The sequence below is a fragment of the Oryzias latipes genome, chromosome 20 (assembly GCF_002234675.1).
Source record: "Oryzias latipes chromosome 20, ASM223467v1".
NCBI classification, from domain to species: domain Eukaryota; kingdom Metazoa; phylum Chordata; class Actinopteri; order Beloniformes; family Adrianichthyidae; genus Oryzias; species Oryzias latipes.
This window is the reverse complement of record NC_019878.2, coordinates 7,067,135-7,193,458: the sequence shown is the minus strand read 5'-3', so window position 1 is coordinate 7,193,458 and position 126,324 is coordinate 7,067,135. Positions and strand designations below refer to the sequence as shown.

The 126,324-nt window shown below is 41.0% G+C and overlaps 1 protein-coding gene across 3 annotated transcripts; it reads left to right on the top strand.

The window, feature by feature from the left end:
* The first annotated feature begins 28,314 nt into the window (after positions 1 to 28,314).
* znf438 (zinc finger protein 438) lies at positions 28,315 to 89,403 on the top strand. 3 transcript variants are annotated; one of them, XM_023950069.1, is made up of 5 exons: positions 28,315 to 28,457; positions 69,128 to 69,224; positions 84,182 to 85,153; positions 85,193 to 85,937; positions 86,028 to 89,403. In XM_023950069.1, exons 3-5 carry the CDS (start codon positions 84,205 to 84,207, stop codon positions 86,611 to 86,613), a joined length of 2,280 nt encoding a protein of 759 aa, XP_023805837.1. In that variant the 5' UTR covers positions 28,315 to 28,457; positions 69,128 to 69,224; positions 84,182 to 84,204; the 3' UTR covers positions 86,614 to 89,403. The 3 variants fall into 3 exon arrangements, with proteins under 3 accessions (XP_023805837.1, XP_011487011.1, XP_011487010.1); XM_011488709.3 differs by having other exon boundaries at positions 28,317 to 28,457; positions 69,128 to 69,220; positions 84,182 to 85,937; XM_011488708.3 differs by having other exon boundaries at positions 28,318 to 28,457; positions 84,182 to 85,937.
* The last annotated feature ends 36,921 nt before the right edge of the window (positions 89,404 to 126,324 follow it).

Genomic DNA, 126,324 nt, shown 5'->3' with positions numbered 1-126,324 from the left:
AGGTTTAGTATAAACAGTACATCCAAACTTGCTGCAGGTGGCTTCTCCTGCCTCAGAGACAGCATGAGCAGAGGGTGCCCAGCTCTGTTCTTTTGTATCTCTGCTGATGAAAAACCCGGAAACAGTCTGCATCAGCAGAGATCGATGATAAGCAGTCCAGCTAACCGAGCTGGTCAGAACGGAGTTCCATGGAAAATGAAGATGCTTGCCACCCAATGAGAAATCCTTTCTCGCTTTCCTCGCTGCACAACAACATTAACATGAAGCCCCTTTTGCACTGTCAGTGCAAAACAAGGAATTACAAGCACATTGCCAGATGACATGTCACATGTAGCTAAAAGCCCTCACAGGGATTTATTTTCTCCCCTGGACTAGGGTGTTTTGATCCGGAGAAAATTCATTCTCCAGCAAATGGGAACATGATGGAAGCAGTTATGCTAGCAGATAGTCGCCGGCGCCCTGTGACCCTTCTTGTATTTGGATGACTGGGGGTTCACAGAGGGCAATTACAAGACATAGATGTAATTCTGCAAAAACAAGCTGCTCACACCAAAGCTAACATTTCAGCTAATGAAGATGAAGGTAGTTTTTACCACAAGGGGACATTCAGCTGAATAATGACACGAGTAATAAAAGCCAGATATTGTTTAGCTAAAGTGGGCCTGAAATCAAATGTAGGGCTGACTTTTGCTCTTTCGATGGGGAGTTAAAACAGAGGCGAGGAGGGTGGAGGGATAAGCATCCATCCGCCACTACATTAAGGGATCATGCTGCTCCCTGAAAATGAGTATTGATCCTCTTAGGTCCAGGATCGTTTAGGAGATTAATGTGAGTACTGGCTGAGCCCCACGGTGTTCCACACAGGACTGGGGGATCGGCTCAGCGGGATGTCCCAACAGCCTATTGGGGAACAGAGACAGAAGGGCCGGCCTAGAAGCCGGGGGGGGGGGGGGGGGGGGGGGGGGGGGGCTGACTGGGCCACAAACTCTGTGCCATCTGGGCTTTTAACCGAGACAATCAGCTGGAAGAGTCGGAAGGGCGAAAATGAAAAAGAAGGTGCAAAAACAAGAGTGTCACATGCAAGGCGGCAAAAGAGAAGAGGAAATGAGAGTAAAAGAGAGGAACAGAAAGTGCAAAAACAAACAGAAAAAAGCAGGACAGATGAAGAGGTACACCCGGCTCCTAACAGAAAGGGAAGAAGCAGGAGGCAGTGATCGAGAGAGACCGAACTGCTTAATCTCTCCCAAGAGGCAGCAGCTAAATGTGAGGTCCTCCTCCCCTTGTTTCTGCAGACCATCAACCCCCCCCCCCCACACACACACAACATTATCACAGCCACTCTGCTCAGCTGCAGCCCAGCCTGCCAGCCATCCAGTGAAAAGACACACGCACACCGTTTAAATGGCTCAGGTGGAGCCGTCAGTGCAACTGATACTGTTATGAGCAGAAACGATCAGTTTCAGCCTTGAAGTGCGCACCGCTGCGCACGTCGAGGGCTGGAAGAGGGAGTGGGGTTCGGAGGGAAACAGCATCAGCAAATAAACACATCCCATAGAAAGCCTGAGAATTTTCTCAAGCTGTTCTCTTGAGGTCAAGCCGGCCCCATGGGGAAGCTCCTAAAATAAATAACAAGTTGAGTATTCACCAGTTGCTGAATGCAGCCTGGCAGGCTCTGAGCACCAACAATGCAGTGTTTTGGGGACTAGATGTCAATCTGAAGACAGAGTATTCTTAGCTCGCTTCCGTCTTTCTCTGTGGACTTTTTGTGTCTCCAGACAGGAAGTAGCTGGCACGCTTCCTGGAGTTAGCCACACCTCAGATGTGTGAGTTGGAAGAAAGGTGAGCAGAATTAGAGAATTACCTTTGCATCTTTTTGGAGCAAAATTGAACATAAAGTGCTCATCACTTTAACTGTAAACATGACCCTAAATATGTATAACTGCTCTGCGGTGAGTTCAACAAAGTAAAAGAAAAACAGCAAAAACAAAGCAGAAAAGCTGCTTTTTACTGAATCCTTAGAGGTCTTTTTCCCACAAATAAGACCTTACATATATGGTTTGGAAAAGTTTTAATTGCATCTTTTTTGAAAATGTTCCAAAATATATGACTTTGCTCTGTTTTTTGTATAATTTTGCTAAAGTCCCCCCAACATAATGGTGGCTTAATTCCCCCAATCCAACCCTAAGCAGAAGAATCCAGAAATAGACCTCCCTTTGTTTTTTTTGGGACAAATCTCTTTGTTTGTATGTGATTTATTTGTTTAGATTCATATTCATTATCATATATTACATAACAAGAATAATATTATTTATTATGCTTGCATACTTGACTGTTAATGTTTTCAAAGAACTTTGTGTTCAGCAGCATTTTAGCAAAACCTTTATTACCAGTGTGACTCCAACCATCCATCCTTTAATCCATTAATCCATCCATTGATCCATTAATCCATCCATCCATCCATCCATCCATCCATCCATCCATCCATCCATCCATCCATCCATCCATCCATCCATCCATCCATCCATCCATCCATCCATCCATCCATCCATTAATCCATTGCTCTCCCTCCCACCCACATGTTCTTGATAACACAGATTTTTTCCCCCTGATTTTTGTCTTTGCTATTAGTTATTCAAGCTATAAACTGACCAATCAGATGCCTCAATAAAATAAATAAAATATCTGGTCTCGCGTCAAAAGTTTGAAATGTTTGATTGACCGATTCCGTTTTAAAGTGGTGGGGTTGTGGATTTCTGACAAGCCTACTCCTGATTGTGAGAGTTGTTACCATAGAAACAATGACTCAGACCGACTTAGACCAATTTCAAACTCAGTCCAGTTCTTTTATACAGTAAATGGTTTCGGTTTAACCCTCTCCTCTTTGGCTCTCAGACTAAAATGGTGAAGAACCAATTAAGTAACTTTAAATCAACTGTTTACAAACCAGTGGATGGCACGCCGCAAGGATTTTATATACTTTGGCAAAAGGTTGTTGACCAAAAAAAAGCCTTTTTGCTGGAAAACAGAATGTTAAAATGACAGAGGATGAATGTAAGGATACATATTAAAAAGAAAAGACAGATGCAGAAAATAGTGTTTTCCAACCTTTTGACTTTTGGAAAAACAAGAGACAAAACAAAATCTCATAAAACCAATACAAAATTGATTGACCTGATTGAGTAAAACTGTCAAATCTTAGTGTTAAACTGATTTGGAAAAACTTCTATTTTTATTAAGAGTTTGGTTGTTTACACAGATTTCCCAGAGTTCCTGAATCATTCTGAAGCTGCGTTCTTGGTTGAGCCATGTCCTCGAGGCACAAAGTGATGTCCTCCTTTAGAACCAATGCTTCATATCCTTAATGTAATAGACCTAAGCAGTACAAACGTCCTTTGTGTGTCATTTGACACCTCCTTTATGTACAAATCCTCCCCGAGGGAAGATTCGTACATAAAGCCCCATACTCCCATGATTCCACAGTGAAGTGTGTCCATGGGGCAGCCAGCTTCTGACCTGCGGGTGAACGTAATGCTGCCTGTCTACATGGCAGGCCAAGATATATACTTGTTTTGGCTGGTGAGGAGTGTGTGTGAACTTATCCTGGCATACGCACGCACATACACATGAACTATCCTGCCGCGGCCGTCTTCGCCCCCTCCCTGTGGCTGTAAGGAGACATCCATCCTCTGGAAAGCCCAGTTTAAATTTATTCTGTATTTATTGGAGCTCCTATTGCATTTTACTGCTCATTTGTCCTTGTGGCTGGAAGAGAGCTTATTCTCCCCCTGAAGACGCCAAGGTTGGTCTATCAAGGTGTTATTTTTGGAGCCATCTTTTCTCACAGTTGAAATCAGAGGGTGTTTAAGTAATATGCATGACCTGAGCAATACTGCAAGAACCACATGATGTTATTAACCAGCAAAAGACTTTTTTTGCAGACTTTTTCTGCTCAAATTAGCTTGTCAGTTTATGTTTGTATGAACATGAAACTGGAGATGGAAGTTATAGTTTGGTCAGACTCTTAATTTGGTGCTTATTTTGTCATTCACTTTATGAAATGGAAAGTTCTTGGCGGTTCACTTTCTTAGTTCTTCTCTTAATTTAAAAAATGGCTCTTTAAATATTCACTCCGATGAAACATTTGTTTTTATATTTCTTATGATGAAGGATATATACAAAGATAATGAAGCTGAAAGTTGCATTTCTGAGTGTTTCTTTATTCAAATTGCTGTGAATCAGGAGCAGATGAAAAATGTTGTTGGAAAAAGTTTGTAAGGGGGATGAAGAACCTACGACTGCAAGCTACAAGCTCCCTGCTCTGCTCCGTTCTAAAGCATCCACTTGTAAACAAATGGATCCATTAACGTCCTTGTTTTTGTCCTCCGAGTTGGCATCTGACTCAGCTGTATGGCTGGATAGGTCCAACATTGCTTGCTGTTTTTGTTGCATAGGTTATGTTAGAATGAGGGTGTGAGGCAAAGAAATGATGGAAAGTGGTAGCAGGCTTACTCCATGCCAACACTTATGCTCACATCTTTAACCCTTGTGCTATCCTAGGCACTTTAACATTGGGAGTTGGGTCATCTATACCCACTAGACAGTGCGCTGAACCTTTTTTCTTCAATGATTTGTGATCTTCACTGGTGTCCACGGATTACATGAAAACTTTCCACCTTTATCCACCTTTGTCATGGTAGGGAGAACACGTCAATGCAAGGGTGGGGTCATCTAAGATAGCACAAGGGGCTAAGTGGAATATCAAATGAACTCCTGCCCCTCTGCAGAAACCATGTCCTAAAAAATGACACAGATTTTTAGATTTTTGCTAAAAACTGTATAATCATAGTTTAAAGACCACTAGGAACACTTTTACAACGGATCACAAGATGATCAGAGTGGGACATTAAATAATTAAGACACAAAATTGATTTATTTCAGTTGCATCTTGGAGATATAAAAAATTCTTGCTCAAATTGGGTTTATTGAGTCTCCAAATAAAAGTTATTCATGTTTCAAGTTGTGCTTCCAGAATCAATGAAGACATTTTCACTGAAGGTTGAACAGTTCTTCAGTAAGATGGTTTTCTGCTTACGAAAGAACACATTGTCATCTTCAATATGAATATTTTAGGGCAGAAAATGGTGGTGTGGACGAAAAACCAAGCCCCTTACTTTCTGAAAGCACCAATTGTTGCAGTTCCTCAAAATACCCTTTGAGCTGGTGGTAAAAGGGAGCAATTTTCAATTGGAATGGGGTTTTTGCTAAATTCAGGTATGAGTGAGTGAAATATCTGATTTAGTTTGTGGAATTTTAGACCTAAGGATGTAACAGTGGAACTTCCAACCCCCCTCCACTTCTCTATAGAACGAAACACTGAACACTGTGGCACCAGATGTTGTAGCATTAGCTAAACTAATGTGGGAACTGGTGTGCTTGCAAAATAAACCAAACAGTGTTGCTGTTCTCCATTTGCGCTCTGTGAAGAAGAAACAGCAGTTGCTTTATATTCAAAGCCACTCTGGGGTCTCGTGTGACTTCTGTCTCCTGTGTTTTGTTACATGCCTAAATGTAAACCTATAAAGTATACAGATGAAAGTAAAAACATGCCAGGAAGTATCATCTTTTGGAAATGTATATGTGTTAATCCCATGTCTTATTATTGAATGCCTTTTATTATCAGATAAAGAACATCCAATTATCCTGTCTACATGTTGCTGGAAAAAGTCCTATACCTTGGAAAAACAGATGTGGATCAGATAATTGGTACATGTAAACGGGTATGTTGAGTCCGACAATGAAATATCAACTTATACACAAAAAATGAAGGTATTGAAAACTTTTGGATGTTTATTGTTTTGTTTTCTATACATGACTACTGTCTGGGCTTGCGGAATATATATTTTACCAGCTATTTTGATTGTTTAAAACGTTAAAAAATTTAAAAAATGTCTTATTTTCAGAAAAAACACTTCTAAAACCAATGTTTAAAATCTAATAGTCTATTTAAACAAATTGAAATTTGTCTTTTAAAAGTTACAGGAAGCATTGATATTGTGCATTAAGACTACTAAAAAAGATGAAATCATACAGTCCTTTGTTTGCAACTCCTTTTGAACAATTTTTTCTGGTTTGTTCATCACCTTCCCAGAATCTGCCCATTTGATTATCTTTTCACTGAACATGTTTGCATTGATGATAAGCTGTATTCACAATGAAGTAAAAAGAATGAATGTGAGGATTTTACTGCATGCTACTGGTGACCTGTTGGGTGTACCACACCTTCATCCAACAGCTGGGTTGGCTCTAGAAACCCTATGATCTCAAAAGGGATTCAGCAGGTTCTGAAGATGGGTGGATTGATGATGACTACGTACTGGTACTTGATTTGTAAAGCAAAAAGTATCAGAAGAGACTCTGTATGTTACGATTGTTGTATATTTTTTACTTTAGCTGGTGTTGTTTGCAGAATAGATTTTTCTCCTCAATCTACATTTTTGAACTCCGCACAGCTAAATTCAAACTCTTCTAAATAATCTGAACAGGAATTGTAGGCCAATAAGCTGCAAAGCTCTACTTTTGGAGTAACTAAAATCGTAGCATCTGGGACATGATTGGGCAGTCATCGTGGACTCCTGACATCAAATTCTCCTAACCTTAACCCTTTTCCCTAACCTCAGTATGCATACTTTTATAGTATAAAGCTAAAGGCTGACCCAGCAGCTATCCTCTTAGGCTAACTTTTATCACAAGACTTAGGCATGAGTATTTGGAAGATAGTATGGATACGTTTAACCCTTGTGCTATCTTAGATGACCCCACCCTTGCATTGACGTGTTCTCCCTACCATGACAAAGGTGGATAAAGGTGGAAAGATTTCATGTAATCCATGGACACCAGTGAAGATCACAAATCATTGAAGAAAAAAGATTCAGAGCACTGTCTAGTGGGTCTAGATGACCCAACTCCCAACGTTAAAGCGCCTAGGATAGCACAAGGGTTACAAGCATGTTAAATGATTAGTGGTAGGGCCTTGCAAAGCTTAGAACACATCTAGCTTTTCATTTGCAGACCTGGTTGGCACCAGAGAACTGGAACAGTTTTTCCTCACTTGGAGACAGTGGCTACTTTTGTTCATTGATGTTACATCTTTTTTTGGATTTGTCTGCTGCATGTATTTCCCCACATTCCTAACAAGAAATGTTAGAATATTAAATGTTTGAGATGTGCTTATTATCAATTGACCATTTACTGATTAAAGTCTGGGCTTCACAGTGATGTTGTGGTCAGCACTCTCTCCTTTCAGCAAGACGGCCCTGGTTCAAATCCCACCTGGGACCTTTCTGTGTGGAGTTTACATGCTCTCCCTGTGTTTTCTCTAGATTGCAGGTTCGATTCCCGCCTTGCACGCCCATGAGTGTCCTTGGGCAAGACACTGAACCCCGCCTTGCCTCTGGTGGTAGGCGGGCGCCTGTGTTTGGCAGCGGAGCGGCCACCAGTGTGTGTGTGAATGTGTATGTGACTGGGTGAATGGGTCTGTGACTGTAAAGCGCTTTGTCCTTGTAGGTAGAAAAGCGCTATATAAGTATTCGCCATTTACCATTTTTAATTGTCCTTAGGTGTGCATGTGAGCCTGTGGGCCTCCAACAGACTGGTGACCGGGTCAGGTTGTACCCCACCTTCACCCAACAGTATCTGGGTTGGCTCCCACAACCCCATAACCCTAAAAAGGATTCAGAAGGTACAGGAGATGGATGATTGAAGTCTCATCAGTTGCCACACAATATTTGTTCCCGCATTTGACCTATCCTTTTTTTGGTGTGTGTGTGTGTGTGTGTGTGTGTGTGTTTAGGGCGGGTGTTGGTGGTATCACCTCCAATACAAACCCTCAAGGCTCGGTGAAAAGCAATGGGTTCCATGCTTTAATCTTTGAACTAACCATGGATTTTCACCTTCAACCTCCCAATTCCAGAGTGGGTGATCGTCCACTGGACCACTGAGCTTGTTCAATCTATTTTGTTGACTTGCATTTTTCATCTTTTTATGGACATGCATTCCAAGTTTGCATTAAGGGTTCAGGATTTTTTTCCCCTGTTTTATCCAATTGCGTTTCTTTTTTTTAATTACAAAGAAAAATGAAAGAAAACATAAAAATCCTTTTTAGGAAGGTAAATCTGTTGAAAATGAAGAAAAAACATAAAAGAGAAAAATCATTTAATGCGTTTTTAATACATTTTTTTTATTAGAAGAAATAATCATGGTTGTGTTGGCATTAATTCTTAAAAAAAGTCAAAACTGCTATATTACAGTCAAACTTTATCGAGAGAAGAGTAAAAAAAAGGCCTGTCCATCTCACTTTATTTCAACTGCAAAAAAAAAGCAAACTTCAGAATTACTAATGACTGCTTTGTGGCTTTGATGTCTGGACATTGCGAGTCAAGTCTTACCTGAAATCAGTGTAAAATGCCCCAATGGCTACAGTAAAGCAGACCTGTGACTGCAACAGTATGTACAGTACTGAAGCCGCATGAGTAAACCGCTCGTGGGAGGTTTTGATGTTTGTATGTGTGCTCATGTCTGTGATGGCCCACCGTTGTTTTCGCTGGATGAAAATGAATACCTCACACCTACTCTTTTCCCACGTGTGCTCACATCTGAACATTTTGAGACCAAAAAAGTGCTATAAATGAGAGTCCAAAATGCCAGCAATTATGACGGTGTCCTTTAAGTCAACCCCTCCAAATTAAGCCCTGGTTGTCAAGCTGATTGTCTCCGGTGCTGCGAGCAGCTCGTACTGCGAAACAGTTTTCATTAAGGCGGGATTGCCATGGGTCCTAGCTGGCAGCTTAACGTAATTTCACAGCTCAGCATCCGTGTGACCACTTCAGGGTCCAGCCCAGGCCACCCACACCTTTACAAGAGGCTGCCAGAGGTGCTGAAAGGGTGACGGGCTGCTGGTGAGTTTTAGGGAAAAGCTAGAGGAGGGGGACGGTTCAGTATGAAACTGCAGCACAGGAAATGACTCTAATAACATTAAAACAACCAGTAAGGCTTTACAAATAAACATGTGTGGAGATGGAGAAGGGAAGTTAGGGAAGTTGCTAAGCAAAAGAAGTGGGGTTTTTTCTGTTTTACAGTGGAAATTACATAATTGTTCAAATTAATATAAATCCTTTCCTCTAGATTCAGCACAAATATATTTTTAGTGGATGTTAACTTCCTTTTTTATGAGTATTCTTAAATTGCCCTTTTTTCATGTGTGACAGTTGTGCTACCACTATTTAAGACTTGTAACTTTCTCTTTCTGATATTCTATGAACACACTCGGCATGTGATGCATGTTCAAGAATTAAACAAGCATTCTTGAATGTGCTCATTGTTGGAAGAGTTTTGGTGCAAAATGTATGAAAGACTTGGTGTCATATAGTTACGCAAGGCAAAGGCAGCAATTACAATAAACACTACTCTGACGTCAATACCAAATCTGAGTCCCTGATAGGTCAAAGTTCGACTGGTTTAACATTTGATGTGTGCTCATTTCCACATGTTTTGTATGTAGAGCCCAAAAACAGACTTATAAACTTGCGTAGTGATACGTGAAAGCTTTGAATGCGGAAGTCCAAAATGCGCATTTACACACGTTTTCATAGAATTTTCATTGAAACTGGTCACTTTAATGTGCATTTCCAAGCGCAGTGTGAGCGTAGTATAATACATTGATTGTCCGACAGTGTGCATGAGAAGAAGGGGTTCATTTTTGTTTAAACAAAGATAGACTGTGACGGTTATTTTCTAATGATTTTGGAGAACAACATGGTTAAAGAAAATATCATTGTGACAAAAACCAAGTCTGTGGTAGTTTCGCATCTCAGATGTAAATCCTTTTATGGTTTTTCTTTATGCATTTTTATGCTGATGGATTCTAGCATGTATGTGTCGGATTTATGTTTATGTGCAGGTCTTTTCGAAATAATTGAGGACACGCACTTGATTTTCCAGAGAAAGATCTATCACAGGAAACTCCATTTCCTTTATTCCCGTGGTAACTGAAACCAAGTTTCCGGTAAAAATAGATACTGGAAATCTAAAGTTACCAAGTTTCCCTTTTCTGCTCAAATTGTCCTGCTTGTCACCTTTCCGTTTGTCATCAGGCTTCCGTTTTATCCAATCAAATCAAACTTGGTTTATAAAAAAGCGCTTTTCATAACTCGTGCGACTCGAAGCACATCAACATTTTAAACAAAAAAAACACAATATTACCATAAAAACCCAACCCACCCTTCACCTTTTCCACTCCCCTCCCTTAACACACATGACACACAATAAATACTGATAAAAGTAACTTCTAAAAAAAATGTAAGGCTTGGCTCTGCTGTGTTCACCTGTCTTTATTTGGAAGTTCGGCACTTGCTTGCACCAATAGCCTGACTGCCAGTTCCTTCTCTTCCTCAGTTAGGATCATGTGCCCTTTTCCTGATTCACTTTTCGTCATAGATAGAGGACACAAGTTGGAGGATGGACACAGGCAACGCATATGTTGACTCTAAACAGTAACAATACGAGGATCTTTTCCAAAAGAAATTTGGAACTTTTTTTTTTTTTTACCACCAAACCACTAATCACAGGGATGGCCACAAGAATTAGATGAAGGAAGCTGAGGGGATAAAGTGTATCTGAACTAACAAATGTGGCAGTGAAAGCGGTGGTTAATTAAAAGAAAAAGAACAGATGAATTATCCAGTCAAATGACAAAAACAAGATTGATCACTTAGTTTTGTCTTACATTCAATATTTAAGTGAAGAGGACTGGAGAGTGAATGGAAAAATCAATGGAAAAAGGAAGTTACAAAAATGGATGTAGATGGCTGTCAAGTCCCATGACCGGGTTGGGCCGCTGAAGCAACCGCCATCGACAGGGGGAGTGATCCCACATTATCTCTTCGGACTAGGCCCGACTGAGACACGTGTGAGGAGCCCCAGCAACCAGGCGCTCCCCTGCAAGCCCCAACCCCAGGCCTGGCTCCAGAATATGGCCTTAGATTTGGGATGTAACTGAATGTACCTGGTTTCTACTTATGAAGGGGGTTCATAGTGGGATCATAAAGGGGTGAAGCAGGGGCAGGAGGGGGATTTCCTCTCTGCTATTTGCAGATGATGTTGTCTTGTTGGCGTCATGAAGCTTGGACCCCCAGCGTGCATTAGGGAGATTTGTACTTGTGAATCATCTGAAGCCGTAGTTCATGACTCGATAAAGGTAGTTTTTCCTCTCTGGTGGAGTGTTGCCGGCCGGAGGGGAGAATTTTCGTGAAAAGAACCTGAAGCGATAGCATAAAAAACCATGAGTAAGCCACAAATTCATTGTTGGTATAAAGCTGGACTATTCAAGCAGAGAGTCATTGGGGAAATGCTCCCTTCTTAAACCAGCCTCCAGTGGTCAGATTAGGCACTACAACATTTGATACAGCTTGAAAGAAAAAACGTCTGAGAAGTTTGAAAGAAACAACATTCATAATTAGAGCAAACCATAAAACGCAATAACAAAAAATCCAAACACAAATGTTTGCAGTCAAGTTTAAAGTCCCACTCTGATCCTCTTTGATCATCACTGTCATTTTTTTAGGACAAAGTTCCTGCAGAGTAGCAGGGGTTCATTTAATATTTGCCTCTGAGTTGTTGGCAGGACTGTTGGCTCAGAGCAACCCCCCCACCCCTTCCCATTCCTGTTGCTGAGGGTTCGGGGCAGGGGGCTTGCAGCCCACCCAGCTTATTTTTCTACATGACAAATAAGCTCTTTTTCAAACAGCTATTTTCATCTGCTCCTCATTCACAACAATTTGGATTTGGTAATGGTTTATTTCAAGCAATCAAAACGCAAATAAAACTCAACAAGACCATTAACATAGTTGATCTATACAGAGATGTATAAAACATAGTTAATTTCAATAAAGAAATACTCAAAAATGCAATTTAATTTTTTTTTTTTTTTTATAAAACTCATCCATCATCAGAAAACTGCCACAAAAAATGTTTAAAAAAAACATGATTTTTATCTGAGTCTGTCTATTTTGTTATAGGGGATCAATCCCTACTGTAGAATAACAGTAAAATCCTCAACAATTGTTAGTGTCATTTGTGTCAAGTGTTAATAAAACCTGATGGATAGATGTATAAGAAAAACAATAAAAAAGGTAGGGGACTCAACTGCACAAGTTATAGAACGTCAAATAACTAAACTCCCGCAGACAGAAACAAAGTTAGCAAAGAAAGAAATATCGATGTTACCACGGCTTTTTGAAACAGAAATACATCAGCCAAACAAGGCAATGAACAGAAACATAAACAGAAACAAATGAGACAGCAAAAGAAGGGGCCAATGAAGACAGAAACAGCTATATTTGGATTAACAGTGACAGTTCCTGCATTCAAACACACCATTTTTATCCCGACCACAGTCCGGCAGCATTCCTCCCAAACGTGTGGGCCAAACTCAGCCAAAGTCTCTCATTAAAGAGCGCGCAGAGCCTTGTAAATCAGCAGTCACTATGACACCTGGATGAAAAATGAGAGCGACAAAGATTGCCGCTTCATTTCTGTGGTTAACAGCTTTGGAAAGAGTGAAAAGGCCTCAACTTCAGAGAGTTGGAGGGCGGATGAGACAAAAAAACAGGACAATTTGGATTGTTGCAGAGTGAGCAACTAAACAACATGACACATAAAGGAAGCTTTGCTTTGTCTGTCTTTTTTTTGGGAGGTTTGAAAAAGTTGTCATAATATTTCTGGACAATTCCAAATGAATGTTGACATAAGTGAAACTTATGAACATGCACCTGCAGTACTTTTTACATTTAATGGCATCAACAACAAAATAATATTAGAGTCACTATGCAGAATAACATGATTAAATAAAGGAAATATTCAGATTTTTCAAAGTTTTCTTCTGCAGAAGAGTTCCACTTCTAAAAAGAGTAGGGGCCCTTTCCGTTATCTGTTGTCCAACTACTATGACAATGTTTTTTGTGCAGAAATTCTTTGAGAAAGGTTTTTGAACTGGGACACTTAGATGCCCTTTCTGACTCTCCCCCTTTTGACACATCTGTACCAAGTTTCTCCCTCATCAAAACAATTCAATGAGCAACTTTTGCCACTTGTGAGGCTTATTTGATTTGTTCAAAGTGATGTTTGGTTCATGCAGAAAACATGGAAGGGCATAAATCAAAGCTCAGTTTTAGATGCTTAGGTTTCATTCTGACAGGATTGTTAGAATCTCAGTTTTAAGCCTTTTACTGGAGTTTTGTTTATGTTGTTTTATGGTGGCATGATCAGTCCTCCTCTTTGGACAAGCTACCACCTAATGCTTTAGTCACATGCACCTGTATGGCGCTTGACCTGTGCAGGTGCTGCAGGTTTGTAAATTGTCCGGACCCAAGGAGGGTTGTCAGCAGGAGCAGGTGCATCTTAAGGTGTGTCTTGCAGTTACCATGAGGCATGTGAGGCCACCTGTAGGGACATCTTGAAAATGGAACATATGATTGTCGTGCGTGTGGTAGTGTTTCATGAATTGTAAGGATAATGTAAGTTACAGGGGATGGCTCCTTACTGAACGCACACAAATACTGCACATGCGGGAATGCTTGTGATAAATACCTCCCCATAGGATGTCACAACTATGCTCTGATTTTCTAATTTCCTAATTTCTAACAGTCAGGCTTCACACAAGGAGCACACACTTTTCACGTGAACAGCACTAATGGGCACCTAGCACCCTGTGCAGGTTCCAGGGGGGTTGAACAAATGAAAACTCTGTACGAAGCACCAGTGTCCAACCTACCTTATTACCCTTACCTGCTGTTTAAGTGTTCAATACGACCGTCGCCCGCAGCATGCCTGTAGAACAAAATGTTCATAACATTTTCTCTCTAGGAGCTCACCAAACGGTTTACAACCTTCCTGTTTCCTGTGGGCCACCTGGATGCCCCGTACAGGTTTGCTCATTTTTTGCCATCAGACCTGTAAGGGCAGTTGAGACTAAGGCATAACTTCCTGTCTATGGAATTATATTTTACTGCAAAAAATCTCCAGAGGAATTAAAGTTATCATTTCTAATGTATTTGGTGTGCTTGTCTGTATCTATTTACTTGAGTGAGCACTAATTTTAATCTGGGAAAAAGCCTAAAATTGCACGAGTGCAAATGCTGAATTTCATCAATCCACTTGTCCATCCATCCATCCATCCATCCATCCGTCCGTATGTCCATCTATCCATCCAGTTTTTTTTTTTTTTTAAACTTGTCCTGTCCAACAGCTGGGCAGACAGATGAGAGCTGACGGCCTCTTGTGTTGGACATATTTTACTTTAACAATAGGGGTTAATCTTCATACAAACCAGAGGTATGTCTGAATAAACCCCTTTTGTAATTGAGGCCAAACTTTATTAATTTCAACCATGTTTGAAAATCTTGGGTGTTGGACCGGACGGAAAAGGAAAGAAGGGAAGAAAAGGGAGGGATGTTAGAGAGAGAGGGGGGTAGGAGGGTGATAATAGGAGGGGGGGGGGGATAAGACCATGAAGCAGCATAAAGCAACAAGTTTACTGGTTGTTTATCGTTACGGTAAGGTTCAAATGTAGTACAAAAAGGGCGGGGCCTGTCCACACACACACTCAAATGTTATAAACACACCTGTTAGCTGCAAAAATGTCCACATGTCGACATGTACACAAAACAGATAGTGTTCACACGCATACTTATGCCTTAAAACCAACTAGTGTGAAATATTTCAGTCATTAAACCATGCAAACTGTTAGTGCAAAGGTGAGCTAACACCTGTGCTCAGGTGAGTGTTTATGTTCTTCTAAAATGGATGGTGGAACGTGAAAAGAAGGAGGGAGAGTGCCCAGCCATCCCCACCCCAAGACCCCCGCCGCAGCAGCAGCGGCAGCCGGAATCCCCCCAACGCCAAACGGGAAAAGGCAGGGAAAAACCGCACCCCAAGACCGCCACCCAGACCAGGGCCAGCAGGAGCGCCGCGAGGCCCCCAGAGCCAGAGAGCAGGGAGGCACGGAGGGAAAGAGAGCGCCGCCCCAGCCCAACCAGGAGAGCAGCCCCCCCGCCGCGCCGGGAGAGCCCAACGCAGGGCCCCCCCGGAGAAGGACGCCCACAACCCCAGACGAGCACCCCATCACCACCCAGGAGTTCCGGGCATCCCCCCGCCCCAACCCCAGGTACGAGCCAAGACCCCCCAAGGGAGACCCACTCCGCACTCCAGGCAGCCACTCACCCGGCCCACGGTTGGTCCAGGGAGGAGCAAGGCAGGGGCCCGCCGCCCCCGCCCAGGATGGGGGAACCCCGGGGAAAAAAAAGGGGGCCCACAAGGGGTGTTGTAAATATGGCCCGACCAGGCTCGGCCACAGTTGGAAATTTGGCGGGGCCCAGTGCTCAGGGGCAAGGACCAGGACCCACCCCCCAGGGACACGAACACCCCCGGCTCAGGTGTAATGTAAACCCCCCCCACCGCGCGGAGAGAGAACCGCCGGGCCCAGGAAGCCGGCACCCAAGGGACACGGCCGCCGTTGCCAAGGTGCCCGCACCCCCCACCAGGGAAGGGGCAGGGGACAGATGGACCTAGGTCCCACCTTCCTTGCAAAATGTGTGTATGTGTGTTTCCATCCAGCTTTTGAACCCACTGAAGGCCAGTCCATCGCAGGGCCACACAACCACACACACACTCACAATAGCACACATTCAGTCACACCTGGGGATAATTTAGAGTCCCCAACGTAGTTATGAACCATGTTTAATGATAATGATAATTGAACCAGGGCCTTCTCGCTGTGAGTGCCAATCACTACACCACCATGCAGGCTTTGACTGCTGAATTATTATTATTACATTGTGAACCACATATATTATCTTCTTGCATCATTTAAACCTAATGTGGAAACAAAATCATATGTTGTGATCGTTGATTGAAACTAGTTTTTGCTTTAATTTTCTTTGTGCTTTAGATTCAAAACAATCCATCACAAAAACTGTCTGCCATCATCACTTCGGTTTTGCTCTTAAAGAGTCAGATTACATCTGCTCACCTCCAGCTCTCACCTGCTTATCCACCAGGTGTATCATCAAGTTGGCTTGAGACCTGAAGTAATAATTTCGTTCAAATGTTCTCTAAATGTAAAATTAACTAAACATTTTCTATGAAACATTTTTGAGATGTTTTCACATTCTTTCTAAACTTAAAAAAAAATAAATTACATGTTGAAACATATTAATGACTCAAAGTATGGGATTTTTTATCAAAAACCGTCATAAAAATTCCAGTTTTTCAAAAGAAATGAAAAAGAATTCCCCTTTTATTGTAGCTTAAGCTAATTTGGTCTGAACTTTTTGTTAGACATTTCTTTTTTGCGTGTTAACGTTAAAAGGAGGAATCAAAACTGCATGAAATTGCTCACATTTTGTTGCATTTGTGCGTCTGACTGCGGCTGTTTATGCTCCAGATCATAGCAGCACAAGACTAAAATAATGCAATTTAAATATGTTAATCCCTTTCTTAACAGCATTGTACATGCAGAATTGAATCTCCATGGGCGTCTTTAGCCTGTACACACAGCCGCTGTGCATTTTCTAGTAAGGAACCAATCATAACGAGGAAGTAACACAGCCTAAAAACAGAAACACTCTTGCAACAACTCGGACAGAGATGATCTGGCGTCTTCACAGCGGGCTGCAGCTTTCGCATTCACGCTGCACACTGTTGCATCAATCTTATCTTGCTCCCATTTTGAGTTCTTCTAAAGAGTTGCACTGCTTTCTCTGATGTGCTCTCTTGAAAAAATTCCCCCAGCTTGCCATGCTGGCGTGTGACACGGTGACGGTGTGGGAGTGTGACTTTTTAGAACGCCAAGCGAGTGACACTCAGACTGGGGTGACAAACTTATCACATCTCAGAGACCTCAGAGTCATTTTCAGTATGAGATCAATGGGCTCAGGTAGACTCTTACCTTGGTAAAAGGAAGCCCCTCGCTAAAACGATGCTGTATATGAGTCAACAACAACAATCAGCACAGCCTACACAATATGAGTCAGGGACAAGAGATGCTCATGCTTATTCAGCGTGTCCACTGAGGTGTGCAGCGTCTTCATTTAATATTTCCATAAGGCTGCATATGAATGTGCGCCAGGCCCTCCCTGTAATAAGAAGGTAATGTATTCTGCGCCAGTGGCAAAAAGGTACGCTTGAAACATCCCTCACTGGAGCAGGAGTTTTCAACCTGACAGTGGACACATACATAATTAAGCCAACTGAAAAAAAAATGAATATTTCATCTTGGAGCATTTTCATCTCCAAACATCAAAACACCTCAATGTCTCACATAATGAGCAAGGTAAATTCCTTTTATTCTCAGAGGGAATATGCAAAAACCAGCCCTCACTCGGAATGCTTTGTTTAAAAAATACATCAGCTGGAAAAGAAGAAGAGGAACTTACTTTGCTTTGGGTTTAGCCAGGATTTCTGCTGTCCTCAGAGGACTTGTTTACTCTAACTTGTATCATACAGTAGTCATAGTTTGGCTTTTTGGTTGCTTTACAATAACTTTATAGGTTTGTTAAAGTATCACCTTAAATATTTTCATTTACATAAAAACTCCTGTGTTTGTTGAACCTCGTCAAGGCCAGCGTACACCAACAAGCCATAGCCCGTTTCAGAGGTCATGCTGGTGTGATCGCTAAGATTACGGTCCCATATCCCAAAATACCACTGCGCAGAAACCTAAATGCAAGTTTTTCAGCAAAATTGGCAGGTGACCACTTGGTGGCATTTGTATTTGGGAGGCAGCAGTCACATTTTTACACGCTGCCTGGTGACCGCGAAGGTTCTAAGAATACGTTCAAATCAAACTGCGACCGGGCAATTTTTTTGGGGGGCCGCCCAGGCACATTTCAACGCTGCGCAGTGGGAACTGGGGGGCCGGCTGCCCTTGGCCGGTGTTTTACCCCCAACCAGTTGCTTGGTGCTTGGCCTGGCGCCCCGGGGGGTAAATGTTGCATCCACAGCAGAGGGGGTAATGGGTTTATTTTATTTCATTTATTTTCCTTTTTTTTGTTTTTGGTGGGGGGGTGAGGTACCTGGGAGGGGGTCGTTGTGCTAGTCCCTCAGGAATGTCAGGGGCATGAGTGATGGTGCTGGACCTCCTGCCCTCAGGTCCATCCCTTGCTGACTGTCTCTCTGCGCTGGCACTGGCTCGGCCTCGGTCTGTGGATGGATGGCTGCCTCCTGGCTGCCTTGTCGCCCTTGGAGGATAGGCGCCCTCTGCGGCTGGCTGGGGGGGCCAGTCGCTCTAGGGGGAGCCTTTTTCCCGGTTACCCTTGGTGTAACTGGGAAGAAGGTGTAGGGGTAGGTCTGTCACTCTGCCCCTACACCATGGCTGCCCCAAAGTCCATACTCCAAGTCTCTTGAAAGGATTTTTACGATACTTGGGGTAATATTTTAAGTTTATTGAGTTTGACCATCAGTACCTGTGATGCCAGAGGACCATTGATTGCAACTGGCCTCGCAGGCCACGGGGCAGTTAAAAAGTGATTTATAGTCATTGATTTAGGATTCACTTGGAGCACTTTTTTTTTTGTTGGCGTTTGTTAGTCTGTCTCAAAGGCATTTCAAAAAACGTTTTGTATTGTTAAGAGTTTGGAGAAGCGGAGATTCCTTCCATGTTCGGAAAGGTTTTTCTAACCAGGCATTGATTGGCATCTCTATATATTACCCCTGGGTGTGTATATGTGTGTGAGTGTGTGGCCCTGTAACAGATTGGCAACCTGCTCAGGATGTACCCTACCTGTGCCCAACAGTCACGACGACGAGCAGTTATCACATTGCAGAAACAGGCAGAGAAGGTTAACTGACAGATTTGTATTAGTTAATGTAGCTAAAGTTAAGCAGCAGCAGCAAAGTTCTTCTTGGTCAGGAGCACCTGTGAAAGCACATAGGTTTAAATATTTAGGTTTTACAGCTGCAGCATGTATGTGTAAACCTTGTCTGATTGTGGTGACTCACCTCTGTTTTCTGTGTCAGGAATGGTCCGCCAGCAAAAGAGGTCCCTAAGCGTACAAGAACCTTATATTGGTTCCTGGGAGGGAACTAAAATCATTGTAAAGTTAACAGGTTAGATTTAGAGTAGTAATTTTATTATTTGAGTGAATTATTGATATGGTTTAGGAACAGTTAGTGATTTCTATTTTTGTATGGGGAGATTGCCTATTTTTATAGGGGTTGGGGAAACTTTGAATGTACATATTTTTAATATATATTGTGTAAATAGATTATCTATGTGAACCTGGGTGAATGGTAGCTCCCAAAGGAGAAATCCTATAAAGGTGGGAGTTGTAACCATTGGGAGGTTGTTGTTGGTTAGAGCTTGGGGCATGACTGTGAAATGGCAATGGGAGAAAATGGAAAATAAAGTTTTGTGCTAAACCCAAGTCCTGAGTTTCTGCCATGATGAGGGCTTCCGAAACTACGAACTGAATGTGACACTGGGATAGGCTCCAGCAACCCCATGACCCTGAAAGGGATACATCAGATTCTGACTATGGATGGATGGATGGACCAACTTTGAGTTGATGTGTAATAAAAGCTGCAGTCATTAGTGTCCTCAAAGCGCTACATTTGCCTAAATGACCCTCTAGTTCTCATTTCGGACACCGTGACCCAAAGCCAATTAAAGACAGTCAGTATGAGTTAATTAATCAGAGTGGACCTGGCATCAGTTGAGCAGGGAATCTTTCTTGGCTCCATAACTATGAGAAGTAGGAGAAGTTCCAACAGAACTGAATCGCACAATTTATGAGCATTATGAAACTGAAATCTGAACCTGTTTAAAGGCATATAAGATTTAAAATTTAAAGCGTAAATTAAAGTATTCTGTTTACGGAGCTAAAGCAGCAGCGTTTGACTGGAGAGGATCACTTTGACCACTAAACCTGACTCACACCTTCATAGAGGGGAATTAACCTGCCACGGCCTGAAACGCTTTGCTGAGCACTGGTCGATACTGTCATTATCCAAAAGCAATTCTTAATTCTATTTCGCCCTGAGCTAAAGATCCCCATATTGATCACAAAGAGGGGATGCTGCAGCTGCTTCTTTAGTTAAGTCCACTGTGTGCAAGAAAACTGCTCTTGGCTCTTGTGTATAGTCCAGCATGTCTATGTAATGTTTCAGAATGATACCTGAGAGTTTACCTCAGTGTTTTTAAAGAGTTGCATTAAAAAAACTGCTTTTCCCGTTTTGTTAAATGAAAAATGAAGATAACAACTGCTGACCTCTATAAGCACTAAGCAGAAGCTTAAGCTTCAGCGCTTTCACCTGAACTGATGAGTTCATGTCCTTTTTCTGAACGCTGCTGGATGACAGGAATCTTGAGTGACGTGCTTTTAAAAGCATCTTTTTGTGCTTTTTTTCCCCTCTGTCATCCACAGGAGCAGGCTGCACCTTCATGTGCCATGGCCTGCACACGTTGGCTTGTGACAGCAGTTAACGAAAAAGGACATTAGTACCCTGAGGTGATCGCACTGCCTCAGCAGCAGGCTTCAATGCAGCGAGAACGTGGTGTGAAACACCAGCAGAAGGCCTCCACATTTGTGTGTCCTTTTCCCCGGTTTGTAAAATAAATGTGATGCGATGCAGTAATTACTAAGGACTTCTTTAGATCTCTTATAGTGGCCAATAAGCACAAATGGTCAAGAAATTTGAAAATCCTGCAAAATCAATCAGCTGTTTTCTGTAGTTCCTGTAGGAATTTAATTAGACAGTAAAACTGTGTGATAGCCTGAACACGTAATACTAGAAGTTCTAACAGAACTGATGGCAAGATTAAAAAATATGTTGAGTAATTCATTCACTGTCTTCTAAACCCGTTTTTGTCCCTTTCGGGGTCACGGGCGGCCGGAGCCTTTGTGAAAATGGCTGTGAATAGGGGCTGCTCTGTGGTGTAGTGGTTAGCCCTCTCACCTTACAGTGAGAAGGCACTGGCTGAAATCCTGGCTAGAAACTATCTTTGTGGGGTTCGCATGCTCTCCTTATGTATTTGTGTGTTTTTTTCCCAACAATTCAGCTTCATCTCCCTGTCTAAAAACAGGTTTCATAGGTTAACTGATTACTAGCTTTGAGTGTGTCTGGTCGTATGACCTGCATTGGACTGGCAAACCATCAACAGTGGTGGACAACATTGTTGGTTCCCCCCAGTTAAAGAAAGAAAGTCCACAATGCTCACTGAAATGATTGAAAAATTTAAAAGTAAGAATAAATTAAAACTTATTGCAAATTAAATAATCAAAATCAGCTATTACTTTTGAGTTGTTGATTAACAGAATTATTAAAAAAACAAACTAATGAAATAGGGCTGGACAAAAATGATGGTACCCATAACTTAATATTTTGTTGCACAACGTTTTGAGTCAATCACTGCAATGAAACGATTTCTGTATTTGTCAATGAGCCTTCTGCACCTGTCCACAGGTATGTTGGCCCACTCCTCATGAGCAAACTGCTCCAGTTGTCTCAGGTTTGACGGGTGTCTTCTCCAAATGGCATGTTTCAGCTCCTTCAACAGATGTTCAATGGGATTCAGATCTGGGCTCATAGAAGGCCACTTCAGAATAGTCCAACGCTTTTCTCTCAGCCATTCTTGTGGGTTTTGGCTGTGTGTTTTGGACTGTTGTCCTGTTGGAAGACCCATGACCTGCGACTGAAACCAAGCTTTCTGACACTAGGCAGCACATTTCTATCCAGAATGCCTTGATAATCTGGAGATTTCATTTTACCTTGTACAACTTCAAGACACCCTGTGCCAGATGCAGCAAAGCAGCCCCACACCATGACTGAGCCTCCTCCATGTTTCACAGTAGGGACGGTGTTCTTTTGGTTGTATGCTTCGTTTTGAGTCTATGACCATAGAGCTGATGTGCCTTACCTAAAAGCTCCAGTTTTGTCTCATCTGTCCAAAGGACATTTTCCCAGAAGCTTTGTGTCTTGTCAACGTGCATTTTTGGAAATTCCAGTCTGGCTTTTTTATGATTTCCTTTCAACAGTGGTGTCCTCCTTGGTCGTCTCTCATGAAGTCCACTGGCTCAAACGATGACGATCAGACCCTGATGTACCTGGATCTAGGAGTTCACCTTCAATGTCTTTGGAGGTTGTTCTGGGCTCTTTGGACACAGTTCAACTATCCGTCTCCTCAATTTGTCATCAATTTTCCTCTTCCGGCCACGTCCAGGGAGGTTGGCTACTGTCCCGTGGGTCTTAAACTTCTGAATAATATGTGCCACTGTCGTCACAGGAACTTCAAGCTGCTTAGAGATGGTTTTATAGCCTTTACCTTTACCATGTTTGTCTATAATTTTGTTTCTAATGTCCTGGGACAATTCTTTCCTTTGCTTTCTGTTGTCCATGTTCAGTGTGGTACACACCTTTTCACCAAACAGCAACATGACTATTTGTCTCCCTTTAAATAGGCAGACTGACTGATTATGGGTTTGAAAACAGCTGTGATGTCAATTAAAGGACATACCTGAGTTCATCATGACCCCCTGGGTAAATAAGTTCTCAGTCTTTTAAGGAGGCACCATCATTTTTGTCCAGCCTCATTTCATTAGTTTTAAAAAAAAAATAATTCTGTTAATCAACAACGCAAAAGTAATGGCTAATTTTGATTATTTAATTTTCAATTTTTTTTTATTTATTGTTACTTTTGAACGTTTCAAATCATTTCAGTGAGCAGTGTGGACTTTCTTTCTTTAACTGAGGGGTACCAACAATTTTGTCCACCACTGTAAGGCAGGAGTGGGCAAACTATGGCCCAGGGCACCAAATGCGGCTCATTAAACTATTTAATCTGTCCCTCTAAACTGGAATAAATTATGTACGTCCTCACAGATGATTATTTTGCTTTTAAGTATGTTTTTGTTTACTTTTAATACAAAATTTATGACTGTTTTTTATTTGTATGAATCTGTTATTCAGGTGGAGTTATGGACATTTTAATTGTTTTTAATCTGTGATTTTTTTTCCGTGGTGTGTTTTCATCTTAAACATTGTCTTGATGTTTGCGTACATATTTTGTTGTCTGTATTAATGCAATGGTTTTCATTTATAACAAGTGTGTTTGAAAAGTTTAAAGTTCCTTTTGCAATAGAATGTAACATTCAAAAAGTTCCATTGACCAAAAGATTGAGTTTGCACTGACTTAGAATAATTTTCTACTAATGCTTTTACTTTGAAAAGCTTTGTACGGAAAGACCTTTGTAAAGAACAGAATTAAAGTATTGATTGTGAGTGGATTGAACTTCAGATTTAAGCTGAAGAAAAAATACAAGCACTATTACTGATCCTAAAATGAATGAAAATAGAACATTTTAAAATGTTTTTATAAAAATACAGAAAATATTGTTAGAATTTATGAAGCGAGCCTCAAAAAGAAAGGTGCATATAATTCTGTGTGCAGCCTGAAATTAATAATGATAAATGTAGCAAAAAAAAATAAAATAAAGAAATAAAAATGACACAAACTATTTCAAGACAACATAGAAAGTAACACATGACTGTTGTAGATCATTCTTAATACAAAAAGGGGAGATTTTTCTACATGTTGCCTTCTACAGTCTATATTTTGGAGAGCTGAGTAGTTTACCCCTTTACCCTGAACCTTCTAAATGAAATTTGGTCATCCCTATCCCCTCACACATACAGGACGGGCCAAGTCATTGATCTGGGATTCACCCTGATGTTCATCTCTGAAATCGCTCAATGATCTGAAAAACATAGAGGGAAAGACGAAGCTCCAGTAAGAGACAAGGTCAGTATCAGAGGGCCAACATCAGGAAAGTACAATAATAACCTTATTGAATATGTTTTCTTCACTGCTACGTCTATTAAAAAGTAAAAGATTTTGATTTTTTTAAGAGAAATAAAAAGCTTTTGATCCTAACTGGGACAAGTTATCACAGTTTTCCTTATAATCAGTTTTAAACGGTTCTACTTACAGTTTGATGATGCACTTTATCAACACTGAGCATGAAGGATGCATTTTAAAGGTCATTTAATCTTCTTTCTCTTTCGGCTTTTCCCATCAGGGGTCGCCACAGCGAATCATCCTTTTCCACCTCACTCTATCATGGACATCTTCTACCCTAACATTAGCCAACTTCATGTCCTCTGTTAAGACATCCATGTATCTCCTCTTTGGCCGTCCTCTTGCCCTCCTGCCAGGCAGCTCCATCTCCAACATCCTTCTACCAATATATCCACTATCCCTCCTCTGAACATGTCCAAACCATCTCAGTCTGGCTTCTCTGACTTTGTCGCTAACACAGGCAACATGAGCCGTCCCTCTGATGTACTCGTTCCTTATCCTGTCTAACCTGGTCACTCCTAAGGAGAACCTCAACATCTTCATCTCTGCTACCTCCATCTCAGCCTCTTGTCTCTGTCTCACTGCTACCGTCTCTAACCCATAGAGCAGAGCTGGTCTCACCACTGTCTTGTACACCTTTCCTTTGAGTCTTGCTGGCACTCTTCTGTCACACAACACTCCTGACACTTTCCTCCAACCGCTCCAACCTGCCTGCACTCGCCTCTTCACCTCTTTTCCACACTCCCCATCACACTGAACTGTTGACCCCAAGTACTTAAACTCCTGCACCTTCTTCACCTCAGCCCCCTGTAACCTAACGCTTCTACCTTGATCCCTCTCGTTCAGACACATGTATTCTGTCTTACTACGACTGACCTTCATGCCTCTTCTTTCCAGAGCAAACCTCCACCTCTCTAGCTGTTCCTCCACCTGCTCTCTACTCTCACTGCAAATTACAATGTCATCCGCAAACATCATTGTCCAGGGAGATTCCTGTCTTACCTCATCTGTCAGCCTGTCCATCAGCATAGCAAACAAAAAAGGACTCAAAGCTGATCCTTGGTGTAGTCCCACCTCCACCTTGAACTCCTCTGTCTGACCTACAGCACATCTCACCACCGTCATACTTCTCTCATACATGTCCTGAACTACTCTGACATACTTCTCTGCCACTCCAGACGACCTCATACAGTACCACAGCTCCTCCCTCGGCACCCTGTCATACGCCTTCTCTAAATCTACGAACACACAATGCAGCTCCTTCTGACCTTCTCTGTACTTTTCCATCAACATTCTCAAAGCAAAAATGGCATCAGTGGTGCTCTTACGGGGCATGAAACCATACTGCTGCTCACAGATCTCCACCTTCTTCCTAAGCCTGGCTTCCACTACTCTTTCCCACAGCTTCATTGTGTGGCTCATCAACTTTATTCCTCTATAGTTGCTGCAGTTCTGCGTGTCACCCTTGTTCTTAAAGATCGGAACCAGAACGCTTCTCCTCCATTCCTCAGGCATCTTCTCACTCTCTAAAATCCTATTGAACAACCTTGTTAGAAATTCCACTGCTGCCTCTCCTAAGCACTTCCATACCTCCACAGGAACGTCATCAGGACCAACGGCCTTTCCGCTCTTCATCCTTTTCAGAGCCTTCCTAACCTCATCCTTTCCAATCTCTGCTACTTCCTGCTCCACAACAACCACATCTTCCTCCCTTCTTTCCCTGTCATTTTCCACGTTCATCAGCTCCTCAAAATACTCCTTCCATCTTTTCTGTACACTCTCCTGGGTTGTTAGCACCTTTCCATCTCTGTCCTTAATCACCCTTATCTGTTGCACGTCCTTCCCATCTCTGTCTCTCTGTCTGGCTAGCCTGTACAAGTCCTTCTCTCCTTCCTTTGTGTCTAACCTGTCATAAAGCTCATCGTAAGCTTTCTGTTTGGCCTTTGCCACCTCTCTCTTCACTCTACGCTGCGCTTCCTTGTACTCCTGTCTACCTTCCTCAGTCCTTTCTACATCCCACTTCTTTTTAGCCAACCTCTTCCTCTGGACGCATTCCTGTACTTCCTCATTCCACCACCAAGTCTCTTTACCGTCTTTCCTCTTTCCAGATGACACACCTAGCACCTTCCTACCTGTTTCCCTGATAATTTCCGCTGTAGTTTCCCAGTCATCTGGAAGCTCATCCTGACCACCCAGACCCTGTCTCAACTTCTGCCTAAATTCCTCACAAGTTTCTTCATTCTGTAGCTTCCACCACTTGGTCTTCTTTTCTGTTTTCCCTCTCTTCTTCTTCCTGACCTCCAGAGTCATCTTACACACCACCATGCGGTGCTGTCTGGCTACACTCTCTCCTACCACCACTTTGCAGTCAATAACCTCTCTCAAATGACCTCGTCTACATAGGATGTAGTCCACCTGAGTACTCCTACCTCCACTTCTGTATGTCACTCTATGTTCCTCTCTCTTCTGGAAGTAAGTGTTGACTACAGCCATTTCCATCCTCTTCGCAAAGTCCACCACCATCTGTCCCTCCAGATTCCTTTCCTTCACACCAAACCTGCCCATCACCTCCTCATCACCTCTGTTGCCCTCACCAACATGCCCATTAAAGTCTGCTCCAATAACAACTCTCTCTCCTCTGGGAAAACTCTGTATGACCTCATCCAACTCACTCCAGAATCTCTCCTTCACTTCTAACTCACAGCCAACCTGTGGCGCATACCCACTGACTACATTCACCATCACCCCTTCGATTTCTAACTTTAAGCTCATCATCCTGTCTGAGACTCTTTTCACCTCTAGAACACTGTTTACAAACTCCCCCTTCAGAATCACACCTACCCCGTTTCTCTTCCTATCAACACCATGATAGAACAGTTTGTATCCTCCTCCAATACTACGTGCCTTGCTGCCCTTCCACCTTGTCTCCTGCACACACAGTACATCTACCTTCCTTCTCTCCATCATGTCTGCCAGCTCTCTGCCTTTCCCTGTCATTGTGCCAACGTTAAGAGTCCCTATTCTCAAACCTATGTTCCTGCCTTTTCCCTTCTCTCTCTGGCAACGGGCCCTTCTGCCTCCCCTCTTTCTTCGACCAACAGTAGTCAAATTTCCACCGACACCCTGTAGGTTAACAGCATCGGTGGCGGTCGTTGTTAACCCGGGCCTCGACCGATCCGGTATGTCTAAAGTGTTGTGGATGATTCGCATGGTTATTTTGGCAATTTTTACGCCGGATGCCCTTCCTGACGCAACCCTCTCTATTTATCCGGGCTTGGGACCGGCACAGAGGCAACTGGCTTGCAACCCCTGTGGCTAGATTAAAGGTCATTTAATGCATTGCGGAAATATTTTACTGAAAAGATTTTTAATGGATCTTATCAATCACGTCAACCGTTTTGCAAGATGATGATGAAGAACTCTGGAAACACAATGCATTAAAATAAATAAGTTAGCCAAGTGTAAACTTATTTATTTATTTATTTATTTTATTGGATTTAACTTTTATTTATCTAGACAAGACAGATTAAGAGCAATATTTTATTTTCAACTGTGGCCTGGCACTCTACAGGGATCATTATCTTTCCACATAAATGCAACACATAAATATAATGCCAGTTTCCTTCTTTTATAAAGATATAGTAAAGATGAATAATTTAAAATGATGGAATGACAACAATACCTCTGATTTTTGTTAACATGCGACTGTAAAATAGCTTTTGTTTTTTTTTGCTAAGAAAGCTAATAAATTGGACAATACATACATTCTTTAGAGCCCAAAACAGATGGAATTGTTGAACAATAAAAAAGTTAATAACAAAACTGATCATAGAATATGGTTTAGACTTTTAAATGGTTTAATAGAAGTCAACTTGTTTGCAAATAAAGCATAGATTCTGTACAACAGTTCTTTATCGTGCCATCTATCACTGCTTCAAACCTTTAACTTTAAAATAGAAATAGTAATAATTAAAAAAGATTGATACATTTAGCAAAAAATATATCTCAAACCCAGAATTCTTTTAGATTCACAGTAATTTGTCATTTTTTTGCGGGTATTTAGATGTACTTTTAATATAAAACGCCAGTTTCAAAGGCAGAATAAATCTAAATCCTGTTCTCAATGCAGGCTCTTCAATGTGTGACACCCTTCTGGAGAAAGTTAACTCTACGCATGCGCACGGTTCTCACAGACCACAAACGTCGACGACAAGAATCCCACAGACTGTACCATTTTACAACAACAGGGGTTTTGGTTTACCAGCACATCCTTAAACCGCCATACCATACTCAGAACAAGAAATATTTCTTCTTAAGATATGGAAAATATAGTATTTGTCAATAGTATATAAAACAGCACAATAAATTCAACAATAAGAAAATATATATGGAAAGACTCTCCTTCATTTGACCCCGATGTATCAAGTTGGAGGTTTGGCTCAAAATGGCCGGAGAGAAACAGTTGTAAGAATCGACGGCTTTTCATATTTTTGGTGGAAAATGAGCCATTCTGTCGTTTGAAGGCACTTCCTCCCGAAACCTGGCGATTCGGGTAAGATCTTCTTAAAGTTTTACGAGCCTTTCTATCCTCCCCGCTGTTTTTATGCGGAGAAAATGAGGTCAAACATGGCTGGTTTGCAATGTTTTCACGATAGCCTTTGCGGTCTTTTAGAAGTCTCTGACTTTAGTTCGGGATTGCAGCAGAAATAACGCATTTTAACTCATAACAGCTATCGCAAAGCGAGTGCATCTGCATGAAAGTGTATATGCAATGCAATGTGGGCAAAATAGTGTTGCTGTAGATGGCTGATTTCCGGATTAGATGTAATGCAGACTTGAGCAGGCCTGCAGCTGTACTAGCCCTTCAGCTGTGCGTCGCAGGAATACGTCACCAAAGCCACGGTTTCCTTAGAAACCTTCGTAAACAAACCCGGAATCCAAGTCCTAAGAACTGTGGGAGGTGGAATTTTAAGGAAGAAGCTTGTGACGTTTTGCTTGGTGTGGACTCTTCCCTGTCACATTGGCTGACTATTATTTCTGTTTGTGCTTTCTTACAACATCTTTAGCTCTCACACTTTCATTCATTGAGTCCTAAGACTTGCTATCTTGTAGTATTTCTGACATTAGGGAAGTAGCTCATAAGCATTGATGAAGAATGTGGTCAGGCTGTCAGCTGACCTTTGTTTTGGTTAGTTAGTTTTCTTTGGCACATAATGATCTGAAGGGGCTTGGATGTCAAACATCTCTGTATGAGTTTTACTGAGCATTTTAGCATCAGTTCAAGAATGAATGACGATGAAGCAAATCCTTTAGGCATATTGTCAATAATATGTTAACAGAGCTAAGATCGTGACTTTAGAGATTTGAATCATGTCGTGTTTGGTGATCACACCACATCCACACAGGTGTGCCTGTGCAAACAAGCGGCTTTGCGCTGATATGTGACTGCTTTTCTCAGCTCAGAATCAGCGGATTCACGGTGATTGCATAAACCAGGGGTGTCCAAATCCAGTCCTCATGGGCCGGCCTCCTGCTGGTTTTTCCAGAAATCCTGCCTTATCTGCTGCTGATTACCTGGAGCAGGTGTGTTTAACCTGTAAGGAGCTTCAATGGCAGGTTGGTAGAAAAACATGTAGGACACCGACCATTGAGACCTGGAACTGGACACCCACGTAAACCGTTCAAGAACTACGCTATATTAAATGTTTATTTAGAGCGACATATCGGATATTAAAGGGTTAATTATGCCAGAGCACCTAACAGAGCAATCACACCAGCCATCCAAACAATACCTGGCAGTCAAACTGACTTGGGTATGATACAATTCACCTAATGTGAATTTCTTTTCCTTTTTTTTCCTGGCGGTTTAGTGCAGTGTGAGCAGCCAGACGGGTTACTTGTGTTAGCCAATTGTAAGCTGGTCGCATAACTACAACACTCAATCCTTTACTTAGTCTCAACATGATATATTGAAGCAACCCCACATCATGACACTACCACCACCAGCTGCTGTGTAGGACCCAGGCAAGGTTGATGCCTCACTTCATCTGACATATTTTTCAAAGATGGATTGATGCTTAGAGAATGACAAACGTTACATTTTTCAGTCGTTAAGTAAAAGTTTAAAGTTCTGCTAAGTGTTTTCGTGTATCAGACAAGCCTCCCCCGTTTGAAAAAAAACAAAACAAAACCCCCCAAGTGTTTCCAATGGCTTTTACTTTCCTTGACGCACATTGATCTGAAGTATGTTTGACGAGATTTTTCTGATAAGTTTGTCATTTTTATACAGCATTTCAGTTCCACAACTTTTGTTTCATTTTGTGTTTTCATCTCCCACGACACTTTGTTCAACAGTTTTGTTGCAATATTGACTTTTGAATCCACTGGATCCAGTTTTTGAGGTCTTTCTTCAGTTAAATCTATTTGAAATCACTTTTGTTGTCTTTGCTGCTTTGCAAGACTGGATATATGGTGGATCGATGCAAATCTAAAGTGTTAATAATTCTGATTTGCACTATCAAACAACTGAGGTTTGATTTTTACTGCACTTCCAGTTGTTGACAGGATTTGGGTCTCGGTTGTGCGCCGTCTTTAACCACTCTTTGCAGCAAAAGTGTAGCTCCTGTTATGTCAGCCCTGTAATTTCAAGAGAAAAAAAAGTAATTTAGAGCTTTCTTGATGCGAGAATAAATAAATAACTTTAAATTGTGTCTTTAAGCGTTTTGATGATGCACCTGTCACAAAGACAGATTGCTGTTTGCATCAAAAGCCGTCCCAGATGGCAATTCTGAACTGAAAACTGAACTACAGAAACCGGAGTAAAGCTGAGCAGACAAACGTAAACATGATAAAATGGTCCCCTTTACAATAATATAATTGATGGAGAGGTAAAATGAAAAAATAAATAAATGAGAGTAAAATTGAAAAGGTTTAAATGTCTTTCAGTGCACCTGTAGGCTGTTGGCTGCTGGGAAGTCCGGCTCCCTGGAACCACAATCTAAGCAAATGAAGGGTGGCTCAAGACTTTTAGCACAGGACTGCATGTTCCTAGGTAATCCTGCAGTTGACGTCAGCCAGCAGCTAGAGCTTCTGTCAGTGGATTTCTATTCAGAATTCGTTGCTAACGAACGTTTAAAAAGTAATGTCTTTGTCGGTGGGAAGTAAAACTGTGTGTCATCTGGAAAAAAGTAGAAAATTCAAGGATTATTTGTCTGCACTGCATGAGCTGTCTGAGAAGTAAGACAGAGAATCAAGCTGTTAAATCATTGAAATGAACTGAGCTGATGGGTTTTATGTGTTTTTATGGAAGTTTACTGACCCCACATTAAAGGACATTTATCTATTCTATAGATGTAGCATTCATTCGTGAGCTTTCAACAGCATTTATAGAAAAGAGGTACAATATTTCAATGCAGGGCTCCAGACTGCGACCATTTGCTCGCATTTTGCGACAAAAATTTGAGACTGTGCGACTGAATTTTACATCCAGTCGCACATGCGCGACCAGTAAATTTGCCTCCCCCACCCTCCGTATTTTTTTATTCATTAAACGTGGAAGCGGCCCGTCAATGATCAATGAAATGAGCAATGAAATCATCAATGAGACGCGAGCCCACACGCACGCAGACAGACACACACACACTCGTGAGACTGGAGCACACGCGAGCGCACACTCGCATGTCATTGAGTGATGCCTGAGGCGGCCAATGCGTGTGAGAAGAATAGGGAAAGTCACTGCAAGTGGCTAAAATATGTGGAGGGGCGGGGCCTAGAGATAATCGAGCGCGCGTTAACGTCTGTGGGAAGGAAACGAAGACAAATCATCACAACCTGATATGTGCGTCTGAGCTATGAACAGCTAGCGAACTATTGATTCGTTCTTTCGACCTGCGGCTAGTATACCAGTGCCAGAGTCTACAGCAGGGGTCTCAAACTCGCGAAGCAAACCACGGCTCTCATGCGCGGCTGTAACGACAGCACACCGCTCCCGCGGGAGATGGTCAGCTGAGGAGCATAAATGTCCCACACCTACATACGTGACAGCTAACGGGGCTCGAACATAAACACGTGTGAGCGACAACACGATTTAGTCTTAGACGCACTTAAAACACGTGTGGAAAATGCAACGATAGACGTGTTTGAGATGAACCAGCGCCCGGGGGGGGGGGGGGGGGGGGGGCATGAAGGCGAAGCTGCAACAGGAAGTTGGAGTTGTCCTTAACATTCAATTTAATAATTATGCCTCTCCCCCTAAGTATGATCTGTGATATTACATCTTTTATAATTATTTCAATGTTTTGTGATGTATGTAGCCTTTTTTTAATCAGTTGGTATTTTAAATTATTTTAATTGATCAGTGAACTACAAAAACCCATCAGGACGCATGTCCCATAATGCATTGTTTTGTAGTCTGTATGGCAGCTTTCAGTCAGTTCAGTACTAAATTTCCAGCTGTGTTTGGTCAGGTTGGGGTCTTGCTTCCGCCCCTTTCTGTTGATATTTTGGTTTTGATTGACAGGTGATGTTAGAGCAAAAACAAAAATATGTCTCACACCAGGTGATCTGTGCAGCGTTACGTCCATCTGGGTGATCTCAAATTATTGTGCATCTTGGCTGCACCTATTTGGTGTCGCCAACATGAATTTCCATCCCCTAATGTTTACATACATTTAAGTATTGTTCTTAACTGTGAAATGACCGAAAGGTTATTACGGTAATCACTTGTTACTAAAAACTTTTTTTATTCTAAATTTATGGTATTTTGTTTACTATTTTTTTTTTGTCATGACAGCGATGCTGCTGTCAGTTTACCTTCTTGTTGCATCTTCAAAAGTGCAGAATAAAATCTGACACTGAATTTGAAAAAGCAGATTGTAATTTTTGCATCTATAATTAAAGTATTTATTTACTTTATTTATTTTATTTAGTGTATTTATAATACAGTGGAAATTAGAAGATCTGGTTTGCATGTTGATTTACGGTATGCGCCCCTAAATTTTCAGGTTGTGCCCCTAAAATTTTCATTTAGGGGCCACAGTGCTCCTAGTGAAAAAAGTTAGTCTGGAGCCCTGCAATGGCAGTAAAATTTAGTTTTTTTAGTTTCAAAAGCACAAAAGTAACAATTCAAAGAATCAAACTCCTGTTTTGCATGTTCTACGTAGACAAACCGTGGGTGACAGACATGGTGGCTCCGCATCAATCTCTTGGTGGTATTTTTATGAAGTTGATCATCGGGTCACTTTCACATTGACGTTCCTTTGAGCATCTACTTTGTTTGACAAATGTAAAAGCTCCCCTGAGCTCTGGTGAGGATTAAGAAGCTGGAGAACGGCTGTCTTGGTTCACTTGTACACAGACTCCAGTGTGAATTGTCCAAAGAAATTCCGTGGATAAAAAAAACTGAAGGAAAAAAGAAAGGGACCATGTATTATGAGTAGTGAGCAAATTATTGAATAATTTTAAATTATGACAAATGTAATAATAACTGTCAGTTGGTAGCTATGGAGCAGTAAGGAGGTGTAGGGGCCTGTTAACCCTTCAGTGTAGACGTTCTTTTGAATTACTATAAATCTTCTGCTGTTTATGCAAGTAACGTGTTTTCAGTGCAATCTGAAGCAGAGAAAAGCAACCTTGAGCTAACATACAGTACAGTGATCCCTCGCTATAACGCGGTTTACTTTTCACGGTTTCGCTACTTCATGGATTTGCATCGTGCATTGTGTTCTGCATTCTGATTGGCTAAAAAGTCACTCCGCTTCTTCTCTACCTGTGCGTCAATAACGTTGCAGTTTGTCGTACGTAGAACATCTTGCCAAATTTACAACACGTACGTGCAAATCATCTTGCAATTTCGTAGAAAAAAAGAGCGACAACAACTGCCTATCACTATGTTCTTCTCCCGAACAACAGCTGCACCGCGGGCTTCAAAAGAAGAAAACACTGCAGAGCGGAGTCAGGATGCAGCGGCTCAGTCTGTAGAGCAGTGAAATACACCTGAGTCACTACTTGTCCCACTGTTTTTCATAATCATTTTACATTTTCTCCCGTTTAATCCAATTACTCGGGACACGGTGGGCGGGGCTAATCTCCGCGATTTGAAGCCTTCTGTTCACATCGATGATTCTAATTATTATTTGACAGTACAGTACAGAGTAATTTGTTGAAAAAAACTTTTTTAAAGTACTTTGATTTGTGAAACAAATGCTTGAGACTGTAAAATGGTTTGTTCTTTCTTTTCAATGTATAATAGAGTTTTTAATTGTATAATAATTGAAAAAAAAATAGAGGTTTATACTTCACGGATTTTGCCTATCACGGGTTCTTTTTGGAACGTAACCCTCGTGAAAAACAAGGGTTTACTGTACACCACTTTACAGTAGTGAGGTGTTTACGACGTAAATCAACTCTGTTCTGTGGAATAAAAGCAGCTTGGAGCCTCTATGCAGAACACTTTAGGTTGCATAACGTATAGTGTCAGTCCATCTATCCATTTTCTTAAGCCGCTATATCCCCTCTGGGGTCACAGGGTTGCTGGAGCCTGTCCCGGCTACTGCTGGGTACAGTGGCGTTTTGCTAAATGTAGAACACTAACATTAATGTTAAACACTTAAGGGTTTCATGAACGGGTTTGTGATATAAACAGCCTCTTTTCTTGCCTCAGAATCAGCTGATTCACGTTGATTGTGGTCAAAGAGTTGCAGTATGTTAGAGAAGTTCTTTAACTATCATCTAAAAGCTTCATATGAATTCTCCTCCTCTGCTTCGGCTTCATGAAATGCAAGACTAAAATGTTCCACAGTTCCTTTCAAAATAAAGCTTTAAAAAAACGATAGTTTTCACTTTAGGCCATATAAGAAAAATGGATAAAGGCATACCTCAAAGCCTTTTATGGAATTTGTTTGTGCGCTACAGTAAATAAAGAAATAAAGCAGGATCTGTCGGCTTTTGGAGGCTGCAGTCAGATCCCGGTTAGTCTTGGGTGATTTGTCCGAATTTTCCAATCACAGATGATTGTTCCATCAATCGTTGGCCAGGACTCATGCTGATCACGCTGCATTTTAAGCTTTGGGTTTGTCTCGTCACACTATTTGCTAAATTACAACATAACTACATTAAATAATGATTACATTAGGAGACGTGGAAGGATGGTGATTTGACAGTCGTTGATTTATTGCTTACGGTCTGAAACCATGGGAGCTCCTGATGGTTATCGGGAACAACAAGAAGATTTAACACAGCTTGGTTGCAATGCAACAAATCCTTTTAATTAAGACTGAAATGAAAAGCACATTGCACAATCTCAACATTGATGAACTTTCGTCTTTCTTGGCTGTATTTTGTCTGAAGTGACTGTGCAGGTTTCAGTTTTTCTTATTTCAGGAATAAAAATGGTGTGATTTAGAAATTGTACATAGGAATTTTCCCTTTTGGTTTCACCCGCTGCTGTTCCACAGTGATACATATGTCATGATTTTTGCTCGAGTTGGAGTTTTGCAGGAGCTTTATGACCGTGGTGGTCTCCATGTTTAGTTGTTTAGAAGAACCCTATCTTTCTTTTCCTGTTTGAATTGCTCTAGATTGAGTAATATTTCGAACAAGAATGGCATTTTATTTTGAAGGTTAAACGGATGGAGCCTGTCTGATTAGATTTGTGTGGTTTTGCTGCATCAGAACACCTAAACAGGTTGCGTGCCCGTCTTTGTTGGAGCAGATGCCTTCTTCTGGGATGTGTGGTGGGGCTCCACTGGTAGGACCACACTGACTAGAATGGCTGATTAAAAAAGAAGAAAAAAGAAAAAGGTCGGCTCCACACGGCTAGACCGCAAAGCTTTCCCTTTATTTTTTTTCCCCTCAAAGGAGCCAGACTTTCTTCTTCTAAAGTGGTTTGAAGTGAAAGTTCTCTGGCCTCTCTTAAAAGTCTTTGAGTGGTTTTCCTGGCGCTCATTTTCTACTCATTTGACCATTTTCAAAAGCATTTTTGTGACTGTTTTGTGCATGTTCATAAATTATTGCTCACTTATGACTTTCTGTTTTTTTAAATCCATAAAACAAAAATTAAGAAAAAGAACTGATGTGAAATCCTCTGACAACACAACGGTAATGATCCTTAAGACCACTTTGAAAGGATAAAAGAAAGAAAGTCGTCACAGAAGAAACGAGTCAATATGAGGGATGCTTCAGATGGTGGCTCATCACTGTTAATAGATTTTAAATGAGATTGTGTGTATAGTTGTGAATCTGTAGCATCTGCAACTTGTTAGCAAAAAATTAGCATTAGAAACTGTTCCTTAAAATACCAAGAAAATGTTTCTGTTTTTAGTCCTTTAGCAGCTTGAGAAGGCTTTTTTTAAACGTCAAAAAATGATGTCAGAGTGTGACAAATGGGTTTCACCTTGGAACTGAACAAAGTGTTTCTAGTTTATTACGGTTTTTAACCTCTTAGAAACCCCCTTTAAGATCAGCCATCCATTTCCCAATCCTGCTGAATCCCCTTTAGGGTCGTAGGGCTGCTGGAGCCTATCCCAGCTACTGTTGGGGGAAGGCTGTCTGTCTGTCTGTCTGTCTGTCTGTCTGTCTGTCTGTCTGTCTGTCAGTCTGTCTGTCTGTCTGTCTGTCTGTCTGTCACAGGGCCACACATTCACACCTACAAAAAAATTAAGCCGCTTATAAAATTATAAAGCATGTTTTTAGACTGTAGGAGGAAACCGGAGTTCCCTGAGAAAGCCCAAGTATGCACAGGGAGAACATGCAAAGACTACACAGAAAGATCCCACTGCGATTCGAACCTGGGTCTTCTAGCTGTGAGGCAAGAGAGGAGAAGGCTCTTTTGGTAACTCATCCAGGGCTTGTTGTCCAGTACAACAGGCCAAACCGTGCCAAAAACACAAGCGGGCTCATTGCTCACTGACCTGACTGCACTTAAAACACTCAGTTTAACTAAAAAATAATGGAATAAATGTTGAAGTTTTGACACTGGGGTAAACAGATGGTTGTTTTTTTGTGCTAATTCTGACCAAACTAAACCTTCAGTGGTCTTTTGAGGAACTCCAGTGTTTGGTTCTTTGCAGTTTGTTTGAAATTTGGAAGGAGGGGGCTTATTTTGAACCCTTGTCTTTACACCGTTCTGTTCTTAGACACATCTCTGCTAGCAGGTCAAGTGTTGCCCAAGAACAGATTAGGAGCAATCACAGCAACCAGGTGAACCGTACTTTGGAGGTAAATGTTCTCTGACACAGAACTAATGAGAAGTTGTGAGTGGGCCATTAGTCTTAAAGTCCTTTTGTTGTGATCACAGGTTGATAGTCAGTCTTCTAACTCATGACCACAACAGAGGACTGTGGCCACACCTCCATTTGTGTTTCCTTTGATGGAGGGATAACTATGAATTGAGCAACTTGTGAGGGAATTTAACATGGGAAATAAACCCAGGATCACAGAGGAAATGCCTTAAAGGGGGGTGACGATATGCAAATGAGGTGCACAAATATGCCTTTATACCACAATTATTGATCGAATTATTCGAATTATGCAGATTTTTGGAATCTAAATCGGTCAAGGTGACCGATTTGATGCTGGGGTACTGAGGAATGACATTCCAACTTTTATTTTGGAAAACAAATGACTTTGAATTGGGTAAATGTAAGTCCCATTGAGCTGTCAGCTCTCCTCAGTCAGTCGTTTGTGCTGCGTCATTGTTTTAAAGCTGAGCGCTCGCGGGTGGCTTCATCTGGAAAGTTACCTTCAGTGTTTGTTTCAAACATCATCTTTGCTCATTTGGAAATCTTTTGGGCCCACACATTTTCCTTTTAAAGACTGTATTGCAAACTCAGATCAGGTTCCTAGATGAGTCATCGCGAGGAATCCCCCTAAGACAGATGAGTTTCTCTGCCGCGGCCTCCTTCGTCACACAGCTCACTTTTGGAAACGTCTGGCGCTGTGCGTGTGCAACGCTGTCATCTTAAAAGATGGTCTGTCCTCAGAACACAAGTGCAAGGCCGACATGTGAACCCTGCTGCCAGGGTAAACAGCCGTCAGTGCGTCGGGAGCGTTTGGTGTTTGCCGGCAAACAGTCCCAGTGTGGTTTCACATGTGGCTGGATGTGGAGGATGGTAACAGGCAGAAGAAACTGAGATGCTTGTCTGACATTTCCTCTCAGTCATAACTCGGATCGCGTTGCATCAACACACCAGATTTTTGGGACTGAGGCGCCACTCATTGCCAGAGCTTTGAAGTAGCAGTCAACGTTGTGGAAAACACACACTGAGTGTTCCCAAACCTTATGAAATTTTTCATGAGAGACGTGATAATGCAGCCAAATGTTGAGCCGGGCGTTCTGCAGGAAGTGGCGAGCAGGTTGGGCTCTGACGCTGCTAATGACTCGATTTTTCTGTGTAAAATCCCGCTGTAAACCTTGGCCTACTTTTCCAGGGATGTGGGTGCTACATAAATGAAGTCATTTTCAATCTCTGGCTAATTAAGCCCCAGATTCTGAGAAAGAATTCTCCTGTTTTGAGGAAAACCTAAAAGTTCTGCTGAAAAATGAGGAAGTCCTCCAACTGTTTTTTTGTTTTTTTGAGCTACACCTGAATGTGTTTCGTCAGTAAAGTGCTGCTCACTGTAGTCAGGAGTGGCGAGTTGAAGAACAAGGAAAGTGCATCTCTAGCTTTAATAATAAATGGGGAACATCTTGCGGATGGAAACGGGAGGATGTGGTCCAGTAATAGTCGGCTGAACGGCTCTTTCTCTGTTAAATTGTTGGTCTTGCTCGACTCTTGTTTCCAAGAAAAGTTAATGAAAATTACATGTGAGACCTAATGACTGACTTTTACAAGACCTGTTGGCTGCAGGCATGTTATTATATTAGGCTGCTCCTCTGAGCATTAGCATATTTCCTGGAAGCGCTCCACCTCGAATGAAGCATTTTGTTCTGCGTGTGGTTGAAGGTGTCGCTGTGGGGCGACATCTCGAGAGGCCTGATGAGAGTTGAAGCTGGACGATGACAGGCCACTGAACTTCAAATCTGCAATCAGCAGTCCGCTAACAAAACTTGAAACTCCTCAAAATAGAGTTTCTCTGTAGGCTATTCCATATCTGGTATTGCCACCAATGTGCTCTTAAGCAAGAGTGGTCCTTTTAGCAATGACAAACTTAGTCGAACTCAACAAATTCAGGGAAGTCTCCCCGGGTTTTTCTGTAAAACACCAAGCACATACTTTAAATAAACTGAAATAAATAGGTTTGTTCCATTTTTGTCATGAAGAAGTGGTTTAGTGGGTTATTCTAATAAGTTATTGGTATCACTGGGTTCTCCCAAGATTCTTTTATTAGACAGAAACTTAAAAAAGGGTTTGTGAGGAATCTAATATGAGCTGTTTTGTTTTTAGATGTACTCTCATCTTGCATGTTCTTAAATCTTAAATCTTTAATGTATGGTTTAGGCAGCATTGGTAATACAATTGTTAACTGTAAAGCTTTTGGTTTCTAGTTGGAGAAAATGTTTAGTCCCTGTTTTTAAGGCAAGAAAAACTCATTTTATTGTGGAGAAACCCAACCATTGTATTGCTCCTTTCTAATTTTGATGCATTAAAAACACAATTCCTTACCAAATCTTCTTCAAAGTATAAAAAATATGTATTTTTTGGGGCTGTGGTGCAAAGGGAGAGAGGTCCCTGTGATCCTCTGATCGGTGGATCGCAAGTCTTCTTTGGGACAGATCATTGAGTGTATGAGAACTGCACCGAGTGAGTGTGACGTCACCCATTGAAAAGGATTCGCTTTCGGCTCCAACCAAATAACGTCAATTCAGGCGCCATTTTTACGCGGTACAGACGACGCTATGTCGGAGTCAGACATTGTCAGGAAGCTGCAATTGTTCCCCTGTTGGCCTGAGTCATCATTTTTATGGCAAGTTTACTCACCAATCAGGAGTGAGCTTGTTGGAAATCCACACCCCTACCACTTGAAAGCGGAAACTGTCAGTCAGTCAGTCAGTCAGTCAGTCAGTCAGTCAGTCAGTCAGTCAGTCAGTCAGTCAGTCAGTCAGTCAGTCAGTCAGTCAGTCAGTCAGTCAGTCAGTCAGTCAGTCAGTCAGTCAGTCAGTCAGTCAGTCAGTCAAATGTGTACTTTTATAAAGGCATCTGATTGGTCAGTTTATAATTTGAATAACTTTTAGGTAGCAGAAGAAGAATGGTTATTCTGACAGCTATAATGACTGAATAATACAGGTAGCTGTTTATTTCTCTATGGCTGTCTGAATTCCTACACTACTCACTACATAGTTATAACTATAAATAAAGGATGTTCGCCATTTTGAAGTGTTTCCGAATCTATGGCTGTGTCCGAATTGCTGCCCGAATCCCTAACTTATAAAAAAACAATATAATGCAGGACTATTTCATGCCCTGGAATTTTTAAATACAATTCGGACACCATGCTCACTACTATTTTCTTTTTTTCTTTTTTTAATGCCAAATATGACATCATCGAATTCCCAATGCTAAAATCTAACTAATATGAACGTTTTCTGAAAATCATTTATGAATCCACTGTCTTCTGAAGAGAAAAACGTTAATATTTTCTTTAAAAAAATACACTTAAATACATTTTTCTTTGCCAAAATTGTTCAAACGCAGTGTATTGTGGTTTATATTTGCCAGTCTAGTGAGCATCAACGCACACTAGGTTTTTGCAGAGACTTCTGGGAAATTTCAAGGGCAATAGATTTTGGAATTGTAGATTCAGACTGCAGAACAAAATGATGAACGCACTATATAATGCACTAAGTAGTGACTAGTGAAGGAATTCGGACACAACGTACAATTACAAAATCCAGTGCTGTAGAAATTTCCCAGAAGTCTCTGCGAAAACCCAGTGTGCATCAATGCTGACTAGACTGGCGAAATTAGACCACAATGCATTGCGTTCAAACAATTTTTAAAAAAGTACTATTTAAATATATTTTTGATAAAACAATGATCTTATTTCATTTCAAGAAATTGATCAGGTCTTATTCGCCAATTAAAAAAAAAAGTAGTGAGCATGGTGTCCAAATTACTTTCATAATCCAAGGCACTACATAGTTTTTCAGTAGTTAGGGATTAGGGTGGGAGTTCGGACACAGACTTTGGGATTTTGGCTTCTTTGATGCAGCAGGTACTGTTGGAACACGGGGGGGGGGTCACTCAGTCCAGTTCTGACATGCAACCCTTCGTCGCCTCCTGATGGTTATAGGTTGTGGCCAATTGAGGCAGTGGAGCTGCCATCAGTGTGTGAATGTGTGTGTGTGTTTGTGTGTGTGGGTAAACGGGCTGGGAAAGCGCCTTAAAGCAAAGTGTGTCACATGTAATCATTGTTTGTCATTGTTTTACTATCACAGACAGTTACAGATTATTGTTACTGTAAGAATTTTACAAATCTTTAAATTAGTGAAAAATAAGAACTAAAGAAGTACTTAATTTTTTTTTAAATCTTTATTTTCTGGGGCTACACAGCAAACTCCACACTTTCTGTGTGGAGTTTGTATGTTCTCCTTGTGCATGCGTTGGTTTTCTCCGTGGACTCCGGATTCCACCCACTGTTCAAAAACATGCTTCATAGGTTAATTGGTTACTCTAAATTTGCCCCTAGGTGTGAATGGGTGTGTGACTGTTGCCTTTTGACAGACTGGCGACCCGTCCAGGATGTCCCCTGCCTTCCCCCACAAGTGGCCGGGATAGGCTCCAGCAGCCCCGTGACCCCGGAAGAGACAGAACGGCTTCGAAGATGAATGAAAATTGAATTATTTTTCTGATTAAGTGCTTTTGTTTGAAAACCTTTAGTTACGTGCTTCTGTATGTTTCACAGTAAACTGTAAACATGAGAAAAACCAAGTCGTCACTTGATTATACTGTTTGAGATGAATATATACATCTGAATCCCAAACCCATATCTTTCCTCTGTGGCCCCTCCCACTTCAGCATTGCTCATGCAAGATTTGTTGCTGAATGACGTTCACTTTCATCCCCAGCTATTTGGCTTCTTAAATGTGATGTCACCCCTCCCTCCCTTCATTTCTCTGCCTCTCATCTGGCCGCACACGTTCGTCTCTCCTCATCCCACAGCTGTGATTGAGGCGTCAGGGCTGCTCCCGCTCCCGCCCGTCCCTGGATCAACGTACCCTGCCATTACTCAGTCGTTCCCCTGCTCTGCAGCTCCACGTCAGGCTCAACAGAACCCGCCTGGAGGCTGGTTTGGTTCAACCACAGACCCTGCTTGGCGGAGCCGCTCCATCTATGGCTTCAACTCTTTGGAAAATGATGTGGGTCGAGGGGGTTAGTCAACTTCTGGAACTGAGTTTTCTGTTTGAAGTGAGATTTAGAGGCAAACTGTACCTGAAAGTCTTGTTACGGTTGGAGACACAAACTGCCCCACCACCACCACCTCCCCCCCCCCATGCATCACTTGTCCAGTTGTGATTTGCGGGCCTCATCATTTTATGGTTATGCAATGTCGGCTCTTTGACAAGTAAAGTGTCTTGTTAAACCTCTCTCTGCCCTATTCCCATAAAAGTGAGTGATGCGCGGTGGGAGTGCGGAGGGCCTCCGTGTCCCGTCCGCCGCCCCGCCCCGCACAACGCGGGCTCGGTCCCGCTCGGCTGCCAAAGAATGACGCTGCAAAAATTCTCACCGGCTCGGCGTTATCGCTTGAGTAATAGATGCTGAGTAAAAATGGTCTAATTTATGATGATCAGCGATGGTGTGCGCCTCCCCGCTCAGCCTGCAAAGTTTTACAGAGCCAACAGCATCCATCTCCTGTTTAGCCAGTTGTGCACTCTAGTGGAGCCATAACTCCCTTTCTTCTATCAGCAGGCTTTCAGCTCCTCTGTAATGCATTTAGGTTTGACATATGGCTGCGCCGTGCAATGCTAGGTGCATATCGCCTCACAGGAAGGCCTGTCCAGGTTAGGCTAATCCTCTCTAATTGAAAGGGAGGCAGCGTTGTGGTCCGGGGTATGTCGCTCCTCTCTTGGCTTGTTTTACAGTAATGAGACATCTGGGGTTGGAGAAGGAAGCTGACCCAGAGGGCCATTAGGACTGTCACAGACCATACATCTGAACTGATTCCTATCTGTTTATGAGCACTTTTTTTTGCCCCTAGCGCTAATATGGAACAGTTTTGTCTACTAATGCTAGATTATTGTTTAAAAAAAAATCTGAATCTTTCTTATAGGAGTACAGTTATTTAAGGAAAGGAAAGAAATGCCCAGAAATGAGCCTTAAGGCGATTGCTTGAAAGTAGAGCTTGGCAGGCTGATCACTCAATCAAAGCTCAATTTCACAACACAGCCTGTGGATGAATTGTGCTCCTTGTTTCCAACTCATTTGAAGCCAGTCTCTTAGTTCTGTGATCGTCTCAGCCTTAGCCGGAAATGTTGTCAAAGATATCTGATCCTTAGGAGCAATTGTGTGGAATAAACAAGCCCAATAGTTGTTAAACTATACCCAGTAAGAAGGTGCTGTAAAGATGAGGATCATGCCCCTGTCAATCAAAAGGCCTCACCCTCATTTTTGCTCTTTTTTATTATAATAAAATGTATAAATAAATCAAAGAAGTTCATAAGATACAAGTTTATTCTACTCGTAAAGTTGAAGCATTTTATTCTAAAGAAAAGGGTTTATGATTTTAAAGAGCCCCCTAGTGGCTACGTGGTGAACTACACCAAGCTCCAGTTTTCTTTTCAGACTTCAGTCCTGGTCAAGATCTTGACCCTTTTGTTTCGACTACCTTAACGCTTCAACCATTTATGCAATTAACGTTTATCCAGTGTATTCTGAAGCAGAGAGGAGCAGCTTTGCGTTGATGACCGTCACTCTACAGTAGTGAAGTGTTTATATTTACTAAACATGAATCAGCTGATTATGTTGTGGAGAAAAGTGGCTTTGCGTATCGACATTACCACACTTACTAATGTCAAATATCAAGTGTTGCATATCGACTTAAAGCCGCTTATCTCCGTGTCAGAGGATTTATGTTGTATTTAGTGTGTATTATTTAGGTATTGCCGGTGACATCTCTTGTTTTAAAGTGTTAATATTTGAATTACAGTAATGGATGATTAAGGTCATTAGGAAGTATGAGCTTGCAAGGCTCTGTTGGGATGCCCCTATAATTTCAGTCATTTTTTTTACATTTTATGTTCATCTGAATGTAGAACACCTACAAACTGTTTTTCTTTTGCAATGAAAATCGTTCCAAACATGTTTTCAATTAATTGACAGAGAGTGAAGGAAAATCAGTGTTTCAGCATGACTTAAGACATACGAGGTAACACATTTGTGGGATGTTTTTGTTTTCCTTCTTAATTAGATGTGTTGTGCTTTTGCTTCAGGAAATCCTCTAAAGAACCAAATTCTTCCAGATAATATTTAGTGTCATGACACTAACCTGAATGACTTTTCCCTTTAGCCGATTTGGGGAAATTACAAATTAGTTCAAATCTGAGAATGTAGCAACAAATCTTGGGTTCATGTTGACTTTGTTCTTTGGATGCCTATTACTAAAAAATATTAAAATTTTACAAAAACTACCTGTAAATGACAACATATACATGTAAAGTAATCATAATAATTTTCTGCTTTCTTTCTGTAAATGTAAGAAGCAACATCAAAATAGAGATGAAAAATGTGGTTTTTCATTTTCACATTGGTTGTTTGAATATTATCTCCATTGTTATTAGATTTCTGTACATTTGCTTGAGTGGGATGTTCGTCTCAGCACTGGGTCCCTCTCAAGAGTTTGGCGGTTTTGCCTTTTCAAACAGGGTAGCGTTTGAAATGTCAGGAAAGCTTTCATTAGCAAAAAGCAGGTGAAGTGTTTACTCAACCTTTTACGAGCCACTGTTAACACATCTATCTGTGGTTTCACTGTACTCAGAAGTTGACTTTATTGCCAATACGACTTGCTTGCTTTGATGTTCCCAATGATTAATTTGTCACTACTAAATCTAAGTTCCTGATTAATCAAAGTTGAACATAGTTTAATTAGCAATGCGCGTTCAATGTCAACTGTGCGTTCTGTACATAGAGGCTGAAAATGGTTGTAAAAACCTATGTACATATATTATGTACATAGTTTACATATATTATGTAAACGAGCAAACGATAACTTCTAGAAAAATCACACAGTTGAACATTATAACCAGGAAGAAGAGAAGCATGAGCAAGAAATCTGAATAGCCCTACTGACAGCCGGGCATTGATCAGCACCTTGACCTGCTCAGTACGTCACAAAACCTACAAGACATTTTCCAACTTTGTAGTGATTTGTGCTCACCTTCTTGACTATATTTGTTTTTTTTCCTGTCTTTGTTCCACGGAATAGGCCTTTTGAATTCATATTTTAGCGAAATGCACCAGGGTTTACTTGGAAAAGAACAGATATAAGTTAATAGTTTGCCCGTTTACTCCACTCCAGAGACAAACCTTCACTAATGAAGCGAGTGAAAACAAACTGGTCTCGACCAAATAATCTCCTTATGCTACAAGCAGCCAAGCCCATCTGTGGGCTGATATTTTTGCAAAGCAATAAGCATCCAGCAGGTCTTCAGCTATGATCTAGGTAGACCTTCAAATTGTATTTCGTTTTTCACTATCACAAGCACACTACCCCACATGCTTAAAGAGAACTTTTCCTCTGTTTGTGTTGTCAGATCTGAGTGGAACTACACAAAATTCCTGTACCTCTGCTTTCTTTCCTTGTGCTTCACTGTCAGAAATAAAAAGGTCGACCTGCTCCCACTTCAGTATAACTTTATATTTGATCCAACTTGAGAAAAAGAATAAACCCACGCTCTGACAGGTAGGACTTTGACACTGGCACGGTTACTCGACAGGCGTAAAGTTGACACTAAAACTGCTGTAATCTACTATTTGGTCAGTTTCAGAGGTGAGATAGCAGTAGTTCAGCATGTACCTGTCAGTATTAAATGATTGGTTATTTCGGGGGGTTTGTCAGATGAAGTAATGGCTTGCAGCTGCATCATCTGATCCTGACATACTTGAGCCTGCCTTCAGGGCGGAACATGAAGTTCCGAGTGACTTGCGAAGGCACCAGCTGTGATATAAAGTACCAGAAAGAGGGGCAGTTCATCTTGGACCATGTCTCTGAGAGGTTACGCCAAAAACATTGGGGTTTGTGTACAGCTCCACCCGATTTTTGACTGGGAACATCTGATATAAAACTGAGGTTTGTGGGAAAGAGAAGGACTCAGGAAAAGACTCGGTTTGTTGACATTTATGGAGGACAACTTCTGCCTAAAAATGCTTCAAAATCACCATTGGAAATGCAGGATTGGTGTTGCAGCGAAGTAGCAGGGATGCAAGATCTTAAGAGGAGCCTCACGGCGATGCAGAGGGACTGTGGGTTGAACGGGGCTTCTCCCTGTGAATCGCAGCTAATTAAGGAAGTAATTAAGATCCACATCTTTGCTCAGAGGAGGATCCTGAATCATCTATACAGTTAAATGGGCCATAAGTGTAAAACTGAAATCATTCAGATTGCCCTTCTGCTTTCCCAGAGGGACATCTGTGCTGCTTATAATGCACATGCGGTGTACATTTCGATGAAAAATGACATTCAGTAGATGCTTTTAGATGCTTTGATGCTATCACATTTGAGGAAATGTTAGATAAACAGATTATAAGCTCCTGCAGTCTCACCACTTGTGCATAAAGCCAAAATAAACCTCTTCCTCCATCACAAATGTAACTTTGAGGTTTTTTTGTTTGTCTTTTACAAGTTCTATACATTTCTCTTGGTACTGTTAGGCCAGCGTTAGAAATAATCAGATAATATGGGCACCAAATGGATACTAGAATTAAAAAAGTGAATTTTTTCTCTTTGTTCTCATCACCTGTGTTGTTATAATTAAAGTTTCAACAGCTTAGCAGCATTATAATTTAATTTACCATTTTCTCCTGGTATTGCTCTGTTGTCGTTATTACTGTGCAAATACCTTCTCCCCCTCACAATAAAAAAAAAAAGCCAGTTTAGCATATTTATCATTTTTGTTACATATTAAAGATGCACAACTTTATATTTTGTTGTATTTGCTACAAAGTCTAGCTGCTGTGTGCAAAAGTGCTTGAAGACTTTTTAGAAATGTAAACTAAAGCCACCATAAAGCTGTACGTTTGTGTTTTCCTTTGGTATATTTTTACATCATCATCTGCATAAACCTTTAGAATTCAGTTTTTAAGGATTGTGTTTTGAGGGCCATGTTTTTTTCTCCTATGGAACTGAATCTGCCCTTGTAAAATGTTATGCTTGTAATAAAACTCTTTCTCTTTCTTGAAACCCCTTAACAAACATTTTCTCAGACTTTACAGCGGTAATTGTTCCTTTTACTTTCTTCCACTCAGCAGTTTTAGTTCTTAATTTCCAAACCGAGGGACAAACAGAACAGCTTTATTATTTACTACTTCACTAGGTCGCTCGCCTTTACTTCCTATTTGGTCGAGTTTTGTTTTATCTTTGTGGTTTCTTCTTTTGCCTATTTCCTTTTGATGCAAATACTGTTTCTTACATGACTGAGAATGGTGTTGTTGTATGACTGAAGTTGTTTTTAGTCTTATCCGTGTACATGCTGTTCACAACTTAATGATTGTTTGGGTTGTTAAACAGAAAATTGTATTAATCCATGTGACAAAAGTGGCTAAAAATGACTATGCATATTGTTGGCTGTGTACATATTTTTAGATATGAAACTTGAAAGATTTATACTCGAGTTCTCGTGCTAGCTGAACTGACAAAGGAAAAAAAAAACTTTTAAACGTATCTGCTTATTTTAATGCAAATGGATGCTATGATTGGGGCGGCCGTGGTGCAGCGGTAGGGCGGTCAACCCATGATCATAAGATTGCAGGTTCGATTCCCGTCTTGCATGCCCATGAGTCGAAGTGTCCTTGGGCAAGACACTGAACCCCACCTTGCCTCTGGTGGTAGGCAGGCGCCTGTGTTTGGCAGCGGAGCCGCCACCAGTGTGTGTGTGACTGGGTGAATGGGTCTGTGACTGTAAAGCGCTTTGTCCTAGGCTTGGTGGCAGAAACAAAAACATGTAATAAATAAACTTGAGCCTGACAAAACCATGGGTGCAACATAAGAGTGACAAAGTAGAACAGATGACCTAACAAGGAAGAACTGAAACCCAGACACTTAAATACACAAAGGATAATTAACTGAAATGAAGACAGCTGTGAATCATGACAAATCTGAAACTGGTGGGACCGAGAAAGGGACATGTAAAAACAGAACACAACCGAAAAACCATAACATAACTTGCAAAAACCAAACCAAAAGTTCACCAGCCTCACACTTATCTATTTAAACCGGTCTGGTCTAAAAAAAATGCTACTGGATTTTCTGGATTAAGAAAAATTATTCAATATTTGGATCAGTTAAGTTTTGGATGTAATAAAACTTGTACCTGATTCAAAGTTTTGTAATGAATGTCTGTCAGTGTTCTCTGCATTTGACCCATCCACTGATCCTATTATCATCACATTCACAGTATTTTGCACCATGCATTTATGAATTTCGGCATCAAGTAATACTGCTGTTCATCAGGCTATCAGAGATGGGTGGGGTGCAGAAGGAGAATGGTTGATCTCTGATCGGAAGATTGCAGGTTCAGTTCCTGCCCTGCAGGTATGTGTTGAAGTGTCCTTGGGCAAGACACTGGACCACTCATTGCTCCTGGTGGTTATAGGTTGGCGCCAGTGTTCGGGAGTGGAGCTGCCATCATTGTTTAAATGTGTGTGTGTGTGCATGGGTGAATGCACACATATGCTGGACATAAACAACTCTCAAAATCTGTAGAAGACACATAGACTGTAAAAACACAGGATGAATTGAGGTGTGACGTCATCCATAGAAAATGCCGTACCTCACGGGTCTCAGCAAATGAGGCAAAATCCCTCACCATTGCTTTCTGATACGGGTGCCGCCATGTTGAAACCGGTCAACAGTGATTGGTCCGATTTGCTGAGTCATTGTATCTATGGCGACAGTAGTTGCAATTGATATGAAGACTCAGAGCGACTCAGAGTCTACGAGAAGACACTACTACTGCTGACCCCTGAACTGTCCATTTGAAATATTATCATTAATGTTGTGTTAAAAAGTACAGGAATTAATGCAATTGTACAACCAGGTTTTAATATTTTTTCCCCAGAATCTTTTCAGGATTTTGTCCCGGATTAGTAATACTAATCAGGAGTTATCTGTATTAAGATTTGCACAAAACCCCTTCCTCTGTTATTCCATGATTTAGAAAAGATCTACATTGATGCAGATCAGGAGGGATGTTGGGTTGAAACTAATGCTAAATGTATATTTTGATAAATTAAAGACTTGTTTGCATCTTTAGATGACCTGCTTGCTCCTTTATATGGACATTAATACATTATTAGAGATCCAGACCAAAGTGTAATGCTTCATATCTCTTTATGTAAAGCTTTGAGTCTTGATTCAAAGACTCGAGGTCTGAAGTCCCCTGGAGACAGATGTTTTAGCACAAGTGTTTGTGTGGGATATTGAGAAAGGTCGATGTGGTTCCTTATCTCTCTTTAATCTATCACAACTTCTTAGGACTACCCTTCATATACTCACATTCTGTGACTACTTCATTTTTGGATCTACTTCTGAAAACCCTGCAGTGTTGTATATGGAGATGCTGATCAGTAGATGCGTAGGAGCCCATAGCAGCGGTAAGGCTGTAACACTCAGTTTCACTGGCTGATAATGACTTGCTGCTCAGGACACAAAGCAAAAACCCCCGTTTCCTGAACTGTCTTTGGCAATTTGTGCTGAATTCAGTGCAGTGCCTGAACATTTCCACTTATGTTTCAGCTCCGTCTGGACTGCGTACTATAGTGGAGAACATGCTGACTCATGACGGTGTTTTAGGGGAAATTAAAACACGGTGCCAGTGTTTACCTCAAGCCCATGCCTCCGTTTTTTCCCGGTACTTTTTTTTTGTCTCATACTTGTGTCTCAGTATTAGTATTTCATAAAAAGGAATGTAGGTTGCCAGTAAGCGGAAAAATTGTGGCTTTTAAGTAGGACTGGGTTGATAAAATCGATTTAAACAATCTGAATCGATCCAAGTTTAATGGGTCTATAATTGATCCATAAAAGTAGAGATCGATCTTTTATACATTTCGTTTTCTGGAAACCTAACACCTTTAAAATGCTAATGATCGGCACATTTTTGTTGATGCTTCTCCGTTTGAGAAACCATGTTACACTGTGTGGTGTTAACAATCTCATGGTTTATCATTTCACTCATAAATTTTACAGTATGTGAACTGTATCTTCAAAACATATATAGATTATTATTGTATTTCTATACAAATATGTCCAAATGTGTAAACCGTGTAGATTCACAATTGACTGGAGTCGAATCAAACCGAGTGGATCTAAAGAATGTGAATTGAATCGATCCAGGCCCTGGTGAATCAGATCAAATCAAATTATTGGTGATACCCAGCCCTACTTTTAGTTTTTTTCAGACTATTTACATGATGTCACTTAATGAAAATGTGTAAAACATCTGACTTTCCTTTCAGGTTACAATATCAATTCGTCACATTGGTCAAAAACCTTCCTCTTTGTTTCCCTCTGGGGCTTAAAGGGGGTTGCATTCCATGTTTCCTGCTCAATTCCCCGGGAACCCGCTACGCTATGCCGCTTTCTTGATCCTAAACATTCCCAGGCTCCTATAACCTTTTAGTTTGCCTCCTCTGTGCAAGACCCGTCCCAGGTGAATGAGTGGGCGAACCTCCTGTTTTTAAGGGATAAAGTCTATACTTTTTTTCCCCTCACAGGGGTGGGAGATAAGGGGACTGGACGAGTTGTGAGCTGTGTGCTGGGAAAGCATAATTTCTTGTGTGTTCTACTGATGTAAGGTTGTGTGAAAACCTGTTTTCCCAACCATGATTTGTTAACGATGGTATTTCTTCAGAAATGAGGCAGCGTTTATGCTGAATTCCCCCTCCTTAATTTCCCAGGTTTTAGATGTTGAACCATGCGTGGGTCTTTTCCATCTCCAATTCCTTTCCAGTCATGTCGTTCCTTACTAGAACATCTGATTGACAGTTGAGACAGTTATCTAATATTTGTCAGCACAGGCTTCAGATGGCTTCCAATGACAAAGAGGGTCCAGGCTGTGCTAACATAACTGGCTGCAGCATATGACCTAGGAGCAGACCCGGGCCAAGATTATTTTTAGCCCAGCGATGATCAGGGTAATTGCCCTCCCAGGCCTAATCATTTCCAGGCTCTGCAGCTCTCCAGCGACTGGAGGGGAGGCCAAACACCCACTAACCTCATGTTAAAGAGATGTTTGCATCAATGGGGCTGTCAGAGAGCTCCGCTGACGAGACACATTAGCACTATATGCTTCCTCCTCACGTGTTCTTTAAGCGGATTGAAAGGTCCAGCATTTCTGTCTCCTGCTGCATAACTATATTGCTAATAGAAAATAGTCTTGGCAGCATCCTGTGCTGGAAACATTGTACAATTGCCCGTAGCTCATCCTGACAACTAGGGCCTGCTTGATTAGCCTCTTATTATTGGTTAAATCCTTTCACTGCTGCCTCCTGCAGCAAGCTTAGCTCCTCCACGCAAGCTTAACTTGTTCCCAAAACAGAGAGGCTCTAGTCCCTCCTTCCTGCTGCTGTTCCTCCAGCTTCAGTGCAGCATGGGTGGAAAACTTTACTTTTTGCCACTGAGTTCTCATCACATGCCACACAAATTCCTGTTTGTGTTGAATAACTCAGCTTCCTGTGTGGTTCCTGTCTCTGAGCGTTGTCCTGGTTAAACTTGGGGCAAGTAAACACTTTTGTCTGACGGTGGGGCCTTTTAAAAAGAGATTCATGGTCCTTCCAAATCTTTTTTCTTAACAGAAAAATGGTTATTTTCTTTTTATTATTCTCATGTATGACCTTTTTTCAGATCCCAGTTGAAGCAACCACAATGATAATGATACCATGATACCATGCGCTTTAATTCATAGAAACTAGGAGAGCCCAGTATCAGTAGAGGATGACACAGTGCTTACTAATTGCTTGGATGAGCTTGAAAATAATGAGAAGCATATTTTGTGATGCTAAAATGCTTCCATGGAGAGGCTTTTCGGAGAAATGGCCAGAAAAGTGGTACTTGTCCTTTACGTATTGTGTTCCTCCCATGAAGCGACCCAACAGTCATTAGGCGCTTCAGCTATTTCATAGATGAAAGCCGTCTTCGGAAAGTTAGAAATGCCAAAAGGTTTAAGAAAAAGTGATAGAGAATGAAAACATAAATAGACCTAGTCTTGTACAATCAGTAAGTTATTGATAGAAAACACCTTGTTTTACCCTGAAGTAATAGAAATCAGAATGGAGCTACAAGGTTCTATAACTGCCGCAACGGGTGGATAAAGGCTTTCTACAGGCAAAAAAATGGGTAAACCTGTATGGGGCATGCTGCCTGCCTGCACGAAATGGCATGGTCAGTCTGGTCATTGAGCACATCGAGCAAAAATATTAGTGCACATGTTTTTTTCTACAGGTGTGCTACAGGCAACAGTTACACACAACTGTTACACAACACAGGAGGTAATGTTTGGTAGACGTAGGTGAGACTCAGGGGTGGTGTAGGGCATTGTATGATAGCATTCCCATGAGTGCCTGCAGCTTACATTATCCTTACAAACACTTCACAATACATTTACCACACGCACTACAATGGTACAATCAATTTCCAATTATGTGTTTTAAGGTATGAGCATCAAAGGAACTGCAAGAGACACCGGGCACCCCTTAAGATACAGTCACTGATCTCTATGACACTCCACAGGCCCTGCTAACCCGAAAACTTGTACACCTGTACAGGTCAACCCCTATATGGGTGCATGTGACTAAATCTTAACATTATGTTAGTTACATGGTACAATGTGTTGTGTCACTTAAGTTTTCTTTTTTCATTTATTGATGAAAAAAATGCGAAAAGTGGGTACCGCCACCTATTGGACTGGATGGTAGACACGCATCACAAATTGTTATGGGCAATGTGACGGTAGGCATGGAGTCAATCAAACTAGGGGAACAATCAATCTCAACCATGGTTTGGTTTGGTTTGCCTGGTATGAGTAAGTTATGAAAGTCATAAAGTCTGAAGTTTAGATGAGGTTTGATTACAATTTCAACAGTTTGGAGTGATTCGTTCTTAAATCTTAAGAGTTGTTGGTAAGTTTGGTTGGTAAAAGTTTCTGTGTGGTTTGAGTAGATTATGTTTGGAATAAAGAAGTTAAAAGAAAAAAAACCTAAGCCTGCCTCCTCCAAACCTCTGCATTTTGAACACCGTGGGCTGTTCTGTCAGAAGGTGAGCTGAGAGCCAAAAGCAAAAAAAAAAAAAAGGAATAACCGAACTGTGTTTGTCAGCTTTTTAAACCCTGAAATTGATTTTTTTTTTCTTCTGTGCTTTTCATTCTAATGACAGTCTAATCCCCCTCTCCTGTTTCCCTCTGTTATAAATAGAGCCTCTTTTCCCCTCCGCTCCACTGTGCGCTGCCTCTGGAAATTAGCACTCATGATGAGTCTGCGCCCTCAGCAATCAATTTGCCATAGCAAGCCCCTCCTAAAAGGTTACCTGTGGCAACTGAGCCCCGGTCACGTAACTTTGAGTTTGCTTCTACTGCCAATTTTTATCCAGCCAATTAAATAAATGGCTTTGTCTCGAGAGTCAGCTGAATGAAATGTCAAAATATTGATGCTAAATAGTTGCACGATTTCAGGGCATTTGTCACAGGGGGAGGGTGGGGGGCTGTTGGAAGTGGAGCAGAGCGAGAAGGGGGCGTGTCCGCCTCTGGCCTTTTTTAATAGTATTAGTGGAGCTGCTTATTTAAGAGAGTGTAAGATATTCCCGCTTAGCATTGGCTATTTGTCACAGTTTGGCTGTTTTGGTGCTATAAACTGAAGAGTGATTGTTCTGATTATGGCCAGTTTTGTTTGATCATTTATTAAGGTTGAAACATTACTGAAAATGGTGGAGTTTTAGTTATTAGAGCTACATAGTTGATGAAACACCTTTTTTTAATCTATGATTCATGATTCTTCTGAATGTAACATGATTTGCACATATTTTAACTTTTGACACTTGATACATTTTTGCTATTAATGTTTTCGAAACAGTGTTATGTCTATTTTACTTATACAGTATTATTTTTATTAATCATATACATAATTTTTATAACTAACATAATCTGCATATATTTCTGCATTTGTCATGTTGATTTCTAAAAGTTATTTTTTACCTAATAATTTAAGTAATTCATCTTTGTCATGTGCTTTATTGATACCTAAGGATCCTATTGATACCTATTTATCCTGTTTAATACATCACTATATGAATGCATAACTGATGATTGTATTGTTTTTGTGTTAGGGCTTGGCGATATGGCCTAAAAAAAAATTCTCCGATTTCTTTTTTTTTTAATTCGATTTCCAATTTTTTTTTCCAGACCCCCCCCCCCCCCCCCCCCTTCTTAAGTAAAGCAAACGGCAGACAACTTGAAGCAAATTTGGCTTTTATTTAATCAAACGCAAGACAAATGTAACCCTCATTTCTGGGATGAATAATAAATAAATGAACACACTCTTGGAATCAAACTTGTGGCTGGTTAGCTCAGGGGTGGGCAATTCCAGGCCTTGAGGGCCGGTGTGTCTGCATGATTTCCAGATACTCTTGCCCTACTCATGGCTGATTACCTGGTTCAGGTGTGTCCAGCCAATCAGAACATGCCAGAGCAGGGTATGCTGGAAAACATGCAGGACTGCGGCCCTCAGTGCCCACCTCTGGGTTAGCTCATATATGGGGTGTAAGGTTTTAATTAAATTAATAAACCCCGTCTTCTTCACAGTTTACATGGGTACCATGTCTTTAGCTATATGCAAAGCGACTGCTTCAGTGATTGTTCTCCACCGTGCCCCTTCCTGTCATATGCGGTGCCGTGTATAAAGGATTTGGCTACAGTTAGCTGTTTTTTAGCTATGTTTTTTTGGTCACTGAGGTTTTGTTCGCCTCGGAGAGTCTGGCATTTTTCATATTCGGCTGGATGTCTCTGTTTCAGGTGTTGGAATAGGTTTGTGGTGCTGCTGCCTTTGACTGCGATGGGCTTTAGGCAAATGTTGCAGCGTGGGGTCTCTTCCTCCACCTCCGTGGCTGTAAACCCAAACCAGTTCCAAACAGATGATTTTAGTCCTTTCTTGGGAACAAACTTCCCATTCTCACCAGTAGCCATGTTGTCGCTTGCTGTGTCATGTGTGCTATGATGTTGTTGTTTGTCGCTTGCCATACTGCCTTGTGTAACTAACGCCACTGAAACTCTGGGGAGCCAAAAATGCGCCATTACACAAAAACTCGATGTAGTTATTTTTTAAATTGCCTGTAACAAAAAATTCAAATTAATTCATTCAATCGATTTTTCGACCAGGCCTATTTTGTGTATTATTCTTATGTGATTGTTTGAAATAAACCATTTCAAATCAAAATCAAACTAAAAAAATCTGTCGTTTGGATGAACAGCTTTACCTGCCAAAACCAAGATGGTAGACCAATAAAAATGTGGCAGAGTGTTATTTTTGTTGGAGATGTAGGAGAGTGGATGTGGATGTTTTGTGTAGTGTAGAGCTGCTCAAAGAGACTCCGTGTGCTTTGCTGCCAACTAGCGGTTGGAAAGTGAAGTGGAAAACTTAAAACGTAACTTATGTACCGCAAGTTATATCGTCATTACAATATTGATCACTAATATCGCATACCGCCAGTTATCCTCATATCCTGCAGCCATAATTCCATGCTTGGGTGAAGGTTTTTACTTGTTTATGCTTTCCTTAATAGTGCTTTGTCTACTTTGTCTCCTTTCATTGTATTTTTTATGTAATGACGGCATTGCAGGGACAAATTGCATTCATTATTCAAATTACCCTGTATACCTGTCCAGGAATTGTATGCTGTCATTGCTTCTTCCGTGTAAATACCTGGAGTAAAAAGTGTGATTGTTTTTAATATTTGGCTCAAATAGTAAAGTGTATCTCTCTCCTTGAATTCAACAGGAAATACAAATCTGGAAATAAAAATTTGTCATTCTAACTTTTTGGGTATTTTGGCTTATCCTTATGCCTTGCCTTTGCCCTATAGTCACTGGGACAGGCTCAAGCATCCCCGTACGCCAAAAAAGGATTCTGTGGGTTTGGAAAATCGATGGTTGGATGGTTTATCTTTTTGCCCATAAGCATTTTAGTGTTGTCCTAGACTTGAAATATTTGTTGTCATCGTTTGGCGCATTTTGTGGTCATTATTGAGTCTGTTTTTTAGCTGTTATTTTGCTTCTAGCCAATTAGAAATGTTGTGTTAAGCTACGTTAACACCCGGCATGTGACCTGCATTCAACAACTCATTATTGAACGCACTTTCAATGGACAAGCAGGGAGGGGCTTATTCTTCTTCTTTTTCTACCATTTACTAGCGCATGCCCACCACCTACAGTTGGAAGAAGCTTGATGCCAAAAGTCAAACAGAGTAAGATCACAAATCTTGCTCCAGGCTTTTTCTTTCACAGCTCTATTCCGAAATACCCAAAACTTGGTGTCATAGAATTCAACCCGAGCACAAATCACAATTATTAATTTATCTTCCATGATCAATTTTTAAACGATTTTCCCTTCATGAATCAAAGGGAATGCCATGCATACTTCACTAACAAGTCCAAGTCCCTGATTGGTTAAAGTTTGACCAGGTTTTAACTATTAATGCATATTCAATGGACATGCATATAGTGAGTAGAGCCCAAAACGGCCGTAGAAAAACTTGTGTAGCTACAGTTGAGGGTGAGTTTTGAACGTGGAAGCCTGAAACACAATCCGAATTTACACAGACATTGAAGTGGTTGCTTTTAATGCACGTTGCCGAGAGCAGTGTGATTGTAGCTTCAATTAAAAATAAGAATAATTCAAAAATAACAAGAACATTTGACATTTTTGCTTGATTTGTGTGTGTGTGTGTTTGGGGAGGGGTTTGTAACAAAAAAATTTTTGAAGTTCAACTGTCAAAAAAACAGCAAATAAGTTGATACCTTAGAAGATTGCCTTCACAATAGGGTGTCTGGTAAGGGACAAAAGATAAACACATGTGATGTTTGCCTAGTTTTTAGATAATCACAACATCAAAAGAGTGGGTTTTTTCTTTGGCAGTTTGTTATTTAAAGACTGCTGTAAGGTCTGTGGGTCGCTCTGATAGTGTTTGTTCCTTCAAGGCTTCAGCTCGGAGTAGAAAACAGCCTCGTCCAAAGTCTGATCTCAGGCCAGCTCCAGGCAGTCCAAGGTTTTAGCCCCCAGGTCTTGGCCAGAATAGAAATCCAGCCTGGCTGGCAGGTTGAGCTCATCATTAGATTTGTACCAAAGGTCTGAAAGCTGATAGCACCAATCCTCTCTGCACTAACGTTGCTGGCACGCTCATGTCTGGATTCCCCCTCAGAGAACGAGCCCACCTTTCTTGGCTCCCCAGCAAACCCCACCTTTACTGATCCTATCTGTTCTATCTCTTTTTCCCCCCCAAATCTGTCTTTCTTCTTCATCTTCCCTCCCAGCTCGTCGTCAGATCCACAGGGCCAGATTTTTATCGCTTTTCTGCAAGTCCTGCGAGGGGAACCTTGAGGGTCTCAGTGGGATCAATTTAAAAGGGAAGTGCTTCTCTCTCCTCCTCTTCTTGGCCCTCTCGGCTGATTGGGTCGGCTTCGCCAGGAACTCGCAAGCTTTTGATCTTCGCCGTTCCCACCCCTGCTCAAAGTTTTTGTCAGAGCTCGCCTCCAAAAGAGCAAAAAGAATCTGTTCCACTTTCTGAGAAGTCCGCTTCCCTCTGCACCTGCGAGAGACGAGTAGCAGTTTTGTAAACCCACCGGGCGGTACTAACAGTCAATGGAGTGATTGACTTCTCTTTGAAGATGTGAGGGCAGTCCATCTCTTCAGGTCGAGGTGCACCGAAGAGATCCTGGAGTCCTCGGGCAGCTTTCTTGGAAAAACTGGTGGGAAGTTGCCAGGAGCTTCAATGCATTATTCACTTGGTGTGAAGAACAGCCCTTTCTGTTACAAAGTACAGAGATGCACACGATGGTGCCTGCAAGCTTTTCCATGCTGAGTTGTGTTGAAAAACCACAAACTACAAAAAATAAAAAAATACCTTCAGAGAACGTTGGGGTTTCTTTTCACTGCTTGTATCAGAGATTTAATTTAATTCACATTTCTTTATGGCTAAATACTTGAATGTGCTGTTTGAAATATTAAAAGGCCTAATAGGCATAATCAATCATTCTGGACCCCCTTTTCCTGTACAGTAACATGAACTTCTCAATGCATAAGTTTGAATGCTAACATTAGTATTAGTCTACTTAAGTGGAGGCTGTGTGTTCCAGAGAATGTACATTATGTTTCATGCTGTAAAGCTGAAGACCGTCTAAAGCAGGGGTGTCAAACTCCAGGCCTCGAGAGCCAATGTACAAACCAACCAACCTGCCGTAAAACCTCCTTACCTGATCCAGGTAATCAGCAGGGTTTCTGGAAAACCAGCAGGAGGCCGGCCCTCGCGGACTGGTCTAAAGAAATGTAGCTGAATTAGTCTGCTGTCAGACCAGGACCATCCTCTACATAGTTTACATTGGCCAGGAAGGCCAATCAGTTTTACACCTTCATTTTGTGTGGCTTATTCTTACACATGACACACTATGGAACACTGTGGATACAGGTGGTTTGAAGGTAAAAAATGATTAAGCCTTTACAAGGCACACAAAAAATGTTCATACATTTTCTTATGCTGGCATGATGCAGGCAACATACAAGCAGTGAAGTAGGTCAGATGCAGGCGGGCCATACAAACTTTTTATTTTATTTAGACCCCCCAAACTCTGAGCAAGGGGCCGGTAGTGCTGTTCTGTTCAAGTGCGCACTGCTTACCCGTCGTGTGCTTTGTGCCTGCAGCCTGACTGTAGGAAATGAAACAATTAAGCAACTACCCACAGCATCCATACGGGTCAACCCCTCAAATGTAACTAAGGCATTACTAAGACTAAACTTCAGCTCTAGTGACTGGATTACACATTTAAAGGTTTTTACATGTTTATGTTATCTGTCTTTACATTTAATAATTACCATGGATGCAAAATGTTTTGGCAAATATGTGCTTAAAATTATTTTTAATTACAGACTAAACTTTTGGTCTGTCACTGAGTTTTATAATAAACTTCTGCTTTAACAAGAACACCATGTTGGCCATGGAGGCAATAATGTGCAAAAGACTAACAAGTTTACTCTGTTTTGACAATCTGTCAACTTTAATAACTCATTCTTTACAAATCAAATGAAATGGGTTTGCATTGCAAATATGCATTTACATACACATTTTGTTCAAATTTGTCCCACTGACTTCTTCCCTATCTTTACCATAGAACTGAAATTATTTTTGTCTTCGTTTGAGCGTGATGTTGATTGTATTAAAACAATGATGTTGTTGCATAAACTGAACTGAGCAAGCCCCACTTTTGTTTACCCCTTGAGTTTTATACTATTCAAAGTAAGGTTTCTGGTAAAATAGAGGAGCATGAGCATCTGGGCTTCCTGGTTGTGTCCTAAACTGTCCTCCTCCCTTTCTGGGTTAGGTTGCGGTGTAGAAACACTCTGTCAGCATTTGGACAGGAGCCAGGTCTGCTACCCTTCTCTCCCTCCCCCTCGTGTCTCTTGCCAGGTCACTGGGGGTCACATCGCCAGTTTTTCTTGTCCTACCTTTGTTGACCTCTCATCTCTTGGGAAAAGCTCCAGTCAGGACTTAGGATTAAAATTCCTGATAAAGTTCGCCGAACCAGGCCACAGGTTCTTGTGCTTTTGTTTTCCCCGGGCTTAACGTGGCCCTTGTTTCTCAGCGGAGGAGGTGGTTTCTCAGCTGCTCACGGAGAAGACACAAGGCTCTGAGGTATCTCGGTTGGAAGTTTCTGTTGCTGTATAGAAATACCCTGAATTTCCAGGCCTCTTGGGTCCCAGGGTGATGACATCATTGCCGTACTTGTGCACTAATTGAGGTTTAATGCTAGAGTAGAGCGAGCAAGACTGTAATTTTCCCAGCCCGACCTGGAATAGAGACGGCAGCTTTTCATGTGGTGGAGGCTAATTTCGGCTAAAGCTGTGGGATACCTCGCTCTTTTCTCCTTCTCATTCTGCTCACAGATTAAACAAAACTTGGAAAAGCGGCTTGTTTAGAAGGTTTCTTAAGGTTTAGACTTTAGGTTTAAAGTCCAACTTTAAAATGGGTTTATTAGGATGCTAGGCAATGCTTCAGTCCAAATACCAATGCAAATACAGCTTTAGCTGCTTTACATGCCACATGAATGAATGTCCTGTATCAAGCTCCAACCTTCTATACCAAAATTTGAAACAAACCAGGAGGTACTAAATGCTGTTGTTCTTCCACTACCACCACCCAAAAAAACAAATCACTGGAGTGCACAAGTTCTTATTGATTTCAGTTATAAAAGTTCTGGTTTTACACCCCAAATAAACATGTTTACAACCTGGGGTCAAATGCTTCTTTGAAGTGCATTGCTTTCCCTCCCATTCTTGATAACTCCCGGGTGGTGAATTTCTTTTTTTTTTTGTTGTCATCAGGCATTTTGCTATTTTACAAAAAATTACACTGGATTAGAGTTGGGTTTTTTGATTGATGGGTGGTAGATCCAAGAGTAGACTCAAAAGAGCTTCAAACTTTACTTTGTCAATTATTGTCTTGTAGAATCTATCGGGTGACATAAAAAACTATGTATTAAGTCTGTGAGCTGCTTGTAGAATTGCTAGTATCTCTAAGCCTCTTTTGGCCAGTGAACCAAAAAAATACAAGCAGCTCAAGTATGCAGAGTGACCAGCAGAGTTTTTGTTTGTCCTTTGACAAAAAGCTAGTGGCCCATATCTGTCCATAAAAGTAGTTGTGATTAAGGCTTAGTAGTAACTAGAGTGTGGCGTAGGGCCAGTGTATGACCATGTCACCTGCATGCCATAAGTGCACGCAACTTACATTAGCCTTAGGAATACTTAACAAAACACTTTACACACACACGGAAATCGTAAGTTCGTTTTTGAACAGGCCTAAAGGGACAAACCTGCACTCCTGAGATGGGCCTTGAATCACCGTTCCTCTACTACCCTTCACGGGCTCGGACAACCCGAAAGTCTGCAGTACCCATTCAACCCCTATACAGGTGCATGTGACAACACCATAAACCAGTAGATTGTGAGGTAGAGCAAAGATGCAGTTATGGTCATTGCAGCCATACACTTAAAGAAAAACTATGTTGCTGGACTCATCTCCCAATACCAATAGTGTGCTGACATAATTGTTCATAATTTGTTTTGGAAAAGATTAGGTGTAGGTTTTAAACTAAAACTGATGGCTGTCTGCCTCTTGCTTTCGCCTGGTTTCATATTTATATAATTAAAAAGCTGTCTTTTAATGTTTAGAAGTTCTCACGTCTTTATATGCACATTTTGGGATTCCACGTTCGAAACTTTTGCTTTCATGCGTCAATATTGAAGATTTGAAGATTCTATGACCGATTTTATTTATTATTTTTTTTAGGCTCCACAGTATGTACAAAATGTGTGGCCAATGAATGCGTGTTGAAAGTTAAACTAGGTTGAACTTTAATCAGTCAGGGACCCAGGGATTTGGTAGTGACACGTGGATGGCGACCATTTAAATTCAACAAAGTGCCAACTGTTGAACAAATTGATATACATTTTTATCCACCCATATAACACTTTGTTGGAAAACTTAATGCAGAACAAAGTGTTATATGAGTGAAAAAGATATGGAAATAATCTACTTGTATTCTGCTTTGTGCCTATGGTGTAACCTGTTATATTAGCATGAATGGCTGCCATGGCTTGAGGGGGCAGGGTAGTATTGTCAGTATTTCAGAAATAGTTGTTACCACAGGCCTCCCTGGGGATCACGTCTGCTTTTATCAGACCTCGACTGTCCTCTCTCTCTCTGCTGAGCTTCCTTGTAATACAAAAGCAGCACATACAGCAGTACGATTGCAGACTCCAGCAGGACCGCTGTGGCAGCAGGATGCTGTGATCAGGCCTCACATGGAGCAGCTTGTGAGTGAGAATTAAAATAAGCAGCAGATGTCATTTCACATTGTGTATGAGTGCCTCTGTAATATACAGTGGCTTGAGGGTGCGATTTAGACATGAAAGATTGTTTTGTGATTAACTCTGAGCACATGCTTGCTCTCAAACACACACACGCACGCACGCACACACACACACACACACACACACACTCACACACACAGTGATCCCATTGTACCAGTTGAGCCTAGCTGGCCTCTACTTGGGCTAAAGCCTTTTCACTTCAATTCAGACGATGGAGGCTGCTAATGAGCGCTGTCAGAGGTGACATAACAAGCTCCTGCTCGGCGCCTGAGAAGTCGGAGAGACAGAAGGAGGACCAGGCTAATCCTGGGAAAAGTTCACCTCTGAAACACAGAACCATGGTTAGGCTGGGATGACTAAGCTAGAACTGCAATTGAAGTTCTGCAAACCCTGGCCCAATGACTTGGAATTAAAAATCTTGTTTCACTTGACAGAAGACATTAAGAAAAAAAATAAAAAATGTGATTAAAAAGGTTTAAATCAGAAATTTAACCTTCCTTTCTGTTCTGGAATGCTGGTAGATTAAACAGCACAAGTATTAACTCAACAGTCTTCTTTTTTGATTTGACTGAATCAAACTACTTAAAGAAACAGTTTAATTATAAGGAATGTTGTTGCTGTTATTGCCTTTAATACATGTGGTTTTATTTCTGATCAGCCTGATTAAAATAAAATTCCATTTGGGATACAACATAAACATTTGCTAAATTTTGTTGGTCTACGATTTTCTAGCAAATAACATAATTTTCAAAGCAATTGCAGGAAGATAGAAATTGACAGAACTGTGTCAATTTATCCTGTAGGGCTGCACAATAAATGGCAAATTCATCTTTATCGTGATATCAAGCTGTGCAATACGCATATTGCAAAAGATGGGGAAAATTTCAATAATTGGTTCCCTTAAATTTGCTCAAACAAACTTATGGCAGCTTGAAGTATTTAACGAATCAAATAAATCGTTTATGCATTTGACCAATCAGATGGACGCCTTCATGTTGTTGACCAATCGGATGGGGCCCTTTTATCTTAGATGTTCGCCTCCTATGTAGACGAGGGTCATTTGGACTATGATTTAAGTTTTGTGGACTCTGATTTAAATTAAGCTGTTGTAGTGAAATGGAAATAATGTTTTTGGTTGTTTTGTTATTTGTTTATTTATCGCAAGCTATATCGTCATCGTACCATTGATCACAAATATGGCAAGTTTTCCTCATATCGTGCAGCCCTAGTACTGCGATTGTTCGTCAGCTGATTCACTTTGAGTCAAAATTGGGTAGAAATGTTTTCTTCAATGAACACAATTTTCTAAAAAAAAAATGTGATACCAAACAGATCTGTACTAACATGAATATTACAATCAATATTATGAATCACTTTAATTTTAACTGAAAAGTTCAAAATCCGATTTGATTTGTTTTCCCACACAATTCAATTTAATTTAAAGCATTTTAAAAGATAGTTGGTAAATTGCAGAATTACTAATAATATGATGCAAAACAGTAAAATGTAAAGGTGGTCATTTCCCCTCTGCTGGTTATAAAAGAAACTACTCTTGACATCTACTACTATTGACCAAACGGTGTTCAGAGCATGAATAAAGAACATTCATTTTGCCTTTACACATTCAAACACAATGAATAAGAATATTCTCTTTATTGGAAATTAAAGAGTATGGTGTAGAATATGGTGTGCACATAAATGTAAGTGTTGAATTCTGCGGTTCACACGTTTTGTGGCTGCAGCGCGCCTGTTCTGTCCCTGTTAAAACTGTCACTAACAGACCCTGTTGTTCACAAGTGTCTTTTACTGCACAACAGTGGAACATTAAAGGTCTGAATGTCCACATTTGCAGGTTCCTCTGTTTAGGCTGCAACTCCGTTCCCATGACACCTTGGCGTCTTCTCCACAGGTCTTTGCTGCTGTCCCAGATCTGTTTAAATCTCTTTCTCTGGGCTGTTTTTTTTTAGCTTCGATGTTTCTTTGAATAAAATGTATACATTTATATATGTTAGTTTATCATCTGTCTTTTCTTTTAACATCTTCTTGAACTCGGCCTGACTGTTTGTAGTTGTCATGCCAACGGAGTTGTTGTTCGCAGTGTGCCGACAACAAAAACGTTCCGTGCGCATTCTATTTCGTGGTTCTTTTTGAATGGCTGACCTCGGGCCAGTTGAGAAAAAGATCCAGCACATTAGCAGCTACATCAAAAGGTGTATTCAGACATGAAAAACAGTTTGACTCGGAACAGGTGCGTTTAATTTGTTCTGGATAGAGTGCTGATCCTTGCGTTTGGTCCGTATTCAGCCTTTCCTCATACGAACCACAGCTTGTCAACAAAACCATGTGACTAACGATCTCTTCACTCAATGGTCATTACAAGGTCATTACCAGGCAAAGCAACTAGAGGCAGAAATTATGGAAGTCCTGCGCTTTGCAGTAATTTCACAGATTCAAATTTATATTTCGCTGATCACTTTTTACTTGCCTTTATGGTCCGGTATAGACATGCTGCAGGGCGCTTACTGACAAGAAAACGACCAAGAAAGTACGCTGCTAAGTGTTTATGACATATGAAATTTGTTGGGAAAACAATGAAAACCAATGCATTAATTCATCTTCTAAACCCCTTTCGGGGTCACGGGGCTGCCGGAGCCTATCCTGGCCACTTGTGGGTGAAGGCAGGTGGGGTAGGGGAAGAATTCGGTCTTTCACTCTTTTTTTTCTGTTTGATAACATGACAATCGTTTGCTTAACATTTGTCCGACTTGTACATCTGTTGCTTCATTTCTACTCTGTTCATGTCTGCTACGGTGGCTGTTTTGGCTCAGTTGTTCCGCTCCGGGATCAGATTGTATTCAAACTGAGGAATCTGAGTGAACTGAAGCTCAGTCCGATTGGAAACGAACCGAGACCACCTTGAAAGATGGGTCAGAGAGCGGTTCCTATAGTCCTGGACCAGGATCCGCTTGGGTGTATTCAGATTGAAAGTATGTTCTGGATTATCGGGGGAAACAAACTCTGGTTCACTTCAAGTGAACCAAATGTGTCCACTCTGAATATACCATGACTGAACACGCTCAACTTTCTACACACTTATGTATTGGCAGGTGATCGAATGGTCGTTCTGCATGTAAATTAAGTGACGCACTTGACGGCGAGTTTAATGATTGACTGACAGAAAAAATATATATATATGTTAATATATATATGTTAGATTCTTGCCTTTGTATAAAACATGGTTGATTTCCTCTGATTTAAGTCCTCTTTTCCTGTAAGTGCTCCTCACAGGAGTGGGTCATACTTATATCTACTTTGACAGGAGGTACAGTGTACTGTTGTGCATTTGACCTGGAGCTTAACATCCACAAAGTTGGTTTTGTCAAAGATAAGCATTTCCTTTGCTTCCCCATCCTGACTCATTATTGTCAGCACGTTTCGAGCGGATGGCTTGCTGTGTTTTTGTGGTTTAAGATGAGGAAAACACAAAGAGCAACCTTCACTTTTCAGGATCACGTGGCCTCCACTCCCATTTTTTCAATAATTCATCCAGACAAGTAGAATGATTATTCCATGAATATTCACTAAAATTCCCTCGCCGTGCTCCTTTTCTCTTTAAGTTTGTGCTTGTCAGTGTTTGCTAAAGAGTGAGCAAATATGTAGCTGTGTGTATGGAGCACCTTTATGCCCGAAACAAAGGAGGTGTCAGGGCAAATTAGCCCCCCCACATCTGAACGCCCAGAGAGCTTAGGGATGCACCACAGGTTCTGCTGAGTCGTACATGAGCTGCCGTGTCTGCCTCCACCTCCTCCACGCCCGCCCTCTCTCCACTCCTGAGTTGCTCTAACAAGGTTGTTGGAAGAGGATAAGGCGTGTTAAATGAATAATTTACACACAAGAGCGCGCCTTATTTATTTAGGATGCCTGGATGTGACTGAGCGGGCAGCCTGCGTCCCCGACTGCACCGGCACTGTCGGCTAAACGGACGCTCAATGGCTTTAATGGAGAACAGGGCGACAGGCATTTAGAGAGAAAGTGTGTGTGTGTGTGCACTTGTGAAACAGGCCATGCCGATCCCTGCGAGTGTGTTCGCCATGTCACGGCTGTTAGCTCAGCATCATTGCTCCGTGCACAGATCACAAAAACTTCAGTTTGAAAAAAAAAGGTACCAGAAATGGATTTAACAAATTTACACTTGTTCTCTGTGGATTTCTTTGGTAAATGCTTTCAACTCTTACTTTACAATTTGAACTAAAGTACTATATTACGTGTCACAACCAACACTTCAGTGGTATAAATGAAGGATCTAAAGTGATACATAACAAATATTTGAATGTTCTTGTTTATTTTTAAGATTATGAAGCCTTTAAATAGTGTTTGTCATCTAATATAGTTAAACACATATCAAAAATTGATTTTATATAATTAAATTACTATGTATTAAAATTGATGAATAATCACCTATCAATCTATAATATTGCTATGTTCACACCAGGCATGTGTAGCGCTTACATAGACTTTCATTGGAAGTGGTAGTTTTAGCGTCCATTGCTGAGGCCCTAATAAATGTAGCTTAAAGGTTTGAAGGACACAAGTTTAGTGGTTTTAACCATTTCTACAAAGTAGCTGAAAGTCTAGTGAACTGGACTTCACTTCTGTACTTTTAGTGGGACAGCACAGGAAATGCTCAACAGTGATCAACAAGACTGAGGCTCAAAGCGTACTTGTACATTGTTTATTACTTTTTACAACCAAAGAAATATCTCCACTTCTTTTACAAAATACTTTTTTGTTAATATTACAAGACGATTTTAATATTATATTTTTAAAACGTTCTTGTGTATAAATTAAATCACACCATATAAAATTAACCAACAATTTCAAACTATCCTAAAACAGGTTTGTCACAAAAATCAGTTTTTATTACATTTAAATAAAAGTAACAACCTGAATGTTTATATTTTTTTTCCTTTTTTTACGAAACTCCCTCTGTCATCATTACAGGTACTTGCAGAAATGTTGTCATTATTTTAAGGTCATAGAGCCACTGTCTGTTTTCAGAGCCTTTTGCAGCAGCAAATGTGACTTCCAGTAGGTCATTCCATTTTTTTTGAAAGACTTTTGATTCTTAAGGTTTTCCCCCTGAGAAAATCCCACACGTATGAAACTCTTATCTATCTACTTTTTGGAACCCACAACTTGTAGTCTTTGTGGCTCGCATTATTGTTGGTGTCAGTGCAACAGTTTATTCCATCCAGTTCACAGAGATGCACCCACGGTGCTTTAGAACATCAAACCCAATGGGGGAGTTTTAGCCGAATAGTTTTTCAAAATAATAATAATAATAATGCTGATTTGATCGCTTGCTGATTCTGTAGGTTTGAAACTGACAGACTGTCATCCTACCAGTAGATTCATTGAAATGTGAGATATAAAAGAAAATCAAGAAATTGCCTTTAAAGAATTGATATACATCTATTTGCATTTTATTGAGAGAAATAAGTACCGGTATTTGAACCCTCTTGCTGGAAAGATTTAATACTCTGTGGCAAAACCCTTATTACCAGCACTGAGTTCAGACCTTTCTTGTAGTTCAGGGGTGGGCAATTCCAGGCCTCGAGGGCCGGTGTGTCTGCATGATTTCCAGATAGTCTTGCCCTACTCATGGCTGATTACCTGGTTCAGGTGTGTCCAGCCAATTAGAACATGCCAGAGCAGGGTATGCTGGAAAACATGCAGGAATGCGGCCCTCAGTGCCCACCTCTGTTGTAGTTGATGATCAGGTTTCTTTTTTGGTCCACTCTTCTTTGTAAATGATTCCTAATCATTCAGATTTGGTATCTGCTGCTTGGCAATTCTGAGCTTTAGCTCTCTCTATTGGTTTTCTATAAGGTCCAGAGACTGGATGGACCACTCCATGATCTTGACCAGCCTCATCTTCAACCATTTCTTGGTTGCCTGGGTTTATGTTTGGGGTCAATAACCTGTTGGAAGACCCATCCATGACCTATTTGAAGTCTCCTGGCATAAGGAGGGAAGGAGGATTTGATGGTAGATGGCTCTGTCCATCCTCCCATCCACATTGTGAAGTAGCCCTGTGATTTGATGCCAAAGAACTCAGTTCTGACCACAGCACCTTCTCCCAATTTCTCTCTAAATCATGAAGGTGTTTATTGGCAGGCTTCAGGCCTGAAGTTTGCCAACGAACACCTGTGCTGTAGAGTTTCACCAATGCTTCTCTTGGTGACTGTGGTTCCAGCTGGTTTGAGATCATCAACTAAGTTCTGCCATGTTGTTTTAGGCTGATTTCTCTCTGTTCTTATCATCATGATGGAAACCCCATCAGGTCAGATCTGGTTTGGAGCCCAGACCTAAAGGTGGACGGATGGTCATGTTGTAATTCTTATAATTTGGCACCAACAGGTGTCACCTTAACTTCCAGCTTCTTGCTGATGGTTTTGTAGACCATTCCTGTCTTCAGCAGGTCTGCAATCCTCTCCCTTAAATCTACTGAAAGCTCTTTAGTCATTCCATGTTGGAGAGTTTGGAGTCTGATTCTGTGGAAAGCTTTTTTACAGGTGATTAATTCAAACAGGTCTATTCAATTCAGGTCACAGGTTGATTCGGAGAGTCTTAACTGCTCTGTGTGAACCAGAATTCTTAATGGGTACTATGGGATCAAATGTGAATTTTCCTGCATTAAATGCAAATAAATGTATATACGTTCTTTCTTGATTTTCTTTGTACAAAATCAGCAAGAGATCAAACACATATTTCCCCCACTGCTCATCTACAAACATGTATTTTTATTGACTTGAGTTTGTTTTTTTTGCTTTTAAATTAATTTAAATCTGAAGCCTTGTTGAACTGTAAATCAAACCTGTTATCTTGCTGCAAAGTGACTTTTACTTTCCACCTTTCAGATACCAACAAGAGTCGTGTTCTGTCTTCACAGGGGGAGTGTGGTGAGGGGGGCGCAGGACCCAAAACCTGGCACCGTCGTGAGTGAGGGGGACTGTGGGAGGAGCTGAAAAGTCTGATTCATCTAGTTGGTAAACTTCTTCTCTTTAAAGACCAGAAACTGGTCTGTTGATTCAAAAACTCATACTTTGTTCCCTCAAACAGCGCACTGTCCTTGACATACTGTATTCCCTAGATCAGTTGTCCCAAACCTTTTTAACGCTGCAGGCCGGTATGACATCATACAAAGTTTTCACGGACTGGCCTTTCAGATGTGGCGGGGGATTATTGTAGCAACGCTTCGATGAAGGAGGAACAGAGACGTAGCAAGACGAGCTCTGAGCTTTTAAGTTGGCGACGACACCCCAGCGATGTCATTGTACATCGCACAGGTCTCATCCTCCTCTCCCCTTCCCACACTCATGGTGCAAAAAAGGGGTACTGTCTATTAAATGTAGCTTTCCTTCTTTTGGCTGGGCCTTTTCCCCTTGGCAGAGAAACTGTTTTACCCGTTTTACCAGCTCCTGAGCTTTATTTTAGCGCTATCACTTGACCGAAAGGAGCGCCATGGCGTGCGCCAAGAGTGACATAGACGGATGTAACAGAGAATCGGGCAATTTTTCAAATAAAAACATATTTCAGATTCCAAAATAAATATAATGGAAGTAATGTAAGTTATTTATTCATCCCGTGGGGCCCGGTACCAAATGACCCACGGCCCGGGGGTTGGGGGACCGCCGCCCTAGATTACATCATAAACTCATCATAAACGCCTCCTAAACTCTCCCTCCCTCCTGACCTCCGTAACATAGGCTCTTTACAAACTTTCAAATCAAAACTCAAAACTCATCTATTTATTTCTACCTTCTCATCTTGATTCACTTTTAAATTTTGTCTATTTCTATTTATTGTTCTTTTAATGATTATTTTAACCTTTGTTTTGTACAGTGTCCTTGGGTTTCTTGAAAGGCGCTTTTGAATAAAATGGATTATTATTATTATTAAAAAAGAAAACCTTGAAAGCTTTACTTTGGGATCGGTTCATCTTCCTTTCTATCATCTTCCCTGTGGACAGAGCATCAGCAAAAGCAACACCCCATCTCACCTCCTATGTATACATATATGTGTGCTCGTCCCAGGAGAATAAAGTCCCAGAGCTCCTGCTGACCTCATTACAAAAATAACTCATCCATCCAGCTGTCATTTCCTGTGGTTCCCCCCACTTTTCCATCTTAAATATAAGCGATCTTCTTAACCTTTCACTTCCTAGTCTCTCCATCACCGTTTGTGTTGGACTTCGCTTGAGATGAAAAGCTTATGCAAGTGCTTGTAACAGGGAAGTTTCCTTTTCTCTTGCCATTACCAATCAGGCCTGTACCTAGGATGTCTTCTAATCATGAAACACCTCTATCATTGAAAGTTGTGTTTATGTGCCTTGTTAGCATTTTAAGGTTGAGGCTGCAGTCCATCTCCAGATGTCTGTGCGGATGCTTTCCTTTCCTTTGTGAGAAACACGCGCCTCTGTTAAGTTATCAGCAGAATCAAAGCTGACTTTGATCTGACTTTGACATTTTCTTATCATCACAAAGCAAATGTTAGGTTCCTTTTCTGTGCTATATATGAAACCAATGACTGTGTCACCACTGAGAATTATGCAAGTAAGTAAAGTTGGAGTACTGTTGCTAGGGCTGCAACGATCATAAAACTCACCCGGATCGTGTTTGGTTTTAAAGTCACAGTTCGGATCATTTTTTGGATCTGTAAAATGAATAACGTTTTTTTAAAGCATCAAACATAGATTTAATATTTGATACTTTATTTATCCCACAATGGGGAAATTCTTCTGCGCATTTTGACCCATCCCCTGGGGGGAGTGGTGAGCTGCAGACTAGCCGTGCTCGGGGAGAGTCGGGATCGATCCACCCGCCAACCCTTCGGTTGTTGGACGACCTGCTCTACCGCCTGAGCTAAACTGCTGCCTGGCAGATATATGAAGTACTTCAAAATATATACACACAGACACAAATGTATTATAACATCAACATATTTGCTCATTGAGGCTTATTTATAAAACAAAGCCTTTTTTACTTTTGTTATTTTTAACTTGTCCTGTCCAACAGCTGAGCAAACAGATGAGAGCTGAAGGCCTCTTATGTTGGACATATTTTACTGTTACAACATGGGGTTATGAATCTTCTGACACACAAGTTGTATATTTAAATAAACCCCTTTTGTAATTTGAAAACATTGAGATCTTTGAACTCAAGATATTCCTTTATATTAAAAAATTCCAATATAAACAAACGTGCTTTGAGACATTCCATTTTAAAAAAAATCAATTAAAAAAAGTAAGAGAATCAGGGATGTTAGAATTTACTACTTTTCTTTCCTTCCCTTCCCTGTGTTCCCTACTGCTATAAAGCTCCTCCCACTGTTTCCAGAGGAGCAGCGGTTTTCTCCTGCCACAGTGCGGGACAGCTGCTGCTCCTCACTGGGAGAGACTCTGGGTGATCCATGGTACAGGTGTGAGCCGAACTGTGGCTATTCATCCGTATGGCTCACGGATGCGCCCCTAAATGCTGTATTTAAAAGTGTTTATTCACAATTACTTACAAATGTTTCCAGTGTATTCAGACTGGACGTATTTGGTTCACCCCAAGTGAACTAGTTTTCTGTTCCCCCGATAATCTGGAACAAATTTTTAGTCTGTAGAACCTGGTCTGAGAGCTGGAACCACTCTCAGACCCATCTTTCGAAGTGGTCTCTCTTTGTTTCTAATTGGACTGATCTTTGGTTTCCTCTGAGATTTCTCAGTCACTCCATGCTCGGAGCACAACAACTGGATCAAAACGGCCAGTGTAGCTGGGCATTGCAGAATGTAAACAGAGTAGGAAGGTAGCAACCGTGACAATAAAACACAGCGACTCATTGAAATGTGGTCTGATAAATGAGAAATCATTAAAACAACTTTTAACGTGATACACATGCTCCTCAACTATCTGTATGTCATAAACATGTATCAGCATACCTTCATAGCCCTCATCTCCACAATAACCGCATTGTACCATGCCTTCTCTGTATCAAAGTAAAAAGTGTTGTACCTGATATTAAAACAGATGGTCAAAATTGTTAAGTGAACTATAAAGTTTGAATAAGTGAACTATCCCGACAAGGATTGCCAAGCACAGGACTTCCATTATTCTTTTTCTCTTTGCCCTACCCCGCCCTCATTATTCCTGGCCATCAAGTGAAGAAATATTCAGTTATGTGGCTTTATTAATAAAGACCAAACGAGAGGTTCAGGACTTGATCCGGACCAAATTAAGCAGACTTGGTCCAGACCAAAAGACCAGTTTGAATACACCCTTATAGTTGCTTGCATGCAAGGGTTCGTGTTGTCTCAGTTCGAATGGGTAGATAAGGCTAACTATTTTTAAACCCAGATTTTGGTTTGGTTTGCTTTAACATTGTAGGTTCTGAAGCAAAAAGTCCAAAATTCCTAAAAGAATTATTCAGGTCAAACACAGCTCATTAGACGTCTCTAGCCAGAAATATTGGCCCTCTTGCAAAATTAGTTAGAAAATATGTTCCAATTAAAACTGTTTTGATATAAGTGTTTGTTTTTGCTTGCACCGAAACAAAACAAAAAAAAAATAGAAGAAGAATCAAACTTGTCAAATTCAAACACAACTCAAAAATAAACTGAAAAAAATTATTGACACCTTGATAAATTTGTAAAAAATACTTGGTCTCAGCCATGTAATGATCTTGTAATATTTCAAAGGTTGCAATCAGGTCTGTAACCACCCAAAATGGAGAAATGGAGAATCAACCTTTGCAAAGAAGTGTAAGAGGTGTGAGGATCTCAAGTCCACAAGTCCATTTCCAGAGATTTTACTGTTCCTGTGTCCATTGTGAGCAATATCATCTAGAGGTTTACAGCCCATGACTTTGTAGCAAACGTCCCTGGATCTAGACAGAAAAGAAAAATTAAGGGAAAACAACTATAAAGGATTGTTTAAATGGTGGATAGAGAACCCTGACTAACTTACAAAGTGATCTGTAGACACGGAGTACAAAGCCACTAAAATACAAGACTGGGTTTTCAAAACCTTTGTGACAAAACCACAATTCTTTTGGGAGAACCTACAATGTACATATGAGATAAAAGTAGAAAATTTTGGTAAAGGACATGGCACTGTTTATAAAAAAAGAAACAAGACCGTCAAAAAAAAAAAAGAACACAGTCCCGATAGCCAAACAGGATGGAGGTTCAAAAATGGTTTTGGAGTTGTTTTGCTGCCTCTTGCACAAGTGGCCTTGACTTTTTGAACAACATCATGAATTGTGATCATTACCAAAAATATTTAGGGCACAACAAGATAGTGCCCTGCATCAAAAACGGAGTCTCCAGCAGAGGTCATGGGTCTTCAAATAGGTCTTATGGGAGGTGCCATTGCCTGATTAATATTGGGAAGAAATACACAAAGAAGACTGGGTTGTTGAACCTCTACCTCTTCATGACACAACGGCAACCCTGTTCAACATTCTCCAAGGGTTTGTCTTGTTTAGTTTACACCAGAAAAAGGGTAGGCTTTTACACTTGCCAGTTCAAGGTATCCAAGGCAACAAATCCTGGTGTGAATTAATCCTACCAATGGGAATGCAACTTAAATCTCTTCTTGCTTGAGTTTAACTTTTTATTTTTTGCAGTAGATGATGGAACAAAGAAAGGCCATCTTAAAAACGAGCTCTCTGGCTGTGACCTGCTTTTAGAAGCCTGGGTCTCACCTCAGCAGACGAGGAACTATGGGGATCGTCTACATTTTCTTTGATCTCTCTGTGTCTCTCCATGAGCAGCGTCATTAAGGAACTACTTGCATGGTTCCTTCTTCAGTATGGTACATTCCTCTCTGTTGGTGCCCTTCACTCCATGGCTGCCTGTTCAGCCTTCTGCAACACTGCTGTTTCTCTGTGCTTCAAAACCAACACAAGTTGGGAATGCAAGCCAAAATCACTCTTGTCTGTCCTTCACTGCTGAGTTGCTGGTGTGTATCTGTGTTGTGTTGCCCCTTGGGGTGGGTTACCTCCACCCCCACCCCCATCTCATCTCTTCTCCTCCCCACCTTGCTGTTTATCTGTCTCTTGGCTCGTCATGTCCCTGAACCTGCTCTAATTAGCATCCCACACAACTCTGTTTATTTACTCAGGTGCTGTCAGATCGGGAGGGAGGTGAGAATGAAAGCAAGTCAGGGAAAGCGTGCAAGAGAGAGGGCTGAGAACAGGAAGAGAGGGAGAAAAGATTCAGAAAATCAAAGAGCTATGAGACTGTCGCCCCGGATGAAAGGTGTAATGATGGTTAGAAAGACATGGTAAAGAAAGTCTAGAAAGTAAGAAATGGAGAAGTTTCCCACCTCTCCATGTCTCCCCTCCGCCGTTTCCAGTGTTTCGAAGATGTCGGGCGTCTAAATTTAGCAAGCTGAAAGCTTCCTTCTTTCCTTCCTTCCTTCTTTCTTTCCTTCTGGGGCCCTCATTAAAGTTCTTCCAATGCACTAAGTAATCATTAGGATAGGGGCTGGGAGTGGGGTTGTTTTCCAGGTATCCTCATTGGAGTCCGCCTCTGTGTGGGGCCTTCTCTTCATGTTGTCTGTATGGATGGATGTTACCCAGAGCTGTAAAGGTTAGAACTGTTGCTTGTAGGAGTAAATGTGTTGTTCTGCTTGATAAAGCAACATTTTTTCATACTACCTGTTATAACAAAGCTCTGGACATATTTTTGTTACTGCAATCCAAAAAAGTCTTTTTCCCCACTCTAACCTTAACAAATAAAAGGAACGCATTGATTCTACTTTGACTTTAAACACCTACTCTCTGTGGTGTCATATCTACGAGCTTATGCAGCATCACAGTGTGTATTTTCTTTCCAGACATAAATTAGTTTCTCTTTCCAGTCTTGATTTGGCAACAGTGAAATGCTTAAACAGCAAAACTTCTAAATCATGTACCTAACTTTATGGCCTATTTGTTTAGTTTCAAGACATTGCTAATGCATGTGTTCCCCAAAGTATCTTTAGATATCTAACGTGTCTTTCCTTTATGCATCATCATCATCAACTTTTTTTTTTTTTTTTCAATACTGTCAATCAGCACAAAAGTGATGAATGAATGAATGAATGTGGAGCCCTCTTTTGCTAGTGAGCTAAGTCTGTACAACAGCTGGTGGTTTTTAGATTTCACTACAGAACTGTGGCTTTGTAAATCAGTCAACTTTACAGTATGTCACTTCCAGGGATGTGGTGCATGTCTAATAAGTCAACTCAGAAGTAGTTTGCTTGTACTTGAACAGGTTTTAAAGGTCTTATCCCGTCCCTAGATTCACTTCCATTCACCGACTCTATCTGACATCTGTTAGCTTTTACTGCTCTCCTTTTTTTTTCTTTCTTCCTGTTGCTTCCCCTCCTCTCCTTCCACCCCTCTTTAGCGTGGTTTGACCTATTCTGAAGTCCAAATGTCACGGCAGAAAGAAAGGTCAGGTAAAGGTTTGCTGTTGAGCCAGGTCTGAATGGCTAACACAGTGCTGGCTGCCTGAGGGTGCAGTGGCGGTGAACAGGGGGCATTACCTCGACACCTTGAACAATCACCTCTCCATGCATACATGTGGATGCTCTGCTGTCACGCCTTCTGCACTAACACAGCACATGACTCTGGTCGCTGCATGTCAGTCATCTGAGCATTAGCCAAGTGGATGAATCCAGATGATTGATGGTGTTACAGCTTCCTCTGGATGACCAGGGCAGAGGTCAGTGGTTGTCAGGTATTTATGTTGCCCTGTCTCTTCTTTATATTCACAGGGCAACCTTTATGCAGTGGCCATTACCAAGTTTTCCGTTCTTTATGCCCTAAGAGTGATGAGGGCTTTTCTTTTCATTATCTAAACTGGTGTCATGTGGGCGATTTTTGTTTGGGGAATCACAGGTCAGCTGTGGGATTTCTTTAGCGATTAATCAGCATCCATATTTGGGATGGGGTAGCCAGATCCTAATTAGAATGGATTTCTCCTTGCATTGATTTGCACAGGTGACAGCAGACAACACTGGGCTCTGTTTATCTTTGTGCACCTGGAAAAATGTAAATAGCATATGCTTCTCTTCTATACTCAATTGCAACGCCTTTGTACTCCCGTTGTCTGGTAAAATAGTGAAACGCTGCAGTTGGAAGCTTCCGAACTGCGTTTGAGTGTGTCTTCTTCTCCTTGGCTCTCTCCTACAGCAGGGCTCAGGGATGATACAAGGACGTCTGTAAACACCTATTTCATTTTCTTCATGAGCAGTTTTGCTGCAGACTCCTGCTCCCTGCAGACTGTAAGCTACATTTCTGTGTATAGATGAGCAATTAGCCGAGAGAAGTTAGCAGTTTTAGACAGAAAATGGGTCAATTCATCAATCAAAAGAAGATATGGACTGAGATTGTCAGCAAAACTGGCAGAATACTGTTTTGTTTAAAGTCTGTTGCAGTAGATGCATTGTACTTTAAACCCTAATTTATGGGTCCCACATGCTGTGTATATGTGTTTGTATATGTTAGACAACAAGGAAGGAGACTAGTGAAAGATGGCCGCTGGACATGGCTTCCCACAGTTGGCTGGCCCCGACCCCCCCATGATCTGCTCTCTTATCTAGCACAGATCCTGGCCTTTCATCTAAGCTAAAACCTGGGGGAGCTGGGCCTCTTCTGGGTTTTTAGCTCTACCTCGCTCACTTCATTCCACATCCCCCCCTTCATCTCCAGGCTCTATCTGTGAATCCCAGATGAGTGCAGCTCTCACCTACAAGGAAGATAACAAACCCCACATCACTCTGCTCTGTGCTCGGCTTCCCTTAAAACACCTCTGATCAGATTCTTTAGAAAACTCACCAGAAAAGAAGCTTCCTTCTCTTGTCCACTACTTTTTCCTGCAGACATCTGTTTTTATAGCACTTTGGCGCACAGACTTTGACTTTTTTGTCTTAAAACTTCACAAATAGACAGGTTTAATAGCCTTGAACCTATTCATAAATATGTTTTCTTAAGATACAAAGCACCACCTATTTTCAATCTTTACCTCCTAGGGTTGGGCCCATTTTATGTTTGACTTACATGCATCACTATTTCTTCATACAACACAAACCCAGCTGCCCAAAGGCTCATAACTGCAAGAACCTGAATTATGTCAGGGAAAGTTTTCTGCATCTGTCTACAGATATCTTGACTCAACCCTTATAAGAAAACGGCCCTTACCTTTCTCAACTTCCCCAGACAGCATGTTCAGCTCCTTCCATTGATATTCAATAGGATCTGGATCACAGGCCTATAGAGGAACACCCTACTAACTTGCACATAGGTTTTGTGTTTTTGGTGAGTCTGTTTTGGATAATTGAACTCTTGGAAGACCCGTGACCTGCAACCGCGACCAAGCCTCTTGACACTAAGCACCAGATTTTGCTCCAGAATGCCTGGAATGTCTTGAGATTTCACCATGCCCTGCAAATAGTCGAGAAACCCTGTGTCAGATGCAGACAAGCAGGCCCTTAACATAACCAAGCCTCCTCTATGTTTCTGTTTGGGGTATGCTACATGCTTTTTTCTCTGTAAACACAGAGCCGATGTCCTGGTAAACAAATTCTGTGGTCCATGTCTAGTATGGTACACGCTATGTTGGCAAATAGTACTGTGCTGACTCTTCGTCCTTTAAACAGGTAGATAGACTAAATGCAATTGAAAGACGTCTGTAGTGATATTTGGAGGAAATACTGTAGTTCAACATGTCCCTTTGTTGAAATTATTTTCAATGTTTTCTAGTGAGTACCGTCACTTTTGTCTGGGCTTGTTTTAATTTGTTTTTTTAAACCCTTCTGTAAATGTATTTTTTCATCACTATCATTTCAAGTGAATTCAAGTGGGTTTTTTTTAGCTTTCCCAAAATTTAACTAATAGTTACCTTTCTTTCACTTGAGAGGTCAGATTGATATGAGGGTGCTTGTTTCCCATAATTGTCTGCTTCGTTTGCCATGTGTGAAAGCTATGGTGTAACCATTAAGTAACTAAATCAATTTATATTTCTACGATCCAACCAGATCAATCTGTCTGAGGCAAGATGTTGATCAAATCGACCTATACCATAGTATAATCATTTAAAAATTAGATTAATTGATAACCGAAATCAGAAAAACCATTTGGATTAAGACATGGTAGGCTTATTTTACTGTTAAGTGAAAATTACCAAATGCATCACAGCATACAACACACATGTGACGTCAGCAAAAAACGATCAATCCATCATTACATTTAAAGTGGAAACACTTTAAATTTAGCAAAGACACGACCATACATGTCTCATTTGTATTATTTTGATGTGGAAAACAACAGCGGGCTGAAATTTAGAAAACTAAAATGTGAATGGATTTGCCATTAATTCTGGTTTACTTGTTTCTTTTTACTAATTTTTAATTTACACTTGATTATCTTGTAAGAAACGCAAGGAATCTGGAAAACTTCACCTTCTCTGTTCAGTACCCAGTTATTTATCTCTGAATCACACTGGTTGAGGTTTTGGCCAAAGATGTCTTGGATGTATTTTTGGTCGGTGAATTGTTCAAAATGAACCAACATCGACCTTTAATTGTATCGTCAACCACAAATTATGATATGAATGGACGAGTCGTACCACTAGTGAAAACGCATCTAAACTGGACCAAACCTAAATAAGCAAGCAACGTAAGCACAAGGCATTTTACTTGGTAAATAAAAGCAGCTCTGTACAAGTTCAAGTTTTTATTTGACATTTTCTTTGTCAGAGTGTTTCAGACAATAGTCTCACCACCAATGCATGATGTCTGAAAGGCATTTAGATTGTTTTAAAGACTCTCTTGTGTGAGAACAAACCTAACCTAACTGAACAAATTGAGGTAAGAAATCTTTGGACGTTTTTCACCCAATCGAGCTAAGTGTACTGGACTTTTCTGGGGTGAGACCATCTCTAGATGCCCACAGGGCCACATTCAGCCCTTTAACCCATTTTTCCTATGAGAAGTCTTGATGAATTTCATGTCTGTTTTGAAGTTTTCATCACTGCTCCTTAGTTGAGATGCCAGAGAAATAATGTTCTATTTTAGTCAAGTTTTAGTCATGTAAAAAAATGTTGATTCAGGTCAAATGTTCTATACACTTAAAAAAAGTGTCACCAAGTGTTGTGTATCTAGTTTAAACACATCACTACGTCCTCCTATGAAATGTCCATATCTTTTGTGATATATGCAATTCACAAGTGTTTCTTGTGTTTCTTCCGAGGGTTTTAACCAATGGTTCTTTACGGGAGTTCAGTTTTTTGCTGTCCACAATTTGTGGTCTGTTGAGAATGAAACAGTTTTGCGTATTTAACGTAATTTATACGCAATTACTAGATGCATGTGTAAATTTGTGGCTTTCCATGACCATTCCACGTAAGGCCACGTATGTCTAACAGACTTTTAATTCATGTACTACCAATGAATAACTTTCATATTGCGTATACGGCGCATGTATCGTAATAAAATTATAGAATTGATGCACAAATCCTTAATGAATTGCATCTAAACAGCACAATAACCACGTACGGTTCATGTTCCATGTTGATTTACGTTTTCTTTGTGTGGTTTATTTGTACTTCTTTCGTGGTTTTAACGTGGTTCAATCGTGATACATCTGTGAAAATTTCACATAAAAGACCACAACTCTTCTCATGTATGACCAACTTCCTGGTAACTTTTCAGGAAGATGTAATTACTTCTTTTAAGAAAATAAATCTAATATGGAATTTCTTGTTGAGTCCTTTGATCTTGAAAGCATCCCATTTTATAATATATATAAAACAAATAAATCTCAAATTAAACATGTTTTTTTAACTTGTATTTGTTTTTTCAAGCAGAGGTTTTCTATATAAAGATTTTCAAGAAACAGATTTAGATTTTGGAAAACAGGAAAGTTTTATTTGACATATAACTCAATACAGATACATTGGATAAAAGCAGGAGAGAGAAGTTTAAAAGTAAACATATTCTGAGGAACAAATTTATCTTAAAATGTGTAAATCCAGTCTGTAATGGGATTTTGGTCTAGGAACACAGATAGTTTGATGGTTGCAACACTTAAAATAGGATATATTTGGGGGAAAAGTGTATACATGTCCTTACTAACAACATTAAATATCCCTAAATATGAGTTATGGCTGACTTCAAAAATATACTAATTATGAGAAAATTGAATAAGACAAATTTTACTAGCTCCACTGGTAAATTTTTTCACTAATAAAAAAGCAAAAAGATATTGTAATCTATATTTTTTTACTTGTTCTACTAAATACTTTTTTTTACATTGTATACCAAAATGAACATTACAAAGCAAACCTAAATTGGCCTTGAAATGATATATTGTCTGTGTGTTTAAGTGACTTTAAATGATCAGAGGCTAAAATAGATTGTGCTTGATTTCACAAGTGTTTCAGCATACTGCTGCGTTTAGTCAGAAAAAAAGGGATTCTGCAGTGTTAAACATCTGACTTTGAGGGAAAACAAAATCAAATCAAATGCCAAAAAGTGAACAGTAATCAGACTCTCCAGCTGGAATTGCTAACATTTGAAGGAGAACAGGTAAAGTATTCTCAGATGATTGTTCACTGCAGATGAGGCTGAAAGGAAGTGGAATCAGAGAAAGCTTTAGGGATGCGACTTGAACACAGTCTTCTCCATGTTTTGACATTTTACAGAGCAACACTTTCAGCCCTAATAAACTGCAGTCCTGGCCAGCGACCATGTGTCTGTTTTGGCCGATCAGCTCATTCGTTTTGGCAAAACTAACTCTTCATGTGACCCACGCCCAGACTGGAGAGTGAACGCTGATATTTATTTGATTGTTGTTTATGTATGTTGACCAAATTCCAGTCCATTCCAGGTGAAAGCCAGGCCTGCTCCCACTCTGCCCTCCTGTTCAACCCTGACCTGTTCATACTATAAACAGCAGATCCTCACCTCTCACCTCACAGACTTCACCTGATAATCTGGCTTGTGAATTCCCCCTCCCCTACATTCAAACACCTTCATTTTTTCTCCGCCTGTCTAAGATATTTTGTCCAGAACCCAGGTTTTCGCTTCACCCCAGCTCTGACCTTTGACCTCTGGGAGATTGGAGAGGTTGGCGTTTCAAATCAACCAGCAGAAAGAGGATCTGGGATCCTCGTTTGTGCACGTTTTTAATGTCTACGTTGGCTAATTCTTTTGAGTTGAGAGACAACTTTTGGCCTTCACATTTGCAACTTTGGGATGAATAATTGATGATGCTTTTCCAACAATATAATTGATAATAAATCGAGTAGTACACTTTTGTTGGAACATAAATGTCTGCCGGCCTTTTAAGTCGAATTATATTTAGAAATTTGAAACCTCTATTAAGTTGCTGCGTTCAAAACAAATTTTTAAGTTACAACTTGTTGCTGAGCTGATGGGGCTACAATGAAAGCTTATTTAGCCAAAAAAAAAGGTTGACTGCTTGTAGATCATTATCAGCAGGAGGACGCGCTTAGAGTGACTTGCTTTCTCTTTTCTTTCCTTGAAGATCCTCCTGAGGAGACATAATGATGACAGGGCAAGTAGACAGCGAGAGTTACATCAGTACCTAAAAAAGAAAGATCTTTTTCATGTCCCCCCCCCCCCCCCCCCATGTCCATGTAGTTGTTAAAGCTGCTAAAGCAGCTCATTAGGTTAATAGATGCACACACACACCACACTAAGAGTATACACACAGAGGGGAAATAACGGGCAGAGTGCTGGTTTCAAATATTAATACTGCAAGGATTACAGCAGTAAGGTTGTGCTGTCGATCCGTGCAGGAAGGAAGAGAGCTACATGTGGCCTGAGGCTGTGTCTCCTTCACTTGTCTCTTGGATCTGAGTTCTGCTGTGATACAACTCAGAAAGTACAAGTGTTTTTAAAGTGATGGCTCCAGGGCCTCAGGCTATCGGTGCAAGCTTACACTGGAATAAAACGGGGTTGTAACGCCTTCCAGCAGGAATGTGAAAACCCGTCCAGCCTAACAACAGCACTTTGTTACAAGCATACCTTTATCAATTAGTCACCTCATTTCTGACATCATCCTTATCTTTGGGCTGGGCAATATGGCAAAAAAAGGAACTATTCCCACGTACATTTTCTAGAAATGAAAATGACTTCATCTGGGATGATTTCTGGTTTACTTTCTCTTTTTTTTTTTTTTTTTTTTTAAAAGGAAGGACACACTTCTTTCATAGTTGAGGAATGTCCTGTTCTTTACAGAAACTATGTTGATGTAAAAAAGAAATAAAATGTTACTGAAGGAATTAAATGTAAAACATTTGTCCACCTTTTTATTAACAGACATTTGGAGATATAACATCTGTGACTTTATTCTGCCCATTATGTTGGTGAACATGGTGCATTGACCTTTGCCACTTTTGTATTAATTATGCTTCTTTCCGCATATTTAGACATTTTAAAGTATTCCTGTTAATAATGTTTTGGTTTTAGTGATGGATAATTTAAAGATTTCTTTTACATTTGAAAGCTTTCAACCTTAAAATCTGACTCTCCTTGACTTTTTATATTTTGACACAACAAACGTCTACTGTTAATTTAGCTCTAAATGCCTAACCATTCCAGCATCAGTTAAAAGCCGTTGCCTTTATCTATAAACTTTCACCTCTTTCTTAAATTGCCAGCAGGAACACACATTATGATGTTTTTATTATTCCGTTGTATGTTCAGCCAAAGTCACAGTCGAGGTGGAATCAGCTATCCACACAGAGGAGGAAAATCTTTAGCTTTATGGAGTCATAATGCAGTGGGGGCACTGTATAAATAATCTCTGCACAGAAATACTTCCAGCTGTTAAACAATATGCCTGAGCACTTTTTCTTTTCTTCTTTACTGGAATGTGTGGAGGTTCATGCTTTAGAATGGAATTAAACATCTTATTTTCATTTTATTTTTTTTCACGTGGAAATGACTGCGTTGGACATTTTCCTTTTGTAACACCTCCAGATTGCGCCCTGTGCCAATCGGTGTTGGAGTTTGAACTTTGGCTGGATCAAATGCTGCTATTGAGAGTCAGGTCATCATGTGGAATTGGAACCTGAGGGTCTGCTTACAATTAGGCCCTTTGAAGCTTTCCACTGTAATCTCTCCCTCCTTTTGATATAAAGATGCAGTATTGATATAAACGAAGGCAGTTTTTCCTCTGTTTGTATAACCGTACCTTTTGATTGATGGAAGGAAACACTATTGTAGATTGAGATCATAAAGGCTTGTTTAAAAGCTCCCTTTGAGGTTATAGTCCCTTCCTAGATTTCAGCAGTAATTCGTATCATCACAGCTTGAAAAGGTGAAATTCTGTATAGAAAAGCTTCATCCCTACCGGCAAAGCATGAAATGTTATTAGTGAGCAAGGTATAATTTTTTTCAAGGGGCATCCTCTTTGCCCTTGGACACATTTTTAGAGCTGGTCAGTGGAAGGGGAGAAGAGACAGAGGCCCTCTTCAACTGGTAAAGTTGCCGCCGTCGGGCAACTTTCACGCTCCACCAACTGACTGTTCCAGGAAATGGGGGTGGAGGGGGCACGAGGAGCCCCTTTAAGATCCTCAGCGTGTACCATGGCTGCATGCTGGGTGCATATCAAAGGTGGCAGTCTGTCCTTAGCCTGGGGGAGAGACATGGCTCTGTGTGTGACCAAAGATGCATGGATAATAGGACAGCTTGTCACACTTGTGCGAATGCATGTAGTTTTTGTCAGAGCGTGTTTATCTCTGCCCCTGCTCAGCTTGCAAAGTGATGAAACCATAAAAAAATGGAGACAGTGTACATTGAGGTCAAATTTATTCAATCAAGACCTTAAATCTCTGAAGCCACCTCAGCTAGTCCTTACTATTTTTTGCTATGGTCTTACCTATGGCTGACATTTAAATTTGATGCATAACAGCTAACTTAATGCTTGTTTTCTTTGGTTGCAGTTGGTACCAAAAGAGACCATCAGATGAAGAGCCTTCAGTTTCGGAGCATTGCCCCCAAGGCCCCAGCTGTGGTGCCCTCCCCATCCCCTGCAGCCCTGTCCTGCCAACCCCCATCTGTCTTTCCTGAGGCTACCACTGCTTCAAGCCCCAAGTCCATCCTTGTACCCGCACAAAACTATGCTCTCATGCAAATAGCAGGTCAAGAGGGTACATTCTCTTTGGTGGCACTCCCCCCTGCTGTATCCTCTCAGACGCCACAGCAACAAACCCAGTCAAGTCAGAAGAACCTCAAGTTACCTATTCCCCGATACCAGTCAATGAGGAACAAGGGGACTTGTGATAAGGTCAAATCCCCAACATTGGCTTCCAACTTAAAAGTGGCCTCCAATGCTTCTGTGTTGACTCAGACAGTGGTGAGTGGTTTCAAGAAGAAGATACAAGAGGCTAAGCATGCAAGTGAAACCTTTACACCAAAAGAAGAGCCTTCAGAGCAGGTTATTCTCATAGACCCAGCCTCCTCAGACATCTCAGTCAGCGCTCTACTACCAGAAAACGCTGTCCTCTATCAAGGTTCTCAGCTGGAGCAGACGTCCGACAGCTCAGAACGGTCTGCGGGTCTCATTCAAAAGGTTGAGTTTCCTCCTCCTGCTGCTGCCACTAGCACCACAGCCAAACCCTCTGAGGAAAATAAAAGTACTGTGCGGCTGTGCCAGTCGAAAATTACTGCCGCTCAGGCTCAGAGCGGCATTGCTGTCCTGTCACCGGCCATCTTTAGTAAAGCAGTTCAGATTATTCCATCTCCACCGAAGGGTAAGCTGCCTATTCTCCCCTACTCTAAAATGAAGAGTACCCTCATCCCAGCGACCAAGTCCAATAGCTTATCCCCAGAAAGGAAGAGTTTGTCTATACAGTCAGGACTACAGAGCCCCTTAGAAACTCCATCCAAGAAATTTAAGTCGGCTGAAGCCACGAGCAAGAACCAGGTACCAAACTGTGTTCAGTTTGGTACCTGCCAAACTGTGCCCCACATTAAGGAAACACCCATGTCTGTTACACTGCAGAAACCACCTGGCAAAAAAAGGGGAAGAAAGAGGAAGACCGTGGAAGACATCTTGGCCTTTGAGGCTCGAAAGAAGAGGTCTTTGTCCTTCTTCCGAAGAAGGGTTCCAGAGAAAGTGCCAGCTATTATTCCAAGTTCCAAACAGAAGGAGTTTGACATTTCAAAGAAATATCGCAGCATTCGACCGAAGCCTGTGTTGGTGATGGAAACCGTTCCGCAGCTTGTTAGCTTACCTGCCATTACTCCCAATAGCAAAGAACAAGAACTCCTATTCGGTCCCCAGATCGCTACGACAACCAAAGTCCTTGACTGTCTCCCACAGCCAGCACCAGTAAGTGTCCACCTCAGAGGAGGCTCCCAACCCAGAATGTTCTTTGGAAGCCGTCCACTCTACCGCTGCTCCATCTGCAGCCGCTGTTTCCAGTTCAAGCACCACCTCCAAAGCCACATGAACACGCACACCAACAATCGGCCCTACATTTGCCCTTTGTGCCGCAAAGCATACGCACACCGAGGAAGTCTGAGCACTCACATGAAGCTTCACCACACCGAGGTGAGACCACGCCGTTCGCTGTGCTGCGAGTTCTGCCAGAAGGCTTTTGGATATGTCGGAGTGTACTTTCGTCATCTGAGAGAGGTTCATAAAGTGGTGCTGACAGTGGAGCCATCAGTCTGCCAACACGAGGATTCAAACAGGTGAGCCCGTTTTAGCTACTTTACTGTGACCTCTACCCTTTCAGTAGGGTTTATGCATACATGACGGATTGCCTACGTATTTCTTAACAGAGCCACCTCACTAGAACCATCGGATGAGCAAGATCCTGAGGATCCCGTGGAGCTACAAATCAAATGTGGCCGCTGTCAGGTTGTCACTCCCACCTTTGCTGACATGAAGATGCATTTGCTGTACGTCCATGAAGAAGACATTCCAATCCCACCTCACGATGGCCAAACGTTGGGCAATCGAGACGCTGAGAACGAGCTGGTGAAGCACGCTGCCCATTACTGGCGACAGCTAAATGAGAAGCGCAACCTAGTCAAGTGTGGCAGCTGTGATGAAGAATTCTTCTCCCTCTTCAAGCTCAAGAAGCATATTATGTCCCAGCATTGCGGTAAGCCGGGGCAGGGCGGTGGATCATCATCCTTACCAGATACCACTGGGAGCTTTAGCGTACTAGCAGCAGGTGCCAATTTTAACTGTGTGCTCTGCAGCAAAGTGTTGGACACTAAAGAGACGGTTATGGAGCACTGGAGGAGTCACCACCACTGTGAACACCCCAGCCTGTTGTGGGATGCTCTGAGCTCCTACCCCGGGCAGGAAGAGTGGGAGGCAGACGGCGGTCTGGACACTCCTGATCCAAGCCCAGATTAGATATTTAAAGTAGCTCCTTCTCAAAAACACTCAAAATCATCAGCACAGGGTTCAGAAGTTGCATTAACACTTTTTAAATAAAGTTTTATCTTTACACACCATGGGGTATGTGAAAGGAAAGCAGACTCTATCTAACCTTTAGGTTTTATGAGTCACAACATGAGGCATTACAACTAGTTATGGTATTACTATTAGGTTACTATAACTCCAGCTCCTTAGAACCTTCTACACTGAGTTATTTTGCTTAGCAAAAAGCTGGAAATATCAATTAGGAAATAATAACTTGCATGAGCAGTTGAGGATCATCATGCTACATAGAAAACTTTGAGTCCTAGCAGGCTGTCCCCTCTATTTTTTGTTTTGTTTTTGTCTATCAAATGTCATCATCTAAGGTTGTATTTACCTAGAATCAGGAGTTATGCCGGATTTCCCCTGGAGCATCTGCGGTGCGTCTCCATTGCATTGCGTGAGGAGTCCATCTTACGACCGTCCGTCAGTTTACTCGTCTCTGTTGTGTAATTTGTTCAGCCATCACTACGTCATCAACATCCAAAACTTTGTCAAATTACAAAGACAAAAATCATTTATGACATAGTTTATGTTTTGTGTGATAAATTATGTTGTTTTTAAACTTCCAAAATAACACTTTGGTCGTTTGTGGCAAAATAGACAACGGATGTTACCCACAGAGCTTGTTATGTGTGTTTATCACGTGGCCATGCCACTTTAGATAAAAATTTAATATGCTATATTTTTCTTTTTTTGAAACACAAACCTGTTTCCTGTTTCTCTGACCTTTTGCTGTAAAATCGAGACGTCAGACGGACATCAGGCACAGACATGGCGGAGGCGATGTAAACGTTATTAATGAACGTTCTTTTCTTTTGTGTTAACGCGATGGAGACGCACCACAGACGCATCAGGGTAAAACAGGCTTGAGTTTAAATAAAACAAACAAACATATAAATGAAAAAGAGCGCAGGTTTTTTTTTTTAGATAAACCTGCTATAAGAGGAAACAAAAAGACTACCATGAGTACCATTTCCCTACTGTTATGATTGCACTGTTCTGCTTTAGGATTTAGAGACTTTTATTTATTATCCTGTTGGAAAACTGATTGCAAAGTTGTTGCTTTTTTTTACCCGTTTAAATATGTAATCCATCAAGGAGTAAAACTGTTCTAGAGGCTTGTCACTCTTTGAGTCATCCAGAAATTTTCACTTTAACTCTTTCATTTCACTCTTTCCTTTTTTGACGCACGCAGCTTCTACCACCTAAATCCACATAAGATTACTAAATGTTTTAGTATTTCCATAGTTTACTAGAGTTGGGCTGCACCATGTGCACCTGTCTGAATTCAGGGGTGCATTATTATTATTATCTTTTTTTTTTTCTTTTCTTTTTTAGCTCACTTGGTGCCAGTTTTAGACTCAGATGAGGTCAGGACTGGGTACCAGAACTCCTTTGATTTCTGAGGAGTTCATATTTTAGTCTTTAAGACCTTATTATGAAATTCTGCACAAAGTTTGCATGGCTGGATAGCACTTACAGAAACTAACACAGCATTGCAATAGTAAAAAAACAAAAACAGAAAAATCCTCCCTTAGCCTTAAATTATTAAAGATGGTAAAGGTCCATATCCGTGCAAAGTTTTAGTCTCAAGTATTGAAAGATCTTGGAATTTGTATTGGCAGCTCACCATCTTACTAAAGTTATTACCACCAAACCAGCACCTAAAGGACACTTTGTGGCCTTTCTAATAGAACAGAAGAGGAGGAAAAAACCCATCTTTGATGTGGCGCATCATCGCTATGGATTTTCGTCAGCTGAGTTCTTGATTTAACGCCTACGTGTGTGTTTAGTGACATGCCAAGGGTCTATCTATCTGGTGATTGTATAAGTAAGTACTGTTTATGATTTAGTAACTATGGATTACCTGCTGACCTGTCGTTGCCAGCTCATGTATGCACTTGTGGAGTTTCGTGCACCCAGACTGAGTACATATAAACTGTTGTCAAGTCCAGATAAATATGCTATTTTATACTGTAGGTTTATACAGAGGTCTTTTGGTCTATATGCTTGTGAAGGGTCCTGTCCGGGCCAGCACTGAGACCTTTATGTTTCCTTCTTTTTTGGTTTGGAGGAGGGGGGGCATTAATACATGTAGCTCCGTTTGTTGTCTATGTTGATCTTTTTTTATGAAGAAAAAAATAATTCACAGGGTCAAGTGAATGTACCTGAATGTTTAAAAAACAGCTTTTTAAAGTATATATATATATGCCATATAGACTCATTATATAGATAGACTATAGAGATATATTGAGAATTTAAAAGAAAAATAAATATATATATATATTTACATAGTCACTTCTGCTGCTTTTTTCAGTCCCAGTGGATTGCAGTGAGATGCATATAATATTGATTCAGAAGCCATCTAGAGCTGTCCTTATATGTCTGACACTAAAGATAGGAGTGTGAATGGAGGTCAACCCGCTGAGCTGCACTGCATGCTGGTCCGTGTTGTCCTGCACTCTCAAGCTCTGACACAAAGCAGGAAGTGACAGAATCCAGGTCAGTCTCCTTTTTTCCTCAGCTACATGGAAACCTGCATAACTGTCTGCACAAGTTGGGAAGTGACACAATGTGTTTGACTCACTTCATGTGTTGGTTGTGTCCTTGGGGAAAAAAAAAAAAATCAATGACTGAAAGTGTTTGTGATTGTGACTGTTTGTGTATCTGAAGAACCTGATGTGAGAATAAAGTTTTGCTTTGTTGAAAACAAAGACAACATTTCTGTCCTTCTGCGTTGATTTATCACCTTTTAACAGCCATGTAGCAGTGACCCTTTATCTGTAGGATTGAAGCTCTTTGTAAACAAAAACAAGTGAAACTAGGTGCATTTTACTGAGAAACCACTAGTCCTCATGTACTCCAATGGAAAATGGCCCAACTTTGACACCAAGATACGTGGTCCTGTACTTTTCATATGTTTAAAAGAATATGCACAAATGTCTTTGGAATTATGGGCAACAGCAAATCTTCCAGTCAACTGTCCATACCTACCATGACACCCACAGTCTTTGCAATTTATGTGATATAATTGATGGGTTTAACTAAAAAAAAGAAATTTAGTTTAGCAATCGGTGAAATAAAAAATAAAAAAATATGTGGATATCATCACAGTCTATAAGCACATTAAACAAACCAGTGTTTATGGTGCAGCAGTGTTTGTGTGTGTGTTTGTTTTATTAACCAAGCATCTACCAGCTTTTGGCTCTAATGCTTTTGGGTCCATATTTTGCTTTGGTTCAATATATTCAAAATATCAGAATATTTTCCGTTTGGTATTGTTTTTGCCAATAGGCAAAATAAAGAAAAACCTTTCTGTTGGCTCATACTAACCCTGGCGTAAGGTAATAAAGCAATACCTAATTCTTAAATGTAGCGAAATATGCATTTGCAGCTTTAAACGTAAAGTAGTATGATAAACTTTCCACACGATTCGGTTCAGTGGTGTAACAAACAGGTCGGTTTTAAACCCTTGTAGCTTGACAATGAAACATCTGACTCATCCATGGTAAACGTTCACTGATTTTAAAATCGACCTAACAAGATTTCTCTCTTCCATCCATTTGGACCAATCTTCTGTCTTTAGACCAAACATGATGAGCTGATCCAGGTAACACAGTCTTAAAGTGGCACACTTATATTTTTAATGGATGGATCTTGGCTGCACTATGAACAGTTAGTTACTCATTCCCCTTCTAGTGCTACACCAATTGAGCGAAAAAGCTAGAATAGATGCAGCATCAGTTAACATTTGAACGTTTAGAAGCTCATGTGTTTATGTGTTCAGCGGGCTACAAGATGGGTCAAGCAAAGTGGGTTAGCCGAAGGGCTTTCAGGAGCGTGCATATGCCTCACCTCGGAGCTCCTCCCCTCAAACTGACTCTCCATCTGTCTGCTTTAGCGTTGTGACATTCCAAGCCCTGCATTCGGCGTATTTTCGAGAGGTTTCACATAAATTTAGACTCTTCTTTAGTCGATCAGCTGATTAACTGTCAGAATTGGTATGCATCCAAGACCTTTTTTTTAATTAAAAAACATGGAGAGATGAGGCACTTAGTCTGACTTTTTAAGACCTCATCTGTTAGAAAAGTTTTCCCAATGCTATCCACATAGTCACACAGATCTAGGCGTAGCAGGAAAACATCTTAAAGAAATCTGGCACTAAATTTAGAGATGTTATCTAGAATTAAGTAAATTAAAAGCATGACTTTATGACAAAGAGGACTCAAAGAAACAACTTGACATTTGACACATCAGTCAAATAAGTTTGGATGAAGAAATTGACAAAAATCTCTTTTAGCTTTCACCTGTGAAAGCTACGAGGTATCTAATCAGTAAATCTTAAATCTATCAGGAATTATAATTTTTCTGGAAAAACTGAGGCAAACAAACATTTCCTTTCACTAAATATTCTAAATGGCACATACTTGTATGGCGTTCCTTCCTGAAACATTTTACAGTCCCATGCACACACTGATGGCAGCTTCACTGCCAAACACAGGCATCAATCTATGACCACCTGGAGCAATAGGGGGTTCTTTGTCTTGCCCAAGGGCATTTCAGCACATGGCCGAGCAAGGCAGGAAGCGAACCTGCAATCTTTCAATTAAGGGTTGACCACTATACCTCTGTGCCATGGTCTCCCCAAAGAATCAGTAAAGAGACAGCATCTTAACAAATCTTGGCAAGACTTAATGACAACAAAAAGCTGATTTTGCTCCTTTCATTTCTGCAAGCTTTTCTAAATGCACCCATGACAAGACTAAAAATGTATAGAAGCTATACTTGTTTATCTTAAGACAACTAAAACTCTACTTTACAATACAATTCATGCATTAACCATCAAAGGGATTTTGTAGACTTAAGTGTATTTAACTGTTTTTCAGGCTAAGACTCAGTTGGAAACAAAGCTTTTTGAAGTTCTTTTAAAAGCCATTGGGTTCTTGTGCAAAATCGTGTAAGTTTTCTTTAAGTTCTATATTAATTTGTTTTAACATACCATTAAAAAATAGACAAACTGACAAAATGCTTGTTTGTAAAAAGGATTGTCTTTGTTACAAGATTTTATGCATAAATGTTTTTTTTTGTTTGCATTTAGTCTGGTTGTCTATTGTCTATTTGTGTCGGATGCTACCACCATGTAAACAAAACAAAAAACTGGCTTTGTTAAAACTTTTGGCTGAATCCGAATTCTTCCCCTACCCCTATGGCTTCTCCCTACCCCTACATTTAGCCCTCCAAACGGAGAGTTATCTAAAAATACTGTCATCTAATTCGATCGTCACGCTCACTCGATGACATCATCGATAGTCGCCAGTCATTCACGTTCGCCCGTAGCTGCTAGTGGTCAGAAAATGCATAGCAACGTCAGTTTTAGAACTTTAAGAAGTCCTGCTTAAACAACCTTAAAATGGAACAAAAATAAGCAACGGAACACAAGGGATTTTATGTTGAGTTTTGGTTAAAGGGCCTGTATCACATGTGTCAAACTCGAGGCCGGGGGCCAAATGTGGCCCACCATGTCATATATGGCCCGCGAGAGCATAAAAGTTTTTAATTTCTTAAAATATATATATTTTTTAGTTGATGTTTGCAGGTCGCATGTGTGTATGCAGACAAATTGTTGTCATCAAACCATCAGTTGGATCCAAGGCTGTGTGCAGCCTTTTTTTTGGTTAAATGTTACACATGTAACATGTACATGTTCTTTCCAGCTCCGTTTTATGTTATTTTTCTTTATTCACTTGGACAGTTTGATCCTTTATTAATAGAGTTATGTGGGTTTTATAATAAGCGGACGAAATTTAAAAGGATTTATGCTAAAGTAAAAAGCAAACATATGTTTTCTATGCAACTGTAATTGTCACTTTAAAAAGTTATAATAATTAAATAAATGAGTTATTTAACATGAAGGAGTAGTTACATTTATTTTTGATCACATTTAGTTACATGTCTAAGTTATATCTAGCCCTTTGAGGACAGCTACTATGCTGATGTGGCCCTCATTGAAAATGATTTCTGGCCTATATCATGCCTTTTTTTAAGCCGTTTGGAATAAACTATATCCATATATATGATAATGTATTAATTTTTTATTTTTTAAAATTAAATTTGTGTTATTTTTGCAGCTAATTTTCCTAACTGGAAGCAAAATGACTCAATCTCTGAGGCTCCGCCCTTTTACTCCTTGTGAGTGCCGCCCCTTTCATGACATCAACCTAGAGTCGACCTCGGCAGAGTGTCTGCATTTCGGCCACAAAAACAAGCAACATCCAAACTTTTGCAAAGATGGATGGGCATAGAAAATGTGCATAGAAAATGAAAGGGTTTTTGCCGATCACCGTACAGAAAGTGAGTGTGTGTGTTAGCCTGGGGGCGGGGCTGGCAGCACAGACTCCCCTTTCACTTATCTACATGATGATGTGAGAACCCACTCATTTTCATGGATTTGGAGGGGCACAGAGCACAGCTTTTTTAAAGGAATTCTCAGAAATGTGTGAATGAATCAAAATACCCATTTGGGGTTGTTGCTTGTGAGGAATGAAGATTATAATACACTTGAAAGCTCAAAAAGTTGCATGATATACTGTAGGTCCTTTGAGTTGACTTCTGTTATGCACTTTTGCTTAAAGTCCCACTTTGATCATCTTTTGTTCTATTGTAAAATTGTTTCCAGTGGAACAATTAATCCTAATTATACAATTTTTTTGGTCAAAATTTAAAAACACGTGTTGTTTTCCATAAGGACATAGTTTCTGCAGAGCGATAGGAGTTTTGGGGCAGAACTGGCCCCAAGTGACCTGCCCCATTTCCCATCATCCCTTTGTCAATACTCCCTCTTGCTACTCTACAGGCCATCACAACCAAACCTAACATTGGCAGTGCAACAAAAATTGCAGCAGTATTGGAGCTATCCAGAAGAAGCCAGAGTCCAGCTCAGACGAGGAAAACAAAGATGTACATGGATCTAACCTTCTACAAGTGGCCTGCGGTTGTAGGTCCTACATCACATCTACAAGGTTTTTCCAACTGGATTTTTTTCTCATCTCCTGATTCACAATTATTTGAACTAAGAAATATTCAGAAATACAGTTTTAAGCCTAATTTTCTGTAAAAATATGTCTTCCATCATCAGAAAAATGCTACAAGAACATGTTAAAATCACCAATTTTTTGAACCTCATTTGGAATTTTTCCAGTGAAAAACCTGATTGGTCAAATGGTTAATCTAAGCTCATAGAAAGATACAAGTATTGTTTTATTTGTATTTTATTTTCATTTGAGAAAACTGGTTCCAAACAATCTGGAAAAAGCTCTCGACAGCAGATAGGTGTAGAAGGCGGGTGGGGTTCAGAGGGAGGTGAGGCTGTTGTGCTCTGAGAGGAGCACCAAAACAATAACTGTGTCTTCAGATGGCCTCATTATTAATGAATGAAGATCACATTAGTTCACATCTCCATCAACATCTGCCTCTCCATCTGGTCTGTCAGGAGCGTTTAGACAAATTTACACAGGACAGACATGAGTGTTATACACCTTTGGAGTCCGTGCTGTCGTGCAGCGATGCAAGACTGCCACGCCGGTGTTGAACGCTCGTCTTTGGCTCTAATTGATCTGGAGGAACATGACCCTGCAATGAGGGTCAAAAGGCTCCTTTGGTGCGATTTCTGTTGCCGTTCAAGTAAACAACCTTGTCCTAGCACACACAACATGCATCCTAGATTCGGTCTTCACCACAACCTTTTCTTCCTCAACCTACTTTACAAGTTCAGGCCTCAAATGAGACTTGCTCACTTTCAGGTGGCTTCCGCAGCGTTGCGACATCAGTACGTTTCAGGCCCCAATCTTTGTCGCCATCGCACCTTGTGGCAGGCACAGATAAAAAGGAAAGAGCTGCACGGTGATGCATATTTCCTTTTAATCAGAGCTAATGTGTACCACCGCCTTCACAGTGCACTCCCACCTCACTGTGGCTCTCAGGGGGGACAGGGGAGATCAAAGCTACTTCCCCACCACCACCTCACGGCACCTCTTTTGCAGAAGATCAGTGGTAAAAGAACTGGGGGTTGTTCTCTTTCTTTCTTTTCCGCTTTTATTTTAGCTACACCCACTGAAACTCAGCTGATGTTCATGAAACAAACAGGATTTATGCAGTGACACTTTACCTGCTTCCTTATCGTTTGACCTCCATGTGCAGAAACAGGGGGCATGAAAAATGATTTACTGGATGGCAATGATGTGAGCCCCCCTTACCACAGTTGCTCCCGAGCTGAGGAGTAACCTGAGTGCAGCCGGCTTTTGGCTAATGTCCTGGTTTCTCACTTTTCCTAATGCACTAACATCCGTGACGTCCGTTTGTGCATGGACTCTGTGTTAGTCAGATACATTCATCAACATTATTTCTATGGTGGCATCCAGGATTTAGAAACTCCTGGTCGTCAGATTTACCATGTCTACCAGCGCTCCCTGCATCTCCTGTTCTCCCTCGATCTGGAGATGCGATTCCCCCTTTCCCTTCCCTGCTGCCTCTCGGTCTCAGGTTTCAAAGTGTACCATCTCTCCTCACCCTCCCAGATTAGTCATCTAATGAGCAGCAGTGCCGATCAGGTGAATAATTGATGGCGAGCGGCTGGAGAGAGGCATCGATCTGAGTTGGGCTGCGGCTCTAAATGGAGCAGGGAAGAAGACACCTCTGGAGGATAAGCAGGTGCAGGTACGTGCCTGTAACGCTCTGGACTCTGGGCTAAATGGAATCCAGGTTTTACAGAGTGAGATAAAGACCTGACTAATATAAAAAAAAACAGCTTAGGCATAAAGAGCTTTATTTGTTTGCTCTAACATCTTTCTGTCGGCTCATGTGAGGCACTGTAGCTAAAAACGTTCAATTTGGGTCATTGAGGTTTGTAGGCATTGGTTTGCTCTCAGCCTCTTATGGTTTCACAGCACTTTCGCAATCAGCCTGAGCCAAAGACTTTTAAAATAAAAACCTTGTAGACACGTGACTGATCAGGTCCTTTAGGTCAAGGGTTGCTGTGAACTGTAAAGTCTTGGCCTTTCCAAATAATGGGTGAAAACATGAGAGAAATGGGCTTGATCCCTGTTGGAACATAGACATATGTGGACTGGAGGAGTAATCTTTTCCATAATGGCTAAAATAAAGCCTAAAATCGATCAGGCCTGTTCAGACTGCCATGCCCAGCAGTGTGTCTCATATGGGTGATTGGGTTGGACATAGTAAAGTAAAGTAAAGTTTTATTGAGCCCACAAAACTGCCACTCAAGCAGCATGGCTCTAAATAAGCACAAATCTAAGTTCTAATAAAATTTAAAACCACTAATTTATATTTGTCATGAACAAAGCTATAAATATAAACTTTCTGACAACAGGTTGTGAAAACATCCGATTTTTGTGGGAAATCTGCCTTTTTTTTAAAAATACAACTGCCTTTTACTGCCAGCCTCTAGTGGTTATTTCAGGAAGTGCAGGTTGTGGTTGCACCTTCAGGTTAAAACTAAGAATTAAAATGGGGGCTTAGTTTGAGCAAAATTCTTTTTGGATGACACACCTGTTTAGACCACTACCAAATGATGTTCAAGACAATGTAAATGGTGTTTTTAATATGTTCTTGTGGCATTTTTGTCATGACGGTGGCCTCTAAAAAATATTTAGGATTAAAATTGCATTTCTGAGTATTTCTTTATGCAAATCATGATGAATCAGGAGCAGATGAAAACCTGCTGTTTGAAAAAGTTCTCAGTTGTGACGCAGCAACTGAAATGGGGAGGGCAAAGTCTCCCTGCTCCGCTCCATTCTGATGCATCCACTTGCAGACAAATGGATCCATGTATGTCTTTGTTTTCCCTGTCTGAGCTGCAATCTGGATCAGAACTGTACGATTGGATAGCTCCAATATTGCTCGCCATTTTTGTTGCACCTAATGTTAGCCTGGGATTTTGAGGGGCTGTATAGTAGCAGGAGAGAGTGTAAACAAAGCCGTGATGGGATATCAGCAGGTTACTCCTAAAAAGAGGACAGTTTTTTTGTTTTGTCTAAAAAGTGCATAGTCATAATTAAAAAATCACTGGGAAGATTTTTACAATAGTTAAAAATATAGTTAGAGTGGGACTTAAAGATCTTTTTCAATTCTTATATGTCAAAAACTACATCAAATATTAAATATACTTTTTTATGTGGACTCCAGGAGAATCTGGATCCAAAACCTTTTTACCACAACGGAGCCAAGACAAAAAGCTGCTTTTAATTTGTAGGAGAGTCGTTGTTTCTGCCAGAGGTGAGAGTTTTACTGACCAATTTCAGCTGCATGTGCTTCAATTTACGGAAAGTTTGACACCCCCCCCCCCCCCCCCCAACATCGCACTCTTCTTAGAAAGACCTCAGAGACTTAAAGGGATGGAGAAGGTTGACATGGTGTTGCTGTTTCCCTCTTTCATCCTGCATGTCTTTCGTCACCCCTAAATATGCAACACCTTCTCACGTGGAGCTCTGATGGTAAAACCGCCATGACGCTTCATCGAGGATTCGGCTCGTTGCTTTTAGGTCCAGATGGTCAAGAACACCCAATGTTATAGAGGTTGGGCGCCGTTCGCCCAAGGGATCCCCCGCCATCTGTTCCTGTTCTCCTCTAACATAGGCCGTGGATGCTCAGCGAGGCTCAGTTTCTCCAAAGTTGATGAACAAATTGACTAAATTTAAAAGGTTGAGTTTCAGTGTCATGATGACTGCTGTTTTCGTTCTGCTGTGTGTGGTTGTCAGACAGAATTCAAACGAGACAGAAAGCATCTTTCCACAGTCCTCCCAGCTGTGGGGAACGTGGAGAAACAAGCTAATGCCAAAGCCGCTCTTTGCCTTTAGGGAGTTGCGTCTGCCTGAGCAGTAACCTACATTTACGGAGCATTCTTACACATAAGGTTAAATGAATCAGGCCTCCTGGAGGACAAACACACGTAAACACACGCAGAGTCAACATCCGTGCATGCAAGCACACACTCTCACAAACAAGGAGGTTTCTGTTTGCAGAAACGCAAAGCTAACAAGGTTAGCAAGTAAGCAGGCATCTGAATCTGTAATTAATTTATTTAGTCTGGCTCCAAGGAGCTGTGGGCGTGGACTAATAAGAGGAAGAGGGCTCTTCTCTGCAGAATTGTGCATGAAAGAAAAGGAGAGATCGTGATTCAAGAGCAGAGACTCATCAAGCCTCCAATTTCTACGCTCCCACCCACAATTAGGAGACAGACGGAGACATTCCCATCACTGATTTGTCAGATTGATTAACCTGTTCACGTGTCGTTCATGACATTTTTACGGGCAAAATCATTTCTGATTCAGCGCATTTTGCACAAATATGGTAGATGATAAAAGGATACATGATCCCCCATCCTGCCCCCCACCCCTCCTCCAGCAGTGACTCCGACTGGGATCCACTCACCGTTTCCCCCTTGGGGCCATGCGACTCAGCTCGTCATGATCAATTATCCTCATCCCCCTTTTTCTCCTCGTTTATGTGAGTCACATTTTTTAGACCCATCTCTGGCATTCACTCACCGTCTTTCCTTCCCTTCTTTTTCTTCACAATAACCCTTTTTACCCCTCCCTCCCTGTGCCAAGACCCACGAATAATTTCCCTTCTTTTCTGAAGCTTTCAGGAGGAAAACGGGGCAAGGTGATAAATCTGTGGCGATGTCCTGTTGGAAAGAATTAAATGATGGAAAGGAGAAGAGAAGCCGAGAAGCTCGGAGGTGCCAGCCTTTCCTGACTGAAAAAACAGTTTGTCTTAAAAAGGGTGAAGACAAGGGCGGTAAAAAGAAGTTGATCAACTTCTTAGTCCCTGGCTGCAGTTAGCTCCGAAGATATCGTGCTGCTGGAAGCCTTCAGCGTTCATTCAGGGCCAAAACTGTAAAAACGTCTTTCAACATCGATGCGAAGCAGGATCACCTCGGAGCCAGGCGGCTCCGCTGTTGAAATAAATGCTCAGGTATCACACTGAGAGGAAAACAACAGATCTGTGACCCAGGGCTGATATGTGGGAGGGTTTGTGTCCATCAAGATAATCAATACCATGTTATTCACAAGAGCAGAGCCAAGGAGACGTTCCGGTATTCCCTGCATTTCTCATATTTAATGCCTGACTGATTTTAATAGCTCACTCCCCTTAGAGATTGGGTGGAGGATGAGGAATGGGAGGGGGTTTCGGTACCAACTCCAGCACCACAAAAGTCCTTAAGAAAACCTGAAGAGTTTACCTGCCCTGGTGAGTAACATTAAACACAAACAATGCACGGCATAATTGGCATAGATGCGCTTTAAAAGCCCTCCTCCTCTGCAAACACCTGCAGCCCATGAAGTCGGGCGGCCCTCTGGGAAATCACACATTAGCATTTAGTCGTTTCATCTGCTGCTCTAATCAGAGCCAAACGTTTCAATAATACAACACAAGAGCGAGCGGTTATGCAACCCCAAGAACGGGGTGAGCGGGGAGAAAGAGCACTCACTGAGAAGGTATTTCCAGAGGTTGCGAAGTATTTGGCGCCTGTGCTAAATGCTTGGATGGATCTGGGTAGGGTGGAGGGGAGGGGAGGGGAGGGCGGGTGAGCCCATGACCCTAACTGGCCTCCTGCTTGTTTTTCACGTAATAACAGTGTGTTGAAATCTGTGAAATTTACCAACTCAATTAGCTGCTCTGGCAGTGATTAAATTGGGTTTAACAGTGAATTAGTGCCAATGAAAGAAATACAGGGGCTTTTATTTGGGAAGATCAGTACAATATATTCTGTTTAGAACTATGTATTTATCTCTACCGTAATAATATCAACACCTACTGTATATTTCTATCTAAACTAATTTAATTCACCCCAGAGGCAATAGGTGTGATTACAATAATAATTATTGATACTTTATTAAATCCCACAATGGGGAAATTCTTCTCTGCATTTTGACTCATCCCCTGGAGAAGTGGTGAGGTGCAGACTGACCGCGCTTGGGGGGCAACAGCTGGCTGTGGAGGGCGGGGATCGATCCACCAACTTTTCGGTTGTTGGACGATCTGCTCTACCGCCTGAGCTAAACTGACGCTACTATTAATAGTGTCTGGCTATGTCCAAATTCCCTCCCTAGTCCCAATATGACAAAAAAGAAAAAAAAAAGAGAATTTATAGTATGGGACTATCAAATGTCTTGGATTTTAAAAGCAATTTAGATACAATGATCACTATTGTCTTTGTTTTGTCAAATGGCAAATATGACATTATTATCAATATCTCGCAGTATAAAGCTTAAAAAATATGAACTTTTTATGAAGACTTTTTATTATTGTGTTCTGTTGATTTAACTTGGATGGTTTGATGGATGATTTTTTTTTTTTTACAAAAATAGGCTAAACACAATGCATTGTGGTCTATATTGATCAATCTAGTGAGCATTGATGCACACTGATTTTTCACACAGACTTCTGGGAATTTTTTAGGGCGCTCAATTGTAGACGTCAGATTCGAAGGGCACTACAAAATAGCAAACGCGCCATATAGTGCACTAAGTAGTGAGTAGTAAAAGAATTTGGACACAAACGTTGAGTCTGGATTTGAATTGTTGAAGTTTTCGTGTTTTTTTTCTGTTGACTATTTTTGATAATTAAAAACTTACGTTAAACTAATAAGAAGTTGGAATAAGAGCAGTGCTTCAAAACTATGCTAAACCCGATAAATACATGATTTCTATTGTTTTTTCAGCAGAATACTGGCCAGGTAACACTTCCTCCGTGAAGTGGTGTGAAAATACCAAGCAATCACATTTGAATTACTTTAAAACAAAAAAAATCCAAATGCCCTTTCAAAAGGAGAAACTACTATTGTTTCCAACAGTTAAAAAAAACACTTTGTAAGCATATTATTAAGTCTGCTGTGGTGTTATTTGTTTTTTTAAACTGCCCAGGAAAGAGGCTTCTGACTTTTACTAAGTGAAGGCAGACACAGTCAACCCTCCAGTATTCTATACCACTCTCCTGTGGCCTGCTTTGCATATGTAACTGTTTGACCATTGCTTTTTATTGATTAGAAAAAAAATACTACATTTTCTGCACTACAGGGCGCACTTATGTCATTAATAAGCTGCACTGAACTGGCACATTAGGCAAAAGACAACAGTCAGAGATAGCTCCGACAATCACTAAAACGTAACCTGTGTTCACAGCAACTTTAGAACTTGTTTGTACATTTTAGCCATGTTGGCAGAGGCTCTGCATTAGCTTATTCACAATACCTGTAACTACCAACCTTGTTTACAACATGTAAAATACAGACTAATGCCGTTAAAACAAAAGCTACTGTTACTACGCTAACTCCCAACCATGTTAGTAAAGCTAAGTCTGACAGCTACGTGTTAGCTGTGTTATTATATAGCATATTGACCATGCATATTACGATTGCAACACTTAAAATAAATAAAATACAGTATTATATTATTTAATAAAATTGGTATTACGTTTCTGAAAGACATTTACTTCCAAAAACACTTTTAAACAATCTGACAAAAGGTAACTGCATGATGTCGCCTTTAAAAGTATGAACTAGCTTGAATTTTCAATCTGCAAAGTCAATCACTGAACTACAAAGACTCCAAAGAGTTTATCTTCTAAGCTCTAAGTATATCTAACCTAAATCTGTGGGACTTTTAGGCACTTTGAATGGACTTTGTTTGCCCACACAGGCATATGGCTTTAGCCACAACCCAAATCTCCCACCTCACATTTTATCAGTTTTGAAACCGTTTCCCTCTTTTCGAGGCCAACCCCTCTCACACTGCTCTCCTTTCCATGAGCTTGGCAGCTAGTGATCAGCCTCTCTGGCCTGCAGCGAGCAGGAAATGACCTATTGTTCTGAGATAATGTGAAATATAATGTTCCCCTGCACTCTTGGAAGGCATCCTGCCCTGACAAACTCATCGCTGTGGGCAACAGTAGGCGCCAAATACACGAATACCTGCCAAACAGAGACGTCCATCAGCGTACAGTGATGCAGGTTTACAGCAGCGAGATGAGAGGGGGGAATCCCCCAGAGAAAACGAGAACCTCTCTCAGAGCCGACTCACGAAAGCTCACCTCCGCCTACTCAACACAAGCGGGGAGGTTGTATTTTCGAGGTGCATGTGAAAAGCACCTCTGCGTGCATGAGAGGCAGTGCAGATAGAGAGGTGAAACCGGAGCAATGAAGGAAAGTTTCTTCATCGTTCCCGCTGGAAGGAGCTGCAGGTCAAACACCCACAGGAGCGAAGCAGATCCATTCCCTTAAAATCAGCTCATCAATCCTCAGGATGAAAACTGCAGCAGACAGGAGGAATCACAGTCTGTCAGTTCTCACCCCGACAGACACGGGTGAGGAGTCTGGATCCACAGAGGCCAAGCTGCAGCACTGACACAAACGGGACCTCATCTTCGTCATTGATCATTCCCGTGTGGAGCTGCAGCCTCCCCGCTGTGGAAACCGTGTGTTGGTGTAAGCGCATCACAGCCGAAATCTCATAAATAACAGGAGCAACAGCCCAGATTGACACACCAATCTGCAGCACAGTCACTGTGTGATGGGAACACGGCAATATTTATCCTAAAAGTTGTGCACACACTAGGAAAACTTTCGTTGTCCTCCTGAGGACAGAAACGGCAAAAAATGGTGCAAAAACAGCTTATTACTGTCATCTTTTCTGAACTCAAAACATTAAGCCCCTCGAAAGGATCCTGTAATTACGGGGCTTACATTTCAACTCCTGGTGCAGTAATAACCATCCAGGAAACTTTATTTAGGACTGCACTTCTGTGACCTAAACCCTAAACTGCCTTTGCTTTCCACTGAGGTTGTGTTTCCTCTTTTATTTTATTTTTTTACATTTCCACAGAATCTATTCAGCTGAGATAATGCATTCTCAGAAACCATGAAGAAACGCTTCTACAACTTAAAACAGCCTCCCATAGGTGAAATGTGTAGAAGGCGGCACATTCAGGTAATAAAAGTGTGTAAATCTGTCAGATTAGTGACAAAAAATGAGAGTGTGTGGGATTAAGGTAAAGCACGGATGTGGCTCCTTTTGCTTTATTACTCATCTTACATTCAAGGGAGCCTTTTTGGAGGAGGAACGCACCTAAATGGATTAAAGTCACAATTCTCTCCCTGTACAAAGCAGACATTTAGGCATAGATCCTCTGCTCTGCATCTTTGTGACTGTATGCTTTGATGTTCAACCAGCCGCCCACTGTGACTTTCTTCCAGCTGCTGAATTGTGTGTTCAGTACAGCTTAGGCTCAGACGTTCGGAGGTGCCTAACACTGCCATCTATTGTTCTTCTTCTTAAGGTTCTTGGACTGTGCTGCGCAGTTGGAATGGCATTGTTTCTCAGATTAAAAGAGCCTTTTCGTGAGTATTCACAGCACAAGGGAGGAGATTTGTGAAAGAGCTTTTGTGTGACAGTGCCTCACCTGAGCCACAGCGTTTCAGTTCGACTTTTAAAGTTACTTATAAGTGTCACTTTAGAGCAGGGGCGAGCAAACTTTTTGCAAAAGCCTGAATCTTTGAATGCAAATAAACTATTTATTGTTTTTTTTTGCAATGGGATACGTATCACATCTAAACATAGAAAAGAAATACATTTAAAAACATTTTTACTAAAATTACTAAATTAAAAAAAGACGGATGTGCTGCGCTTCACAATCCTTATCGGTACAGTTAACATATTAAAACTTTATAATTTATTTATTCCAAAAACAACACTTTTTACGTGTTACATGCATGCTACAAGGCAGATACTGGCAAGGAGATGTGCCGTGTTTACTTTGACTCAGAGGAAGCTAGCAACTGCAGGGATGAGGAGATGTCGAGTATGAAGGTCGGTTGATAAGTGTTTATGACATATACAGTGGAAAACAGTGAGCAGCAATGTGTATCACTTTAAAAATTGTTTTAGTGAGCCTAAATTCATCCAACCGCATTTTAATGAGATGCTGTATTTCATGGTTGTGGTGTTATGGCATTATTTTTAAGAGAATTTTGTTAAGGAAACTACAAGGTAGTTTTAACCCTTGTGCTATCTTAGATGACCCCACTCTTACATTGACGTGTTCTCCCTACCATGACAAAGGTGGATAAAGGTGGAAAGATTTCATGTAATCCATGGACCCAAGTGAACGTCACTTGTTCACAAATCATTGAAGAAAAAAGATTCAGCGCACTGTCTAGTGGGTCTAGATGACCCACCTCCCAACGTTAAAGTGCCTAGGATAGCACAAGGGTTACGGATGACGTCAAAGCAGCGCCATGTGCCTGCCGTGTAAGGAGACATAGAAAAGCTGGTAAGGAGTGTTTTAAGCGGTGTTGAAGATAAAAGTTCTGATAAGTAAACAGTTGAACTGTTTTCTGTTTGAAAACCCGACAATCATCTGCTGCTTCATTCCTACTTTGTTTACGTCAGCCGTTTTGGTCCAGTTGTTCTGTTTGTAGAATAGCTTGTATTCAGACCGAAGAATCTCATAGCAAACCGAAGCTCAGTCCGATTGGAAACGAACCGAGAACACCTCCTAAGATGGGTCCGAGAGCGGTTCCTGGTCCCTGACAAAGGTCTGCTTCGGTGTGTTCAGAAGGAAAGTTTGTTCTGGATTATCGGGGGAAATGAACTCTGGTTTCACTTAAATGGGACCAAACGTGTCCACTCTGAATACACCGTTAATCTGGGTTCAGTGTTAAATGTTATTGACTTATAATTGCTAACTGTAAACTTCTAAATTTTAATCATGGAACAGGAAAATGACACAAGTACGTTGTCTTATTTAGAAGTACAAACCATTCAGGTTTTAATCAGACCAACAAATCTGCTCATTGTGTTTACAGTCAACGATTTAAAAAAGAGCTAGACAGTACGGTCCCGCGACAGTGTTTCCACATGTTTCCTACAACTTGTGGCGGAATTTAGCCAATCGTAATCAAGAAATCGTACACTCAGTTTTAGAAAGTGTAAGAAGCTGCTGATTTTTTATTCTAAGCTCAGATTCTTGGGATAATTGAAATTTGATCTTATAGCAGTCTCTAGCTTGTTAGGTAGTATTTATCATAATTCAATGAGAAAGTTTCCACTGAACAGAGGCAACGCGGAATGTCATTAAAAGTAAAATATTTCAACATCGTCATCCAAAAGATCTTAATTTTCCTGTTTTTTATTTTTATTTGTTTGCCTTGCATACAGAGATTTCTTCATATTCTTTAAATCCATGTAAGCAATTTCAACATGTTGATTAAGAAACAGTCAAGATTTTTTTTGTAATTTTTATTTATTTTTGATAAATTGCAGACTACTATCCGAAGAAGTCTTCTTTCTTTTTCTGTCCTTTTTGAACCCATTCTGTTTAATCTTCCAGGTACATTTAATTCATTTTCACTTGTTTTTCACTTATATTTCAACTTAAACGGCCCACGTCACAGCACTGGGGCACAAAATATAAGAATAGTTTCATTTAAAACTTCTGATGATCTAAAGTTTGTCTTTCTGTGATTTATTAATGCAGTTCTTCAGTAATGAATCATCATCTTTAACCCATTTAACCGTATCCCATTTCTTCTTTGAGGGTCACTCTGTATTTAAAATGTAGTCATCATAACTGAGTCTTGTAAAAAAAAAAAAGTGCAAATGATTACTTTATGCTCAGTCACATTTTTATGCTTCATGAAATTTATCTTAGAGACTCTTTTCTGCAGATGACACAATGATCTCGTCCAACTTTTTTAAGGAGTTTTTTAACTGTTACAAGTTTTAGAGTGAAGCCCAACATTTTTATAGATTTTACTGATTCGTCTGACAGGAATAGTTTTACCACTTTCATCCATTTGATTAGCAATTTTTTATGTGGAAATATGCTCTTTGCAGGGTTAAGTATGATTGTGTCCGTGTTGGAAGGATCTGATTTTGAAAGAACAACAATTATCTTTGTTTCTAATTCTTTTTTCAGTCCAGGTTTCATTTTCTTTCCTGGTATCAGTTTACCATTTATAGCTCTTGCCTGTGTAATAAGACCCTGTCTTCAGTTTATATACACCATATCCTCGTGTTTCCACTCTGACGTGCTTCATGTTTTGGTTTGTCAGGTTGATGTCTTTGGTTTTTAGTCGCCTGTCTCAATTTATTTGAATAACTCAGATGGGGCTTTGAAAGCCTGTTTTTTTGTTCTGCATCAACAGCCGGAACAATGCACACTGTGGAAAATCTTTGATATTCACCTTAGTCATTTCTGCACCTCTGTGATCATAACACCAGTGCAACATAAAAATAAAATCATATTTCTGATTAGATTTTTAAACCAGCAGATGGGCTGTGGCATGGCAAGACGTGGTAAAATTTAGCACTCATCAGTAGACACTTGTCACAATAAACAGGTTTTATTTTCATATTTAATAAAATCCATTCCTCTATCTCTTGTTTGAGTTACTGAGGGGGCTGAGTTACTGGCTTGAGCATCAGTCAATTGTTGAGATGAAAAACAAAAGAATTTTCACTGTAAAATCTCTATAATTCTTGAATATCACAATATCTTTGTGAAGGTTTCTGAGTACTATCACTATCCACCTCTTTCAGCTGGGTCTAAAACGAGAAATTTGGCCAAAATATCTTGTTTGGGATAAACGATGTGGGTATGATGGCCTGTCTGTGTTAAAATAGCAATGCTGGTTGGATGGGCGAGAGTGGAATAAAACAAATTGAACCCTGTAAAGCCCACTACATCAATTAGATGATAGAAATTTCAATTTATTTGGAATTAAGATGTTTTACCCTTTGATAAACACCACACGATTTCCAGTATCATTTTACAATGAGATATAGATTGTTCCAGTGGTGATATGTTGGGTGATTTGGTTAGTTTTTGCTCACAACAATATTAGTTTAAAATATTGACATGAGTGGTCGAGAAAAAAACACCTTTTTAACGAACTGTCTCAGATTTCACCCACACATTTTTAACATGGAGTAACTGTATTGTTGTTGTTGTGTATTATTTCTACTTAATTGCTTGAAATAAACCATTTTGTTGTGTATTATTTCTACTTAATTGCTTGAAATAAACCATTTTGTTGTTGTTGTTATTGTAAAGAATTCATTATGAATACATTTCACATACTTTTGATAGAGCAAGTATTTATTTGAAAAAATGAATAAATCAATATGATTTATTTTCCTCAAAACGTTTTAAAATTAGCTAAACGTTTTCCCGCCAAAACTGTTTTTGAGATTTCATGGAAGCAGCTATTTTAAAATGAGCAGGAAAAGCCCTTCTACTGCCCCTAGTGGAATGTTGATGAACAACAGGGCAGAAAACACGGACCAAGTTATACTCATTGTGTTTTTAAGGAAGGTTTGGATCATGATAATGAGATGGGGGTCTCAGAAATGTATATTTCAAATATGAAAAGAATAGTTATAAAGGGGTTAAAAGTGCTGTAATTTATTTTTTTGTTTCTAAACATCCCGAAAAAAATAAAAAAGATCCATCTTTTTGTTTTCCCTTTTCCTACCAAACCTGTTTTATAATTCAAGCAACTCTGCTGACAGGATTAGTGAGTGGAGTGTGTCTAAATGACGGCATCCCAGTGGATGGATCGACAGAGGCCACATTCTTGCTGACTGCAGAGTGAAAGTGGGAACAGACCCACAAACGCACGCGAACAGCAAAGCCTCTGCTCCGCACTTCAGTATAATTACTGCGACGTGCACAGGGCTATCTGAGATTACAGGACTGAGTTACACCTGATGCCAAGGGGAAGTACTCCATACTTTTAATATTTAATCAGCTCCTTCACCGTGAAGCGAATGAGGCGAGGCAAAAGTTGGCGAGTAGATGGAGAGGAGGGAGCATGTTGTGCACAAGCAAGAGCACACACACATCTGCGTCCACATGTGAACAAATGCATCAGGGACTTAAGTGTGTCATTAACCCGTGATTTTCCCGCTGATAGATCTATTTCTGGTTTCCTCTTTCAAAGCAACTTGAGCGGCTTTTGGAGTTTGCAGAGCTGCAGTTAGGTGAGTGGTTGGTGGAGGTGGGAGGGGGGCGGGGGGGGGGGGCACACCTGCCTGTCTGTGAGGCTCAGAGGCATGGAACAGCCGAGCTCCATGAAACAAAGGAGGACTAAGTCCTGCACACGTTACACGCTCAAGTGACCGAGGAATGAACCGCGTTCAGCAACACATGATGTGACCAACACTGCTCAACCAGGATCCTCATTCTGAAAGATGCACATTACAAAACTGACTGATGGAAATAAGATTGGATCTTCTTCAAGCTCATTGCAAAGCTCCGATTAAGAAATTAGTGGAACAGGAAAGACACCATCATGGCTCGTTTCTGAACAATAAAGGAAACATTGTTTCCTTAAGAAATTACCTTTTCTGCTGCAGAAATGCAAATTTTGAGTTTATTGACATTCACACACAAATTCCTGTAGATTTGAGTTTGGCACTTCTTTTCTTGTTGTTCTGCCTCTTTTATGACTTCATTTGAAACTTATGGGAACACAACATGTCAATCATTTAGTTCCTAATATTTAATTAAAAGATCAGATTATGAGTTTTTTTTAGATCTCTTAGCCTGCTTCATTTGACTTTTATTTCTCAATTGAACCCAAATCATTTGAAGAATTGTTTTGTTAGCATCTGAATTGAAATGTTTTTTGTTATCACAGTTTTTTATGATGTCTGAGGACATTTTATAGTCTCTTTTCTTTTTTTAAATTAATTTCCACCAGTAGCTAAAAAACAAACATTATATTTTTAGTCCATTTCACTCTACATGTATAAAAAAACTTGAAAACTGTAAATATGTTTGCAGCCAAATGGTCCCATGTTTTTAAAAATAAACCCTGAATAACTGAAGCTTGCCCTGAAACAATAACAATATAAGTTGGAGTTTGGAAGAGATTAACAACAGTAATTTGCCACAAGAACTTGTTAAAAGATTAAAAACACTATAATATCAAACCCTTGGGTTAATACGCTTTCCGAGCTTGGCCTGTGTTCTGTGATGTGCAGACACCTCCACCGTGTACAGTCATGGCAGAGTGGCGCTGATGTCACTTGCTGGATGAAATGACTTCCTCTCCTTGCACCTCTGTCATGAGGCGTTGGAGGTCCTGACGCCATCCCTGCTGCGTTTGCCCGGCCTGTTTTCTTCTCTGACCGTGGTGAGTCAGCCGCTCCAGCTGGAGAGGATGGAGAAAAGAGGCTTGGATGCAGATGGTACGGCCTTCTGCGGAGCCTAGTGTGGCGAATGTAGGCTTTTAAAGGCTTCGGTCAACACATGATAGTTTTACCCGGCAGTTTGAAAAACACTTGTGTCAAACTGTTTGACCTTGAAGAATTGCCTGTAAGGCTCGTCTTATGGCAGTTTGTAATTTGCTTGATCCTGAGGGTGAGTGGACTGGAGGAGAGTGATGCTGTAAAGGATCATCCAGTTTTAGACGTGACACCTCAGCAAGGATGAATTACTGGTGGTGTTGAAGTGGGAGGTGATGTCAGGTGGATCAGTCACAAAGCTGAGAGAAGCGGCCTTTCTTTCACGACTTCCCTCTTTTTGTTTGATTTCCTCCACGTTTCGAGCTGTGTGTGTTCAGAGGAAGAGGGGAGAAGGATTTGTTTCCGAGCAAAAACTCTCAGTGATTCATGTTTCCTCCACTTTGATCTGCGAGCCATGCGCGGCTCCAGGATAAACCGTTTCAGGTTGTCTAAACAATTTCCAATCAGAGTTTCCGCATTCAGGGCCTCGCATGCAAACAGGCAGAGAGCCTCTGCGAGCGGGGAGGTGGGCACAACCTGGTTCCACACATTAGGAGTGGACTCAGAAATGAATACGCTCACATCTGCACGGCCATATGCCCTGTGAGGTTAAGTTACAGACGGGAACACACCCACCCCAGTCCCCCTCTGATCACACATCTGCTCCCCAGCGCCTTAGCTGTCCCACCTGTTTACTGCTCACCTTTCCAATTACCCAGTGTGCCTCTCTGCAAGCTAGAGTCCTGCGTGGATACAAGTTTGTGTCCATGACATCATTCAGCTGTCCGTTTTGGGCGGGACAGGATGGGAATGCAGCCACATTTCCTCATCTGCAATCTTAAGGCGTTTGGATCCAGCCTCCTCTCAGTCTTGCTTCCACTCTGCTCTGCATAAAATGTTCCGGATCAGGTTTTTCATGCAGCAGGTGGCCCGATGGTAACATTCAGCCTGCAGGGCGGGGAGCCGGATCTGGTTTCGGCGCTTCGTTCTTACCTCATCCCTCCATTCTTGCATCCTTGTTTCACACCGCAGCCTCCAGGCAGATGCAGTGGGACAGCTGTGGTCACTCCAGATCCACTCCAAGCACAAATTTGAACCCACATTTTAGAGCTCAAATATTCCATCTGCAAAGGAAACCAGTTTAAAGCCAAACTGTCACTTCCTCTGCAGAACATTTGTATTTCACCACAGCTTCTTTATCCCCTCCTTTCACCGTGAGGAACGTTAACAGGTGCTGGCTCCACTTTCAATCTGCATGAAGCTTAATGGGGAAAAGGAACAACTGCAGTGGACACCTGTTTTCTTCCAGGCTGGGAAACCGGATCCTAAATCACGCTCAGGTCTAAAACAAAGCAGCTCTATCCCCTTCTTTTTTGTGTGTGCTTTTAGTGAGATCCAGCCCAGTTAACCCACAGTGTGGCGATCAGCACGTGTTGGGTCACTAGGGAGGTTGAAGCTGTCCACTGTGCCGGGCTGCACCACAGAGACACCGTGTGGCGGCAAAGCTGCAAGCCGCGCGAGAAACAATGTTACAGTGCAGCTTCAGTTTGATCATGGATTTTAGTCTTTAAACCAAAAGCAAAAGTTGCAACAAGAACTTTGGAAACTGGCAAGCACACGTATGACAAACATTGTTTTTCTGGAAGGATTACTCCTAATCCCCCCCTGTGTCTTGTGTGTCAGTGATGACTGTTGACTTGGATGATCTGGGTGGAGCGGAGATCACATCATCCAGGCTGTTATCTCGAAGAATCCTTTTTTTTCTTTATTAAGATGACTCTTTATTCAACACTTGAATTCAATTTAGAGCAGAGTTTGGAAAATAACTCTCAAATTAAGCCTAAAGTATGGAGAAAATGCCTTTTTTTTGTTTTACTAAAAGAGAACAGACCAACGAAAAGAGCACCAAGCAGCTTCACAGACACACTATTGTGTCTTTCTTCTACTTCTCTTGCAAACGAACTGCTCCGTATGTGTTTGTTCATGACAGTTTCAGCACGACCGTGCACACAAATTGCACAGATTGGCTGAGACGATATTTGCTTTAACCCTTGTGCTATCCTAGGCACTTTAACGTTGGGCGTGGGGTCATCTAGACCCACTAAACATTGCTCTGAACCTTTTTTCGTCAATGATTTGTGATCTTCACTGGTGTCCATGGATTACATGAAATCCTCTCCACCTTTATCCCCCTTTGTCATGGTAGGAATAACACGTTAGTGTAAGGGTGGGGTCATAGGATAGCACAAGGGTTAAAAAGGTATTAGTCTTACCATTAATTCAGTATCCTTTTGCGGCCATGGTGCAGCTGTAGGGCAGTCGACCCTCTAGGAAGATGGCAGGTTTGATTCCTGCCTTGCCCGCCCATTTGTCAAAGTGTCCTTGGGCAAGACACTGAACCCCACCTTGCCTCTGGTGGAAGGTTGGCGCTTGTGTGTGAATGGGTGAATGGGACTGTGATTGTAAAGAGCTTTCGGCCTTCAAGGAGGGTAGAAAGTTCTATACATGTATACGCCATTTACCATTCTGCTTAGAAACTGAAACTTAGTTTCATGTCATTTCTATTTAAATTTAATTTTTGCAATTCATGAGTTCAAAGGGTATGTGTGAGAAGGAGTTCAACCTGATTGATCTGAATTATAATATTGTTTGACATTACTTATATGAAGACCAAACCATTTATGTATATTCAATACCTGACGAGGATTACCTACAGAAACAAACTTTGCTGTTATAAAAATTTAGCTTTATTAGTTTTCAATAAAAAAAAAACTGATCATTCTTAAAGACTGTGGGAAAGCTGGTGAGCTTCAATGATTCTTCTCATGCCTTACATGCCCATGGGTGGTTAACCAGCGTGACTTTTTCCGTTGTCCAGGCCCGTGGAGGGTTGTAGAGAAGCCACAACTTAAAGGAAGCTTAGGTGTGTCTTGTAGTACTCTTGGGACTCGTATGTCTATCTTAACCCTTGTGCTATCTTAGATGACCCCACCCTTACTTTGACGTATTCACCCTACCATGACAAAGTTGGATAAAGGTGGAAAGATTTCTTGTAATCCATGGACACCAGTGAAGATCACAAATCAAGACTAATGTAAGTTACACACACTTATATGTACAGGTGATGCTGTCGTACAGTGCCCTTATACCACAGTCTTTAGTGAGGTGTGAGCGCTGGCTCGTTACTGATCGTGCATAAGTGCTGCACCACAAGGTGTGCATGTGACACGTTAATGCCTGCAGGACGCCCACACTAACTATGATTTTGATTGTCTAATTTCCTAATTTCAGGGACCACGCAATGAGTGAGCACTTATGTAAACAGCACTAATAACATTTAGAGAGTTTAGAAAAAACTGCGTTTCACATATTTCACGCTTACATGCCCCTACGTGTCTGTTAAGGTTCTCATTCATCCAGGTGGTGTTGTCCTGAAATTAAGTCATAGCAACTGGACTTAAAAACTTCTTCCTTCAAACGCTCATCAAACTGACTTCTATTCAAGCCCCTTATGTATTTGCTAAAGTCTGTCGCTTGCAGCATGCCGATAGAAAAAATATGCATGAAGATTTCTGCCCTACAGGCTCACTGAGTGCGTGGTCTATGATCTTGATATTTTGTGCGTGCCACATGCGTGCCCTGTACATATTTGCCCATTTTTCGCCAGAAAACAGCCTGAATCCACCTGTAAGGGCAGTTGTTCATCCATCCATCCATCTTCCTCTGCTTATCCGGGACCAGGTCGGGGGGGCAGCAGTCTAAGAAGAGATGCCCAGACTTCCTTCGCCCCAGCCACTTCCTCCAGCTCCTCTGGGGGGACCCCGAGGCGTTCCCAGGATAGCCGACAGACATAGTCTCTCCAATGTGTCCTGGGTCTTCCCCGGGGCCTCCGCCCAATGGGACATGCCCGGAACACCTCTCCAGAGGGGGGGTCCAGGAGGCATCCGGACTAGATGCCCGAGCCACCTGAACTGGCTCCTTTCGATGTGGAGGAGAAGCGGTTCTACTCTTCACGGGTGGCCGACCTTCTCACCCTATCTCTAAGGGAGCGCCCAGCGACCCTACGGAGGAAGCTCATTTCAGCCGCTTGTATTTGGGACCTCGTTCATTCGGTCATGATCCAGAGCTCATGACCATAGGTGAGTGTTGGAACGAAGATCGACCGGTAAATTGAGAGCTTTGCTTTTTGGCTCAGCTCTCTTTTCACCACAACGGACCGATACAGCGTCCGCCTAACTAGGTTCGCCACTCCGATCCGCCTTTCAATCTCACGCTCCGGTCTTCCCTCACTCGTGAACAAGACCCCCAGATATTTAAACTCCTTTACAGCACAGTTATCAACAGGAATGCATCTGTAGGTGTGCAAAATAATATGTCCACGCACATATAGCTGGATGGAATAGATGTACAGGAATATAGTACGTGCAGCTTAATGCTTCAACGTTAACTACGGGTTGCAGTTTTGGATCCACATTTTGCAGGTTTAAATTTAGATGGAAACTGACACAACTTTGTACACAAATGTCTGTTGTCGTTAGGGAGAAGACGATGCAATGAAAGGTGAAAAAAAGACTAATCTTTTTTGTTACTAGACTACAACATATGGAAGCGTATTGCATTCAATTAAAAACATTTCTTTTTACGAGTATAAAAAAAGAAGGGGGGGTCTTTGTTCAAATAATTTCTGTGATTTTCATTCTAATATTAAGTATACTTGACTATATGTATTAGGGGTGTAACGACACGCTAAAATCTCAATTTGTTTCGATTCAGAGTTTCTTAGCGTTCGGTTCGATTTATTTCGGGTTCGGTAGTGCTGTTTAACAAATCTGCCTGATATGAACAGCTAATTTGTGAACTATTATTTTATTGTTATAAATTGTGTGTGTATCTATCTATCTATCTATCTATCTATCTATCTATCTATCTATCTATCTATCTATCTATCTATCTATCTATCTATCTATCTATCTATCTATCTATCTATCTATCTATCTATCTATCTATCTATCTATCTATCTATCTATCTATCTATCTATCTATCTATCTATCTATCTATCTATCCATCCATCCTCTGTATTTTTTTGCATTTATTGGTTTTGCATAACAATAAATAAAATTGACCTACAGTATGTAGGTGATCTGCTTACTAAAATAAGAAAAACTATTAGCTGCCAGGAACCAAAAACTTTGGATAATTACAGTTTTTCTCAGTCGCTTTAGTACAATTCTCAGATCAGAATGAAATTCCCAAAACTATTTGTTCAATCTTCACAACATTTCATCAATTCTCTGCTCTTTGCTACATTATCAATTGTTTATGTCATGTTGATCAAAATGTATTATATAGTTCACTATGCAATAGTCTTACTCCTCAAAACCCCTAGTCATTTGTTCATCGTATAAGTCATTAACTACAAAATGGTTGACCAAGTTGTCATAATGTCTTCTTTCTCTTTCGGCTTTTCCCATCAGGGGTCGCCACAGCGAATCATCCTTTTCCACCTCACTCTATCATGAACATCTTCTACCCTAACGTTAGCCAACTTCATGTCCTCTGTTAAGACATCCATATATCTCCTCTTTGGCCGTCCTCTTGCCCTCCGGCCAGGCAGCTCCATCTCCAACATCCTTCTACCAATATATCCACTATCCCTCCTCTGAACATGTCCAAACCATCTCAGTCTGGCTTCTCTGACTTTGTCGCTAACACAGGCAACATGAGCCGTCCCTCTGATGTACTCGTTCCTTATCCTGTCTAACCTGGTCACTCCTAAGGAGAACCTCAACATCTTCATCTCTGTTACCTCCATCTCAGCCTCTTGTCTCTGTCTCACTGCTACCGTCTCTAACCCATAGAGCAGAGCTGGTCTCACCACTGTCTTGTACACCTTTCCTTTGAGTCTTGCTGGCACTCTTCTGTCACACAACACTCCTGACACTTTCCTCCAACCGCTCCAACCTGCCTGCACTCGCCTCTTCACCTCTTTTCCACAATCCCCATCACACTGAACTGTTGACCCCAAGTACTTAAACTCCTGCACCTTCTTCACCTCAGTCCCCTGTAACCTAACGCTTCTACCTTGATCCCTCTCGTTCAGACACATGTATTCTGTCTTACTACGACTGACCTTCATACCTCTTCTTTCCAGAGCAAACCTCCACCTCTCTAGCTGTTGCTCCACCTGCTCTCTACTCTCACTGCAAATTACAATGTCATCCGCAAACATCATTGTCCAGGGAGATTCCTGTCTTACCTCGTCTGTCAGCCTGTCCATCAGCATAGCAAACAAAAAAGGACTCAAAGCTGATCCTTGGTGTAGTCCCACCTCCACCTTGAACTCCTCTGTCTGACCTACAGCACATCTCACCACCGTCATACTTCTCTCATACATGTCCTGAACTACTCTGACATACTTCTCTGCCACTCCAGACGACCTCATACAGTACCACAGCTCCTCCCTCGGCACCCTGTCATACGCCTTCTCTAAATCTACGAACACACAATGCAGCTCCTTCTGACCTTCTCTGTACTTTTCCATCAACATTCTCAAAGCAAAAATGGCATCAGTGGTGCTCTTACGGGGCATGAAACCATACTGCTGCTCACAAATCTCCACCTTCTTCCTAAGCCTGGCTTCCACTACTCTTTCCCACAGCTTCATTGTGTGGCTCATCAACTTTATTCCTCTATAGTTGCTGCAGTTCTGCATGTCACCCTTGTTTTTAAAGATCGGGACCAGAACGCTTCTCCTCCATTCCTCAGGCATCTTCTCACTCTCTAGAATCCTATTGAACAACCTCGTTAGAAATTCCACTGCTGTCTCTCCTAAGCACTTCCATACCCTTCACAGGTACGTCATCAGGACCAACGGCCTTTCCGCTCTTCATCCTTTTCAGAGCCTTCCTAACCTCATCCTTTCCAATCTCTGCTACTTCCTGCTCCACAACAACCGCATCTTCCTCCCTTCTTTCCCTGTCATTTTCCTCGTTCATCAGCTCCTTAATCACCCTTATCTGTTGCACGTCCTTCCCATCTCTGTCTCTCTGTCTGGCTAGCCTGTACAAGTCCTTCTCTCCTTCCTTTGTGTCTAACCTGTCATAAAGCTCATCGTAAGCTTTCTGTTTGGCCTTTGCCACCTCTCTCTTCACTCTACGCTGCGCTTCCTTGTACTCCTGTCTACCTTCCTCAGTCCTTTCTACATCCCACTTCCTTTTAGCCAACCTCTTCCTCTGGACGCATTCCTGTACTTCCTCATTCCACCACCAAGTGTCTTTACCGTCTTTCCTCTTTCCAGATGACACACCTAGCACCTTCCTACCTGTTTCCCTGATAATCTCTGTCATAATGTGACAAACATATTTCACTGCATTGCAAGAGAGGATATTCGCTGTGATGTGGATGAGAATTTGTGGCCTAACATACAGGAATGACAAGAGGTGTAGGAAGACCACACCAATTCCTACCGCACTGCCTGTACTGTTGTACAGAATATTGTCCTATCTTTTTTTTTCCTTTGTGTTACTGTTTGCAGTGGGTTTTTTCTATGTTGGTATGACATGGTCTGTCAACAAATTACAATATGAACAATAAAAGTGTAAATGTGAATCTTGTCCAGTCTCTTGCAATCAAACAAAAAAGGTGTAACTTACATCACAATAAAGTTTTTCTCAGTCGCTTTAGTACAATTCTCAGATCAGAATTGAAGTTTGCAAATACGTGTGTGCATTTCTCAAAACAATTTGTACAAACAGCAAAACACTATAGATTTCTTGCAAAAGCCTGTAACTTGCTCAAAATCTTTAGTTCATCTCTCAAAACTAAGTCTTTATGTCATTGAACATGTCAGTGCCATCAGAATGTCAAGTCCTTGTGTCATTGTCTACGAACAAGACAGTCAACATGACATAAACAATTGATAATGTAGCAAAGAACAGAGAATTGTACATAATCATTTGTATGGATGTACCAAAGCAATTGCAACTTGTTCAAAGAAGTGAGAAACTGCTTATATGATGTGCACAAGTGACATCATGATGTGAAGATTGAACAAATAGTTTTGGGAATTTCATTCTGATCTGAGAATTGTACTAAAGCGACTGAGAAAAACTGTAATTGTCATCAAAACTTTAGCCATAGTTTACATCAGAACCTCCCTCTAAAGTACACAGTTATATTGACAACATGACTAAGTAAATTGACTGTCTTCTTCGTAGACAATGACACAAGGACTTGACATTCTGATGGCACTGATATGTTCAATGACATAAAGACTTAGTTTTGAGAGATGAACTGAAGATTTTGAGCAAGTTACAGGCTTTTGCAAGAAATCCATAGTGTTTTGCTGTTTGTACAAATTGTTTTGAGAAATGCACACACGTATTTGCAAACTTCAATTCTGATCTGAGAATTGTACTAAAGCGACTGAGAAAAACTGTAACACTGGCCTGAAAAAAAACATTTTAACTTGCAATTTTTTTTCTTGTAGACCCAATTGTTACAGTCGGGTGACGCCGTTTTAAGTTCATTAACAGATTAGATGCGTTACCTGTGGCATAGGCTATCTTTGTGTAACAATTTCAACACACAGCATTCGACTTATCCAATTGTCTTTTTCCGTCATGGATGCTGACAACAAAGCCAAAGTGTTCCCACACAGGAGAGCGTAATGAGATGGGGGGAGGGGGGGTCCTCACCTTTGGACTCACGTCTGCTATAGCCATGTGTTGACATGCTTACTGTCCTTCACCTAATAGCGTCTCGGAGGAAACTCACGGCTATCATTATGTCCGCCTCGGCGCAAAGTTACATAATAAAGTGGCGATCTGGGGGTTAGCCCCGCCTATAGCCACTAAGACTCATAGGAAGTGTGAAATCTTTTGTGTTGAATGTCTGTACCATCACTGAGAAAGCTGTGAAGAGAAGTGACGTTCATGTTACGCTGTTCATGTGCATCCATAATAAATGAGTATTAATGCCGGACAGGAGATGGAGCAATCAGCTTGTCTGTTTACTTCTCCCTCTCAGAGACTGTTTGAATGTGAATGTGAGAGTTTTGACCGCAGAAGCCTGAAATACGCCATTACATTGATTTTTCATTGAAACCTGAACCTTTTACATGCCTTTTTAAAATCTGATTCAAATATTAGAGTAAAAGCTGAGATTTTTTTTTTTTTTTTTTAACTGAGTCTAACTCAAGGTTGAGAGGCCTTTACTATTTTAGGCTCTTTTTGTTCAGATGTGTCTGAAAAGGATTTAAAAAAAAATTCAGTTGGTTGCTTTTCTGGACTCTGTGGGTGTGTTTTGTACTAGATCACGATCTGTTCTTTTATATAAAATCTATTGCCATGGGAACCCTAAGCAAATAAATGTTACACAAGTGCAGGAAAATGAGGAGTCATATGTGAGGCCATGCTTCTGAAAGGGGATAAAACTGAGCTGAGCTGAGATCACCTGAAAGGCATAAGGTCAGATGTTCCCAGGAGCACTGCATATGAAACAGCTGTTCCAGCCACTCTGCCCACACACACACACAAACACGTGCACTCAGGACGTTCTGACGGCTGGTTGGATCCTCTCCAGGGCCATAGGTGCAGCGTGGAGCCATATGGTCGTTCTGGATCACCAGCTCCTGGCAGGGTTCAGAGGTGACTCATTTCTCACCGACATTAGATTAGTAACATTTAACCTAATTTAACCAGACACAGCCTGCTCGGCTTCAGCGCTACAGTTATGTGGAGTCAGCCGTCAGCACACCGTTTCTATCACACCCAGTCCAGAAAGGTTTTCTAAAATTCAACAAAAGCCTACACAATGATTTAATTTGACTGAATTTTGTTCATTCTGGCCATCAAATGCAAATATTATGCAGAAATAAAAGATACAAAAGGAAATGGAAGGAGAGCCAAAGAAGGGTAGTGACTTGTGCAAATCATTGTGAGCATCTACGAAATTAACCCTTGTGCTATCTTAGATGATCCCCCCCTTACATTGACGTGTTGTCCCTACCATGACAAAAGTGGATAAAGGTGGAAAGATTTCATGTAATCCATGGACACCAGTGAAGATCACCAATCATTGGAAAAAAAGGTTCAGAGCACTGTCTAGTGGGTCTAGATGACCCAACTCCCAACGTTAAAGTGCCTAGAATAGCACAAGGGTTATGCTGTATTCTTGTTTTTTTTGTTTGTTTCTGGTCTCAGCCTAAAATCACTACCGATGTCTGTTGGTTGATTCAGCCACACTACGTGAAAAAGCAGTTTCTCTTTGTTTCTCACCACAGCTCTTTTTTGAGTTGCCATCTGTCTTGCTTGCGTTATTTTGCATCAGAATTTTGGGTATTGGGCTGCATAGTGGCGCAGCGGTCATCCCCCCGCCTCACAGTGAGAAGGCCATGGTTCAAATCCTTGCTGGCACCTTTTTTGCATATTCTCCTCGTGCATGTGTTGGTTTTCTCCAGACACTCCAACTTCCTCCCAAAAAAAAACATGCTTCATAGGTTATCAGTGCCTCTAAATTGCCCCTTAGTGTGCATGTGAGTGTGTGGCCCTCCAACAGACTGGCAACCTGTACCTCACCTTTGCCTAGCAGTTTCTCATATTTGTTGTTGTCAGCCCTCAGTTTAATGGGGACATCTTTTGGTTCCTCTGTACCTCTAATCTCCTGCACTCCTCCACATACCCCCAAACATGACAGTGAGGGTTTACTCACACCAGGGCGACGTTCGCCAAAGTTGTGATAAGTTGTCAGTGACCAAACAGGATAATGTTCTTCATCAGATATGGAGATATTAGATGATCACATGAGGTTTTCTGCATGAGGCTGTGATGGACTGACAGGATGTGCCCTGTCTTTTATGTGCCAGTTGTTGGGATAGGCTTCAGCAATGACATCACCCTGAAAGGGATCCATTGGATTCTGAAGATCGATGGATGGATATTTCCCAACACGCATCCACGCAGATCTGACATTGTTTTTATATTTAACGTTTGTGCATGCAAAGAAAAGAATCGGCATAACATTGAAATAATGTAATCAAGACTTAAACAGCTGCTCTTCAATGTTAGTCTGCTATATAAAACCTTTTCGGGTGGTAGGGTTACACATGTTAAGATGCTCAGTGATCACTAAAAGGCTATTCAGAACTGAAAGTAAAGTCTGGAAGAACCGCGACAACACCAGACAGAATCAGTGCTCTTCAGTCTGTCAGGTATGTATGACACTTTGGATACAATAAAAAAAAAACAACAAAAAAAAGCTGTGCTACAGCTTGGAACTAAAGATACCCCAACTCTAAAACTTTATGTTACCACATGAAACCAAATTGTGGTAAAGGTGAAGCGTTGTATCCCTACTGCATTCGCTTGTTTGTTTATGTTGAAAATGTTGGGTTACAAATAGACCAGGCTTTCTTCATTATTACTCGCTTATTAGCAAATTAAAAAAATTATTTTGTTCTTGTTTTTTGTTGTTGTTTTGTAATAGACAAACCATATATCAAACTAAAACAAAACTGTGACCTAAAAACCAGGGTTTTGACTCAGTTAAGGGGAAAGTGAATCGTTGCATCTTTAGTAGAAACAAAATTCAAGGCTTTTACCAAAAATCTGGGAATGGAAGTGTCCTCTGTTACAATGTGAATTGATATTTCACATCTTATGTATTTATGATTTATTTTGGCCCATTGTCTGAATGACAGAAGCTGTGTTTTCATGCACAAATTACACATTACATTACACAAACAAAATGTTATCAAAATTCTGGAAATGTAAAAAAAAAACAACACAATTTTGCAATTGCATTGTTTCCAATAAATCACAATTATTATTATAAACACAAACCGACTCACGCGACAAGTCATTCAAAAACGTGTAAACAATACTTTGATTTGCAGCATTACATCAGATACTTTCAAATTTCTGCCACGGCACTACCACTCATCATCCTCTATCGGAGGAGTCGTCAGTGTCTTGTTCAGGCCATGGAGCGGCAAGCTCCTCACACGTGGGAAAGGGAAATCGGGAAATTTAGAAAATGGTGGTTGGTACATTTTACAGAGGAGCTGTGAATCCAACAATTCTGCATGACACACTCAACTTTTGATGAGCTTGATGCTGTGGGACCTATTGTGGCGCCCGCTGCCCACGACAGCCAGTTCCTACCAAAAAGCCCTTTATCATCCGGTTGTTTGTCATGTGACCTATGTAATTTTTTGCAGAAAATGTCAATTTCGATACGCCTAAAAAAGTAACTTTTCCATTCGCAAAACTTTTTTCAATAAATGTTAGTTTTTAAAAAATTGTTGTGTCTCCATTAGGCAAACGCATTATCGCAAATCCAGTTTGCGCAATTTCATAGTCAATGGAAACGTGTCTATTGTCTCAGCCTGGGTTGTTGTTGGTGATGATAGGAAGAAACCAGGACTAAAGACTGAAGGATGGAAACCTTTCCTTTGCGTAACAAAATGTGTCTTTTCTTCTAACTGAAAACAGTAGATTTTTTTTGGGTGCATTTTTGATTTCTTGTTTCATTTCTCAAACACACTGAAACTTTTCTGGAATTTTAGGGTTTCCACATTCACTAACTTTAGTCAAAAAGAGCTTTCTGAAGACTTGCAAAGCCCTCGCTTTCAACCAAGAAATTGGATTTGCAGGAAAGGAGAAAGGGAAAGTAAAGTGTAGCAGAAGAAGGAGGCAGATAAGTCTTGGGCGCGGAAGCTCTTTTGTGTGCATTCATGTCTGTGTTTAGGTGTGTGGTGGCGTGCGTTTGCTGAAAGCTGGCAAATCGTGCCCCTCTAAGGTTTGAACTGCTTTATGGAAAATAGCCTTCAAACACCTCAAAAACAATTCACCAGTCTCACTATCACACAGTCTCTGCACACTATCTTTGATCTCTGCGACCTGAGGCTTCTGCTGCTCCTGATTCATGCAGTCGTACCTGCCCCCGAACGCACCACCCTCATGCTGATTCTGTTTTTTTCCCCTAAATTGGATCCAGAGGCTGATTTATTCACAGGGATCTGCTGCGGTGCCTGCTTTTCTTCTCCTTCTTCTTTCCTGTGCTGATGGGAAGCCACAGAAAAGCCTGATGATTCTGCTAGATCCCTTTTAGTGTCTACAATTTTGATTTTGCAACTAAAAGGAGATTTGATCTGAGCTGTTTGCTTCACTCCTGAGTGGAAAAGGACATGAGGTTTCCTGACTGGAGAAGTTGGAGTGGCAACTCTCAGTCAAGGGTTTCCTCTCCTCATCTGAGTAAATGGTGACTTGTCTGCCACCAGCTCTGGTTCCCCCCCTCATTTAAGGTGATGAGATGAATCCAAGGCATGCATGCGAGTGTCTGCAATAATTACGACCAGAAGGTGCAATAAGCATCTACAGCTGACACTTCTGTTGTCCTCCATGAGGTGGATAAAAAATAACCAATCATTTTTTCAACCACATCTGTATATTTCAAATTTTTGAAGGGAAGTTTTAAAGTTAATCAGTTTTTCAGCTATAACATGTATGAAAAGTTAAGAGGCTTAAAAATAACCTTTTCTGAGTTTCCATTGTACAGGTACCTGTTCATCAGCTGCTGTAGCTGAGTGACAGGATGCAATGTACACGTTATGGTATTTATTTTATGATGGGATATTAATCGGAATAAAGAAATAGTATCAGATTTTAATCTGTTCCTCCACAAAGCCGTCTTATTATTGAGGTTTTTTTTTATACTCAAAATGACCAAAATATAACAGTGTGGCTAATAATATGCTTAGCCCTTGTGCTATCTTAGATGACTCCACCTTTACATTGACGTGTTCTCCCTAGCATGACAAAGGTGGATGAAGGTGGAAAGATTTCATGTAATCCATGGACACCAGTGAACATCACAAATCATTGAAGGAAAAAGGTTCAGAGCACTGTCTAGTGGGTCTAGATGACCCCACTCCCAACATTATAGTGCCTAGGATACCACAAAGGTTACAAAACGTTGTGTGAGATTTTGTTCATACAAAATATATGAGCCAAGTACTACAGGTTAATGCATTAATAGAATTTTAACAGAATTTTCAATTTGAGGGAATTTAATTGAACCGCTGATACAGAATAAAAAAAAAGATAAGCGAGGATTTTCATTCATTTTCTGGGCTATTTTTTCTGGAGTTTCTGGCACAGAGTCAGCGTTTTCTCCTGAAAAAAGGGATTAAAGTATTTTCTGCACTATGGAGCGCATTGGATTGAGGAACCATCAGTTTTGAAATGTGAAACTATGTCACCTGTAGAAGGCACACCGAACTATAAAGAACATAAAGTTAGAAGTTAGAAGTGTTAGCTTATTCAATACCTGTAACTCCCAACTTTATTTGCAACAATTAAAAATACAGATTGATATCGCTAAAACAAATGTTACTGTGACTACGCTAACTCCCAACTTTATTTGCAATTTTATAAAAAATCTGACTGACATTTCGACAGAGCACTCTCAAAATTGTTTCAACATCAGTAAACACAACCAGAATTAATCTATATATAAGGCATTCTGGATTTTTTAATAACACAACAGGACACTGTTGTTTTATTAAAAAAAATGTAAGGCCTAGCGTTTGGTCTGTATTCAGACAGGCATCAAGCGGCACATTCTGTTCTGGACCAAAGCTTGTAAACAAAACCATGTGACTAAAGATCTCTTCAGTCATTGGCCATGAACTGGAAGGGAGGGTCAAAACACTTTACGCTGAAAAGTGACATAGATTGTTGGGAAAACAGTGAGAAGCAATGTGTATCACATTAAAAGTTGTTCTAATGAGCCTGCATTCATCCGATTACATTTTATTGAGTTGCTGTGTCTCATTGTTGTGGTGTTATGACATTGTTTTTAAGAGAATTCTGTTAAGGAACTACAAGGTAGTTTTTAGGATGACATCACAGCAACGCTGAGTGTGTGTTGTGTAAAGAAAATATAGAAAAACAGCTAAGGAGCGTTTTCAGCTGTGCTAAAATAAACCTTCTAACAAGCAAACAGTCGGACACTTTTTTGAATAACACGACAATCGATGCTTTACATTTGTCTGCGACTCATCTGTTGTTTCATTTCTACTCTGTTTACGTGGGCTACTGTGGCCGTTATGGTCCAGTTGTTCCACCCCGAAAATTGTATTCAGACTGAGGAATCTCACAGCGAAACCAAGCTCAGTCCGATTGGAAACGAACCAAGACCACCTCCCAAGATGGGTCCAAGAGCGGTTCCTGGTCCTGGACCAGGGTCCGCTGGGTGTATTCAGACCCAACATTTGTTCTGGATTATTGGGGGAAACGAACTCTTGTTCACTTAAAGTGGACCAAGTATATCCAGTCTGAATACACCCTGAGTAACATGTTTAATTTTGATCTTCTCTTCAACCTCGGCTGTACTTCCCATCAGAGTATTTGACTGCAATAACTGTCCTGAAGGTTTTTATGCTAAGATATTCTTGACCTGTGTAACTAACCACTAATATGCACTGATATAGGAACTAAATTGTCACTCAGAGTTCAACTGAGAGGAACGAACTTTATTATAAAAATGTGTGACATATTCCTCCAATATTAAGTTATTCAACATCACGAAATATGACTTTTCCATCACGCTAAAATTACACGGTGTGTTACTGCAGACAGAGTGATATGACACAGCCCCTGGAAACCCCTGCTGCCATGTCATGCAGAAGACGGAGACGACAGAACCATTGTCAAAACTGTTCACTTTAATGCTCTGAAGGTCCTCTGAGCACACGTGTCAGAAAACTCTGGTGTGATGAACCGTGGCACTGACATCCATGCTAACAGGTACAGACATAATGGGTTTTACAAGGTTGTAAACATGGTTTGAAGCTGATTAGTCACCGGATAGGGACGTGCATGGTCTTTTTGACCATTTTGAGCTGAGTTGGTCATCTTATGATTACCACATAAAGAGGGATTCAGAAAACCTGGAGAAACTCGATTTATCAAAGCACCCGACAATCTTGAAATTTAACATGATTGTGGTTCTTACTTCATGAGTTTTGTAAATAGCAACAGTATGTCACAGTTGTGTTAAGGACGGCTGCTCTCCTGATGCCAGAGGACCTTAGATCAATGTGTTCATGAATGTTCTTATTGTACGGCTGCACATAGTGTGCCACTCCAGGTTCTGCTGACCTGTAAACATAGAAAATGCTTTATTTGTTGTTGTCTTCAGCCATTTTTTTATTCACAAGTGATGCACATCTGTTGTTCTGTATGCACTGTGTTACTGAATGTATTTTTAATAATGTTTTATGGAAGAAAACGAAACAAACAGAGCTTTGTATCTGAGGAGATGAATGTTCTTACACATTTCTGCTAGTTGTGCAAAAAACGGTCTTAACCACTTCTACTAATTTGCAACATACCATACAACCCAGAACTCCTCTTAATTTAAGGTCACCTTAGAGAAATTGATGACATTTTTACATATAATTGAAAATGAAATCAGACATGACGGTGTTAAACATAGAGGGGTTTTTCCTCCCAAATTAGGCTCATCTAACTGATTTCTTGAAAGCTGCAAAAAAAAACTGCACTGATTCATGCAATTCTGTGATGGACTGACAAACTTTCCAGGGCATACCGTTTGCCCTGCAGTAGTTGGATAGGCTCCAGCAACTCTTGTGATTTAAAACATGAATATGATCATATACACCACCCAAAACATGTTCTGAACATTTTGAGCAAATTCCAGATGCCTGTCACTGTTTGGTTATTACCATGATGATTCAGATGTCAGAGATGATCTATCCGTGTAAGTCAGCTTCATCCAATGCTCCCTTGCTCCTTAGATCTCTGTTTTAATTGACTTTTTTAATACTTAGAGACTGTGACTAAGACGGGTATGCCAACTTTATTTTGAATGGAATTCAACCAATCAAATATAGAGCTAACAATCACCTGATCAGCTCTATGGGACACTGGTAGAATAAAAAGAGCTTTTGCGTTCTCCCATGGTAACAATCAATGACATGTTAAAGTCCCCCTCTGATGAAATCATGTTTTGTGAGAGAACAAATGTAATACAAAATAATTTATTTATCAAACTGTCGTAAAAGAGGTTCGCTTTGAATTAATGAGTTGTTGTGATGTCACAACGGCTAAGGAGCAAATGTACAAGCTTCCTGATCTGCCCTGTCCAGCGTGCACAAGCTCAGGTACGGGGTAAGAGAAGATGGCACATTGCTGCATTGCCGCACGTATTTTAAATGCGTCCAAGGCTGTATTTTGTTGTTGGTCGCACATATTTAAAATAAATCTTAAAGTTACAGTACCACTAGCTCTTACGCTCTGCGTGTGTTCT

What these genes read in the sequence shown, in the direction of transcription:
- znf438 (XM_011488709.3), top strand. Translation starts at nt 84,205, where the DNA reads ATGAAGAGCCTTCAGTTTCGGAGCATTGCCCCCAAGGCCCCAGCTGTG. An exon ending in CAACACGAGGATTCAAACAG is followed by an intron (nt 85,938 to 86,027) that starts GTGAGCCCGTTT and finishes ATTTCTTAACAG; the next exon opens with AGCCACCTCACTAGAACCAT.